At 41.6% G+C, this 126,477-nt stretch overlaps 2 protein-coding genes across 4 annotated transcripts in view; both read left to right on the top strand.

Moving 5' to 3' along the window:
• PGGT1B (protein geranylgeranyltransferase type I subunit beta) overlaps positions 1-9,640 on the top strand; it is a 74,668-nt gene extending 65,028 nt beyond the window's left edge. For both annotated transcript variants that reach the window (XM_032789135.2, XM_075067163.1), the window contains exons 8-9: positions 267-375; positions 8,958-9,640. In XM_032789135.2, the coding sequence (XP_032645026.1) occupies positions 267-375; positions 8,958-9,139 (291 nt within the window). In that variant the 3' untranslated portion in view covers positions 9,140-9,640. The remainder of the gene's footprint in view (positions 1-266; positions 376-8,957) is intronic.
• Positions 9,641-33,109: 23,469 nt separating this feature from the next.
• TRIM36 (tripartite motif containing 36) lies at positions 33,110-77,048 on the top strand. 2 transcript variants are annotated; one of them, XM_032789137.2, is made up of 10 exons: positions 33,110-33,415; positions 50,967-51,204; positions 61,295-61,620; positions 64,594-64,740; positions 66,304-66,399; positions 67,816-68,069; positions 69,567-69,691; positions 71,564-71,857; positions 72,221-72,518; positions 74,674-77,048. In XM_032789137.2, the coding sequence occupies exons 1-10, from the start codon at positions 33,179-33,181 to the stop codon at positions 75,026-75,028; spliced, it is 2,370 nt and encodes a 789-aa protein (XP_032645028.1). In that variant the 5' UTR covers positions 33,110-33,178; the 3' UTR covers positions 75,029-77,048. The 2 variants fall into 2 exon arrangements, with proteins under 2 accessions (XP_032645028.1, XP_032645029.1); XM_032789138.2 differs by lacking the exon at positions 33,110-33,415 and adding an exon at positions 49,287-49,522.
• Positions 77,049-126,477: the final 49,429 nt, after the last annotated feature.

Raw genomic sequence — 126,477 nt, 5'->3', positions numbered from 1 at the left:
CCCTGGTAAACAACTTAACAGCCAGGGAGGGGTGGCCACAGGAGGAGAACAAGAACAAAATGGAGTATGGGGACAGCTGTAAGAAACAAAATGGAATAGGGGGATAGCTGTAACAGACACTGGGCTACACATGTCTGCTGCTTTCTTGCAAGAAGACAGGATACTAAAACTTACCATAACTATGCCCCAGTGTGCCACTTATAGCTGTTAAAATGGTAAAGCTGCTCTTTATGTAGGTATTTCTGTAACACTAACTTTTTTTCCAGCTCTTGAAAATATTCCAATATACAAATTTTGAGAAAAACAGAAATTACATCTTGTCAACTCAAGATCGTCTTGTTGGTGGATTTGCCAAGTGGCCAGATAGCCACCCAGGTAAATTTATTTCTCAGAATCTTGATGTGTTTTGTGTTGCAAAATGTATTCCAGTGGTCCAGGAGGTGGCTCATTTTTAACACAAGTAAAGGCATATTTTTAATTCTTCCCCCTGAGAAATGTTATGGCTTACTGTTGCACCTAATTGGAAAGCTAATATGTTTAATGTGAAGTATACATCTCCCTCTGCCCCTTTTCCTTGTTTAAAATGTCACAAATAAACTGCCCCTTATTGAAAGAGAGAAAACGGCAAACAACCTGTTCATATTTATTTAGTATCTGAGTAGTATTTTCATGTATTTAAAAACATTTTAGCTAAAGAGCATAGACTGTGTAATGGGTATTTATCAAGGGCCCATTTACAAATGTTCCCGAGCCTGTTCTTTTTAATAAACATACTAAGAGCACATCAGACAATATCGCTAAATCTTCTGAAAAAGCTAATGCAAAAAGCTTAAAGTACTAATGGTACCTAAAACTTTTCATCTATCTGTAGCCTTGCAGAGTTCAATTTTTACTTTTTATAACTGATGGAGGAAGTGGAAGAGGAGGAGGATTTATTTTTAAACATTTTTATTCATTTAAATGTTCACAGTTGCAAGAAATTACTCAGTGGGTTTCAGACAGTGGAGAGCATCAGACAATATTTAATGAGGGGTTGAGATTCCAAAAAGGTAACTTTATAACCATTAGAACACAAATTGTCAACATCACGTGTCAAAATATAAAAAGGCAATGTCCTTAATCTTCATGCAATGTCGAGGAAAAATATTACATTAACTGTGTCATAAGGGAAATTTGTATTCCAAATGCATTACAAATCTAAGAACAATTCCTTAATGTTTTAGGAGAAAAAGCTAAATCTAACTCTCAGATTGAAAAACTAGCAGAAGTCCTGTACAGTGCAAGCCTGTATGCCATTTTCACACATCAGCATCAATGTGCAGTGATCAGTGCATACAAATTCACTGTTCTCCACATTGCTTGCTTAGTGAGGGAGATGTAGTTATAATACAAGATATTCACTAGCAGAAAACATGTACACAGAACTATTAAAAATACAGGATAACAGTGCAACATGTTTGAAGTACATTTGTATCTCATAGACATTTTTTGCTATAAAATAAATCTTCATAGAATATCAAGGTTGGAAGGGACTTCAGGAGGTCATCTAGTCCAGCCATCTGCTCAAAGCAGGACCAATCCCCAATTAAATCATTCCTGTTAGGGCTTTGTCAAGCCTGACCTTAAAAACTTCTAAGGAAGGAGATTCCACCACCTCCCTAGGGAACCCATTCCAGTGCTTCACCACCCTCCTAGTGAAAAAGTGTTTCCTAATATCCAACTTAAACCTCCCCCACTGCAACTTGAAACCATTACTCCTTGTTCTATCACCTGCTGCCACTGAGAACAGTCTAGCTCCATCCTCTTGGGGGAACCCCCTTTCAGGTAGTTGAAAGCAGCTATCAACCCCCACCCTCCTTCCCATTCTTCTCTTCTGCAGACTAAACAATCCCAGTTCCCTCAGCCTCTCTTCATAAATCATGTGCTCCAGCCCCCTAATCATTTTTGTTGCCCTCCGCTGCACTCTTTCCAATTTTTCCACATCCTTCTTGTAGTGTGAGGCCCAAAACTGGACAAACCACTCCAGATGAGGCCTCACCAATGCCCAATAGAGGGGAATGATCACGACCCTCGATCTGCTAGCAGTGCCTCTACTTATACAGCCCAAAATGCCATTTGCCTTCTTGGCAGCCAGGGCACACTGTTGACTCATATATCCAGCTTCTTTTTCACTGTAACCCCTAGATCCTTTTCTGTAGAACTGCTGCCTAGCTGCCTGGTCCCTACTCTGTAGCAGTGCATGGGATTCTTTCATCCTAAGTGCAGGACTCTGCATTTGTCCTTATTGAACATCATCAGATTTCTTTTGGCCCAATCCTCTAATTTGTCTAAGTCTTTCTGTGTCCTATCCCCACCCTCCAGCATATCTACCACTCCTCCCAGTTTAGTGTCATCTGCAAACTTGCTGAGGGTACAATCCACGCCATCCTCCAGATCATTAATGAAGTTATTGAACAAAGCGGGCCCCAGGACCGACCGTTGGGGCACTCCACTTGAAACCGGCTGCCAACTAGACATGGAGCCATTGATCACTACCCGTTGAGGCCTATGATCTAGCCAGCTTTCTATCCACCTTCTAGTCCATACTACTTTAACTTGCTGGTAAGAATACTGTAGCAGACTGTATCAAAAGCTGTGATTAAGTCAAGGAATAACACATCCAGTGCTTTCCCCTCATCCACAGACCCAGTTATCTCATCATATCAGGCAATTAGGTTAGTCAGGCAATGACTTGCCTTTGGTGAATCCATGCTGACTTCCTGATCACTTTCCTCTCCTCTAAGTGCTTCAAAATTGGTTGTGTTTTTTTTTTGAGAGCCTGCTCCATGATTTTTCCAGGGACTGAGGTGGGGCTGACTTGCCTGTAGTTCCCCGGATCCTCCTCCTTCCCTTTTTTAAAGATGGGAACTACATTAGCCTTTTTCCAGTCATCTGGGACCTCTCCCGATCACCATGAGTTTTTAGAGATAATGGCCAATAGCTCTGCAACTATAGCCACCAACTCCTTTAGCACCCTCGGATGCAGCTCATCTGGCCCCATGGACTTGTGCTCGTCCAGCTTTTCTAAATAGTCCTTCCCAGGAGGGGCTCTAGGTATTTTGCTGCCCCAAGCACGGCAGGCAGGCTGGCTGCCTTAGGTGGCTTGCCTGCGGGAGGTCCCTGGTCCTGCGGATTTGGCGGCACACCTGTGGGAGGTCCGCCGAAGCCGCGGGACCAGTGGATCCTCCACAGGCATGCTGCCGAAGGCAACCTGCCTGCCGCCCTCACGGAGACCGGCAGAGCGCCCCCCGTGGCTTGCCGCCCCAGGCACAGGCTTGGCATGCTGATGCCTGGAGCCGCCCCTGGTCCTGAACCACTTCTTTCTCCACAGACGGCTAGTCACTTCCCCCCCATGCTGTGCTCCCAGTCTGGGAGCTGACCTTGTCTGTGAAGACAGAGGCAAAAAAAGCATTGAGTACATTAGCTTTTTCCACATCCTTTTTCACTAGGTTGCCTCCCTCATTCAGTAAGGGGCTCTCACTTCCCTTTTCCCCCTTGTTGCTGAACTAAAGTCATTTTTGGTTGACCTGTGTACATGTGAGAAGGTCCTAAAACAGTCTAGTTGGAGGGCTACTAGTTGATGAGCTATCACAGCTCACAGGGTATATACCATTACCCTATGAATGTGGATGAGAGTTAAATAAAATTCAGCTTCTTAATCAACATTTTTCTTTCTTTGCCTAAGTGTAGATTTCAGTTGTTATAGATGAAAATATTTTCATCCTTGATTTGTATGTATGGTAAAATTGACGTTTACTGACATCAATAAAAATTAACCCCTTCCATGCATAATTATGTGCTTGATATATGTGTAGTTGTTAGAGCCCATGTATGTGTAGGAAGGAGGTAGCTCAGTAATAGGTAATCAGATCTTGGATACAATTTGAAAATATACTGGAATTCAATGAAGATGTATCAGAATGTGAAAACAAACCTTGCACTGGCAATAACTCTTGTAGTAGCATTTAGGATAAAGTATAAAGAGGATAAACAGTCTGTAAACTCAGTTGAAGAAGATAAAATGTAGTCATAATAAAGGCAGCAACTGTTCAGTATCTTCATGTGACAGAAATTTCGGCCTAGCTATATTTCAGTTAGTAGAGCTAATTTATGGGCACTTACAGTATTTAAAGTTTGAAAGAGTGGTTCTGCTCTTATAATAATGGTGTTGTGAGTTTCTGTGTTTATCATATCAGTGTCCAGATCAAATGAGCTCACTTTGCATGTAACTGCTGGTCCTGCAGAAACTCTTCAGGGATCAAGCTGAGTTCTTTCCTTCTCATGCATGATCCCCAGTAATAGTCTGCAGTTCAAACGAGGCCCCCAGTAGTACCTGAGCCAGTCTCATTGGCTTTCATGCTCTGTGAGCTTGCACAGGTATAACTTACTGAGACCTAGGCCTTGTCTACATGTAATCTTTGTGCCAGTTTAACTGTTATATTGGGTAGGGGGGGTTGATTTCCCCCCCACCCCAGTACTTAAATTGGTATAGTCCCTGGTGTGGACACAGTTGTTATATTGGTATAAAAGTGATTTATGCCAGCATAGCTTATTCCCCTTCTCTACAGGAATTGCTATACAGGTATGAGCACCTTTGTACTCCTTACTGTGTCCATGCTAGACGCTTTGTATCACTTTAACTGTTCTGGTGTAATTAAAGTGGTACAATTTATGTATATAGACAAGGCCTTAGTAAAGTATTAGTCTGGTAACTGGGTCTGCAGTGCTAATAAAAAAAAAAAAGTAAAGTTAGAGGAAATAATTGAGTGTAATTGAGTGTGCATATGGAGCAGCTGTATTGAGTAAGATATTGCTTTTACATACGTTCCTCAGAGTAAATCTGTAAAGGCTAAAACTCATGGCCCGTCACTGTTCGTGCTTGGAAAGGCAAACAATGCTTGTGGATTTTTAGCAATCTTTCCTTCATCCTATAACCTTGCTAATCGTTTAGCTGTCAGAATGTTACTTTCAGCAAGAAGCAATTTTTGGATCCCCCCCGCCCCCAGGCTGTACAACAGTTGTAGCACCTCAGTATTTTCATTAGGTCTCTGTTACCTCTTAATTTTTCATCTCCTCCTTCCCTTCTAAATGGCATCATTCTTGTGGTGTGCCCAAGCTTTTCTGGTGTAGATTTAACATTTAACATTGTTTCCATCCCAAGCCTCCATATGCAGCTTTACTAGCCAGTTGACTAGTTTAATTATTTTAGTGACCTATAGCTTGATACAAGAGGAAGCTCCAGAGTGTTCCTGTTGCATTAAAAGCCATTTAAACAAACATCTAACCACCATTTTTCCTTGAAGAGCTAGGATACTTTGTGCTGAATAAGGAAGAGTTCAGACAAAATTGTACAGGGAAAAAATTATTCTTTGGACATTGATTGAAGTCTTGTGAGGTGTAGTGGTATTTGCTGTGCATCTTGTAGATCAACCATTACCATTGTAAGGGAACTGAAAACCCCCTTTTCTTTATCTAGATGCACTTCTTGCTCTGTTAATACACTAGAAAAAAGGAGCCTGTTGAAAAGCTAAACTGCATGAAAGGTTTCTTAAATGTATTTTAAACTATAAAACTGTGTGTATTAAAGATAAGACTCGACTGAAATTTGGGTAAAAACGAACTTTCCTACTTTGTTTTTTGTATTGGGCACGCACATACTCACTGTGTACTTCCTGCAACGCAAGTCTGCTGTGTTCCTGTAACCGTCACTCTCTTCTTTTGAGAGCGTGCGTGTGATAAGCTTTTTTCTTCCTGACCCCCAAAATGGAACAGGCAGGTTGAATGTAGAACTGCAGGGATTATGAACGTTTTATCCTGATCGCTCCGGCATTATCTGTATCTAGAAAAAAAATCGCTGGTATGCCCCACTCTCTTCTAACCTTGGCAGCTCATGAAATATACACATCCTGAAAGCCTGGATGTCTCCTATAACAAATTAGTATATTTTCTTTGTGTTTTGCTGCTGTTGAATATCAACTATGTAAGACTTCACAAAATTACAATTGCTGTGTATGTCTGCTGTGACACCTTTTTCCCCTTCTGTTTTTCCCATGTAGCTGCTGAAATAAGTTCCTGTTCCTGATTTTAAGAAAAGCTAGAGTGGCATAGTTGAAAAGAGATTATCCTTCTTTATTAAAATGCAGTTCTATCCTGAAGGGTGACTGACTATAGAAATGGCATGATAAAATTCCACATTTGTGAGTCAATGGCTTCCGTATCAAATTTTGCAGTTTAAAGGTTTTTTTTAACTGCAAACAGTCCCTGCAAATTCAGTCTGAGGGTATGGCTACATTTGAAATTTCAAAGCGCTGCCGTGGCAGCACTGCGGGAGCGCTGCCACGGCAGCGCTTTGAAGTCTGAGTGTGGTCAGAGCGCCAGCGCTGGGAGAGAGCTCTCCCAGCAATGCATGTAAACCACATCCTCTACGGGTGTAGCGTACAGCGCTGGGAGCCACACTCCCAGCGCTGCGGCACTGATTACACTGAGGCTTTACAGCACTGTATCTTGTAGCGCTCAGGAGGGTGTTTTTTCACACCCCTGAGCGCGAAAGTTGCCGCGCTGTAAAGTGCCAGTGTAGCCATACCCTGACTTTCAGATCCCAGGCTATGTTCTCTGCTATTGTAAAGGTTCTCCCAACCTAATTCTGTCCTCATTTACATCTGCAATTCAAAGCATGCTCTCAGTGAAATTAAAGAACCCTGTTGCTTTCATTGTAACAGAGCAGGATTTGAAGATAGTGAGGACTCCATAGGTGGCCCTGCAAATTGAATTTAACAATTCTGTTGATAGGTGGGCCAGGAAAAGTGCTGTTTTGATCTGCAAAGCTGCAAGTTTGGACCAGTGTAACTCTTGATCCCTGGGCTGTTAAATAAGAAACCCTGCTCCGTGTGTGTGTAAAATCACTGAAAGTACAACTGTAGCTGAAATACTTCAAGCTGATTCTCAGAAATTGTGAGGACAGCAAAATGGAGAATATTCCATGTTTAGTAAACTAGACAGATATGTGCATACTGGATTGCAGAGTACATCTTTATCATTGTTTCAGAGCACAATAAATTAAGTCTTTCAACACCCTTGTAGCATTGTTATTCCTATTTTTCCCATGTAGCTGCTGACATGGGGAAACTGAGACAGTGATTTGTCTGGTGAATCTGTCACTGCAGAAATCCAGGAACACTTGACTCATAGGCCTGTGTTCTATTAATTAATTATACACTTTCCCTAGTGTTTGCATAAGGCAAACAAAAGCCAGCTTTTTTCTTTGTTTAAAAAGCTTTCACATTGTTAGACATTTAAGAAGATTGCCCTGTCTTGCATTAATTTCTGCTGCTGCCCAGTGACAAGTATCAAGAACAATAAGAAATCTGTTTTTGGTTTTACAAGTGGCTCATTAAAAATGAATTCCATTAATATCTATTTCCCCCTCACTACTTGTGTGTAAATCCCATCACAGTTAAAGCTTCAGAGGAGAATAGGCCCCAAATATTTCCCTTTCCCCGTATTGAGGACAGTACCAAGACCAATATCTAGATTTTTATATACCACACACATCACCATAGTAGCTGAGCCAACATAAAGTGCAGTACAGAATACAAACAAAAGGAGAGCGATCTGGAAGCATACACAAAGCACAGCTGAGGCAGAAGGAAAATGGGAAACAAAGAATTAGCTTGATAAAACATGGAGAGTGAGAATAATCTGAAAACAAATCAAATGTACGGAAAACATTAACTGTAAAGCTATTTGAGTACAACAGCCTAAATTAAGATTTGGCAAGGAGGCAGTGCAAATGAGACTTCATCCATTTGCTTTGTTCCGTGGTTGTCTTCTGCCTGTGTGCCTTATTCACAAAATGTGTCTCCACAACTCCTGGCCTTCAAATGCCTGGAGATTTTTGTTATTGCTTCAAATAGAAAAAGCAGTGCACAGTTCAGGCTGTCACAGTCAGTATGTTTTGTCTGGCAGTAAATTCTGCATTAGTCTGCACTGTCCTGCCACAACTTCAGAGCCTTTGGGTTAAATCTGCCATATATGGGCAGTCGGGTGGTACTTTTTTAAAGGGATTTCAGTGAGCATGCTTGGGGAGTTTTCCCAGGGGTGAGCTGTCACTGCCAGACACTTTCAGTGAGGTCACCCAGAAGGAGATGTGTGTAGTGAGCACAACAGTGATGCTTTATAAGGAGGCTTTCTTTTGGATATTTGGCTGGAGTATGTGCAGATATCTATCTGAAAAACTTCTGTTTGGTCGTTGTGAAATTACAATGAAACGAAAAAGGTTATGGAGCATTGATATGGCTGGAAGGGCCATATAAGAGGTATCTTTCTTCCCCAGCATTAGAGAAATCCCCCTGGATGGGCTGGTGGAGGTGTTATGGTGTTACTGTACTTTCCAGATTCTGCCTTTTCATAGCTGCTAGTACCAAAATACATCTTGCTGTTTTAATGAATAGTCAGCTATCACCTATGCCCTCATCTACAGAGGTTGCTGATACTGTAACAGGAGTAATTTTTCTATGCTAAAAAAATCCTCTTCTGGTTTTAGAAGGAAATATTTTTAGAGTGTCTGGGAGGGAATGCTTTAAATAAGCTCCTGACTCTCTCGGGCACTTTTATGTGATCAGCTAGCTGCGAGAGCTCTTTACTGAATAAAGTTGCTGTGCTTCCTAGAATCTAATCTTAGGAATAGACATTCCAGACCATCTCCTCATACTCAGTTTGCCCTAGGGCTTGGTTAACTATTTTATATTTGGAATTAGATAAAGCAAAATATAACTAGGAACTTCTATTAGCCATTTATCTTTCAGGGCTTGGCTTAAAATTGGTTGGTGTTTTGGAAAACAGAAACAGTTGGTTATTACTGCATGATCCACCAGGAAGCATTTACATTTTAACTAACTCCTTTACCATTTTGTTTTCAGATGCTTTGCATGCATACTTTGGGATCTGTGGCCTGTCATTAATGGAGGAATCGGGCATTTGCAAAGTTCACCCAGCCCTGAATGTAAGCACAAGAACCTCTGAGCGCCTTCAGCACCTCCATCAGATCTGGAAAACTAAGGACTCTAAACAGTGTTCAGATGACGTACACATCTCTACATGACTGATTTAGACTCAAGCTTAGTTTGGTAGCATAACTGTAGCCCAAGGTTAAAAGCCATGTATAACCACTGTGCTCTTTTTAAGTGCTGGAGTCATACAATCAAATCCATGTTACTGGCATCACTTTGATAGTGAATGGCCTTTAGCCAGTTATTCTTCACTGGGATAAAAGGAAATTTCAGTTGTGTAGAAGTTTGCCACTGCAGACTCCTGAAATGGCTTGTACTTCTAAGAAATCCCTTGAGGCAAATTTTGTTTTCATTTGTATTTTATTTTTTAAAATTTGTGCATACTGTGTCAAAGTTTATAATGGGGAAAGTGTCTTCAAAATCTGTTTACATATTATCATACAGTATAGCACTGAACCTCACAAAGTTCTTAATGACCTTAATGTTTGACATGTTTAGGTAGAGAAACCCCTATGTTAAATCTGGGTTGAAAGTAGATGTCAGCTTCCATAACCTTTTGTAAACAAAAAAATAAAATTATTTTATTCAATGTAGACAGGCTTCCTAAAGTTGTGTGGCGTTCTTACATTAATTCCATAATCCCCTTGTATAGCTCAAATTAGGCGGATATAATAGCTTAATATGAAGTATTATTCATTACCTTAACCAGAATTTAATTAATTTTTTTTTTTTTTTGGCATATACTACATTAACAATGGGAGGGGAAAGTAACCATCAGAATCCTGGGGTAAAGGTACCATTTGGCAAGGTGCCATCACACAAGGTTTCTGGAGCAGAGTGCCAGAAATGTTAGTAGTGTTATACCATTCAATTACATCTTGATTTTCTTTCAAAATATTTCTTTCCAATGTCAGAGAAAAAAGTCCTGATTCTCTTTAAAATGTCTGAATATAAAGAGCAGAGGGTGGTATTTTAAAATTACTGTTTGATGCTTTTTTAAAAAAATAGCTTTATTCCAAATAAAGTCCAATAAATTGAACATTTTCAGCCATTTGCCAATATGTCTAGTTGTGTTAGAATTGAGAGGCGCAGTTGAGGTGCTGTTCTGAGTTTGACAGATCTCAATTGCTTAAATTTCACAAACATACAGCAGAAAAATGCATGATACACCTAACCTTGCTGTTACCTCACTGACCTGTGTATCAAAAAGCCACAAATTATCATTTAAAAACAGATTTCCAGCTTTACTGTTCACTGAGGAGCCACTGCTGGAGGCCAAACAAGTGGCATGCTCCTGATATCTGCCTAAAACTGACCCAAGAGGAGAAAATAAAGAAAACCTTGGGCTCTTCATGCTGATGGGTGAGAGTGACCCTGGGACTGGCCTTTCCAACTCATTAGAAGGGAATGGGGAGGGTAGTCATTTTCCTTCCACATACGGAACTGGCAATGCCCATCTTTAGTTCCTCATGGTATTGGGAAGTGCAGCACTGGGGCATTCTAAGGTTACATCAAACTGCTGATGAAAATGGGGGGTGGGTGCTGGAACTAGCTTTTCTTAAAAGCATTTCTCCCTTGTTGAACCAGCTGCCAGGTTTCTTGTGGCGAGAGCCTACCGCTTTTCCCAACGATTGGTAGGAGCAGCAGACTTGAGAAGAGTGGCGCTCTTAAGTTCTGAGCCAGTGTTCTTAGCGCTAGTGCTGGAAGTAGGTGCAAGTGATGAAATGTCACTCCCCACACAGGCCAATAAAAAGTGCCATCTCCTGCATTGATTTTGTCCCACATGACCCTAGTGCATAATCCATAAAGTGTTCTCTAATGTATGGCTGACGAGTCACACCTTGTGTCTGTGATCTAGCCTTGCAGTCTTTAGGGAAAATCATTGTGAAAAATGGTAAGAAATGGGACTCCAGTGAAAACAGTGAGTCCTGGCCAAATGCATAACCATTTTTAAATTTTGGAAAACTGGCTCACTTCTCTCAGCAAATATACCATTTGCTATTTTTTTGGCTTCGAAAACCAGCTACAGACCTAGTGAACCTGCAGTAAATATTTTAAACTATGGCAGCATGCCAGTTAAACTATTTAACACCCTCTCCTTCCCTTCCCTCACTCTTCTCTTCTCATTTTCCATCTAGACAACTTCAGCCAGATCTTTTCAGGCTGAATATGGGCATGGTTGACAGCAGGCTTCAGTTTTCTCTCGAGTTGGAATAATCAAAAAATTATTATAAAGTCACATTTGTTCCCCATTAACTCCTTTGGCTTGGTTCTTAAATCCCTCAACTGTTCATGCCTTTGCCTCTCATTGAAACTAATTACTTTGATCAGTTTGAAACCTTAATCTTTTTAAATTGACAAAGATCTGTCTCTGTGCAAACAGCCAACTTGGCATGCATGACTTGTCATTCTTAATGTCCCAATCTTCTTCAAAGTTGACAAACGATGGGCACCAAACAATCCAGAATAGCAACTGTTTGGATTCTGATTTCCAAAACTATTGAAGCTAGTAGACATAAATATGAATTTCATATTACTGTGAATTGTTTCCTGCATGTTCCTTGGTCAGCAAGTGTCTTGACTAAAGAAAATGTTTGTCCATATGAAATTCTTGAAAATTAATAAATGGAGAAGAACCTGAAAACTCTTCTAAGATCTGCTGAAAACAGTTATGTAACCAGGAGAGCAGCTGAAAATGTAGCTTGAAAGCATAACAACTCTGACCAGCTATAATAACCCTCAGCTTTTCACAGGATCTGTTTATAAACTTGTGAAGCTAAAATTCCTAAATAAGCAGTGAATGTATTCACTTACACTTACGCAATAAATAGTAAGCAGACAGGTGCAATACAGGCTTGACAATAGCTTCTCCATTCTGATGGAAGCCTGCAATAATACTTGGCACTTGCAGATGGTGCCTTTCAGGGGAGGAACTGAAACTGCTTTGCAAGAATGTGTAGTTCTCCCCCATTTACAGATTGGGCAACTTTGGTGTGGAGAAGTCAACTTGTCCAAGATTACAAATGGCTGCCAGTTTATCAAGTACTGATAGAGAATGTCTGCAGAACTGCCCAGTGCTACTATGCACAACTACTACAATTGAACCAGGACCTTTCATTGTTTTTGTGATGGTGGTATTCTGCATGTACGAAGGAACATTTTGATTTACCTTTCTAAATGCAGAACTACAGCAGCCTTGCTACTAACTCCTCCTTGCCATGGTGTGTGTGTGTGTGTGTTTTACCTACTAATCGTTAGCAGCTGAAAATTGCCATTGCTAGAGCAGAGTGGTAACTTGGTAGCTGTAACCTCTCATTTACCAGCAAATTCAGTTTACCTCTGAGCCATACAGAAGGCCAGTGGTACTGATTTCACAGCCTGCTACAGAAATTGAAATTGGCTTCCTTAGACCAAGGAAGTTAAAACCTTTTAAAGGAATGTGAAAAATTGAAAACTAAGGCTTCCCTAGCAATCTTAATCTTTGAATTTGTACACTGTTGGTGGAAGATGTCATGACATAACACTTTGTATATTTAACAGTAACATTCCATGTGTCCATCTAATAGGAGTCTGGGAATGTCACTCTGAAATGTCTTTGGGACCGTATGAAGTGACAGAAGCAACTACAAACAGAGTTGGGAGAGCTTTTTGTTCTGAATATTACCAGCTTCAGTCGTCACTGGGATTCAGTCTGTTACCATTGAGTTAAGTGCTCAGCCATTTTGGCTTTATGAAATTACATTCCTCAGTGTAGTGGTACAGCACAAGGGTGTAGCTGTGCCATGCCGTGCCAAGCGACCTAGACCATTGGGATGTCAGAGGTTGCTCAACCAAGTACCACTCTTATTCTATAGCTAATTTGCATGCAACAATTTCATTGTTTGAATGAGAGACTGCACATATGATGGATTACTTGGCCTGAATGCTACCTGCACAAATCTACCACTATAATCTTCCTAGACACAAATCAACACAGCCAGCACACATCATAACCTCAAACAGCACTCTGGAGCCTAGAATGGCTGAGTCAGTGCGGAGTTACGGAAACAACTACAAGTTTGGTTCAGAGCTCTTGATTAGAATTTCTCCAGGTTCAATCACCACTGGGATTTGCAGTCTGTTACCAGCCAGAGCCTTTTCAACTTTTTACACACATGACTTAACAAATTACATCTGTGTGACAGCATGAGCTTTCAGCTAGTTTATAAATATGGGCTACCCAGCCTGAGGGGTCTGAACAGGCCAATCACCAATTCTAATACATATGACTAATAAGTACATTTGACATCGCTATGTTTTCAGGTCACTCTAGACATTTCTAACAGAGTTCGATTTCAACATAGACAACATAAAGAATACCTATCCCATGCTCTCGGTAGCCCTGACAAACTAAAACGCAAGCCCAGAGAGAGCAGAGCCAAACCCAGCCACACGTCTCTGCACAAATGAGGCTTGTATCCAAAACTGAAATATCCCCACCTGAGATCCTATAAACCCTTTCTCCTCTCCTCCCCTCCCCGAAGCTATAGACTTCCATTGCAAGGTGTCCTAAAGCTTCAAGTTATTAGACGGAAGAGCAGTGAAAATGATTTCCAAAGGCCGGGGCCCTCATGGAGAATGCCTTTCCAAAAGCTGCTTTTGACATACCTAGAGGCGTCTCTGGCTCTAGTGCCCCAAATGATGTAGAATGTAGCAGTCATGCTGGGAGAGGGGGGGATCCCTCATAAGCAGCTACTTTGTGGGATCCCCATCACTGTAACAAAGTTACTATTCAGATGTTCATGACAATATATCAACTAGGAAACATTTTCTGTGAAGAAAGATAAGAATCTTGGTACATTTCTAATGGCCACTAGGGAACTGTAATTCACACAGGAACATAATTGCTATGCTACAGGAGACCAGTTCTATTGAACTGCTTAGGCTGTCTTGGCAAAGCAGTAGTAGATGCTGCAGAGTATGGTTTCATTAACCCTGTGATGGACAATAGGAAATAAGGAAGACTTCCTAAAGAGTTATTGCCTGTGCTTTTTCTCCAAATGTTGCTGTAGTTAGTGTTTAAGAAAGAAAGAATGAATCTAGCCGTCTTATTGTCACGGAGAGCCTAGAGTTGCTGGAAGAGCAACTGAGGCCCTTCTAGTCCTAGGAGGGCAGTGGAGCATAAGCTGTGGCCAGGAGCAGCATCAGCTGTACTCTGGAGTGGGGAAGGAGCGCTAATGCATTTGGGAGTAGCCTGCACAGAGGTATATATCCTCCTCCCCTCTGCAGCCTGAGTAGCAAGCTCCCATAACCCTTCCCACCCTTTAACACATTGGAAAATTAATGTACTGGCTTCACACAGGGAAGAAAATAATCAGTTTTATAGTTAAAAACCAGTGTAATCTGCCATTTACAACATGATACAAAACAGGGTGTTTCACCTCTTGGTCATACCTCACAGTTTGATAGCTTGTGCCACATGTTGGTTTGAAGGAGTGGGGATGGGGAGCTGGTGGAGGGTGACGATCAGATTAATGCTGGGCAAAGACAATGACTATCACTGCAGCACTTTGTATGTACTGGAAGAGGCAGTGTAGGTTTTAATGAGTCCATTAATGGGGGGCAGGGTGGTGGTAGCTGTGTGTATATAAAAAAATAAATAAATAAATAGCTGGCAAGAAGGGCTATTTGAGCGGTTGATGATGAAGTGGTGGTGGTAGAACTTGGATTTGATTTGAATGACATAAATATGCCCCAGTAACTCTGAGTGCCACGTGTTGAACTCTACGTTGTGGGGGGAACCTGTTTATGGCATAAGTGTGCTGCATATGATGCATTTGGGCCAAGGAACATACTTACAGGGTCTCCTGCATGAGGAATGGCTAAAGGGGTATTTGAATGTGGTTTTCATTTTTGGAGCATGGTAATTTATTTTCAATGCAACCATCACTGTACAAGTCACACATTCTTAGCCTTTACCAGTGGGTAATAGACAAATGCATTAGGATTAGGGGAAAGAAGGGACAGGGCAGATTCTTCTTTCTTAACCCCTCCACGTTTAATGCCTTTAAAGCTGCAGTTCTTCTCCCTCCTCCTGTGTCCCATCCCTATGGTTTTGCTGACATAGTAGTGTGCTTTGGAGCTCTCCGTAATAAGATCGGGTAGCTAATTCTCTCTCCACCTGTGTAAGGAACTACACTACAGCTAACCTTTACACTAGTGCTCTTTACCTTCTGTCTGTATTCTGAAGGGAATCAACTACCTGGGGACACTCCTGCATTCTTGCCCTGCCTGAAGCAGTGAGGGGCTGTCTGCACACCCCCAGGCAGCCAGTCTCAGAGCCTCAATTGACATCCCCACGCTCACACTAGTGTACTGAAAATGGCTGTATAAACGTTGTGGCTTAGGCAGGAGCTGAGGCTCTGAAGCTCCTCCCATCCCTAGGCTGTCACTCACTGTGGAGACATAACTTAAATCAGTTGGTGATAGAGAATGGGGCTTTCATTGCTAAGGCTGCTAGATAAGTTTGTTTAAATAAAAAAGAGGTGGGGGCAGGGAACATGCCTATGGTGAAGGGAAGCCTGTGCTTGACAGTAAATTGGGGTCTTTGTCCACGAAGAGCTAATCCATCTTGAACCCTGTAACACTGCAGAGATGAGTGAGACACAGACAGCCTGCAGGCATTAGCCCCAGTAAATGGAAACTCCCCAGTGGCGGGGTTGGTGATCCTATGTCCTGATATTTTGATTTACAAACCTACATTAAAACATTCTTTTGACATAGCAGTGAGGCTTTATCAAAGTTTCTCTTGTAGCCCAATCCTTTCCCTTGTGCATCCATGGCCCTGCCACAGCACCCCCTCCCTCCCCACAATCACAATGTGCATAATATGCAGGTTTTGCAAAATGCAGCCTTTCTTCTAGGAAAGAGGATCCAGCATGTGGCTGTGTAATTTTATGAGAGATTCACAAAAGGGCACTCTGATATTAAAGTGACAAGGACAACCAGGAGCATCAGAATAAAGCCAGGATAAACTTTAGAAAGATTTTATTTTTAATCACCTAGTCCTAACTTTAGCGAAAGCAAACGTGAATGCTTCTTATGTCTGACTGTGGTTCCGAGACAACTAAGTAAACTGGAAATTTTTTTAAATGACAGGCTTAGTTCAGCTAATTTAAAGGTGTTATGTTAGATACAGCCCTGCGTTTACATGGTGTGCCACAATAACCTTTATTTTAGCAAGCCTCTCTTAAATTGTGATTTTTGTCTTACAAAAATAAACCAGTTTAAAATAACTTCTTACTCTTGCCATGACACTTCCATGTTGACTGTTACAGTATTTTAAAAAATAAAAATAAACACCCTTTAAATGTAAACTCTGTAGACGCTCATCAATGTTTAAAGGCCATATAATCTTATCTTTGTAATTTACTTTGGGTGCTTGGTCTGTCTATTCCTACACTCAGTATTTTTTAAGCTGGTCTACTTGCTGGTGGGAGTGTTCTTGGTTGGTTTTTTTGCTCGTTTTTTATGGACTGCTGAACTAAACGGTATCTAGGAGTGAATATATGAGTAGCATTACAAATGGGCAGAAGATAGTTTAGAAACAAGCAGCCATGTTGAAAGTACAGTGTTCAGTCTGAGCATACAGACCTGAGAGCAAGTTAATCTCCTGAGGATCAGAGGCATGCAGGCTGTACAGCATCCTCCCTAAATAACCTCTCAAATATGCAGCTGCCCGGGGGGCCAGAGACAGGCTGTGTCAAGAGCTGAATCTGTAGGAGGATTTTAAATATAGTCCCAAGGCTTTCCACAGAGCTACAACAGGGTAGTGGTAACATTTGGCCCAGGGTTGCCTTTCAGTTTGCTATATTGAGACAGTAATAGACCACGCAAACTATTAACACTACCAGGCTTGAAGTTCCTCTTTGCCTGCTGTTCCTCGCTGATGACTCCATGCCTTGAGGATTTGTTTTCATTGTAACTCCACTAGCAGACCACTTCTATTCACGGAGCAAGGGAGCTAAAGTACAAGCAAAACCTGTAGTGTGATTGTGGACTGTTTGGGGGAGAAAAAAAAAAGAAAAGTATGTACAGTTCTCTTACAACTAGGGGGCAATTTGCCAGTATACCACCCACTCCCCCATCTCATCATTTGTGAACCTCACATTTGAGCTGGTTGGGAATTTTTTTATGCCAATTTGTCGAAAGGAAATCTTTGTGGGAACATGTCAGTGTTGATTGAACTGTCTCAGGTCCAGGATGGAATTCCTTGTAACAGAGTGCAGCCACTGAAGGCAGTCAGGAGCCCAGTGGTTAGGGACCTCCCCTAGGATGTGGGAGACCTAGGTTCAAGTCACAAAATCAGGGTGTTGAACCTGCTTTTTCTACAGCCCCTGTGAGGGCCCTAACCATCAGACTATCCTGGGGTGACGGGCGCCTCACTGGAGCTCTCCTGAGCACAATTCCATAAACTGTGCAGGGTAGTTTGTTCCTACTAAAACACGGACTCCAAGGGCACATTAGGGCCAGCCATAAAGCTAGCTGGCGGGCTCCTGTATAATATATTAGGTAGGGGCCTATCCACTTCACTCGTCTACTATGCCTCGATGCCACTAATTGTCCATTGCCATGACAATTCCCTAGCACTCTCCTCCCTGCAAGCCTGGGTGGTAGCATGCCCTCGTGCCTACCTGTGACACCTGGTGACCCCATGCATAGGCCAAGAAGCTACATTAGGGAGCACGGCGCTTTCCATAAAAGGAATCGGGAAGGGCAGTTAGGCAATTATTTCTTGTCTGTGGCCTGGAGGCGAATGGGGCTGTGGAGCAGAAACCTGGGCAGGCAGCCTGACCAGCATGTGAGAGGTGTGTAATGTGGGTCCCCAGAAAGTGCTCTGTCTAAGGGCACTGCTAAGTTGTGGAATGCTGCTGGAGACCAACAGTTCCCACAGTTTCCCTTCTAAAAAAGGAAACAAAATTCTACAGCAGCTGTTGAGCAGATACCAAGTCTGGCCTGGATTCCCCTCTCACTCATTCCATCTAGCCAGTCTGCTCTCGCTGCAGCTGGAACAGCTTTGCTAGGCATCTGGGCTGATGCCATCCACTGTGGTGACTTGAAGCAAATGGGCAGGTGAAGGAAGGGGTTTTTTTTCTATTAGAAGCAAGTGGCCTGATCACACGGGCTGTACTAAAAAGCTTCTTTGTCACATCACACTGGCAGAAAAAGTTTCAGACACTGCATAGGAAATTTTGCTTTAATGGCAAGAGCCTCCATTGAGATATTTAGGCCAAGTCTGCTTTATGATTTTTTGCAACATTTCTATACTGGAAAAAAGCCTTAGTGTGGATGCAGTTATATTACCATAAAAGAACTTTAGCCAGTACAGCATATTTCAGTAACTGAACTGGTATAAGCTGTACCAGCATAATCTTCTTTTTCTTTTCTTCTGACATAAGCTGTCTACACTAAGAGGCTTTGCCAAGACAGCTACCCTGGAAAATCTTTTCTAGCATAGACCAGGCCTGCGTAGAACACACCACTAACATTCTGGTCTTTTAATGTTCATCTTAGTTTGCATTTGAAGGCCAGCACTTTGCCACTACTATTCAAAAACTATACATTGTAAAAATGTCACTGACTATCAAGCAAGAGAAGTGTTGTTGCTGTTTTTGGTCCCATTCTTTAACCAATTTTAGCTGCTTTGTTTTTGTGTGGAGATATGAGCGCCCTGAAGAAAAAAACCCATGCGGAGCAGTTAATGAGGCTGACCTGAGAACAATCTGAGCTTAGTGGAGTTACCCTAGAGTCAGCCTGAGGAAAATCAGCCCCACTAAATCTGGTTCACTTCTCAGGCAAAGTTTCGTACAGGCGTTGGAAGGAAAGTTGATGGCAGAAGAACACAAGGAAGAAAAAAAAGATCTTGAATGGACAACATGGTATCCTGGGTGGAGCAAAAGCATTGTCCAGCCACAAAGCGTATAGCAGAGGCTCGCATAGAATGGGCTACTCTGGTTGCAAACCTCCAGAAATGGAGATGCCACATAAGAAGAATACAGTCTGCCCAGTTTTATTCAATGAATATTTTTTAAAAGCCCTGTATACCTGATTTTCTCTTTATACTGTCAGACTTTATGAGCTAAAGCTGCAACATAAAATGGTTATATATTCATAGTATGCATGGTTACATGCTTCGGCTGGTTCCTTATAAATATATAATGGCATATTGAAAATAATGCATGAAATATTAATAGCAGTCTACATACTTAACCCATATTTCTGAAATGAACTTGTTCCCAGGGGCATGTGATACAGCACAGCAATGTCACGTGAGACAGTCTCAGAGGAAACCACAGACCATGCTTCAGTGAAGGAAAGGAGCAGCCTTTACATTGAATTTCCTTTTCTTTTGCATCTCTAAGATTGACAGCCTAGAAATGGACCAAGATCAGAACAATGGATCCAGATGGTTGAAATGATCTGGATCCAAGGTTCATGGATAACCTTTATCTACAATGGATGAACCAAAATTCTGGATCCTGATGCTCCAAAACTTCATGCATTTGCAATCCAGCTGTTAGTTTTGCAGCACAAGTCCATCTTTGCTTTGAACATGTGTAAATCAGGATGGGGAGAGGTGGTGTCAGAGACTAGGTATAAGAATGTTCATGTCTAAACAGGAAACATTTATTTCTATAATGTGCCACCAGTAATATGAAGGGGTAGAAAGCACCACAGATGCATTATTTTATTTGCAGTACTTTAGTATTACATGAACTGGATTCCTCATTTCCAAAGTTTAATGTTCTTGCTCTTTTTGCCGGTTTCCATCAGGGTGAAATTATGGGTATGTCTATGCTTACAGCGATGTGTAGAATGCAGACACTGCACTTCCAGTTAGCCTGGGTGTAAATAACCAAGTAGACAGTGAGGCGTGGCTTCGGTGAGTAAAGTAGTGTGTCCTACACACATGAACCCCCACTCGCCTATCTACATGCCCAAGCAGTGCCTTCCACATCTACATTGCTATTTTTAGCAATGTAGTGTCCAGCTGCCTCACCCCAACACAGCCTTTCTGCACTGCTGGAGCCTTTCACTGCAGTGTGTAGCTATACCTATAGTGCCTGTACTCTACATGTCATGGCAAGTGTAGACGTAGCCTACAAAAAGTAAGCTCTTACTGCCTTCCATGGTAATTGGTGTTGAAGATTAGTTCGAGTTTGGTCCCAGGTATCCTTCTGGTTGAAACTTGCTTCGTGTCCACACATGACATGCCTTCAGAAGCTGTTTGAAGTGTGTTCAACAACTGATGGCAGGTCTTGCTCATGGTCTAGACTCAACTCTGGGTGGTGAGGGGACAAGTAGCTCTAGTTGGCTTTCTGCTCAATATGAATGGGAAGTCCAACCCATGTCAACTGACTTGATTTAGCTGTATCCCCCATCTGTACTATGTACCCCATGGCATGTGACCTGCAGAAACAGGAAGTATCTACTGGTATTTATTAAGTAGACGCAGCCTGTAGCTTATTGTCAGCATTCACTTCTCTTTGCAGCTGATCTGAACTGGATTGAACAGTGGAGCCAATTGACCCAAGATCAAAAGAAAGAGCCTAACTGTGCTATGGAACAATATGATATCCACAGTCAGTGAGCCTATAAGCAGATTTTAGATAAACTCTCCAAACCAGGCATTGCAAGATGTGCCAGGTACTCATGGGAGAAGATTAAAGCATTGTAGAGTTGGTGCAAGAGATTCCCTGACACAATAATCATGGCTCCACTACAGAAAGATCTTTCTTTATGTCATTAACTGAATGTAATTTGGGGACTTAAAATACCAGCTAACCTTCCTACATACTCAAGAGCTCCCAGCTCCTGACCTATAGTGAGAGTGTAGCTGGGAACTGAGGGGATTCACATGTGAATCTACTGAGCTCCAGGACAGCTTGCTGGAGGCCCAAGTGGAACCACAACTGGAAGCAGAGGATGCAACAGTGAGGTTGACAGAGGGCACTTGAAGAATGTGGAGCCTGGTATTGTGCAGTGTTGTGTATTCTCTAAAAAATTATTGCACCATTTGTGTAGGAGAAGGTGGAGCCTATTATTGCTCTTGTGCTTTTCCCCAAGGATAGATTCAAGGATGAAGAATTAAAGAGGAATGAGAATGGAAGAGGAGGGAGAGAGAAGGGAAAAGTGGAGTTCTGCATGATCACTTGCTGAAAATTTGAATTACTGTGGAAGTCCAGGGAGGAAGAGAGTGGGGAAATTATCTGCAGCTTCAAGGTGGATGAGAGAAGGGGTACATTCAGGACCGCAGTCCTGCTGCCATGGCTGATGTGCCATGTTACTTTGAGTAAAAGTCTGTTTCCTCCTCTGTAAAATGAGGATCAGAGTATCTTACTCACAGATGAGCTGCAACCTATGAGGCTGATCAAACTATTTTAGGGTTGTATGCTGTCACCCATCAACATAGTGTCTGAGCGCTTTCCATGTAAAATCAAAGTGCCCAATGGACATCCTTTATTTCATTTTTGGGGTGAAATCTCTGCTTGGAGTTGAATTCTTGCTTTGGATTTTTTGAGATTTTTAACTAATTTCGTTTTTTTGGAGGAGTGTGACAGGAGGGGCTTGGGTAGAAGGAGGGTGCTAGTGTTGGGGGTGTGGTGTTATTGATGTAAACTGTGACCGTATAAATCATGGTTGCAATCACTGTTATATACTTGCAGCAAATATTGTACAAAGGTTGTCATGTAAGGTGTCTATGAAAAGGTTATTATTTTGCTATCTGCATGTGTGTATCATTTTTGTAGTTGAAGTTCTGAATATTGGCTATGTACTTGTATCTCAGTGTGTTTGATTCTAAGTAGCATTAGTGAAGCATTTGGTCAGCTTCTTGGGAAAGGACTATTCTCAGTAAGTGCCCAATCAAGAAACACTTAACTGACAATGAAAACTTGGAAGACGCCAATCCACATCCGAGCTTTCCTGCAAACGTTCAAACTAACATGTAAACAATGGCGTGAGCCTGAAAACTGAGTCATGCATGAACATATGACTTGCCCATGTGACTCCAACCTCCATCTTGCTGCTGTGATTTTCCACAGTAAGAACAAACAGGGTAAAGAATATAAAAGGCCCTGAAAACCCCTCCATTTTGTCTTCAATCCTGCTTCTGACCTCTGGAGAAACCTTGCTACAAACTGAAGTTCTGAACAAAGGACTGAATGACCCATCCCAGCTGTGGATGTACTCCAGAGACTTGATTTGAACCTACAGTTTATTCCATCACTGCTAAAAGCCTAAACCAAGAACTTTGCCATTACTGTATGTAACTGATTCCATTTAACCAGTTTTAACTCTCATCTATATTTCTTTCTTTCTATAAATAAACCTTTAGATTTTAGATTCTAAAGGACTGGAAACAGTGTGACTTGTGGGTAAGATCTGACTTGTATCCCCTACTATACTTTGACCCCACCCACCGTACACCCCGCATTGGGGACATTACAGACTGTATGTACTATATGCTAACCCATAACCAAATACCAGCGTCCCCCCATACTCTGTATGTTGCCCCCGATGACTAATGACTGACATGCCAAACTCTGTGTATCATCCTTATTTAAATATTCTCTAATAAACATATTGACCTGGGTCTGGGGCTTGGTCCTTTGGGATCAGGAGAACCTTTTTTCTTTTACTGGGGTATTGGTTTTCATAACCATTCGTCCCCATAACGAGTGGCACTGGTGGTGATACTGGGAAACTGGAGCATCTAAGGGAATTGCTTGTATGACTTATGGTTAGCCAGTGGGATGAGACCGAAGTCCTCTCTGTTTGGCTGGATTAGTGTGCCTTAGAAGTGGAGAAACCTCAGCCTTGGGCTGTAACTGCCCTGCTCTAAGCAATTTGTCCTGAATTGATCCTCTCGGTTGTGTCCCACCAGAGCCAGCATCGTTACAGGGGGTGCCATTTTTATGGTGGAAAGACCTTTTCGAAGAGATGAGTCTTTAGGAATTGATGTGTGAAAAGCACAGTAAGATCCTTACATGAAAATCACAAGTGTTAAATATTGTACATATCCCCAACTGATCCCTGCTCCAGTAAGAAAGGAATCTGGGAGGAGGGAGAAGAAGTAGATGCTAAAGTAAGCAAATGGCTACTCTTAGCTTCCTGACAGAATCTAATGTATGTGCATTGATTGTTTGCTGAGAGTCTCAAGTTAATTGTATTGTGTGACCCTCCGCCTTCTCCCAAGCATGGATGAGATAGAAGAAAATATGTCTGTGGCATTTAGAAGAGATCAGTACAGAGCAACTGCAAAGGGAGTTTTAGTCTTGCCCGCTTGAGCAGTGAGTTTTCGGAGGAGAATTTGGGTAAATAGCACGTGCTGTATTTGTAAAACTTCTCCGGAGTGTGACGGGGGCTCTTTATGTATCATTGACTCTCGTTTCAGCTGCTGGCAGTTTCCATTTACTCCATTCCCTGTGGTAGAGAACAGCTTATGTAAAATTCATAAACCATTTACACTCATTCTCTAGTTTTGCTTGACTTGGACACAGGCCCATTAAATCCTCCTTTGAATGTAGCTAGAATAAAAGCAGGTCCTGTTTCTCACCAGAGAGGTCTGCTCTTGGCTGTGCGTAGCTCTTTTCAATGGTTTCTAGGGTTTGTTGGTATAACAGTACAGTGTAATGCTGCGCTTGCTCCCATTGTACATTAGAATATTTTTCTACTGTCCACAATCTGATCTTTCTTGTGGTATCTCTTTTCCTGGTGTCTGAACCATTAACAGCATTTCCTTGCTGTGAGATGAAGAGCTAGTACCTCAATGTCATGTCTGTACCCATCTTTCAGTCTCATTCTCAATTCCTTCCGCCCCATTCAGAAACCATACAACTGGTTCCCATCTTTTCTTAAATTCATTTCCATTACAGTAGATTGTGTATATTATGTTGCTGCTTGCATCACCGGTTCCAGCCACTCTCCTAAAGGCACCTCTTTCCTCCCACCCCCTGTAAGGACTGCCAGCGATATTAAGCCCTTTGTGGAGATTTATATGGGAAGACCTGTAAACAAGAGATGAGACCTATATAATGGGTATGTGCATGGCTGGATTCATAATCTAATGAAAAAGGGCAAATACCTAAGAATCCTGGGAGACTAGAAAAGAAAATAGTATCAAGCTTCACTGCCCAGCAGAAACTCAAGCAATGGAGAGACCAACCAGCGAATCCAGAACTGACCTTGGAAAGGACACATATTTTACAGGTCAGGAAATACACATTCCCCTTATATGTTAACTTCCACACTGATGCACCAGGACACATTATTACTTTATGCAACATTCGTAAGATTCTGATAAGGAGGCAGAGTTTCAGATGAGGTAAATGGGTTTATAGCAGCTGAGGGCATGGTATTTATTTGTATGCACGCCATTTCAAAGTCTAAATCACACCACGCAAAGTGAAGCAGTTCACTGTTGATTTGTAATATAAGTTTGTCTGTGTCAAGTGCTAATGAAAGGTGCTGGATTATCACCCACAAAGCTTTTGAAGAACATTAGGATGCCAGTTCCACAGAGGGGAAGAGTTCCTCTCTGGGGATGAAGCAAAAGAATGAACAAGCTGAAAAACAAATTCCTACTGGTTTCACAAGTCAGTTCCTATGGGATTAGGCAAGGTCCTCAACCATTTGTATAAGGTGGTCCTGGCCCACATCTGATCGGCTCATGGACACCTCCCCTCGCACTGAGGAATAAACACCAGCTAGAGAAAGTGATATTAGGAAACCACAACATTTTTAGCAACTGGAAATGAGAAGATCCAGCACTCTGTAAGCAACATTGAAAAAGGCTCCAGAGACCTCCAGCCCCAATAGAGAGCCACTGAGCTAAATCCTGCTGTTTGCTGGGCTGGATATACTGAGGATGAGTTTGTATAAGAGGCCAGAAGGTGCTTTTTCCACCCCAGCAAGCAGCAGGTTCTAAACACCTGATCTGAGTGTTCTTAACAGGTAATAAGCATGATAGATTAACCATGATATCTGAGTGATGTTTCCATTGTGCAGAAACACGCAAGTGGGTATTTGACTGCACAGCTTTGCTTACATCATCCTGGTCTCACTTGCATATGAATAGGTGTACATGGGAGATTTTTGGTCTCTTTTCAGTATTCTACTGTGTGAGTCTATTTGTGTGAATGTAGTGCTTGTGAAAGGGGTTGAACTGAAAACCTAAGACACTGACAGTCTCTGTTTAACCAGAAAACAGATATATCATTGCCATCTGGACATGACCTACCCTGTCAATATAACTCAGCCTGGACCTGGGTCTCCCACCTTCCAGGTGAGTGCTCTAACCTCTCTGGCCAATTATTTTTTTCATTATTTATTCACAGCGAAACAGCTTCAACAGAAGAGACTGAGGCAGCCCCACATCAGAATATCCCATACCTCAGTGGTTAGGGCACTCATCTGAGAGATAGTAGAGCCCTGTTCAAATCCCTTCTCCCCCTCAGGAAGAGGAAGGATTTGAACAGGGATCTTCCTCACCCCACACTAGTACCCTAACCACTGGGTGAAAAGTTATGGGGGCGGGGGCGGGGGCTGTATCTTCCTCCCAACCTCCATTTAGTGTAAGCTCACCTACAGGGGTCCAATCAGTAGGCGACTTCTGAGCGTGCTTAGAGAACAGGCTCTACAAGTGAGTTAGGCAGAGGAACACTATCTTCTCCAGGTTTGTGCATTGCTTTGGGCCTTAGGCATGTGTACACTTGGCATGGGGCTGCAGTGTGCACAGCAGGGCCGGCTCCAGGTTTTCTGCCCAAGCAGTGCAAAAAAAAAAAAAAAAGCCGCAGCAGCGCAATCGCACTGCTTCACTCTTCAGCAGCAATTGGGCAGCAGGTCCTTCGCCCCGAGAGGGACTGAGGGACCCGCTGCCGAATTGCTGCTGAAGACCCAGATGTGCTGCCTCAATAGCGGCCAGAGTGCTGCCCCTTGGTGTTGGCTGCCCCAAGCACCTGTTTTTTTAGCTGGCGCCTGAAGCCAGCCATGGTGCACTGGCAGAAACATTGGCACCTAGGGAAATTTTACTGCAAATGTGTCAAGCAAGTTTAGTTACCCACAGAGATCAGGATATGTAAGCGGGAGTTTGGCAACTCCCAGTGGGGCCTGATTTGGGCATCTGAAGTGGCAGTTAGGTTCCTAAGTCCATTTGTAAATCCAGCCCTAGAAGATGGACTTACTGCAGACAGTCTTGGCGGTGGGATCCCTTGAATCAGTGCTGAAAATTGTTTGTACTTGTGCCATTGCAGAGAGGGCTCTTGAATCTAGTCAATCTCCCAATATAGACAGGAAATTGCCTCTGAGTTCTATCATGGGTAGTTTTTAAAGGGTGGATGCTTCATGACTGGGAACAAAGTCTTTTCAGACAAACCACCAGCTGATAGAAACTTTCAGTCATTACCAACCTGGGCCAGGTTTGAACCAGCAACTTAGAAGTGAAAGCTTCTCTAGCCCATTAACGATCCTTTCATTTAGCCAGTTCCCTGATCCCTTTAACTAACCAGGCCTTTTGTTTTCATTGGACTGATATTTTGACTCATTTCCTGGGGCTTTTTTCAATGTCATTCCATTGTGGAAATCAAGTTGAATAAATATTGCAACTCAACTGAAAAATGCTCAAGGTAAGAAGTAGGTATTTTGTTGTAGCAAACAGCTGTTAAGAGGAGATTGTAAACTATTGTCTTCAGTATTCTGAAGTGAAAACAGCTGTAAATTCTTTGGCTTTTCCCAGTGCTTATCATTACTAAATGGATCAAAGGTGCATTATCATTCTGGACACAGACAGCCATGACACATTATAATCTTCCACAGCACAGCATTTATCCTGTACTTGCTTCAGGACGAAATTAGTATCCTAAGGCTTGATCTACATGGAAAACTGAGGTCAACATAGCTACATCCCTCAGGGGTGTGGAAAATCCACACCCAAGCACTGTAGCTATACTAACTTAACCCCCAGTGTAGATGCAACTAGGCCAACAGAAGAATGCTTCTGTCAGCCTAGCTACTGTCACTCAGGGAGGTGATATTCCTATAGTGACGGACACACCCCTTCTGTTCCTGTAGGCTACGTCTACACTAGGGGACTATGCCAGCAGAGCTACAGTGCTGTAGCTATGCTGCTATAATCCCCATAGCTTGGACATGGCATGAGTCAGCATGATGGTTGTATTACCAATAAGATGTCCTTCTGAACAACGCGCTGTCGTGGGAGGAATATACTCACTTTTTAACTCCTGGTAATGCTTAGGAAAAGGAACTATAACAGAAGGTGGAAGTTTGCCGTGAAGGTGGTTTTTACTACTACTTACTGAGTTGCAAGAGCACCGAGTTGTATGTGGAGGGAGGAGGTGCATGGCCGCTCTGCCCTACCCTGGTAGGGAACTCCAGGTTGACTCCGGGGGGCTTATCCTGGCTAGACCTCCTGAGCAGCAGCCGGGGGGGGGAGGGCAGGCTTGGGTGAGCAGGGGTGGCTCCAGGCACCAGGGCAGCAAGCACATAAGGGGTCAGCCTGCCAATTGCCATGAGGGTGGCAGTCAGGCTGCCTTTGGCAGCATTTCTGTGGGAAGTCCACCAATCCCGCAGCTTCGGCAGCAATTCGGCAGACCCAGAGCCTGCATCCCTCCCACACCCAAACTCTCTCCCAGAGCCTGCACCCCAAACGCCCTCCTGCACCCAAGCTTCCTCCCAGAGCCCACACCCCAACTCCCTGCCCCAGCCCAGAGCCTGCAACCAGCACCCAAACTCCCTCCCAGAGTCAGCATCCCTCCTGCACCCAAACTCCCACCCAGAGCCCCCACCCCAAACCCCCCTCCCACACCCAAACTCCCTCCTAGAGCCTTGGGCAGGTGGTGGTGGTGGGGACTTGGACCCATTCTGGGCACCACCAAAAATTATACAAACCTGCCGCCTCTGCTGAGTTGTAAAGAAGGTACTTTCACCTAGATCAAAGAAACAAAATACCTAGCATCATGTTAAATTATGTATCAAGCGCTTCTCAGCTGTATTGACTAATGACAGCTCTTTCCTCCCTTTCCCCCATGTTGTTCGTTCCTAAACCACAGTCACAAAACAAATACACCAGGTGCTGAAAGTGTACTGAAAGTATATGCCTGTATTCAAATAATAAGCCATTTGCTTCATGAGTCATCTGATATACAGCATCTAGTAACAAACACGCCTGATATCTATCCCTGTGGCCTGGTTCCTGAGAAAGAAAGGGTATATTGTTTCTGTGAGTAACCTGTAGAAAGGCCCTGGGATCATGTTACTACAGGATCAGGAAACATGGAAAGTACAGCCTCTGAACAGATACGCTGCACTGTTATCAGATACCCTTTAGAGGGGCTAGATAGGCTCAAGGGTATACAAGAGCCAAAGAGCCCCCTTTGGTGTGGAAGGGAGCAAAGGTGAGCGAATAGCCCTTAAACCAGCCAAGAGAAGGAAGTGTTGGCTACTTATTATGCCCACCTCCCTGTGATCTTGGGGGTCTGGAGGCGGGAGGGATGTAAGATTGGAGAGGAAGGAAATGTGGAGCCAACTGCTCTCTGCAGTGTGCTTGTCTCAAAAAAATACCAGATTTACTAGCATTAAATCGCCACTGGCTCCTGGTTACCGTAGCAGAGGGGGAGGCCTGCAATTGCAGAGGCGGAGACAATGGCAACATAATTGCTGACTGAGAAGCTGGCTGACTACACAAATGCTCCAAAATCTGTGGGGGTTGGGAGCTGATTCCCAAGAGCCTCTGAGGCTCTCCCTTTTGCCTGTGCAATTTGATTGCAGACATATTCCCTGAAGGAAGTCCTGTTGGGTTTTCTGCAGCTTTGTAGTAGCAAAGTTTTCCAGTCACTCTTTCCCCTTTTATGAGTGCAAAATATAGACCTACCCAGGGCCGGCGCTTCCATTTAGGCAGCCTAGGCAATCGCCTAGGGCACCAGGATTATTGGGGGGCGGCATTTTGGCGGGGGGGGGCGGCAGGCAGCTCCGGTGGACCTGCTGCAGTCGTGCCAGCGGAGGGTCCCCTGGTCCTGCAGCTCCAGTGGAGCTGCTGCAGGCATTTCTGCAGACGGTCTCTTGCTCCCGCGGCTCCAGTGGACCAGTGCGCAGGGCGGCGAAATGGCCGTGAGCCTAGGGCGCTAAAAACACTAGCGCCGGTCCTGGACCTACCCGAGGTATCATTGGGCTATCTGGGTTGGGAGCAACCACATTATTTCCATGCCTTGGAGTCAAGACAGGTGTAGAGATCCAAATCTTGATGGAAGGGGACATAGACATTACATTACTCTGTGGTATCCCCTAGCAACTGATTGCTCACTCTCCTAACTATGGAATGGGTACAGGGATTGTTCATTTTCTCCATGTGGGAGGAGTTATGCAGAGAATTAGATTGGAGCAGTGGGTGAAAATGCTACAGACTCTTTTCTGGTCTTGAACCTTGACTATCACATTTCAACAAACAGAAAGTATTTGTAACCAGGTTCTAAATAACTGATAACTGGGCTGTTGCTGAAATTCCTGGCTCTATTGGCCCAACTATAATTGCAACTTGTGCACATTATATTAGTGAGAAAATGAACATTTGGACACCAAATTATTTATTTTGGGCCAAATCCTCAGCTGGTGTAAATCAGCATAGCACCATTTAAATCAAATTGGAGCTACAGCAATCTACATCAGCTGAGAATCTGGCCCCCATGTTTAATCTCATACAAAACTGCTCCACCATTTATCATAATAAAATAAACTGAGTGATGCAAAGTTTTATGGAGAGATCCCCCACATCTCTTTTTGGTGTGTCCTGGGCCCTGTGTGGGTCTATGGGTAAAGAGAAAAAAGAAGCCACATTTCCAGGCAGCCTGCCCAGCTGCTGCACAAGAAGAAAGGAGTGACCAATCCAGCTCATTTCCCATTCCCCTCCAAATGAGAGAAAGGAACCATTGCTAATCTAACTCAAAAATCACCTTGAAGTGCAGAGAGACCAAGGTGATGTATGCACAGATATTAATCAGTTAAATGTACACTTGGTTACAATTACTGAGGACGTGCAGCAATCTGAACACACCAACAGCCAAGACAACACTAGGTTACTGGGAAATAGCCCATAAAGCCACAGAAGACACTTCTGAAAACATGGCACACGTGCACCTTAACCTGTTTTAGACAGGATACTGTCTTTCCAAGACATTGCAATTACCTCTGGCTCTGATTCAGCAGAAAATACCCAAGGCCTTCTGACTTTTGCAGACCTCAGAACACAACAGCTGCTGGCTTTCCACAAAACTAAATGACCCAAGAGAAAATCAGTCTTGGGATGAAGAATTAACCCCCCTAATTCTTGCAAGCCAGTACTGAGGCATTCTAGAGTTGCTTAGAAGAGAACAGCTCATGAATCTCCATTCCCCAAGCTCTGTGACTACCTATACTCCCTCTGAGCTTTCATGTGAGGAAAATATGGGGGGATCTTTCTGCCTCATTGCAGTTCAGCTGCAGGTTAGAGTTCTGCCGATGGCAGTGGGAAGGTGAATTGGGGCTTCCCTCATCAGAGGTACTGCAGCTCCAGTGACAGGCTCCTCAGTTTGAGTTATGGAAGGTCACCCTGCTGGCTTCCTGCTCCCTGGATCATGAGTTTTATGAGGTGGAAGAGATCTTTAAGGCCATTTCAAACCATGTATCTCCTTTCCATTTGTTTCTTCACTAATGTACTGACATTCAGTCAGACAGGGAAGAAATCTCCTATATTCTGATATTCTCAGTGAGACACCCAATGCCATTCTCATGAGCCTTATTACCACATGTGAACATTTCAGCAGACCTTGCAGAGTCCATCTCAGGCAATTTCAAAACACCCCCTGCTCCCCAGGTGCTGCCACAAATACAACCTGGTGGGATCTCAGTAATGGACAGGAGTGCAGCATCCCTCTGGGCTTCCTCCACAGTAACAGAAATATGAAAATTGTGCAGCAATCATCTGAATTCTGGGACACAGCAGGAGTCTCATGGGAGTCTTACTCCTTCATCCACAGTTTCTTCAGCCTCCTGGACCTATCCCATAAACTAGCATGAAAATTGCCTAAAATGACATGAGTCTGGGATTCTTGCCCAAATTGTAGTATACTGCAATTAGTGCAGCAGAGCCCTGTGTGGGCCTATGGCTCAAATACAATAGTTTACTCCAGTACAAGTGTGATCATGCACACAATTAATATAAATTACATCCATATATGCTATATCAATTCAGTTTTGGGTATAATCAAGTCCTCCCCTGTCTCATTCCCCCTCCCAAATGCATAGATTTTGGAAAACAAGGTGGAATCATGAGAGAGCTGGTGTTATTTGATATCCCCACATACCAACCCACTTTAAACCCCCGTGTCAAGTTACCCCCTTTGAAAAGAGGCATATAAACAATCAGGAATATATATTATGTCTTTGTAAGTCACACCTGTGATCTATCTTACAAACTAGGGAAGGACATCAGTAATTTCTCAGGCAAAGGAAGACAGGTGAGATTTTAAATTGAAATGTCACTATCAGCTATTTTTAAAAAGTCACAAATATTTGTTCTTGGAGGTAAAAATGTTTTGCAAAACATATTATCAATAGAAGAAACTATGTTAACTGCTTTTTAAATTAATTGAAATATTTTTCTTTAGATTTAAACATTCTACTATGGTGTTTGCAGCTTCCGCATTGCAACAAGGTTCTATAGTGAAAAAGAACCAGAAAGAAAAGCTGATTGTCCTTCAGGAGTTGTCTACATGGGGAAATTGATGCTCCCAGAATAACTCCCCATGTGCATATTCTATTCCAGACTAAAAATCATTTTATTCCCAAAGAATTAGTGGGCTTTATGAGTGCACTAACTAATCTGGAATAAAATTACTTTTATTATGGAATGAGTGTCCACATAGAAACACCCAAGGAATTTTTGTGGAATAGCTGTTACAGAATAGTTTATTCCACCGTAATCATTCTTGTCAATTTCTCTGTGTAAACAACCTGTTAGGCCTTGATTCCCTAATCAGATTGATGTAGGTGATCCCCTGTGCTTGTTTCAGAGTGGCAGCCGTGTTAGTGTGTTGTGTAGTTTGCCAGGGAGCAAGATCCAATTGCTGCACTGGGACCAAAGGGTTTTCAAAGCCAGGTCTCACCTTAATATCTATCACGGGTGAAGGTATGCTTTAGGCCCTGATCCTGCAAGAACTTATTCACATACTTAAATGCATGCACTCTGAGAAGTCCTGTGACTTCGGTGAGACTGCTTAGAGTATGTAAAGTTAAACAGGAGCGTGTTTTTTAAAGATGAGGGTGTTAGTTTATTTTCCTTATCTAAGGTGAATTAAATGCCAAAAGTAGAGAAACAGCATTAATGTAAAAAATAAATCCCATTTAAAAACCCACAGTTCTAATTACTTAATGTAATACAGGTAATGAATTGATTTTTAACCTATAATTTTAAGAGAAACAGTCCAGGAATATCTTTTAAATCTTCAGTCTGCTGTTGCATGTAACTCTTCACTTGAGCTCATCAAATCCCATAGTCTATTACGTTTTTTTTAAAATTAACCACTCCCAGTTTTCCAGGCAATACTGCACTTGATCTAAACGATCAATATAAACCTAGCTTCACTTATTATACAGGCCTAAAAGGCTGATTTCCAGCGATGGCCTAGTATTTGCTGGACCTAATTTTCGGATGCCCTGGCCTGTTTTCATTTTCTTTGCTGTGTATCCTTCCTTTCTTTTGTTTGTTAACCTAAAAATAGGCTGATTGTTCTGGGGGAAAAGGCTTGGAAGACATTCTGAAAGTCCCAAACGAATCAAAAGGCTGCATGAATAAACCGGAGCTGAAGACTCGATTAGATACATTTATTCATGTTACCCTCTGGAAATTGACGGGCTTGGAGTTTTGTTGTTCCCAGCTGATGAGATATACCCTGTGGCGGAGGGAGGAGAAAACAGTCAGTCTTTGTAGGCGGAGCTTGAATGTCCCGAGACAGAGTTCATCTAATGACATTTTCACATCACACAGCCGCTCACGTTTTTTCCGTTAGCTCATCTTCTCCTTGACCGCATCACAAATAGATTCAATGAAGACGGCGCAGCTCTTTTCTTTATTCCTTGAGAGCGCGCAGAGCGGCGTCTTGTTTCTCTCTTTGGCAAAACTCTGGCCAAGACCAACTGCGAAAGTCAATGCTCTCGAAATTCGCCTGCCTTTAGGAGTTTGCTTCCTCGTTTTTATTTGTTTGCATGCGTTACTAGTCATGTGTGAGTCAGATGAAGGGAGTGAGTTTGCCTACATAATGAAGTTGATAGAAAAAGGCAAGGTAAGGAAAATGGGACCCAGAAACGACTCCTCGGAAGACCGTCTTGGTTAATTCCCCTACTGTTAGACCCCGGCAAGACACAGAGGGTGATGCGGGTATTTCCAGATTAGCGCTCTGCTGTGGATGGCAAATGGATTTGACTGTGCAGAGTCAGGACATGTAGGCAGGGCTGGGTTCAGACTCATCAGCCCTAGGTTTTCCTTCGCTCGCTGCAGCATGCAAAGCACAAGGTGTGGGGGAGGGTTATTCGCATTCAAAACGCTTCACCTGGTGAGTTGTTGCTAAAGCCTGGATTAGCTCAAACTCGAGCGACTGATTTACATTGGGTGGAGGCGGGAACGAACGATCTGTCAGAGCAAAACCAGATCGCGACTCAAGCGTGAAACTGATGGGATGAAACTCAGTCCCTCGGGCAGTGGGTCCGAGTTCTCCTCCCAGCCCGTGGACAATGTGAAACCCTCTTAATGGGTAGTCACAATAGGCAACAAGGCTCGCACTAATTAGAGTTCCCGCGAGCGGGATGCCTTTCTTCTTCCCCAAGCGTTCTGTGGGCGCTGCCTGGTGGCGCCTTGCTGGGGCCCGGGGGAGAGGAGGAGACCTCTCCAGGGCTGTCGTCTAAACTTGACTCCGGAATTGTTTACACCTATTGAGTAGTGGCGTGAGCCGGTCGGTTACTGCGGACAATTAAATGCAGCCGCGCCATTGCTTTGTGTGTGAGCGCCTAGCGCTGCCCGGCCAGCTGCTGCCTGGGGCAGCGTCCGCTCCAGCAGCGCTTTCCACTCCGAGCTCGGCTGCCTGCTCTTGGAATCCAGCCCCGCTCAGAACGCTGGCGTGTGAACTGGGCTTCGGCCACGGCGAGGTGACTCCGTGAACTAGGGCTTCCCACCCGCTCCGCAGCGCTCGCTGGCTGAGGCCGGAGAAGCGGGATTCCCGGGGCGAGCCAAGCGTCGGGAGCAGGGGGAGGAGCTAGTCCCCGAGAGCTAAATGGGAGTCACAGGAACTGACAATGGCAGAGAGACATGAGCCCCGTCAGGCCATCCAGCCCACCCCCTTGGTGGTGCAGGCATCAGCTAGACTGGGGGTGGCCAAGCTGGGGCTCCAGAGCAACAAGCAGCTCTTTAGAAGTTATGTGGCTCCTTGTGTAGGCACCTACTCCAGGTCTGGAGAGCTACAAGTGCCAACTGTCCAATGTGCCCGGGTGTGTGTGCTCTTTGCTCAACTCCTGGCTCTGCCACAGGCCCTGCTGCCATACCACCCCTTTCTGCCCACTCGCCTTAGCCTGCCACCTCTCACTCCTCCCCCCAGAGCCTCCTGCATCCCCATGAAACAGCTGATCAGGAGGTGAGGGGGTGGGAGGTGCTGATCAGAAAGGCTGCTGGTGGGCAGGAGGCACTGGGGGTGGAGGGGAGAGCTGATGAGGGGGAGCTGCTGTTGTGTTACTGTGGCTCTTTGGTGATGTACATTGGTAAATTCTGGCTCCTTCTCAGGCTCGTGTTTGTCCACCCCCGAGCCAGACACTTGATTTCACAGGATCATTCTGGATCTTTCAAACCCCAGCAAGCTCAAAAGGCTGATCTATGGTGCATTCTCATTATTGATATATTCTACTGATGATGCAGTAGGACTGCAAAGATGTGTACACATGCTTTTTTAAACATGTGACTAGTCCCATTGAACTCCATGGCCATGCCTACACTAGGGGGGAAAGGTCTTTTTAATGCATGTTATATAATTCTAGTGTGGACAAGGCAAGCTGTCCTTTTAATAGGTTGGCTGGGTGAGGGTAAACCATGGGCTCTGCAGTAGTGTGCACCTTATCTAGCTAATGTGTGAAAACTGCAACTTGCCTTGTCTATGCTAAGAGTTTAAAAACACACTTTTTTCCTCATGTAGACATGACCTCTGAGGGCAGATGCTTAGAATTAAATATATGGATATGCCTTTGCAAGACTGGAGCCTATGTCATTTGTAACACACTAAATTACTTGGTCTCTGAGGGCTGATCGACCCAGCTACATGTTCGGGGATATGAAAAATCCACACCCCTGCGCAGATTGTTAAACCAGCCTAAATCCCACATAGACAGCAACAGGTTGAATTCTTCTGTTGACCTTCTTCTGCCAATCAGGGAAGTGAATTACCTGTGCCAAAGGGACGGCCCCTCCTTTTGGCATAGGAAGTGTCTGCGCTAAAGCGCTAGAGTGGCACAGCTACAGTATTAAAACCCAAGGCTATGCCTGCACTTAAATATGGGCTAGTCAAAATTCTGACATTGTCTTGCTGCTGCATCATTCCCTTACTGTAGTGTGTGTGGTGTAGAATCCTAGGTAGAATAAAAAATGAATGTGAAATTGTCAGGGGTGTTCTCATTTAAATGCTTTGGGGGAAGGGACACATTGGTGAATTTTTCTCTGAAACAAAAGGTTGTTAAAGATCTCTGGAAGAAAACTCTGTGCCATGACAATGGGGGCAGGCGGGGGGATGGGAGGAAGGATAGCGCNTTTCTTTCTTTTTATATAAAGCTTTCTTTTTAAGACCAGTTTGAGTTTTCTCTGGGTAGGCTAAGGAACGAAGGGAAGGGAGATTCTCTTTGTGTTAGACCTAAACACCGCAAGCCAGCTGATTGCCCCAGGCAGGAGGGGGGGGGAGGAGAGAAGGGAGCTGGGAGTTGGACCTCTTGAATTCTATCTACCTCTGCCAAATTGTGGTGCTGTGTGCCAATGTAGATACAAACAGTGGCAATGTTTTTAAAAGAGAATATTTATTTTTAAGGCCACAATTGGTGTGGTAATGCTGTGGTGGAAAGATAGCCATGCAGCAGGAAATGATTCAGAACTTGCAGATATGGCTTGGGGGAAATGGCAGTGTCTGCATCTCCTAAAATTTTACAGAACAAAAAACAAACAAACCCTTCTTGTATGTGATAGATACGATGCTAATGCAAGGATATCTCAGTCAGACTTGCTTTCCCCAAAAGCCTATGCCATAGTTTGTGATAGTTTAACAATCTGACCACACACAGTACTTTAGTCTGCAGAGGGGATGATTTTGGGCATGCTTCCTCTTTCTATTTTTAAGGAGTGATCAATGCTTTGTACATACTCAAAAGTGGTTTTGTCATCTTCATGGCATTTTTTTCCCCTCCACTTCTCTTTATAAGCAACTGTAATTTGAAAATGATAGCTGGAATTATAAATGTTTGGGGTGAGTAGGGTGACCAGATGTCCCGATTTTATAGAGACAGTCTTGCTATTTGGGGCTTTGTCTTATATAGGCTCCTATTACCTCCCACCCCCATCCCGATTTTTTCACACTTGCTGTCTGGTCACCCTAGTGGTATGGGAAATTTCCCTGCCTCTTTGCAGTTTTCTGTTTCTCTGGCCAGTACATAAGCTCTGCTAACGGGGATTTGTGCCTGGTGCCCTATGGCTCAACAAGATAATTCTGAAGACAAATGTTTGCCTGTCACGGATCAGATTGCTCTAAATGATGTGCATAATAAAAATTGTTTCCAAGGGAAGGAATCACCTCCTACCCTTGAACTGGCCTGTAAGAGTTTTATTTCCATTCCCTCCTCTACAAATGATTGTTCTGTGCTGATAACTGGTGCCAAATTGTCCCATTACATCTATGCAACAACATGTACTTCAGTGGGTAGCATAGGGTTGAGTGTCAGTGTAGAACTTGATGGCTAATTTCACAAAAAGCCATTTTGCATTCCTTATACACCCCAACTCCCACTTGACTTACATTCTTCACAAATCCCAACTCCCCATGTAAGATGGTACCTTTTTCTGCATCTTCTGACCCCTGGATTTACAGGCTTTTCTATGGTAATCCTCACAATCTCTGGGTACCTCAACATATGTTTGTAAGGTCAGGAAGCTAAGCATTTTCCTCGTTTTACAGCAGAACTGTGGCATAGGGGAAATGGTTGATCTTCATCCAGATCTCTTGAGTCCCAGCTCAGTGTCTTAACCACAAGACCATCCTTCCTTGCTGTCACCTGTCTCGTCTTCAGTAAATGTAAAATGCTAATGATATTGTATATCAAATCTCATTTTTGTTACTCTCCATTATATGAAATACTACTTAGCAACAGTGGCATCTGAAAATACTTAATAAAACAAATCTCTTCCCCTGTCCGTTCACAAAATTGTCTCCCATTTATATATTAGTTTTTTTGTTTCCATTTGGAATAGATCTTGGAATTCACATGGTGGGTTCTCTAATGGCAGCGACGTAAATGTTTAACGCTGAGTAATGTAAAATATATATTTGTATAATTGCATAACGGATGTCAGTGCAGCTCTGGAAATAGTGTTTAGTGCTGACCCTGCTCCAGTTAATGTTTTCTTGCCTGGCTCTATAAGAGGAGACTATAAATCAATGAGAAATGTAAGTGATATTTTAGTTTATCCATGACTATTTTTAACTGTAGACTTTTGTTGTTTATGTAAGGGGCACAACGTATATAACATCTTGGTCAATTCCCCAGGCTCTTTTCTTCACTCCTTTTACTCCAGTTTTTTCTTTCTTTGACCTGGCTCTCCAGAGAGCCTGTGATTAATAATGAGCAGCTTTAAAAATATTGGTTCTAGACAAAAAACTGTACAATAAAGAATACTTTAAAAAACAAACCAAAACCCTTGTTAGAACACCATCGCTTTTAAATAGTATTTTAAAAGGCATTTGGAAGTCAGGAAACTCATAATTCAGGCTCTTCAAATAACCTAAACTCTGCCTCTGTATTCCTGTCTATGATCCATTCCTGAATAGTGTCTGTATGTACATTGATAACTGTCTTATGGTGCAGTTCCTGCTTAATCTTAGGAGAGAATATAGTTATAGCTCTGTACAGTGGTACAAAAACTGAGCTGTGTAAGGAATTGAAAAGAGGAAGTATAATAGGGTTTATTAGCAGCCATATAGCCCTTGCTTCAGGCAGAGTCACAACTTTAAAGTGCTCTTAAACAGCAATTTTTAGTGTAGTCCAGCCCTGCTAGCCCAAGTTTGTTGACGCAGTTTGGGAGGCTTGCTCCAAAATTCTGTGTAGACATATTGACTCACTTGAATTGAACAGGAGTTAGTGTTTCGTGTTGTGTGTGTATGTATCAGACGTCAGATGTTTCTTGCTATCAATGGGTGAGTGTTTCAGTTGGTGGCCCATATGTGATGAGGGTCGGTGCTTTGTTTTAGAAGTTATATTATTTTTAAACAGCACCTGAAAGTGCATTAGTCATTTCCCAGATGGATTTTGTCCTGTTCTGAAGAGCTTACAGGAGCTAAGGACATGATGTGACAAGAGAAGACGAAACATGAGGAGGAGGTAGTGGGAATAGAAAAGCATTGATAATCCTATCATTGGGTATCTGTTTGGTGATTTATGCACGTGTTATGTCTGGTTTGATGAGGTCAGGATTACAGTTGCTTGTTAAACCTTAATTATGAATTTTCCATGACTTCAAAATGCTTTTAAAATAACTACAATGATCTAAGTGCCATTACTTCTTGGAAGATTGAATTCTGCCTTAATGAAGTGTATTTTGGTTTGGATGTTTTCTTAAAAAAAAAAAAAAAGTGGCTGCATTGTCACATTATATGTTACATTTGTATGGCAAGTGAGTACTCTTCAAGCTCCAGGTGATGTGTAGAGAAGCCGCAGCCCCAGCGGATCTGAAGCTCTCGTTCATTGTTGTATGCTACTGCTTCCTGGATCACTTGGCACAGCAAAGTGGGGCAGCTGCTGCTGCTCCCTGGGTTGCTCTTCATGTGAAACAGGATACTACAGGTTTGGGGCAGAAAAGATGTGCTGAACTTCTCTTTACTCTTCAGAGTAGTAGACGCATACTAGCCAGTGATTAATTTGTGATGAAAGAGATGCCTGGGCTCAAACAATTAAGTGCCGGGGTTCAAGCACTTTTTTTTTTTTTTACATTCATAACTGATGCATCAATCCCAGAGGTGCTGGGGCCATGACCTGCCAAGCCTAAAGATGGTGGGGCTCAGCCCTGGTACAAATTAAGCACTGATACCAGCTGCATTCATTTTGCCATAGTTGAAGAGTATCATAACATCTTGGGACTTTGGAAAGCAAAGTCCTTATCCACTGAGCAGTTTCCATGGTTCTTAACTGGTGCAGATACAGCATGTAACCTTGAACCTGTGCAGTTCAGCTGAGAAAGTTCATAAACTGGCTTGGCAGAGTTTGTAAGACCAACTAGGGTTCAGATCCTGTATCACATCTCTGCTCCTGGAGATTGAGTTGCCAGACCCAAGCACTGTTTAGCACCTATAAATGGCTTAGTACACTGAAAGAGCCATAGAAATAAAAGCCTTCTCTGGCCATGTCTACAATATGGTGCCATAACTATGTCAGCGTAACTCCCAGCATAACCTTCTAGAGTAGATGCAACCTACAGTGATGATAGGGGTTTTTCCATTGCTATAGGAACATCACCTCTTCAAGCAATGGAAGCATTTTTCCATCAGCTTCCTTCATCTACACCAGGGCTTAAGTTGGCCTAGCTACACCACTCAGGCATGTGGATTTTTCACACCCCTGAGAAGTGTAGCTATGTTTATCTAAGTTTTAAGTGCAGCCTAGACCTCTGATTCTGTAGATCTCATCTTTTTCCACCTTGTATTTCAGAAGGTGGCAACTGTGGGTAAAGGATGAAGCTGATGGTTTTGGTGGTTGGCTGCATGTATTAATCAGAAATCCATTGTTGCCTTTACATTTATTTGAATTTTGCAGTGCCTCATAAAAATAAGATCCTTGCCCTGAAGAGCATGCAAACTGAATTCAGCATGACACAATTAGTAAGGGGCGTAAACAGGTAAAGCGGGGGACCGGAGAGGAAGAGGAGGATGACTCCACAGCACTTGAGCCGTTTTGATGGTTAATTTTTTTCAGACTGTGTATCCTCCCTCTCAATTGCCATAGTCTCCATCTCATTGAATGTTGTCAGTGAGGTGGCTTAGCAAATGGACTCTGGGCGTGTTCTAAGTGTTAGGAACAGCATGGAAACAACTTTGAAGGGAGAAACTGCCCAATGTAGGGGCTTGGCAGCAAGGACAAAGTATTTGAATCTCCTGTGTAGTGCTGTGGGAGGCAATGAAGTAACCTCAAAGGTAGGTGGATGAGAAGGTCGAAGTGAGGAGCAAAAGAAATGACTTTGGTAGCCACATTTTGGATGGAATGGAGTGGGGAGACATTGTTTTTTATATTTATCTAGGATTATGTTTAGAAACAACCAAACCAAACTACAAAACATAGCTATTGTGGAAGCTCTCTGAACTTTGGACAGGTGTTTTAGATGCTGATAAAATCTAAATAAAGACCTAAGCACTGCACCTCTCCTGTGTGGGTGCCACTATTCCTTGTGGAGTTCATAAAGTCACCTGGAAAGAGCTTGTAAAATAAAGTATACAGATATATTAATCACTTCAAAATTAAGAATACCATCCATAACCATTTCTAGGAACAATGGCTTTATTCTGAAGAAAAAAATAGAGAAGATGAAAGAAATTGAATGATTAAATTTTGAGTTATTATGGGAAGCTAGTTACAGCCTTCATGTGACAATGGCTGTGTACGTATAATAATAGACTAAGCAAACATTCTCTAGAACAGTAATCCCCTTTCCTTTCAAGAACCAAATAATAGCATTCATCTAAATATGTTTGTGTGGGTATGTTATAGCAAAACCATATTCTTTCTTCTCTCCTTATTTTACAAAGCACTTGTCCACTCTTCAGAGTAACACAACTGAAGGATAAATATCTAGAATACAAAGACTAGTTCATACTCCGCAAACCAGTTACATCTCCCAAACTAAAAATAGCACCTTTAGCCAAGCCACTCTAAATAACCTTCCTTGCTAGGTTAACCTGCATCCTGAAACCCCTACATCTAGGAAAAGCCCAGGAGAACACATGAGCCTTGCCGTATGTTCTGAAGCTCAACTTCTTTGGATCTAGGAGGGATGTAATCAGCAGAATTGACAATTCACAGAGAACGCTTTGCCATTCGCCTCCTTGTTTTTAACCAATGAACTCTGAGCTCAGCTCTGTCACATCCATCCTGATTACAAATGCCACAGTGTTGCACAGAGGGAGAGGTGTGTCTCTAGTAGCCAGGTCACAAACTGTTCTAAGCTCTCTGGGGCAGGGACAAACTTTGTGTTGCACGTAAAGTGCCTAGTCCTGGACTAGGGTCTTTAGGCACTATCACGATACAAACGAAAAACAATTTAGCTAAATAATTTAGTTTACTTAAAACTAGTACTTCATATCCTACCTGGAAATTACCTGAAAGCCAGTGCAAACCAATGCCTAGGAGACCTATTGTGAATTAGTGAACAAGTTAACAAATACAGTTTAAGGACATGGGAGGGAAAAGCAAGGATAATGGATCATAAGATGTATTTCAGTTTAATGGTTCTGCCAGTCATGCATTATGGGAATGCAAAGCACTCTGGCTATACCTCCTATGCTGCGGGGGCCAGGAAAACATAGTGTAGCTAACTCTATGCTGCATAGGGACTCCCAAGCCCCAGGGACTCTCATTAGGACAGCTTTCCAGACAGCCTTTCTACAGAGACAGCTAACAAAGCCACCTACTCTGGTGGTGGTTTTCTGACTAATTTATTTAATGGCACTTCCCTTCCTTTTCCTTCTCAGTGATGCAGCAATATGAACAAAAATGATGCAGGGGAAACTGCCCTGAGAATGCAGTAGTTCTGGAGTCAGGGGATGTCAAAAAGATAGTAAATTAGGTGTCCAGGGGGATTAAAGGGGAGGGGTTAAAGAGAGAACACGTGTTTCTCCTTTCCAGATCTACTAGTTGGAGCCCAGGCCTCTCAGCCCTTTCATCCATGCAGTGTCTTAATAGGCTGGGGAAGCCCAGCTAATTAAAATCCTGCTCTCAATGTACTTTGAAGTCAAAGTAAACAGACACACACAAGCAAATTAATACCTTAGTGATTGATTATAGGATTGAACAAATAGTCACTCACAAAATCCTGACAATAACAATTGTTGGCACTACAATGCAATTGGGAGGTAGGGGTATAGCCTTATCTATGCTAGCAAAATTAACCGTTGTTGGTAACGGGTATTGGCAAGGGTACCTCTTGAACTAGTGTGGACTGTGTTATAAGTGCAAGTGTTGCCAAGCCAAACCCTTCTCAGTACTATTCAGAGATGGTGGCAGTGACAAACAGGGTTTGTTCTTGGCTGCACTTGATAGTTGAACCATATTCAGCACCAGTCAGTCATGTCTGTTAGCAATGGGTACTCTTGCTAGTGTAGACAAAACTGGGTGATGCCTTCAAAGCTCTGATAGAACATGCGTATAGAATCAAGGAATTCTTAAATGTAAAGGATAATGCAGTTACTCATAAATTTCCAAATTAAGTCTTAATTCATGGTTTATTAGCCTCTTGGAAGCTTGACAATAAAACATTTCCTCACTAACCTGTTTTTCCTCCCTTGTCTGTGCTACAGGGCTACATGAGATTTGGCCAACTGACATTTTCCAGTTAAAAAAGCATGTAAAAATTAGTGACACGGTTAATGCCAGTAACTTGAAGTACAACATTCTGGATTTTGTTAGGAAGGTGGTTTACAAAGCAAACTTGAAATAAAATGGCTGCATATGTCTTTTTTCTAAAATAAATAAATAAACCTTTTTCCTCTGTTTTCAATATAAATATTTCTTTGCAATGCTGAAAATGCAAAAAGATCACCACTGTGTTCACCATTTCCAGCAAATGCAATTTACCAATCAAATTTCACTGTTCAAGCCCATAAAGTAAGTAATGATGAAAAGCAAATTACTATTTACAATTTTTTGGTATTCATGAATCGTCTGAAGTGGCATTAGTAACATCATTAAAGAATTTCAGGGGGGAAAAACATACCTGACTATCTTGATTACATTCTTTTAAACTGACTTTACTTTGTGTTTTTGTGTGTGTGTATGTAACATGTAGGTCAAATGTAGGGCTTATCAAACTTAGCAGCCTTTTAACATTGAAACTCAGGCCATAACTCAATCTGTTTAATTAACTAAACCTCTTTCCATTGTGTGAATTAAGGACATTGTATGTCTTAACTTCGAATTACCTAGCTAATGCATTTTTTTTCACAAGCTTAACTATACATGACCACAGATGGTAATATTTCTGCCCCTCCCCCAATATCTAAAGACGCTAATCCATATTATGTGGGGGGTTAATTTATTTTTTTTGTCCTGGATGTGAGTGGAGAGGATGTATTCTGTATATTTTCAAATGGAAGCTTGTTGGAAAAGGGGAGGGTGAGACGCACACAAACCTCTGGGTTTTTCAGCTGTTTATCTGAAAGACTCTTAAGCAAAGTAAGCTGGTCATGGGATAACAGGTCCTCTTATGGAGTGGTAACTGGTTACAATGTAGGAAACAAAGGGTAGAAATAAATGGTCAGTTTTCAGAACAGAGAGAGGTAAATAGGGTGTCCCTTAGAGGTCTGAAATGGAAACAGTCCTAGTCAACATATTCATAAATGATCTCGAAAAAGGGGTAAGCAGTGAGGTGGTAAAATTTGCAGATGATCCAAAAGCACTCAAGATAGTTAAGTCCAAAGCAGACTGCAAAGAGCTACAACGGGATCTCACAAAAGTGGGTGACTGGGCGACAATATGGCAGGTGAAATTCAATGTTGATAAATGCAAAGTAATGCACATTGGAAAACATAATCCCAACTCTCTCTCTCTCTCTAAAATGATGGGGTTTAAATTAGCTGTTACCACTCAAGAAAGAGATCTTGGAGTCACTGTGGCTAGTTCTCTGAAAACATCCACTCAATGTACAGCAGCAGTCAAAAAGGCGAACAGAATGTTGAGAATCATTAAGAAATGGCATAGGATATTAAGCCAGAAAATATATTGCCTACATAAATTCCTGGTATGCTCACATCTTGAATACTGTGTGCAGATGTGGTCGCCCCATCTCAAAAAAAAAAAAAAGATATATTGGAATTGGAAAATGTTCAGAAAAGGCCAACAACGATTAGTGGTATAGAACTGCTGCCATAGAAGGAGAGATTAATAAGACTAGGAATTTTCAGCTTGGAAAAGAGATGACTAAGGGGGGGATATGATGGAGGTCTATAAAATCATGACTGTTGTGGAGAAAGTAAATAAGGAAGTGTTATTTACTCCTCATAACACAAGAACTAGGGGTCACCAAATGAAATTAATAGGCACCAGGATTAAAACAAACAAAAGGAAGTATCTTTTCACACAACACACAGTCAACATGTGGAAGTCTTTGTCAGAGGATGTTGTGAAGGCCAAGACTATGGCCTTGGCTACACTGGCACTTTACAGTGCTGCAACTTTCTCACTCAGGGGTGTGAAAAAAACACCCCCCTGAGCGCTGCAAGATACAGCGCTGTAAACAGGACCAGCGCTAGTGTTTTTAGCGCCCTAGGCGCACGGCCATTTCGCCGCCCCACGCCCTGGTCCCGCAGCTCCGGTGGAGCTGCCGCAGTGTTGCTTGCGGCAGGTCCACCGGAGCACCTGCCGCCTCCCTCTCCCCCCGGCAAAATGCCACCCCCCAATAATCCTGGCACCCTAGGCGATTGCCTAAGCCACCTAAATGGAAGCACCGGTCCTGGCTGTAAAGCGCTAGTGTAAACAGTGCCGCAGCTAATCCCCATGAGTGCTTGGCTACACTCAAAACTTCAAAGCGCTGCTTTGAAGTGTGAGTGTGGTCGCATCGCCAGTGCTGGAAGAGAGCTCTCCCAGCGCTGCACGTACTCCATCTCCTCATGGGGATTAGCTTGCAGCGCTGGGAGCCACACTCCCAGCGCTGCGGCACTGTTTACACTGGCGCTTTACAGTGCTGTATCTTGCAGTGCTCAGGGGGATGTTTTTTTCACACCCCTGAGCGAGAAAGTTGCAGCACTGTAAAGCACCAGTGTAGCCAAGGCCTATAACAGGTTTAAAAAGAACTAGATAAATTCCTGGAGGATAGGTCCATCAATAGCTCTTAGCCAAGATGGACAGGGATGGTGTCCCTAGCCTCTGTCTGCCAGAAGCTGGGAATGCATGACGGGATGGATTATTTGATGACTTCCTGTTCATTTCATTTGGGGCACCTGGCATTGGCCACTGTTGGAAGACAAGATACTGGGCTAGATGGACCTTTGGTCTGACCCAGTGTGGCCATTCTTATGTTTTTATCCATCCACACTGCCATTAAAGAAGAGAGAGCTCCTGGCCTGTTCCTCCCAGCTTTTCTAAAATTACACTCCACATTTCTTTCCGATGCCTTGGATGACATACATTTGATGCTCTATGGGGCAAGGACCATGTCCTTTTTTTTTTTTTTTTTTGTTCCTTTGTTTGTTTACTTTTGTTTTTTGGTGACTAGAAAACACCCAGTACATTTTTAACACAGAGTGCACCTTAACATTTAGCAGTTTGAAGATTTATGTTTTAAACACCCTGAGGTCTTATCTGTACTAAACTTTTTTGGGGCAAATTTCCCATCAGTAGTAGCAACAGCAAGCATAGGTGAAAACAGGACACAGGTTTCTTTACCACCGTTGTCCAGACCTGTTCTAAGACAGAGTGCACCCTGGCACAGAGTGCACCCTGTTTTTCCTAATCTAACCTAATGCAGCAATGGTGGGAAACTTCCCAAAATAGTCTAGCATGGGCACAGCCTAGGAGGCAGATAATCTTATCCTCTTATCTAGATAAGAATTAGGACCTTGCCTATACCAAAAAGTGACCTAGTTTATTATTTTTTTTTAAAATCCATCTAGTTAAACTAGTGCAAATCCATTAAGACGATGCACATAAACCAGGTTCAACCCTGCTTTATATTAAACTACTTATTTAAAGTAAATCAATACAAACAAGGGTCAAATTGGATTACGTGTCTCTGCTTTAGAGTTTAGCACTTGTTTAAGTAGCTCAGTGTAAAAATTTAATTTTGTTTAAACTGATACACTTTTCTAGTATAGAAGGCATAAATCACAGCAGTTAAGTGCTTTTTCCCATTACCACAGAGGGAGTTAATAGCAGAGGTAGGGTTAGGTGGGAATTCCTGACTACTTCTAGTTTTGGACACAATCAGTTCAATGTATTTGTTCCTTTCCCCTGCCCCCTTCATTCCACTCCCTTTTTGTTTGCTGCTCTTCCCTTTTTGGGAAAATCTTGAATTCCAGTCTCTCGTTCCCAGGACACCAGTTGAGAAAGAGGTACCTTGCAGAGCTCTTTCAGATGACTATAAAATGACATCTGGTGCTTTTCTCCCCACAAACTTCTGAGTTCTTGCCGAGCTATTTTCTCAGCACAATACTGGTTGACACAGCGAGTGGAGGGTAGGGGGGAAGAATCAAACTGAAGTTGCCTAACTTAGATATGTGAATAACGTAGCTGAAATTGATGTACTTAGATCTACTTACCATGGTTTCTTGACTGCAGTAAGTCGATTGCTGGCGCTCTCCCGTCGACTCTGCCTGCGTCTCTTGCTCCAATGGAGTACCTGAGTCAACGTGGGAGTGCTCGGCGCTCAATTTATCGCGTCTTCACTAAATGTGATAAATTGACCCCTGCTGGATCGATCACTCTGGAGGTAAATGTAGGCATGCCCTCAGACCCAGTCTTGAACTATGATGTACTTCCACTAGACTGCAGAAGGCCTGTCCTGCTGCAAAGAAGAATCATTCCGTTATTGCTAGTTGTTCCTTAGCTACAATGATAGGCGCAGGATGGTGCTTCTGTATCAACATTAGTGGGATGAAACTGAGAACTCTATAACTATAGGCATCACTGTTCTGTGATTAGTTTACAACAAGGACATAAATTGATCATAGAACGTTGGTGTCTATGCTGGTAGAATTTTCCGTTTCATCCTAGGCAGTCTTATTTAAATGCTTTTGAGATGTGTGATGGCTACTAGAAAGTGTACCTGTCTCTCTCTCTTCCCCCATAATATAGTATGCCATTTTCTTGTAGAGAAAATGTTCTTTGTCTCCATTGCTGATACAGCCTCAATTCTATCAACATAAACAAAAAAAACTTTGTTTTACTGCACCTCATCCCCTCAGTACCTGAGCACTTTGTTAATTAGATTGACAATAGCAAATTCTCTAAACTTCAGAGAGTGGCTACTCTCCCTTTTGGCATCCTTGAAGTCTGTGCTTGGAGTGGGGTTCTATTTAATTTATTTATTTTTAGGGGGAAGAAGGGAGAGGAAAAAATAGATGAGAACGGTTGCTGAGAATGTCATTTTGGTCATGGTGGGAAAATGTGATCAAAGAGAGAGGTAACTGTAGTTTCTTAAAGATAGTCAGATTCTAGACTCACCTAGTCTCTCTTGATTTTACTTCACAACTGGATACCTTCGACAAAGGCCCTGTTTACATTAAGGAGTTTTACTTACATGAGTTTGGTTTGGTATGTTAAAGGATCAAGCTACACTTGTGTAAGCACTGCTTTACATCAGTGCAGCATGTTTATGGTGCAAACCCTTAATGATATTGATGCAGTTATACCATTACACTGGTGCAGATTTATTTAATATAGACAGGGCTTATGGACACAGGGAAGTTATTACTGTATAATGTAGAGTGTGACTATAAAGCACTATCTATTCCAGAATAGCTCTGTGTGGACTCTTACACTGGGATAAGTGTGTCCACATGGGGCGCCTATCCAGTCAATTTCCCGTGTAGACAAGCTGTATTTACGTTGTCTCCAACTCTCACATGCTTTTTTCCCTCAGTTTTATGATCTGCGTTGTCCCAGAGAAGTGCTTTTGTCTTGATGGTTCATAAATACAGATGTTGAGCAAAACTTTTGGAAGTGCCTAAATCCCATTTTCAAGAGTGAGATTGAGATTTATGTTCCTAAATCTAGATTTCAAAACTGATTTAGGCACGTTTGAAAGTGTTACCTTTTGTGTACTCTAATGCGTCTGGAATTTGGTATATTCCTGGTTCTAAAGATTATAACCAAAGCCTTGAAAGGGCATTGGGAGGGAGGTACTGGAGTGCAGGCTGGACCTGCTCCTGGCAGCATAAACCATACAAGGAGTAGGCAGCTGCATTTTGCACCAGCTGGAGCTTTTGCAGCCTTGGCAAATCTGCAAGCCTGCTAGCACCACCTGGATAATTTGGCACTGAAAACACAAAGTGTTCTAAAATGTAGATGGGAGGTGGTGTTTACTTTTCCTTGTGGCATAAGGTAGCATTAAGGATTTTCTGAATGTGTGCACAGTCACAGATTTAGGTACTTTATTGTGGTGTACACATGGAGTATGTTCATATGTAAAATAGACGATACTGTGATATAACAATGTAAACTTGACATGTTAGTTTGAAAAATACTTAACTCTTCCCCCACCTCTAGTGAAAACAAATAGTCAAGAGTAAACAGAGAGGGTGGGATATTTAGGTTTGACTGTCCCGTTCTGTACCACCTCTTTCAGTGTGACTTGTTTCATTTAAAAAACAAAAAACCTGTTGATCACCTCTAACTTCTCCCCTTGTTGCTAGAGTTTAAGTCCCCGGCCACGTCCCATTTACAGGGGGAGGAGGAGGACAATCCTGCCCCCCGGCTGGATTTTAAGGGAAGCCAGTCTGGGCTTAGTCTCCTTCAGGATGAGGGGGAGAGTGAGTGTGTTGCCCTGTGTCCCCTTTCTGAGGCGGGGGGAAGCAGCGATTCTCCTGCCGCGCTAGGCGTGGCCCTGGGTGCTGTGCCGTGGCCCTGGGGCCGGTCCCTGCTGGACAGCGCCGGTCCCAGCCGCGCCCCGCCCCCAGCCCAGGCCCCCTGGCGCTGCCCCTTGCCCTCCGCTCGGCGGGCGAGAGCCGGGCCGGCTGGGGGCGGTTCGGGTGGGGGAGGGCCGCGCTCCCTCCTCCCGGACAAAGGTGCCAGGTGTCGCTCCGCCCCTCATTGTGCGGTGGGCGCCGTCGCCAGGCCGCCCCGCCCCGGCCAGCTGCTGCGCTGTCTGGGAGCCTGCAGCCTCCTCCGGCCCCGCGCTCCGCCCGCAGGAGAGCCCGAGCCCCGGCGGTTCCAGGATGGAGGGCGATCGGCTGGAGCCCGCCGTGAGTGCGGGGCGCGGGGGTTCTCGGGGTGGGGTCGGGCGGACGGTGGGTGCCTGGCCCTGGAGGGTCCCGGGGCGCTGTGAAGGCGGGAGATTCCCCCAGCCGGCGGGGCTCGTGGACGCCCCAAACTTCCTGCCTTTAGCCCCGCTGCCAGCCCCGGCGCGTCGTACTGTCCCCGTGCTCCTGTAACTGCAGCGGCTGCCCCGCCGCACCCAGCCCGCGAGCTGCAGGCGGCGGCGCTGCTCCCTGCTGTGTCCCTCTCGGGCGCTGGAAACCTGGGCGCGTGGATTGCAGGCTTTCTGCAAACTCATTCTGCTGCAGTTCACCGCCCTTCCCTGCTCCCGTCTGACAGCCCTGCCTGGAGAGCGCCCTCCAGAAATCCCTCTTGGGGGTGTGGCTGGAGAAGCCTTTGTTTTGGGGGGCCGAGGAAAGGTTGCCCATTACTCACTGATTCTTTAGCAGCCAAGCACCCTCCTTTCCTCCACCCCACCAAACCCAGTTCACAAAGCACCATTCCCTAGGGCGTTGCAGAGCGTTTCTCCTAATTCATTCAACCAGGCTATAATTTACTTTGACTGGACTGTAATTGGAACAGGAACCTTCCCCCCGGTCTCCCGCCTCTTTTAGAAACAATGTGCTTTCTTGTTTTCTTCGTGATTGTTAGGAACTTGGAAGAAGAGTAAACCCAACTATTGAATGTACGCTAGAGAAAAGCAAGCTTAAGTAGATGTATGAGGAATAGTTTATCCAGAGCTACTTACTGAGAACTTGGATCTTTATGGAAGAAGTTTTTGTAACCCTCTGAAATAAATTGAAAATGCAATTGATTAACAGTTATTTATAGTAAAGTGATACTTTCAGGTAGTTAAAGCCTGAACACATGGCTTTTACTTAAAAACAAAACAAAACAAAACAAAAAAACCATGCAAAACCTCATATGTTTTCAGGATTGTTTCATTTTTTTAATGTCATTTACAGCTCTTATGCAGATTATTGTGCAAAGCAGGAGAAGTAGAACTAAAAGGAGTTGATATTGACTCTAGACAGTTTCACTTTTGCTTACTATATTTTCTATTTGTACTCCCTTTGGATAATAAACACAATACAGGAGGTGTTGTGTTAGTAATGTAGATAGTGAATCTGGTATTGCAGATTTTTTGGCCCTTTTAGAAGATGAACTGCAAAGCCAGAAGACAGGAACTTTATGATTAATTTAAAAAACAAAACCAAACCTGCTTTGTTTTTACAGTAGACTTCTCATTTTTGATGGAGGACCTGAGATCCAAACCTTAGCTTTGTTGTGCTTATATTTTTGGAGCCACTTTCTTTTTCTGATGTAAGATATAAATGTAGTTTTGAATGTTTGTATATAATGTGAGTCTTACTGGCTCAGATTCTGATCTCTTCTTAATTTTGCTTTCCTCCTCACCTCTCTCTTTTCAAGGTTACCATTAAGAATATTGAACGAGAGCTCATCTGCCCGGCATGCAAGGAGTTATTTACTCATCCACTGATCCTCCCTTGTCAGCACAGTATCTGTCACAAATGTGTAAAGGAAATTCTCTTCTTCACACTTGAGGATTCTTTCACTGATCTAGGCTCTGAATCCTCCAATCAAAGTAGCCCTCGTATTCGAATCCATTCTCCTAGTTTGGATAGAATTGACAGGGTTAATAGATCAGGTATGTACCAGAATATTGTTTGTGCTCTGGGAATTTCATGTAGAAGACTGATTTTAATATGAATGGTCTATGCCTTAGTAAAGGTGTCATCTGATACTTTTAATGTTGAATGTTGTCACATGAATAACTTCAGAATGGTGTAGTTTTCGGTCTTTGTTTATAGCATGCACAAACAAATATTGTACCTGGGAATGTCCTATTGTAAAGTTGAGATACTCTAGTGGACATATATAAAATAGTTATTAAATATAGCATCCTGTAAATTGATTCATAACTATAATTTTTCTCATGCTAAATTACCCTAGTCACTATGGCTGTTTAATGTGACATAATCTTAGGTATCTTTAGAAAATGCCATGTTTTTTGTTTGATCTCCAGGCTTTATACTGCTCACAGTCTGGTGGCTTTGGTTTCCTTTGGAGTCTTTTTGGTGCAGCTTTTCTAAACTATATATCTCCTTTGCTTCATGCATTTCACTAAGGTATATTAGTAGATTACTTTCCATATGTGATATCAGAACTCTTCAAGCAGAAAACTTTGCAAGAAGATTGAACCAGAGTTCTCTGTGTAAAGTATCAAGGAATACTTAATTACTGGTTTCTTGAACTGTTAATTCATGTCTGACTTTATCTTGAAGATACTTAGCTTAACCTTATCCTATTAATTAAATATTCATAAATGTTAAGTAAAAGAAATCCACCTTATTAAATGTAAATAAGTGTAAAAGTACTCTGTAACACTTAAAAAAAAAAAAAAAAATCTCAAGGGATGGCTGCACTTGCAGGTATTCTGGAATAGCTGTTGCTTTGGAATAACTCGGAGTGTGGACACTCTTATTTTGGAATCGGAGTGTGTTTTCCTGAGTTAGCTTAATCCACTTCCAAAGTGGTTTCCCTTTAAATTCAAGACCTACCTTTATTATGGAATAACTTTCTTCTGTAGACAAATCCTAAAACTTGCATCTCAGGTTTTAGGAATATTAATTTCTTGTCTTTCATTTCTCAAGAGCAGAAACTTGCATCACTATCTTTTAAAGAACACTTAAATTAGGACTGTGGCTAGTTATACCTCTTTGTGTCCTCTTTCCTGCCCCACCCCCCAAAAGGGTAGAGTTTGACCAATATATTGCACATCTGGATTTGCTAATTAAAAAAAAAAATCCTAGTTTGAAATTAGTTACCCTCTAATAATTTGGCTTGCTGTCACTCAGGAAGTGTCTTTTGAGGCTAGGAATCCTGGTTGTGATGTTAATACAGTAATTTACCATCTTCACATTTTGTGTATTGTTACATCCAGACCAAACACAAACAAAACCAAACTTGTAAAAAGAACTCTTGGGTTGCAAAATCAAGCGTGTGGAAGCTAAGAAATGGCAGAACTAAGTGTTGACCATACAACCTTAATTGGGCCCATTTGGGCATATGCACTATGATACTGTCTGTAAGTACATGACCACATACTATTTTATCCATAAGATGCCTGCCTCATTGAGTGTGCAGGATGAACAGTATGCTCATTTCATGGGTAGCTTATTCAGTATATAACCCCATGCGCTATGTGCCACATGCCATCCAAACTCTGCACTGAACACAGAATTATTAATTTCCTCTGGAACTTTTCTGTGGTACTCTCATCATAGTATCTTAATTCTTTACAAACTTCTTAGTTAATTTACAAATATTAATTAATTAATCTTTACAACACTTCTGAGGTGAGGTGATATTTTCATGTCCATTTTACATATGAAAGACCGGAAATACAGAGATTATATTTTTGTAAATATTGTAAAAAAAAAAAAAAAAAGTGACAAGTAATTCAGGGTGCCCAATTTGAGACACCTAGGGACTGATTTTTCAGAGTAAAGGTACTTGGTATAAAATGCTAATTTATGTGCAAAGCTCCCATTGACTTTGTAATGATCCCAACAGTGGCCCAAGAGCATGAGTACAAAGCTGAGGGTAGACTTGAAAAAACAGGACACAAACCCTAAATTGGTTGTGAGTTCTAAATGTAGATTTCCCCAACCAACTGTACCCTGTGCAAACACTTCAGGCACATTAACAGCCTTAAACAGATTCACTGACGGTCCCCAGGATACTCCAGTCTGTTTTGTCACCCTGGCAAGTGAGTGTATTTCCATGATAGATGGTCCTTAAGACCAAGAATCACAGCAATATTTGCTTACCCAGTCGCTTACCCAGGTCAGTTGTGCCTTAGATCTCACATCAAGGACAACGCTTGTAGCCAGTCCTATAATAAACTATATTAAGATTTATTAACTTACCAATAAATTTCACTACGCATACACAAAACAATGAAAAAACATTTTCATTGGCAGTAACAGAAATGAAAAGATAAGCAAAGTAAGAAAAATACTGCCTGAGAACTTACTAGAGTTTGACTATTTGGTATATTTGTATATTTTGACATATGATGTTGATAATGTGAGTTAAAGCTTTAAATTTTAACTTTTTTGAATCTTAGCATCTACTGTCATTAAATAATTGTCTGACCCTCCCCCATAATTTCCTGCAACTGTGAAAATTTAAATCAATAAAAAAATGCTCAAAAATAAACATTGATATCTGTTGAAATTATAAAAAAAAAAATTCTGCCAAGCCTATATATATATGGCATAGTCATGATTAATAAAGAATTAATTAATGTGTAGTGTAAACTAATTGCTGTCTTGACCATTTAGCTCTAAGTGCCAAAAGCAAATTGGTTTCTATTATCTAGCTATTATCCGCACAACTTGCTCTTTACGAATGCTGTTTGCTATAATAATGCCAAAAATGACTGAAATTGGTAAATGGTTTTCCTCTAACTTAAACTGTACACAAATGCTTACTTTAAAAAATACTGGCCTTAATTTTATGGATTGGAGAATATATGATAATTTAATATAGGGGTGGTTTATAATTTTGAAAGTAAATAAGTATAATGCCATTATACTACAAAAATCATATAAAGTATTTAGGTCTCCAGTGCTGTGTAAATGATGAACGATTCTGAAATACAGTAAGAGAGAGCTTGATTTTTGTTTTTCTCCCCCATTTATGCATTATAACTGTATAGTGTATTAGGAAACTAAACACTTTTTTTAATTTCACCTGGCAACCTGGGCACCAGTGGAGAAGAAAAGAGTTGCTGCTTTATCTTTTGTAAATCAATGGTGTATTTATTCTCTGTTTCTAAAAATAGCTTTCTGTTCATTGTTCACAGCCACGCAGCGGAGGTCTTTTGGGTGGAGAGGTAGAAATGCTTCACTTTTTGTTTGGCTGTAGATAGTGTAATATTTAGATCTTAATTTAAATATAATTGGTTAGCATATAGTTTTCAAATATCAGTGTCCATAGGCTACACTTTTGTAGACTTGACCAAAGTTATGGAAGATTATCTGAAAAACTTTTCATTCTGTTCTGCGATTGATCTAAAGGTCAACTGGACTAAAACCCGTAGAATATATTTTTTTTTGTTGGTGTTGCTCTTAATTTCTGTAGTTTACCATCAAAAATTTTTTTGTCTGTTTTTGTTTTTCTAAGGAATCATTTCCCGGGAGGCTATCAAACCAGGTTCCAGTAAAACTGGTTGTAGTTTTACTTCCAGTAATACCTAATTAAAGTATTGATCTTCTATATACTGTAAATTATGGTCAGTTATAATCCTTTCTTTAAAGGGAAAATAATGGCAATATAAAATTGTAATTCATCTCAAAGAAGAGTGAATAGCTAAACAGTTTTTTAAAGGTTTCTTAAATATAGGGTTGTCACTTTTCTAATGGCTGGTAACCGGACTCCCAAGGTCATGCCCCCTGCTCCGCTACTTTTCCCTTCCAGCTGGGCACCCTTTGCTGCTGGGTTGGGATGAGAGCTGCTGTAGCCTGACAAGGAGCCTGCCTGCAGGTAGAAAGTAGCCCTGGCTGAACAGGGGCTGGCATGGGTTAATGACCCCATGCCTCCCCCCCCGCCCTGTGGTAACGACTGTTGGTATCCGGTCAGTACATCTGACCAGACACTGCCAGGTCCCCTTTTCGACCAGACTTTCTGGAAGAGAACCAGGCACCTGGCAACCCTCAGTAGCACTGGGATACAGAAGCCAAAAGCTGGACTATAATGAGAGGCAGCCCTACTTGAATGTAATACTAAAGAGGAAGCTGCCATCTTGCCAGTCTGATAAGGTTGTTTTGGGACCCAGGGAATTAATCTTGGCATGAGGAAAATAGGAGACTTCAAAATGATATACCAATATCTGGTAGTATAAGTGTCCTTTTTTGTTTCTGTGTGATTTTTGTTTTAGAAAGGCTTTGGTTATACAGCTTCTTCAGACAGTCAAATACTGAGATGACTATTTCTGTCACTTCCGAAATGTTGAGTGGAATTAATGCTGGGAAATAGTAGTGTAATAGTTGCTGTTCTTGTGATATACCAACACTTATCACAGGGGCACTGAAACATTGACAAGTTCTTACTATAATTATGAAAATTCACTTGTAGCTTTCTTAAAGATACTACATGTAAGTGATAATTGTAAATTGCTGTTTGTAACAGTACATTGTTATTTAGGAATTCAAGTTTTTAGATAGTGTTTCCTTATCAAGTTCTGCTTTAGTTTCTGCACATGCCCAAAAAATCCCAAACAATGTATTGTTTTATAAATGTTCAAAGTGCTTAAAGGAACACAGTCAACCCCAAGTATAACCAATTTACAAAAAATATATCGTTTCAGTTGCTAAACCTGCTCCCTAGTTTCTCTGCTAATTTTTGTGGTTTTACAATTGCACTTTCCTGTCTTGCTAAATAATCCTTTTTGTTGCTGTGTAACAGACACACAAACAGGGGAAGCACTGAAACTCGTTTATTTAAATATTGTCAAATGCACAAAGTAAATATAAAATCCAGAAATAATGTATTCTTGCAAATTATAGTACACTTATTGTAAGAGATTAAATTGGTATATACTGTTGAAAGAGAGAAAATGATTGTATTTCAGAAAATTATTAATTGAATCCAAACTTCACATTAAACACACAAATCTAAAAATCAGACTGGAGGAAAAAATATTGTAACTTATTTCACTCAAATGTTTAGAAATATGGTATGGAATAAATTATGAAGGATCTATCAAAACAGATTCCCATCAGTTTGGAGACAGTTCAAGTAGCCTTAAGAAAGCATTGTCAAAAATCACTTCTGCTATATATCTGCTCTAGTTCTAAGCAACACCTAGAGGCGGCTCCAGGCACCAGCGCAGCAAGCGAGGGGCTGGGGCGGCAAGCCGGGGGTGGCGGCGTGCCAGTCATCGTGAGAGTAGCAGTCAGGGAGCTTTCGGCGGCGTTTCTGTGGGAGGTCCGCAGCTTCAGTGGCAGGTACGCTGAAGGCGTAGGACCAGTAGATCATCTGCAGAACCGCTGCCGAATCCACGTGACCGACGGGCCTCCCGCAGAAATGCTGCCGAAACGCTGCCGAAGACACCCTGACTGCCGTGCTTGAGGCGGCAAAAAACATAGAGCCGTCCCTGACAACACCTACAATTTATTGTAACTGAAAGATTTTAAATTTATGCAGTACCTAATATGAGTGAAGTTGTTTTCTGAAAAGAAAGGAAAGTTAATACTTTTTTTCTAAGAATTTTACAAAAATGCTAACTGTGGGCTGGAGGTGGAAATATCAATTCATTTAAGAAGTTTGTAGCTGAAGCCAGTTAGGGTGATCAGATAGCAAGTGTGAAAAATTGGAGGACAGAGAGGGGTGGGTAATAGGAGCCTATATAAGAAAAAGCCCCAAATATCAGGACTGACCCTGTAAAATTGGGACTTCTGGTCACCCTAAATCCAGTTAAACTTTAAAGTATCTTTTAATCTTTTTAACACCTCCACAAATTCAGTCTTCATATCCACCATAATCACAGAATGCTGCTGATATCATATGTTATCTGAAAAACACAAACAAAAAATTTATATTTTTAAGGTGCATTATCCCTTTCCTGGTTTAACTGCCATATATTATGCTGTTCTACATTTTAAATGTTGATCTCGCACACTCTCTTAGAGGAAAACATTATTTTAAATTTTTTTTACATAAAATGTGTGCAATTTTGTTGCCTTGACTTACTACTCATGTTAGTAAACATAAGCATGTGCTTAATTGTTAGCAGGATTGGGGTCTAAACTGCTTGCCAAGAGAACCATATTTTAATCTTTTTAATGGAGTTAGAGAATCTGTAGAAGTTAAACTGTAGCCATGGGACCTGTGAATTGGTAGGATATCGTCTACTTACAAGTAAGGCTATTTATTAGTAGTGCAGGGTTCCGTTTGCAGAGTATTCTGAAATTTAGAGGTAGAAAATAATAATCTTGATAGTGTATGAATATTAGTAGGAGGTGTGTGTAGAATTGATGGGTAGAAGCTGGATTTGTAACATAAAAGATGGCATGGAGCATTCTGGCTCACTTTAAAAGTGGTAGCCACAAAAGTTGAAGTGTTTTTATGAAATTATTCTAGGCATATTCTACCTTTTGTATATCTGCAAAATTTAACTTTTTGCTTTTGTGAATGAGGGTGGAAGAGAAACAGAACCTATCTCATTAACTATAATATATTAATCTGCCTGGTTATTCACCACACATTGTGATCAATTTACTCCATTTTTGAAACAGAAATCTTATCTTTTAACAACTATATTGACTTAAAAAAAAAATGGAGAGCAGCCACTAGTAGTGATGAGGCTAGTTCTTCATATATCTAAAACTATTTAGCATATGGTGCTGTTTTAACTAGCAAAAATTCTTTTCCCCTCTTGAGAGGGCTTAAATGCCATGAAGTAATCATGAGTCTAACAAAAATCAAATTATTGGAGTAAATTTAACAAAAAGGCATGGAACATCTTTTGGATTTCCTGGCCACTGAATGTGTTGTTCTAGGCATGGTGTCACCAGTATATGTGTAAAGCATGTAGTCCTTACCATGGTCTGATTTTGTGTTTTAAGTGACAGAATGAAAGGCCACAATTGGTTGGCAACTAACTCACTTTTGGGTTAAACAAATATTAATGCCACTTCTGTGTGTCACTTGGTCCAGACTTCAAAAGCATGCTATTGGATAAGAGTTTGATTGTTCTTATTTTAAACTTGACCACTGCACTATACTCTTTTCACCTGATATTTTGCTATTTGTTATTGCTCATTTAGCTGGCATGTTAAACTGCTCATGTGCTGTGTTTTTACAAGCTACCATTAGTTTTCATTATTTATTTGCTTAATTAGTGACTGTAAGTATTACCTTACTTTTAGTGGCTTCTCTTCACTGCATGGTTTGAATGCCAAATAATCCTTCTACTCAGGCATTTCAGGCTCTCTTTGAAGTGTCTGTAGAAGGTGTATTACTTAAACTTACATGCATATGTCTGGGCGTACATTTAAATAAGGCTTTTAAATCAGTACTGTTTTCATCCATTACATGTGTGTTGCTCATCTATGCCAAGTTACAGGTGTTGCAGGGCATCCAGCTTGGGTTATTAAATTCGCTTCAAGTAAGTGCACAAACACTTTGGATTCCTTTTTAGCCAGAAATCTGTACGTTGCCATAGCTACACTAATCAGTTTAATTGTATTTATTCATAAGTCTGAGCTGGCCATCTTTCTGTAGGCTCTCTAGACAGAAATACAGAACCTACTGAATTGGAAATCACTGTCTGCTTGTGCACACTCGCTCACTCTATGGGCCTTTCACTTCCAGAAGCGTATACATACCTGCCATACTGAACGTGTTTTGAAAAACAGTTCTTTCACCATAAAGTAACGGTTATAAAAAGGGTGTTAGTTCCTGGTGTGAATATTTTTAAAGAAAGTTTACAGAATGCTGGAAGTTGTGAAGAAAATTCTGAAATGGTTGGTATATTAGGGGCAGCTAGAGATCAGCACCGCTAGATAGCTTTGCGCATAATGGAATCTTAATACTTGAGGAAAACTTTCAAAATTCTGGGAAACTATATAAATTTTTTTTCTGAATTAAGGCAGCTGACTAAATACAGTTATTGCCTAATTTCCTTTTAGAAAATTATTCTTGAAACGAATTAAACACTTTAAAATTATAAAGACTTGAAGCAAGTCTACACTACTGCGCTACGTTGGCACAACTGCACGTCTGGTTGTGAAGCGCTATGCTGATGGGAGAGCGCTGTCCCGTTAGCATAATTACTCCACATCTGTGAGAGGTGGAAGCTATGTTGGTGGGAGTCATTCTCCCTTAGAATTTGGTTGTAAGGGATCTAACATATGCATAAAAAGAAAAGAGGAAATTGCCTTAATTTACAGTTGCATGAGTCATAATACAATTCTCAGAATTTGAAAACATTTTTGAGAAAAGGGTGGTAATGCTATGCTCTAGTTACAGAAGCATCACTTCAAGCTTACTGGCAGAAGAAGGAGGGGAGGATATGCACCATGCCTAAATACCAGTTTAGTCAATTTTGAATTTATTTTAATTGCCTCCTTTTGGCTGATGCTCCTCCTATTTCTTTGCTCAAGAATGAAATCAGATGAGTACTTCCTGTCTGAGGCTTTGTAGGAGTGTTGAGCTATCCCAGGGTTTTGCAGACTCAAAATGGAAACAGGCTGGTGTGTGTGTGTGTGTGTGTGTGCTCGCGTGCGTATTTGGTGAAGTTAGCCACTTTATCCCAGTCTTTGAACAAGGGAAGATGGAATAGCTATTGAAAGAAGCAGCAGGGGAATTCTTGGGTTTTGTGCACAGTTTTTGGATGTCACCATAATGCACCATATTCCCCAACTAAATGTAGAGCAAAATTCCTTTAAGCCTAAGTAAGCTGATATTTTCAGACTAAGTGAAACTATATTAAACCGTCAAAAAACTGGATACCTCTTCTTGGTGCTGGGGTTCCTCTTGACTGGTAACTGAAGCTGTGAAAATGCCCAATAAATTGGCTATATTGAAACTTCTATTGTTTAGGACAGAACATTACTTCTTCTCAGTAAGAACTCCTTTTAGCTCCCCCCACCCACCCCCCAGACTTGGAGCTGTCATCTCATTTAACCTTCCTTTCACAGAGATGATTCTGACACCCTTGTTTAAAAGTGCTAAAATCTGAGCCATGCAGCTGGGAAAAGCCAAATCAGTCTGTGCATGCTGTGATTGACTGGGAGATTTGGTTTGGATTTCCTAGTGTTCTAAATATCCAGCTTGTCTTGTTTTGTAGTTTGGCTCCACTTGAGATATGTTGCAGCCATAATAAAACTTGTAAAAGCTCAAATTCAACTACATGCATCTGGGAACAATGCTATTTGTTCTCACTTTTTGAGACAGAACAATCTCCACTTTGGACAGAGTCACCTGAACACTAATGTGGATTCCAGAAAGCGTCAGAGATTTTAACCATGTAGTATCGAAAACTAGATTTAGTATGGTAACTCTTAGTCTGTTAGTGATTGGGTTTCAGCTTTTCACATTCATGTAATTACCATGTAAATTTGTCAAGCTTAGTAGGGTAGATAGTACCTTCCCGTGTAAAATCAGACAAATTTAAGTAACTGGATGGAGTGCATTTATCCCAGAGTGACTTGCCACCAGGAATGAATACAGACCTATTAGGGCATTTTCCGCATCGTGCACAGTTCTGTCGAGATTAATGACTGAATTTAACTGGTATTGTCTTTCAGAATGACTGGAGCATACAGTGCCTACTATGAAGAAAGAGGCATGAGTGTAGCACTACTGGCGTATTTTACTATAGCAAGAAACAAAATTGCAATGTCGCAACTCTGGAGTCAGAATTGTTAAATATTTTTACTGACATTTCATTTGGAAGTAATTTTTTACTTACGATATCTTCTGAATCCAACCAGGGTTATGCCTTGTCAATTTAAAAAAAAAATAAAATAAAAAATCTTCTTTGACTTGGCAGAATTCACCTGAATTCGTATTATACCACTTTGAATGACACGTGCTAAAGTAGCTCAGGATTTCCTCAGAATTTAGGCTTGTGGATTCTTGTTAGGTGCTGTCTTTCCCCCTTTCCCATCCTAATCTTTATTCCTATTATGTTGTAACTAAACTAGGACTTGCCATCTATACAGGCTGGAAACGCAATTCACTGACTCCTAGGACGACCATTTTTCCTTGTCCTGGCTGCCGGCATGATGTGGATCTGGGAGAACGTGGCATCAATGGCTTATTTCGAAATTTCACCCTGGAAACTATTGTGGAAAGATACAGGCAGGCAGCCAGGGCAGCCACTGCTATCATGTGTGATGTCTGCAAACCTCCACCTCAAGAATCTACAAAGAGTTGCATGGACTGCAGTGCAAGCTATTGCAATGAATGCTTCAAAATACATCATCCTTGGGGAACTGTAAAAGCTCAGCATGAGTATGTAGGACCAACCACTAACTTCAGGCCCAAGGTAAGTGGTTTTTAATCTGGTGTACCTTGCAGATCTTTTCATCTGTTCCATCTGACCTGATGCTGCAGAGCAAATGTTGCCCATAAAAAGCAATTATCTGTTGCATAATCATACATTTTGGTTTCCATCGCTATAATCTATTAAATGAGTTGTAAGATTTTGCATTAAAGTTATTCATCTGAATCCAAAGAGGTGGGTGTTAACAAATGCACGGGGCACATATTGGAAGTGGGTCATAGGCTTTGACTTCATCAAATTAAACGTGTTGGGTGTGGTTCTTTCAGATGAAGGAATGGGGCTTTTTAAGAACAAAGTGTTAATAATTTTAGTCTGTTAGTGGCCTTAAATAATGTGGTGTGTTTTTTGTTTTGTTTTTTTAATCATTGCAATGGGTCTTTTCAAGAAGTAGCACAATAACCAGAGGTTTGTGGCAATAGTTTCATTCACGTTCCCTTTGGACATTACTTGCATGGGGCTTCATTTATATAAAAGTGTATTTTCTTTCTCTCTCCTCCTCTGCTGCTTTCTTCCTGCATTCTTAGCAGTAACAGAAGGTTGAGTCCCTGGCACAATTATGTGGTAGGTGTGTGGTGAAATGTGTAGTTCTTGTGTTTTTGAATTTTTAAAACCTAAACTGTATAAATGTCCCCAATCATCTTTGTAGTTTATTAGGTCCTTACAAATACCAAAAATACTGCTGAATTTGTGTCCCTCTTGTCTGTGTACCCAAGATAGTGTGGTACTGCTTTCTTAAAATATTAATCTGCTAGGTCAGATATTAATCTGGGGCCAGCTTCTCTTCTTTAATTTGGTTCACTTTAGGCTGGAAGGCATGTCTAATTTGGTCCAAATATGTATGCGTCAAGTAATTGATCTAGAGAAAACGTAAAGTACTTATAAAATCAGGGGGGCAAATAGACTTACAGATGTGGATTTGTTTTTTATATAAAGGTTTGTGTCATCTGGAAGCTTTATGCTAACAGCTACTTATTTTCTAGCAGCAGCTCTTTTTAAAATATATATTTAAACTTGAGCAGGACTCTAAGGTTAAAATCTAGTCATGCCATTCATTAATGGTTCTACATTCTAGAAAATCAAGGCTTAGCAGCAAAGCTGAGTTATAGTTCTGCAGAAGTTTTATGTAATTTGAAACCAATTAATGTTGTTCTTTCAGATTCTCTTGCTATCCAGACTACTCTAGCTGCTTCTACTTTGTTACAGTTATTTAATCTTTCTCCTTTAGAGAAGCAGACTGATCCAAGTTTAGTGCAGATGGAAATCCTGAAATTAATAGTCCTGTTTTAGTATTGTAGGGTTAATTAACTTAATGTGATCTCTTTTAAAACAAAATATTCTATTCAAGATTAATTTACATGAAAAAAATTAATAGTATTCCTGCAATCTGACAGAAAATCCAACAGTACAAAACTATGTAATTCAAATAATATTGTAAAATAGGTAATTGAATGAAACAAAACCTCGTTTGCATGTTTCTTGCTATACTTTTTCTTTTTACTTATAAAAATTTTGTGTATGTTGGGAAGAAAAAACACAGACCCAAGCTCGCTCTCTCTTTAAAGCCAAACTGGTGTGTGGCTTTTTTTTTTAGACAGGCATTTTCCTGACAAAAAAACATTTTTTACTTGTGATATCAGTTTTTTAAAAAATAATCTTTAGCCCTCTAGACTCAGTAGTCTAATCGATAATCAACAAATGGTACTTCTCCTCTAATACAGCATATCATTGCAGCAAATCCTTGTCATTTAAGTTCAATACGTGTTTTAATTTATTTAAAAAAAAAGACTTCTGGTGACTTTGACGTCTTTCTGAATTCTTCCATAAGTTCTGATGAGTATAACTATTTACAAATATTAAGTTTTTTGTTTTTTAAAGGATTTAAAGCTTAAGTCAAATCTCTTTTGCAGGCAGAAGCAGTAAGGGAGAAGAGAGAATGATTTTGGGCCTCTAGATCTTGATATATTGTGTGCGCATATCGTTGTGATGTATAAGAGAAAGCTTTGACAATGGAAATAGATGTGGTCTTGAAATGTTTTTTTTATACACTTTTTATGACTATGGCTTAAATACGTCATTATACAGGCTCCCTATGAGAAGAGACCAAAATAGCTACTTTAAAGCTTTTGTGATGGCCTAATTGAGGGATGCCAGCACTTTTATGTAAGATTAAATGTGCACTTGCATCACGTGCTTTGTTAGGCCATGACTTGAATGCGTGAAGTATTAGTCTTCTAAACAATGTTCCCAGTCATCTATTTGATTAATTTAAAACCAGACTTGATAGCACTTGGTGATGTGTGTGGTGAGGATCAGAGAAGCATATACTATGATTTTTCCTGAATTGAGAGAAGGACAAGATAATCTTCTTGGTTTTTTCCACCTGCACCTTGTTAGATTGCTGTAACTTTCATTTGATTGTAGTAAGAGACAAGATGAGGAATAGATGTGGTCTGTTATGAAGGCCAGACATTCCTGTGGAAAAATGGCTTGTCTTCCAAACAGTGCTAATAATGTCCTTATGAATTCAGTCCTCATATTTTGAGGTCTGTTTAAAGGAATTTTATTAGGGCTTTCCTTCTTTTTGCCAGCCCAATAGTCTGTAACCATGGAATCCTGAATATTCATATTTCTAGCCTAATGATGCACTCTTGAAATTGTCTCAGTAGCACCTTGGTAAACAGGTTGTCTCTTCAGTGAAAACGCTAAAGAAGATCAAAGTTTATACTTGGAATTCAAAAGTAAAAGTTTTGCTTCATTTGTTCTTCTATTCACAGGTCACTGGGCAATATTTCTTTCCCCCCTCCTGATATCATTTACAATGGATTATAAATGAGATGAATGTAAATTACTTGAGTTTGTCCAGTGACTGTGGGATTGGTTTACTGTTATAATGTACCTTAATGAGCTGTTAAATGTTTTTCTGGAATACAGTTGCATTCTTATTATTTTTGGCAGATCTTGATGTGTCCAGAACATGAAATGGAGAGGGTAAACATGTACTGTGAAATTTGCAGAAGGCCTGTATGTCATCTTTGTAAATTGGGTGGGTCTCATGCAAATCATAGAGTAACAACCATGAGCACTGCCTACAAAACTCTCAAGGTAAGACTAAATGTCATTTCAGTTTGTCTTAAGAAAACTGTGTAAGGTATTGCATGTTATAAACACTCTCAGGCTTTTGCATTTAGAGGATGTTGTAATTAATGCCTTATCCATGTGGCTGTTGCACAATAGATCATGATGATGTAACTAGTTTCTTCAATCATGTGAGTGGGTGTTAATGTCTACCTAAAACAATAAACTACATACTCTGGCTCATTTAAAATTATAAACCTTATCTGCCCATCTTTATAAAATGTTTCTGTTAATGTTTCTTTTAGTTCACTGTAAAGTACAGACTTAAAAAAAAGTTAAGAACATGCCACTACTGGCCTGTCCACTCTAGCTATTCAGGTAAAACAGTCTCTTGTCTTGGGGAGGAGTGACTAAAAAAACAAAGGTGCAAACGGAATTTCAAATGACAAAATTGTTTTTTAAATAGTGAAAAGCAAATTTGTCCGATAGTTGAAGCAGGTTCCAGAAGCCTAAAAGAACCACAAGTCAAGTTAAACCAAAATTGAACTACTCTGCATATATGTAGAACTGTAGAGCAAACTTAAACTATTTGTTTTTCCTTTTTTGTGGGGTAGAGAAGCGGGAGTGTTGTTTATCTGAGATACTTAGTCTAGGATAGGGTTTCCTTTTCATTTGATTTCCAGCACTGGCTATTTATGTTACACTATCTTTGCAGTATTTCCAGCTTTCTGGTTATGGTGAAAAATGAGGCATAGAAGCAAAATATTCAGAAACTCCAAACAGCTCAATCTTAATTAGTCTTGGAAGACTTTTATTGGTAACTTTTTTGGTTAAAATCAAATTTACTGTGTACATGAACCAATGCCCAAATTTCCATTGATGATGATCACAATTTACATGTAGGCAAAATAAGAAAAAGTCTCCTTGGGAACTTACTGGAGTTTAATTTAAGGACACTTTGTGTTTTTACAGTTAAATTGTTAACTTTTTGAATCCCAGTGTCTACTGAAATTAAATTTTATGACCCCCTCCCCCAGTAATATCCTGCAGCTGCAAAAATTTAAATAGATAAAAATAAAAATGCTTTAAACTAAATGTTGATAGTTATCAAAACAATATAAAAATGTTAAATTCTGCCAGCCCTAATCATCTTAATAATCTTAGTGTTTTTAAGATCTTACATTTATATTTCATTTTATATAAATATTATTAATTATCACAAAGACCAAAATCTCACTCTTCAGGGTATGAGAAAATTGGTTTCTGAGGTTGGGAAGAAATGTCCTTCGATGGTGTATAGTACAGTATAGTGTAAACTTAGGTGCATTTTAGAGATTTTTCACCTTCCTTGGAAACATCTGACACTGACTACAGATCACCAGGTAGAGCTGATCAATGACCTGTCATTCCTGTAATCTATTGCTTATATATAATCCATGGCTGGCTGTTGGTCTTCTGTAAATAGGTAAATTTAAACTGAACAACTCAAATTGAGCATTGGACGTCTGTCTTGTAGATGACTTAAATGCACCACCTGCCAATGTAGGTATATTATCCTATTTCTTTTAACTTACTATTCTATTTCTACAGGAAAAACTTTCAAAGGACATAGAATACCTCATTAGTAAGGAGAGCCAGGTGAAAGGTCAAATTTCTGAACTGGGTCTTTTAATGAAAGAAACAGAGGTAGGAATAACTTATTGGTCAAATTTTTTGTTTGTTTTTTTGTTAGACATTCTCTCCCTCGCTCTCAAAAAAAGGTTGTGCTCTTATGTATTTTTTTCTAGACTGTGTAATCGTTTACATTGTAAATAAAAATTTTATACGCTCTGCAAATTGGGATGAACAGATGCTTCAAAGTAGAACTTCTAGATGTGAGTGACATTGCACAAAATAATCAAAAGTTGCTTGTTTGGAGTTAAATTTAGTACATTAGTCAAAAATGGTTTAATATCTGATAACATCCCATTATGCTACGCCTCTACCCAGATATAATGTGACCCGATATAACACGAATTTGTATATAACGCGTTAAGCAGTGCTCGGGGCGGGGGCTGCGCACTCCAGCGGATCAAAGGAAGTTCGATATAACGCGGTTTCACCTATAACGCGGTAAGATTATTTTTGGCTCCCAAGGACAGTGTGTTATCTGGGTGGAGGTGTACATATTTTTCAGGACAGGGAATGTCTTCCAATCTCCATTGGGTTCCCATTGAACTAGAAATATATAGGTGTTACGTTCTGTAGCTAAATAGAAATAATATTCAGTGACTGTCTGCAGAAGAGGAACTCAATCTAATAGGTCTCTTCCATCTTAAATTGTAGTTAAACTATAATACAGTCAAAATCAAATTTGAGGAAATAACCAAATGAGAAAGTAGGAAGTTCAGGCTGGGAAAAAAGCTTACATATGAGACATAAGGGGCTGAGAAGAAGCTGGTATTACATAAGCAGAGAGAGTGTGCAGAAAGAATGGAAAATATAATAGGTCCAGGAGTTTTCACTTACCATATTTTAGGAAATCCAGCTTTAATGTCTGTCTTGGAGAAATATATAAGCTTAAAGAGCAGCTGACACCAGGAAATTCTTTTAAAAATCATATTTCTACTCTCATATAATAGAAATAACTCTCCGTTTACACGGGGAATATACATTAATATTTGCTCTAAAGAAACTTCTTAGTGTTCTCCAGGGCTTAAATTATTCCACTCTTACATGAATTTGTTGAGCTGCCGTTACAGAAGTTGTTCAAGAATCAGTTAAAATCCTTGTGGGATGATGTAGGTGGAGAAATGCCTTGCATGGTTCAAGGGTTTGCATTGAGTGGGCAGGAAAATGCTTCTCTGCTCATCCATCTAACTACATTAGAGTTGTGAAATTTGTCATGACAGTTTCCCAACTCAGGCACAAAATCTACTCAGTTGCTCTTTATTTTGATGATGAAAATACTGACATCTCTTTTGCCCATCAAAAATTGTTTGCCATGAATGAGTAGAACTTTGCAATGCTGTTTTGAAAATTTTTCATAAAACCTCCTATTGCTTCTCATAAGATTTGAGAATGAGTTCTTTTTTTTTAAATATACTTTGTATTTTATAATAGTGCAATGGTGAGAGAGCTAAAGAAGAAGCATCTAATAACTTTGACAAGCTGTTTGATGTTTTGGAAGAGAGGAGATCAGCTGCTCTGAGGGCAATTGAGGCTTCCAAGAACTTAAGACTAGAGAGACTCCAAACCCAAATAGAGGAATATCAAGGACTTCTGGAAAACAGTGGTCTTGTGGGATATGCTCAAGAAGTGCTTAAAGAAACAGACCAATCTTGCTTTGTTCAAACAGCAAAACAGCTCCATATTAGGTATTTAATTATCTTACGTTATAAAGAGTGTTCTGAAAGTTTTTGTCTTCTTTCTATCATATTTTTCATGTGTATTAAGATATTTCTGTTTGTTAAATAAAATTTTGGATGTAGCTGATCCTCATTGTGTAGTGGTTAATTTAATGAGCTCAATCTTTTTGAGGTGGCAATTCTTAAGTTGCATTGTAATATAGGAAACACTTTATGGAGATGAAAAGTCAAAAATTCATCCCTTGCAAAGCAACAACAAAGTGGAACACTCTTGGATGAATACACATCCCACTGTTGGCAGGGAGACTGTTATGAATTTGCAAAGGGATAGACTTGATGATCTAATAGGTATCTTCTGCCTCTAACCTCTTTGATCCTAAAAGCTGATCTCCTCCATTAGTGGTAATGAATATTCATGTTGTTCTTTATGCTGCTTTTGTGGAGGCATGTTTACACAAACTGAAATATGTAAACAGAAATATCAGTTTTAATCTGTTACCTTTTTAGATTTCTCTGTCACAGTGTACAGTGTTTAAAGTTTTTGGGTGAAATCCTGACTCCACTGATGTTTTGCCCAGGACAGCAGGATTTCATGCTTTGTATTTTAATGCTGTTTTCGATACATTACAGGTCAGATTCACAGGGGAGATGAAGATGCTTTAAAGGATAGTTAGGTATCTATGACCAACATCGAGGCACTACTAGCATTCACAAAACCCCTCTTCTGTAGGTGCCCAAGTTCCCTAGGTGTCTAAGTTTCTGCTGGTGGGTATATGCAAAGCCATCTAAGTCTTGACAGTACTGAAAAATTCGGCATGTAGCTTACACCTAAGTCCCGGTGTTCTCTGCCTGTTCCTTCTTGCAAGGCCCAGTCTGGCGAGCATGCTTCTTCTGGCCTGGAGTTAGGCATCTAACTTCCTTTTGAGGGGCAGGGCTTAAACCTCTCTTCTTAGCATTTGCTGTCAGCTTGCTTAGGTAGGTGGCTGCCTGCTCAGCATGCTGGCTTCTCTGAACCCCTTCTTAGGCACCTAACTGTCCCCAGGGATTGTATAGGGTGTCTGGGGTAATGAATTCCTCTAGGTGCCTTTTTAGGAAGCCTAAAAGTTAGGTGTTGCAGTACTCAGAGCCTAAGGGTACATCTATACTGCAAAACCAAAGACCCATAGCAGCGAGTCCCAGAGCTTGGGTCTACAGGCTCAGACTCCTGCCCATAGGGCTAAAAATAGCAGTGTAGGCATTCCTACTTGGGCAGGGATCCAGGCTCTGAAACTCAGTGAGGGGGAAGGGTCTCAGAGCCCAACTCCAGCCTCAGCAAGAAAGTCTATGCTGCTAGTTCTTTTGCCCCATAGCATGAACCTGTTGACCTGAGTTCTCAGACTCCTTGCCACAGGACCTTTTTGGCTGTGTAGACATACCCAAGTCTCATCCCGCTCCCCTTGTGAATGTAGCCCTACTTCGCTGAACTATATCTCTATGTATCTCTCTCTCCTCCCCCCTCCCTTTCAGAATTCAAAAAGCTACTGAATCTCTGAAGAGTTTCAGGCCAGCAGCTCAAACTTCTTTTGAAGATTATGTGATTGATATAACAAAGCAAGAAGAGGTTCTTGGAGATTTGTCCTTTTACTCCAGTGGTAAGTTCAATAAAGGGAGTTGTTTCTATTACCTCATTCCTGAGTTGTGGCCCTGACGGGAGGCTTGGTTTAGTTAGGATTCCCAAGCTCTTCAGATCCTTGATGCGCCTCCCAAAAGCTGTTTTCCATTAAGAAAAAGCTTTGTATGGAGACAGATTTCTACACTTCCAACAACATGTTCTGAAACGTCAAGCTTCTCAGTCTCGTAGCTCCATGTTTACTAATGGTATGACTGTGCAATAGCAGCAAACCTGTGGTGCTGCAGCTGTGCCGCTATAGTGTAGATGCTTCCTAGATCAACGGAAGGGTTTTTTGTTTTTTGTTTTTTTCATCAATGTAGTTAATCTACCTCCTTTGAGAAGTTCCTACATCATGGAAGAATCCTCCTATTGACTTAGCTGGGCTTGCACCAGGAATTTAGGCCCTTCTAACTGTGATTAAGGTTATGATTTAGTCACGGATTCCGTGATTTCGTCCACTTCAGCTGTCAGCAGCTGAAGCCAGAACTGGAGGCAGGACTGTACGCCTCCACCCTGCAAATGGGGCTGGATGGCTGGAAACAGTATCCTGCAGCCCCTGCTCTGGGGCTTAGGGGGCATTGGGGAGCTGCAGCCAGGCTGTGAGCCCCTGTTTAGGAGCTGCATGGTCCCTGTGGCTGTGCTCCACCCCTACTGCCATGGGCAGCAGCGGGGACCATGCTGCAGCCAGGGCCATGTGCCCCAGCCCCGTGGTGGGGACTTCACTGTGGGCCATGCACCCTTCTCATGGTGTCCCAGGGTCATGTGCCCCCTCGCGCCCAGGGCTTGGCAGGGGCTGCAGGTGCGACTGTGCACCCCGTCCCACAGCTGTTGCCAGCTCCAGAGTGGGGACTGTGCACCCCCCACGCTGCGTCCCAGCCCCATGTCTCTGGGGGCTGTGTATCCTCATGTCTCCCCAGAGCTGTCTCCAGAGCTTGGCGGGAGCTGGAGCTGGGGTCACGTGCTTCTGTCCCACGGCTGTGGCCAGATTTGGAGCGGGGGGGCTGTGTCACCCGCTGCGGCCACTGGAGCTGGGGCAGTGCCCACTTGTTGGTCCACCCTCATTTCGATTCCATTCCTCCCCCTTTAGCCCTAACCCCAGTTATTTTATTTTTAGTAAGGTCAGGGACAGGGTCATGGGCTCCATGAATTTTTTTTTTTTTTTTTTTTTTCCTTATTGCCCGTGACCTGTCGGTGACTTTTACTAAAAATAACTGTGACAAAATCTTAGCCTTGACTAATGCCCTGGGTGTAAAATTTTTCAGTCTTGAATGATGGCGCTTGGGTCTAATTTTTAAGCATAGACTAGGCCTGAGAGCATGAATGGAACTCTCTCCATCTTAACACGCAATATCATCATAACACTGAAAATGGAAAAATACTATTAGTGTGTGTGCATGGGTAAAAATGAGATACAATAGAAACCTAATGTGACCTGGCACATAGAACAACTTTACAAGTAACCACAATAATTAACATTTGTGTTTAAAGTTATTGGTACCAAAAACAATTTCAGTAGCTATTTGCAAATACTCTTATATCAGGATTGTTCTTTGATATTAGAAGTATCTTTTAGATTGGCAATAATACTTGGTCTAACTAGAAGTTTTTGTGCCTCGCACAAAAAACAGATTTAAAAAAAACCTTTCTGTAGTTTCTTGACATTTTAAATATATAGATAAGGAATACTGGAAACTTTCAACATGAGTACAAAGAATGTCTTTCACCAAGGGAGGAAGAACTTTCCATTACTTCATAAGCCATTTCCACACCAATGGTATGTAGTTCTAAAACTAATACTAATAGCTGATTACATACAATAATATGTTTTTCTTGTATTTTATGGCTATTCCAGGTCTAGATGTACCAGAGATCAATGAGGAGAAGAGCAGAATGTATAATAAAGCTTTGATCTGTTGGGAACATCTAGTGAAGGAAGATTCAGCTGATACCTATATCCTTGAATACCGTAAACTTAATAGAGAAGAGGAGAATGCAACATGGCAAGAGATTGAAGCCTGCAGCAAGAGTAAAGTAATCTCTGACCTTGAAAATAACAGCAGCTATGCCTTTAGAGTCAGAGGATATAAAGGATCTATCTGTAGCCCCTGGAGCAGGGAAGTTATTTTACACACACCTGCAGCTCCAGGTATACCAAGTATAAGTTACTCCATAGACAACAGAATCAATATACAATGCCTACATTTTCTCTCTAACCTATGCCTGTTTTCAAGTAAATTTTAAATTTGCAACCTGCTGTCATCCTTGTGGTGTGTGTGTGGGAGAGTGTGTGTGTGAGTGAGTGAATGAATGAATAAATAAGCATTGCGTTTAATCATGAATTAAGGTTGAGACTAGTTGGCAATCAGCTATAAGAGTTTTACACTGTCTTGTATTGCACTACCAGTAGTTTATCTCTTATGTTAGCGCATCTTAGAAAAATATAAGGTAAGTACAAAAAACTCCATGGTAAAATATTGACCTAGCGTGAATTTTTGTTTTTGTTTTTAAGTCTTTAGTTTTCTTTTTGATGATAAATGTGGCTACAACAGTGAACGTCTCATGCTGAATCCAAGGAGAACCTCTGTGGAAAGTAGGGCTGGATTTCCTTTGCTGCTAGGGGCTGAACGTATCCAAGCAGGGTGTTACACAACTCTGGACTACATCATCGGAGATACTGGAATCACAAAAGGGAAGCACTTCTGGGCTTTTCATGTGGAATCTTATTCATTCTTGGTGAAAGTGGGAGTTGCATCTAACACTAAACTACAAGAATGGCTCCATAATCCCCGTGATGTAACCAGCCCAAGGTAAATGTGGTAGATCTTTTGTATAACTTTTGTAATGAGTGAATCTTCTAAAATAAATTTAAAGGGACAGCTTTCCATTTGGTAGAATTAAGAGTTGACTGTAATTACACCTCTACCCGAGAACCACGTTATATCAGGGAGGTGAAAAAATCTCACCACGTTATAGGTGAGACCATGTTATATCAAACTTGCTTTGCCTCCCAGTTTGTTATTCCCTGACTGCTCCTTGCAGAGACCCCCATCCCTAATCACCCCCAGGACTCCACCCCCCGCCACCTGACAGGCACTCACCAGCAGCGGGAAGCGGAGCAGCCTGGCCCTAGCCTGCTCCACTCCGCCACCTCTGAGCCACAGTGCTCTGCTTCCCGCTGCCAGTGAGTGCGGGGAGGTTGGGGAAAGGACACCCCCCATACTCACCTTTGGTGGGAAGCGGAGCGCTGCAGCAGGGAGCTGGCAGAGTGGAGCGGGCTGGGGCTGGGCTACTCTGCTTCCGCCACTGCTGGTGAGTGCGGGGGGGATTCCTTCCCCCAAACCCCCTGCCCCAAGCTACACAGCTGGGGCCAGGGTGAGGGAACCAGAGCAGGCTGCTCCCGGCCCCCTGCTAATCCCCCAGGCCACTCTGGGACTGCGGGGCCCCCAAAAGTGCCCTCCTGCAGCTCCTACCACCCAGACCCGGGTTGAGGGAGCCCCTGACCGCAGCCAAGACCCTCTGCCTCTTATCAAACCCCTGGGCCCCAGCCTGGCCCAGCACCCTTAACACACTGCTCAGAGCAGCGTGTCAGACCTTTACCGCGTTGTATGCGAACCAACCTTACATCGGGTCGCCTTATATCAGGGTAGAGGTGTACCTCTAATTGGTTCCAATTAGGTTAGCTTCAGCAGTCATGTGGCGTAGTGAAAGAAGAGATGGGAAGCAATCCAGGGAACCTCTGATTTAAAGAGAAATTGCTGTACATTTTCAGCAGTTGGTTCACTTCCTGAGAAGCTAGCAATTAATATTGATGTCTAAATTATCCAAAACCCTAGTTTGTTCCCTGGAGACAATTGAAGTATATTGGGGTCTGTCTTTTTACATAGCTTTCCATGACTTTTCAGCCGTTGCAACTGTCCAGAATATTGTAGGCTGTGGTAAGAAGGCTTTCCCAGAGTTCAGTGTGCCTGTTAGGTCTTGGAATAGACACTGTAATAATACCTCAGGCATGTTTTTGTAATGGTCTGCTTTGGTGGACCTTAGAGTCTCACTGTTCGCAGGCATAGCACTGCACTGGAGTAAAATTTTCTGACTTGGTAGCAGTCAAGGAGCAAAGTACAAATGAAGGACTTCCAAATATATTCAGTCACAACTGTAATAATCATGGATGCATCTACTGTGAGATAGAGAATCCATGTGAAGAGGTTATACATTCAGGGCATTTTGATTCCTGGAGGGACCAAAACTTCACAGATAATGTGGTATGAACCAGAGCACTGCAAGAGGTTTGTGCAATAAATCTTGGAACCATGCCACTTGGACAGATTTCCAAATGGTCTGGTGGACAAGGAAAGGATTGGGAATCCGGGAGCTCCGGATTTAACTTCCGGCTCTGCAACAGATTGTGTGCAACCTTGGTCAATTCATGATGCTGGTGCCAGTTTCTTTCTCTGCGACATAAGGATAGTTCTACTTTACCTCACAAAGTTCTTGTGAAACTAAATTCACTAACATTCAGGTGAGGTCAGATACTATGCTGATGAGCTTTGTGTGGAACTCTTTAAAATAGAATTCCTAATGTCGATAAGATGTGCCAGTTCTGAGCTGTCAGCTCTGGCAAGAACCCTTCAGCCTGATGGGACTAGCTGCATCAATCTTTTATTTAAAAAAAAAAAAAAAAAAATCAGAAAACCCCTAACCAATCTTTGAGTCAGTGAAGGACTAGCAGAATTGTTTGGTTTGAATGCTGAGCAGTGTACACCATGTGAAGAAGTCCAAATTCAAACCTTTTCTCTCCCAATGCCTATAAAACAGTTTGAAATTGGACATCCATTTTATGAGCATCTGTTGCAGAGCCAGAAGTTTAATATAGTGCTATCTGTTAATAAATACTTCAGTTTAAAATAAGTGAAAGCATTCTGACTATGATTTGTTCGTTGAGAAAATTATGCTCTTTGATTCTAGATATGAACAAGACAGCGGTCATGATAGTGGGAGTGAAGATACCTGCTTTGACTCATCACAGCCGTTCACATTGATTACTTTAGGCATGAATAAATTCTTTATTCCCAAGGCACCTACTGCTCCCAAAGATTCTGCAAATAGAATTCTTCCAATGCCATCTTGTATAGGAATCTGCCTTGACTGTGACAGAGGCAAAGTTGGATTCTATGATGCAGACCACATGAAATGCCTCTATGAGCGCCAGGTAGACTGCTCTGGTACAATGTATCCAGCATTTGCATTAATGGGGAGTGCAGGAATTCATCTTGAGGAAGCCATCACAGCAAAGTATTTGGAATATCGAGATGATATGTAGTGCAAATATCTACTGGTACTGTTTTTGAGATGAAAAATGTGAGCAGAAGGATCTGCCGTAGCGTTAAGTCTTGATCAATTACATCATATCTCCCAAGTGCTTTTGCTGCACTCATGCTTTTGGGTCATTTTTTAATCACAGAAACAAAACTTGTTGTCCAACCTCTTCCACCTTTTTATCGACTTATAGTGCCCATGAGGACATTCTTCCAGTCGCTCTTCTGCCTTTCTTTCTTTGTGTGGTGAAACTTGCTCTTCAGAGTTTGATTAGCAACCTAATTGTCTGTCTTGAGCTGGAAACCTGTTTGTTATATAATTTATATCCTTACTTAGCTGGCTCTGCTGGTTTCATTTTTTTTTTTTTTTTAAATGGAGTCAGGGCCCACATAATAGTGCATTTATTGTGATTATCTTTTGTGTGTCCTTTTATTTTAAAAGAAGTTTGTCTGAATGCATTTGAGTGATCAGCATTTTTGTAACTGACTCATGAGCACCAGTGAGAGAGATTTTTCTATGCTAAATAATGTTTGCACCAATGGAAAATGCAAAGCAGTAGGAAATCAGAACTGCACTAAATAGGTTATATTTGATGTGTGGAGGGGAATTATTGTATCTGATATACATTTAGATTGACTATAAACTAAAATTATGACTTCCAGAAACTGGTGAATAACTGTACAAGTGGTTAATAACGAGGTTCTTAAATGTCTTTACTATCCCAGGTTTTTAGTATGGACTGTGTAAAGTATATTTAAAAAAGTGCAATTTGTCTTGAATCATTGGTCTTCAACATCTATCAAACTCGGTTATCGGTATGTATAATACTGGTTCCTGGTCTTTTGCTGGGCGAAAACAAATAAAGAACTGACAGAAATGATAAAATACATTAACAACTTTTTATTTAAAAAAATTCAGGTCTTTCTGTTAATATATGTTTTGTAAGTTTAACGTCTTCAATAAAGGATTGTTTTTAGTAAGAATGTGTTAGAAAAATGCACTGATTACATTTGAGACATTCTTTGCCTTAATGTGTTTGTTTAGCTCAAACATTTTCTTGTTGTATTAAAATTTTCTAATGTTGTGGTGTTTATGTATGTGCAAAAATGGTTTAAGTATGTGCACTGTTACCGTAGCTTATAAGAAACATCTATCTCTAAAATTGAAAATACTCCTGAAATATAAGATATTTAATAACTCACTAGTTCTTGTTTGGTTGTGGTTGTCTGTTTTGATGGATGTAAATAGTATTGTACTTCACACATTTATTAAATATATAATATTTAAGTAAATACCTAAATGGAACCTGAAAATCACAGTGTTTTTTTTTTTTAATACAAGATTGAGGGTATTAATCATACTAGATCATAAACCTAAATGAATGCAAGGTAAAGTTACTGTTTTATTTTAGATTTGCCACCTATGCCAGAACTTATTTATTAGACAGTGATTAATAAATAGGCATGTTGGTCTTTTGGAGTAGTCTGTCAACTGAACTATGATCCAGCTTCTGTCATTGCTATTATACGCATCTCATTATTAGAATTAAAAATTGATTTGCTCTGGGAATTACTTGAATACTTTGGACACATTAATACAGTAATATATGGTGCTTGCTCCTTCAGTGTATTAAACAGAAAACATACTACCTTGACTGTACAGAGGCAAACAGTTCTCCATTTTTCACAATAATTGAAAAAAGTGTCATCGTCTAAAAACGCAGTTCAGTGACACTTGCCTATTCAAATATTTTTGGAACTAATTTCTTGCTACAAAATAGCACTTTACAACGTAGACAAAGCTAAGAATTGTGTGGATCATAGTGCAGTATAGCTGTTAAACAAACAAAACTGTCTACTGTGATCTGCAAAGCTCTATACAGTATAGGAGTAAATCATGGAAGACACTTTTCTTAAACATCTAAAGCTTTAACCAGAATACTTTTGAACAAGACCTTCTTGTTCTTAAGTGTAAATGTAACTTCACTTTGGCTTTGCTTTTTTAAAATAAAAACTGAAAAGTAATGTAGTTGGGTCACTCACATTATTGCATCCTAGTTCTTAAGCATTTTGCTGTTAAGATGTGGTAATTTCTCCCAGTTGCTGAATGTTGGTTTTTGGATGGGGAAAAATTCATGTTCTTCGTGTAAGAAAAGTCTGTTCAGTTATCACACTTCAAAATATCTGTGCATATGTAACTCGCACACCTCCTGGGTGTGGTGTTCTGTCCCAGCTACTGGCACAGAGACTGCTTAAAGAGAGAGAGAGTCTGCTCTACAGCCTTAGGGTATGGCTACACTTGCAGCTGTACAGCGCTGCTGTGGGAGCGCTCCCACGGCAGCGCTTTGACATGCAAGTGGTCGTGGTGCCAGCGCTGGGAGAGAGTTCTCCCAGCACTGCTGGTACTCCACCCCCTGTGGGGATTAGCTTACAGTACTGGGAGCCGCTCTCCCAGTGCTGCGGCACTGTTTACACTGGTGCTTTACAGCGCTGTAACTTGCTGCGCTCAGGAGGGTGTTTTTTCACACCCCTGAGCAAGAAAGTTGCAGCGCTGTAAAGCACCAGGGTAGCCAAGGCCTTAGTTAACAGGGAGTTAGTTTTTAGCCCATGCGGTAGAGGCTCATGCACTAAGCTCCAAAAGTCCCTGGTTCAATTCTGCCTGCCGACAACTGGGATCTGTCAGCATTACACATATAAAGTGAAATAAATGCTTATGGTGGTCTTCTCTGTAGTTCTCAGAGTCGATTAATCTATTTTAGACTTAATGCCAGTTTATCTGGAACTGCTGTGATTTAATGGTTTCTGATAATTATTGACCTCACCTTAAGAATGCTGCACCTTAAAAATGAAGTTATATGAAACTTCTTAAATATGAAATTTGTTGCTTTCACAACTCCCAAGTTTCTCCTATTTTGTGGCAGTGGGTTTTCTGCATCTGTCACTTGTGGGTGTTTTTTTTGCATACTGAGAGCTGTGATTAAGTTTACTATATAACAAATTAGTGAACTGAGAACAAATAAATGTCTATGGCTCAGCTGGATTCTCACATCTGAGACAGAAGGGCTTGGTTCATGTTTCACCCAAGGAGTTGGATTCATATACAGTGCTGACTTTTGTGGGTTGCTTGGCCATTAGAATTCCTGTCTACAGAGACTAAAGAACGGTCCGTCTTACCAACCTTTCATCTGTGAAAAGGTATCTGGGATCATTTACTTGCAAAGAGGTAAGGGGGCAGTCCAAATTTAGCCAACACAAGCTCAGAACACTGTTCTGTGTAAAGGCAAAAATGTTGCTCGTTTGTATAGTGACTGCATTAATATGTTGTAACTTTACACAAAAAGTGCCTTGAGTGATATACCTTTTTAATATGAGAAAAGTTGTTTAAAATAAATGTTGGGGGTGAGGGGAGAGCAACTATGAGACTACAATGAGTGTCACTTGAGTTGAGGTACAGTTTGCTGGTACTTCCTGGAAGCACATAATTTGAGGGGCATAGTTAGACTTCATTGTCTCTGACGAGCTGGATTTTTAATCTCTATCACAGTCTTGTTTATAATTAAGTCTTACTTTTAAGATTTTCGAAAACGCTACTCTAAATGTATATCTGTATGAGAAAACTCAATGTGAGACTTCAGTACAAATTGAGAAAAGTGGCTTTGGTATGGCCTGAGGAATATTTCTAGCTCTTTGGCACTGCAATAAGGCTTTTTTTGTGTCTTTATTACCAGCCATAAACATTGCACTAGGCAAGTCCAACTGAGGATGAAGGGATTTGTTTGTTTTCACTGGCCTATCTAGTTTGACAGACTGTCCTTACAGAATTCTTAACCCCTTTCTCCGTCCCTCCCTCTACTCTGCTAGATAGAATCCTTAAGACAGAGGTGTGAGAATCTAAGGGCTTGTCTACACTGGCACGTTATAGTACTGCAACCTTCTAGCTCAAGGGTGTAGAAAAACACCCCCTTGAGCACTGCAAGTTTCAGTGCTGTAACATAACAGTATGGACAGTGTACCAGCGCTAGGAGCCGTGCCCCTTGTGGGGGTGGGTGTTTTGTTTTTTGTTTGAGTGCTGGGAGAGCTGTCTCCCAGTGCTATGCCACTACACAAGCCACATTAAAGCGCTGCCACGCCAGTGCTTTAACAGTGCCAGTGTAGACAAGCCCTAATGCAGTGAGTCTCCAAACTTTTGTACTAGTGACCCTTTTCACCTAGCAAGCCTTTGAGTATGAACCCCCCTATTATAAATTAAAACCACTTTTTTAATATATTTAACACTATTATAAATGCTGGTAGCAAAGCAGGGTTTGGGGTGGAGGCTGATAGCGTGTGAACCCCCACCTAATAACCTCATGACCATGCAATATCTCTTCCTGCTCCAGTTTAAAAACAGTGCTTTTGTCTCTGCCTCTGCACTAGATACGAAACTATTTGGTCCCTGTTTGATTGCATCACTTGATTTAAGAAGGTAGCAGTAGCCCAGTGAGCAATGAGGCCCTCTCAAAGTTGTCTATACAAAAACAGATCTCTCTCCCTCACACCTCAATGAGAGAGAATGGGGATATATCTTTTGAGTGTAACCTGTAGTAATGTCATTTTAAAAGCTGTAAGAGAGCAAAACTAAATCTTAGTCCCTTTACTCTACAAAAAAGTGATGAAGTGAAAGAGATTGCTACTAGAAAAAATAAATGAGTCATAAGTGCTTTCTAAATGCAGTTTTTCAATACATGAAGATAAGAACCACATGTGCAAGACCAGCTCAAGAAATAAGCAAGAGCTCTTACCATGTCTAGATAGTTTGGTTACTTGGATAAATCTAAGCAGTGAATTATGGAGTGTGAAGTGCTGCTGCTGTTCCATCCTATATAAACATATTTGTGTCAGATACCTCTTTAGCCTCTTTCTCGCTATGAAATTGCTGGGCTGATAAAGTAGAGGATATGCCCACGTCAGTTAATTCATGCTGGCACTTGTTCCAAGAGCCCTCCATTACTACTAATTATGTGCTTTGAAAACCAGTGCCAAAGGAATAACATCCTTCTTTAGGACTTTGCATATTACTGAATCAGCTGCACTTGTAGATGCTTTTTAGTGGCATGAGGAATCAAGTTACTTGCAATATATCCTTTTCCATAGTATAATCTCTATTCATATGCACACTATTCAGTGTTAATGGGAGATGTCTGCATAAGGCATATATACAAAGGCCAATCCACATTTGGTTTTGTTCAGTCTTCCATTGAACACCATTATATCATTTTACATTCCACTTAGAACAGGGGTAGGCAACTTATGGCACGTGCGCCAAAGGCGGCACACAAGCTGATTTTCAGCGGCATGCACGCTGCCTGGGTCCTGGCCACCGGTCCGGGGGGCTCTGCATTTTAATTTAATTTTAAATGAAGCTTCTTAAACATTTTAAAAATCTTATTTATTTTACATACAACAATAGTTTAGTTATATATTATAGACATAGAAAGAGACCTTCTAAAAACGTTAAAATGTATTACTGGCATGCGAAACCTTAAATCAGAGTGAATAAATAAAGACACGGCACATAACTTCTGAAGGGTTGCTGACCCCTGACTTAGAACAAGGCAACAATTTCAGCTTCTCAATTATAAGGCCCATCTGAGGATTTGCTTTCCACCTTTTCTCTGTTTCCTTTGTTGGTTAAGCCAAGAAATTACACAGACCTGGATGTGGTATCTGAGCTTATTGGTAGTGGCAAACTCCTAACAGGGTTATTGTCCCATTTTAAGGGACAGCAAGGCTGAGGCCTAGCTTGGGGAATTGTTTAATCAGGTAGCTACTACCTTTAAACCATAAAACCCAGCTGTTAGGTGACTGCCCAGAGAGGAGAATTATAGGGGAGCATACAGTCAGGACAGAGGATCTCTGGGATGGGAACTAGAACCAGAGCAGAGGTGGGAGGGCTGAGGAAGCCTGTCTGAATCACAGCACAACCCCAGGAAGGCAGGCTGTGGAATCCTTTAACCAAGAGGAAAGAGGAGTGAGTCTAGGTATCATGCTGTAGGGAAGATTCCAGAGAGGCCAAGGCTCTCTGGCCCAGAGGGAACTGGCAACCTGAAACCTTGAACCAAGGGTGAAGTGGAATTGAAGCTACCTGTTGCCCAGCTAAAGCTCCTTCTCTTCCAGCTAAGCCTTCTCTACCCCTTCTATGTGAGTCACCCCTGCCATTTTACCCCCTTCCCAGTTCATCTGTGCTCGAGCCAGAACATGTGTGCATATACACACACAATGACCACCAAAGCCCAGCAGCGCTCTAGCCAGAACACACACGCAGGGGTGGGGAAACAGTCTTCCATCTTATAACTTTATTTTATTTCAGAAGTTTGCCCATTCTATATCAGGTTGAAAAACCCAGGAGAGTCCCACCACCTCAGAATCGACATTAGCAGTGTACAGGGTCTTCACCCTGGCCTTTTGTTTTTTTTGGGTGGAGTTAAGCATTAACACTAAGCCATTCTCACAAGAAACAGCTTGGATGCCAAATGTCTCTCACTGAGGTGAGGATTTGCGCATATTGCTAGCAGAGACAGGTACCTCACTGCAGCCTGGAGGTAGGCAGTGGTGCAAGTAAGATTTTAACTCTTACCGGTATGGTGACTCGTGGGAGGGACTTAAAGGGGGGCACCAGCTAAAGGGGCACATGCAGGGGCAGCTCCAGGCCCCAGCACGCCAAGTGCATGCTTGGGGCGGCATGCTGCAGGGGGCGCTCTGCCGGTTGCTGGGAGAGTGGCAGGCAGAGCTTCGGTGGACCTCCCGCAGGCATGCCTGAGGAGGGTCCGCAGGTCCCGTGGCTTTGGTGGAGCCGCGGGACCAGCGGACCCTCCGCAGGCACGCCTGCAGGAGGTCCACCGGAGCCGCAGGACCGGCGACCAGCAGAGCGCCCCCCGCGGCATGCCCCCGTGCTTGGGGCGGTGAAATGTCTAGAGCTGCCCCTGGGCACATGACCTCCCCATATGACTTCTCCCCACCCTGCTCCCAGCCCTCTCCTCAAGTGTAGGAGATGCAGCTCTGTGGAAGGGTTGGGGGTAGGGCTGGGGACGGTACAGCTATGCCGGAGACGCTGCTGGCAGGGAGTGGCTGGTGGTCTCTCATTCTGCTCCTTTTACCACTGCGGTTCTCTAGAGAGTCCTGCAATATTCAGTGGATATCAAATGTGTCTTTCCAGTACAGCGTACCAGCAATAAATGTCTTCATGGTACAACGTACCTGACGATACCGGCTTATTTGCACCACTGGAGGTAGGTGCCAAACTCTGTGAGGGAGTGGGGTTTAGAAGACACACATTTGCTATTGGCTATCTTAGGGGTGAAGGTGGGGGAGAAACATTAAGAGAAAATCCATGAAACCACTATGGATGCCCTTTTAGTTTCATTTCAGAGTAAAATGATAATTTATTACATCAGGCCTAGATTATTAATGTCATGACATTTTGAAGACATATAACAAATATATCCATGGAAACCTGTTCTCTCTTCCAGAAACCTTACCTCTCTCTAAATAAACTTATTAATTTCAATAGTTCACAATGTGTTTGAATCCTATGGGTCTCCAACGGTAGTGACTGATTTATTTTTTTTAGCATTTTTGCCTGAGTATGGAAAGAGTCCTCAGAAGGGACAATTTTCTCTAAAAAGTAACAAATAATTTTTAAAAAATTTGTTATAATCATTCATACTGTTTGTAGTTAACAAGATTCTGTTTTTCTTTCACACACTTGGGAAATTTGCTTGCTGGCATATGTACAGCCAGCAGAAAGCAAAGCTGTGTGTCAATGAACTATTTAGACATTCAGTCTCTTGGGCTAATTAAGTGTCTGGAAGAAAAAGAAAGCTTTTTAAGTAGTTACGCTCCCCCAGAATATCCCATTCTGTTGCCATAAATGTTGTGGGAAAGATGCACATAGCTGGGACTGGACTAGCAACATACCATGTTGAGCTTTGCTGTGCCTGATAGAGGAGCAGTACATGCCGGTGAAATGCAAGATTTGCCTAGGGGATGCTAGTTTCTCCAGTCCTGCTCCCTCCTCTCCTCACCTGAGGTGTCTCCCTCTTCCCATGATGCTTTTCACTGATTTCATCCCTTCCATGCTCTTCCTTTTTTGAAAAGGACACACTATAAGTGCTGCTGACCCAGCATTTTGCCCACTTGTCACATTCCTAGGAGCTGCTTGGCTGAGGGAAAGGAAAGCTAGTCTTCCAGGTAAAGCTCCCTCCTTGCCAGGCCTAGCTGTTCTCTGCTCTGCAGTGGGGAAAAGTGCTGGGAGCATGGACTAAGCAGGAAGCTGGCTGAGAACAGACTCAGCTGCCTTGATTCCCTTCTAGTCAGCAGGTCAGAGTGCAGGAGACCATTAAAGGGTTTAAAGAAAGTAGCTGGGTGCAGCTCAGAGTGGAAAGCTGAAAATTGGGGATGACAAAGAACTGTAAGTATGAAAAGTATTGAAGACTATGGGACTTATGTATGTTTTTACACAACTTTATAAAATTGAAACCCAAGTATTTGCAGGATCAAGGCCTAAAGACCTGAGCCTGTGCCATTAAACTCAGTGGGTGCTTTGGCACCGACCTCAGTGAGTGTAGGATCAAGTTGTGAGACTGTAAACTCTGTCAAGCAGGTGCTGTCTCTTATTAGGCTTGATCCAACTTCATTAAAGTCAGTAGGAACTGGATTTACTCCATTATATGTAGGTACAGTACCTAACACAGCGGGGCCCTAATCTTCATTGGACAATGTTGTAGTAAAAATGTGATATCATAAATCATGGAAACTTTGGGTGTAAACATGTGCAAGAATATTTTAACACAAGGTTATCATAGCCAATATTTTTTTAAAGCTGAGTCTTTCTCTAGCATTGTACAGGAATAGCATAGCTACAGTAATGTAAACAGGTGGCATAGGGTGGGCTGGCCCTTTATGGAATATCTACACTGCAGCTAGGAGCAAGCCTCCCAGTTTGGGTAGACCAACTTAAGTCAGCAGTGTTTGTGGATTCTCTGTGCAGGCTTCCTCATCTTCCTTCACCTGTTCTGCTAGGTTCAGGTCCTTCTCCCTCCATGATGTGTGGGGAACAGGATTTGCCCTCATGCAAATGGACAAATTGTAAACTGTGTAACAGCTCTTTGAAGCTATTCAGAATGTGCATAGAAAAGAGAGAAACATATGGATGTACTGACTCAGGGGGAGAATTAAAAATGGCAGTGGGTAGAAGAGAGCAAAGTATGTAGTGTTAGAGCAGCCAGTAGCAGCATCCCAGTGTTGGGAAACATGATATGTCTGCTCTCTGAAACCAAAGTAAAGTAAGGGGGTGTGTGTCTAATTTTATACAATCAGCAGTTTCACAAGTACTTATTTAGTTCTGAGGGGAGAGACACAAGATTTAAGATTGCTCGAGGTGTTATTTGACATGGAACCAACCCTCTCTTTAATCTAGTTTCAATGATGGTGGTAGCATTGTTATTCAGTCTAGGATATACATGAGTGCAAAGACACACTCAATGATTACTTTGAAGCAAAGCTGGGAAATGTTTCTTCTCCTTTGAAATGCAAACCGAATAGTGTTGCCATTGCTCTTGTGGCTGCCGGTTTTTTTGACGTGGCATTCACAATACTGATGAATGGTAGAGAGTGGCAATCAAAAGGATTGGGAGATGCAGGGGACCAAAATGAGCATTTTTACTTTCCACTTTTTTTATGCTAGTTGTAAAGACGCTTTCCTAAACTATGCATATCTGTTCAGGGCAGTGCTGCTTGTTGGACACAAATCAGTCAAATGTTTGTGCACTGATGGTTTAATGACCCGCTCTGAGTATCAGAAAACTTTCATCATTCATGTTAGTTTTTCTCTTATTTTAAATGACTCAAGTTTGTTGGAAAAGAGATTGTAGCTGAAAAATCTAGATTAGGTTTTGCTAAACTGTATCTGGAAAGTGTTAAGAATTCTACTGGACTTTAACTAAAGACTTTAACCTAATAATAACTTACGTTGTCAAAAAAGTCACTTAGTCGCTTGTTGGATTTTCTTGCTGCTGTGCTGTTGAGAATAATGAGAGTAATGAATAGATAATTAATCAATTCTACTAAAGCCAGCTAACTTCAGAAGGGATTACAAATGCTTTTCCTCTCCAAACAGCCAGGAGAGGCCTGGACCCGCCCCTATCTGACCCCTCCTGCTTCTCACCTCCTGACAGCTCCCCAGGACTCCTGCCCCATCCAACCCCTCTCCTCCATTCCCTGTCTCTGGACAGCCCCTGGAGTCCTCACCATCCCATCTAACCCCTCCTCTCATTCCTGACTTCCTCCCCAACCCCTTCCCCATCCAACCACCTCTTCTCCCTGACCGTCCCCAGAACCCGCTGCCCCTGACTGCCTCCCGCCACCTCATCTAACCACCCCCTTCCTGACTGCCCCCTGGGGACTTCTGCCCCATTCACCCCCCCTGTTCTCCACCCTCTGACCGCCCTGACCCCTATCCACATCCCCACCGCCTGATCACCACCCCAAACTCCTCTGAACTCTATTCAACCCTCCCTGCCCCCTTTCTGCGCTGTCTGGAGCACCAGTGGCTGGCGGTGCTACAGACGCGCTGCCCAGAGCACCAGGACAGGGAGCCATGCTGCCTGGCTGCAGCCAGCCATGCCACCGCGCAGCTCATAGCACCAGGTCAGGCCCCGGCTCTGCAGCTGCGCTGCCCCAGGAGCTCACAGCCCTGCTGCCCAGAGCATTGTGCTGGTGGCGGGTGAGCTGAGGCTGCGGGCGAGGGGCAACAGCGGAGGAGGAGCTGGGGGCTAGCCTCCCAGGCCAGGAGCTCAGGGGCCAGGCAGGAGGGTCCTGCGGGCTGGATGTGGCCTGTGGGCCATAGTTTGCCCACCTCTGGCATACAGCAAGACTGGCAAATTTCACATTTTTGGTTCATTTTTACCAAAATGGTGTAAAACCACTTTTTTTTTTCCTGGTGCCTTTTTCATAACAAGGAAATAGAAATTTTGTATCTTCAAAAACAATTTTTTCTTTTTTTCAAAAGAATGTCAAAATTCCTCAACTGACTACAAAATGAACACTAAGGTCCCATCTATACTGCAGCTAGCACCAAATTAAGAGACTAGTTACTAAAGGTTATCCCCCAGTTCCGTTACAACAAATGTATCATTTTTAGTGACGATAGGGCCATAACCATGTTCTATCATGGAGTCAAGGTCATGCCGTGTTTTTAACCCAGTGACAGAGTTTGGTTAGGTTTCATCTGCACTACAGCTTTTCATTGTGTTTGTAAGTGGGTCAGAGGACAACCATGTTGTAACCAAGGCCCCCAACTTGGTTATAATTATGTGGACATATCCACCAGGCCTGTTCCAAAGTTCAATGAAGTCAATAGGTTCAGCCTTATTGACATCAATGGACTATGGCCTAAAGTCACTAAAGGGATGAATTACAGGGAGGAGGGAAGAAATGGTGGGAAATTTTCACAGGAAACATTTGAATAAATGTCATTGGCTTTGTAAAAGAGAAACTTGCCTTTTTTTGTCCTGGCTTTATTTATACCATTGTAAATTGTTTGCTGGTAACACAATAACCATGCCCCATTGGTGTTATTATTTTAGGAGACATAAATGTCTGCAGACACATGGGCAATATTTGTTTGGAAGTCTGAGTTTTCTCTCCCAGCCAGGATGCAAAGGAGACACAGTGCTACAACTTCAAAGCCTGACAGCTACCACATTATTTGCTGAATAGAAAGGCAGAAAGCTCTATTTTACATGGGCACTAATCTGCTGCAAGTTGGTTCTCTTGAAGCTAACGCATGATGCAATAAACATTAACAACTGTTTGCTTTCCACAAAATTGTTCTGTGTGAGTTACACAATTGGTCCTAACAGGCTGCTTCCACTGATGCAGAAGATAGTATTGCTTTAACACTATATTCAAAACATCACTGTAGGGTTAAACCAACACCATTAAAGGTATAAATGCTTCTGTGGAGATCTGTAACTAACTAAAGTCTCATATACCCCCACTATATCATTAAAACCAGATAATTCAGATAAATATTCTATGTTCAGAACCTGGAGACATTAGAAATACTGTGATTGCTACCCTTTAATGCACAAAAAATAAGAACCATACCCTAAATGTTGCACATTTGGTGCTAAAGACAATACTATCCTTTAAAAGCAGGGAGAAAGCGAGTATGTTTTTTATCTAAATGATATTTCAGATCACCGATCTCATTTAAAAGTACGCAGCACACCATATTCTAGCTCAGAAGTGGGCAAACTATGGGCTGCAGGGAATTATGTGAAATTGCTGGTGATTTCCACAAGAGACTCTTTTTTTTGGTCCCTCTTGGGTAAGGTAATCTTTAGTTTGAAAGAAATGTCTTTAACATTTAGCTGATGGCCTACTGTCCACATAGCAGTCCAAACATGAGAACTGACCAGCAGTGGCCTGTAACTGGGGTGGTGAGAAGAAACTCTCTGGCTTTTTCAATTCTGTTAATATCAATACATTTTCTACTTAGTTTCACTAGGCTGCAGTCATTAAACATTACTGCTGGAAACCCAGAAGTCCTATTATTAACAGATCTAGGTGAGGTTTATTAGAGCCTCAAAACATAGCTCATGAGATTATTGGAAAAATGATTAATAATAAAAGCAGATACTTTTTTTTGCATGAATGACTCAGAAGTACCCAGCCATTCATTCTGTGAAGTTATTCTTTCAATACAGATAACTTAATCTCCTAGTAAAATACTGTAAAGCTGGAAATAGCTGCTTTAAATTAATTTTCACTGCATTTGCTGATTTGAAAAATCACCAACAAATAACTTGTAGCAACTCTTCCTAGGAAAAAGAGAGCCCCAATGTTTGCCAGCAGACAGCTGCTAAGAGTGTGAGAATAATATAAGCTACACAACCACAGCCCAGCTCCTGTGCCAAGTAGTTGTATCCAGAGTGGGCAGACAGCTGGGGCTGGAGATGGGAACAGTCCATCAGGAAGGCTGAGGGAATGAAAAAGGATCATCCTAAATGCAGATTCCCTGTCACCCTCTCATGGCCTGTCTGTATCCTGGTCTTAGGGACTGCTGCAAAGATAGTTCATGTGCCACATGAACTCTGTTATACAGGGGCATGCACTGGGGTGCAGCTGCCCCATCGTACAGAGCCCTCTCCCTAGTGCAGCAGGACCATGCCCATTCCATTGCCTAAGAAGTCTCCATGGTCAGAGGTTGAAGTTAGATTTGCTTCTTACTCTGAACCTGTAGCCAGTGCCTCTGGTGTAAAATCAAGCACTGCCTGTGGACTGCTGTACAGCATAGCGTCTCTTTATGTTAATACAAAATGGTAACTTTGTAAAGTTTTATTTTTTTCTCCATTTGTAAAGCTGAATACTGGTTATAGACCATCATGCCCATAAGCAAATCTGGTTAGATGACTGGTCATACAAAACCATATAACAAAATAAAAATTCTTATGTTCCTTCGCAGTATGTCATGATCTCAGATAACCACAGTTAGGAGAGATGGGACAAGAAAAATGGAGGCCCAAGTAGGACACAAATTTAAAATATGCAGCTATAATCATTATAATGAATCATTAAATAACTTTCTAAGGCACTCACTTCCGGTTGCAGATGTTTATTATGTATGTAGATGTAGAGGAAACACTTTGGAACAACATAACTTCTAGGCAAGATGATATCAATTATCTACTGTAAAGGAAGACTGTTTAGAACGGCCAGAGAGAAAGGAAAATGTAATGTATTTTGAAGGCTAAAGGCAACAAATATCTGCACTCTTTAAAACGGAGGGACCAAAAGAACTGTTTTCCACTTCAGACTCATGACAGATGTCATCTGTCAAGTCCCCAAACCCTTTGGCCTCATCAGGTAAATAAAAGGCCCTATCCCCAGCCTGAGTTTGGGGGTGCCCACTTGAGACACATGTGGTATGTCTTACAGAAATGCCAAGCACCCACAGTTTCCAGGGACCCCAAGTGAAATAATGGGATCATGGTTAGGGTTGCCAGGCATCCAGTATTAAACCAGAATGCCCAGTTGAAAAGGGATCATGGTGGCTCCAACTGGCACTACTCACTAGACTATTAAAAGTCCATTTGACAGCACGGCAGGGGCCCAGGGATAAGGCAGGCTCCCTGCCTGCCCTAGCTCTGTGCGGCTCCTAGGAAGTGGCCGCCAGGTCCCCGAGGGTCAACTCCGCAGCTCCCATTGGCTTGGAATTGCAGTGAATGGGAACAGCACCTGCAGACACAAGGGCAGTGTGCAGAGCCTCCCTGGCCACCCATGCATCCAAGGGCTGCGGGGACCTGGCAGCCACTTCCCAGGAGCTGGTAAGCACCATTGGAACTCTGCAATTCAAACCCTTTCCTGCAACCCTGCCCCAGTCTGGTGTCCCCTTATGCTCCCAAACTCCCTCCCAGAGCCTGCACCCACCCCAACACCCTGCCCCAGCCCCCTCCTGCACCTGAAACCCTTCATCCCCGGCCCTACCCCAGAGCCCACACTCCCATCTGGAGCCCTCACCCCTCCCAGCCCAGCTCAGACCCTCTCCCGCACCCTGAATCTCTCATTTCTGGCCGCACCTGGGCCCGTGCCCACAACCCATACCTGCTCCCCCACTCTGTTCTAGCCTGGAGCTCTCTCCCACACCCCAATCCTCTCATCCCTGGTCCCATCTCATAGCCTGCACCCCCAGCCAGAGCCTGCACCCCAACCTCCTGCCCCAAGTAAGTGAGGGTGGGGAGAGCGAGCAATGGAGGGAGGGGGGATGGAGTGAGTGGGGCGGAACCTCAGATCAGGGGTAGGATCGGGGCCTCAGGGAAGTGGCAGGGCAGGGGTGTTCAGTTTTGTGTGATAAGAAAGTTGGCAATCCTAAAATAGTACTTCTAAAAAGCAGGCACAAATGGTTTAAAGTGGATGCCCAAAAATGAAAGCACCTGCAATCAGAGGCCACTCTTGAAAATTCTGGCCTGTCTTTTCAAAGCACTGTAATTAGTGCCCAGTCTCCTGACACCTGTCCCTGTGTTCTAACCACAAGACCAAGCTGCCTCTCACTTCAGGTTTCTTGCATCTGCTCAGGACAAGTTGGGAACAGAAGTCTTATGCATTTCCGTAAAGGTAGAGTGTGTGTGTGTGAGAAATGAGCAATGGAGTCCCTGAGAACTCCAGAGAAGGTGGAACACTGACCACAGCCCTCTGCAGCTGGGGCTGCCTTGGTAATTCAAAACCCACTCTTTACTATGAAAAATGTCCAAATGATCAAAGTTAATTCCCAGAATCGTTTAAAGAAGCTCTTAGACACTACAATTAGGGGTGGCCCCTTCTGAAACCCTTAGATTTTTAGCCGGAGACTTGTTTTGCACAGTAGGAAACATTTTTCAATGATTAAGGTTCCCTTTGAAGTTGTCTATCTTTCATAGTCCTCTGTTTGTGCATCTTCCTGCCAGGATTGCAATGAGGGTGGTGGTGGTGGTGTTCCCAGTCTGGATGTGGCTCTGTCTATTAAACCTTCACGTTTCTTGCATGGTTTCAGTTTAGCCCTCTGAAGATTGGAAATGTGTTTTTTGCCTACAGTCTAAGCCATGCAAAGTGCACTTGGATGCTATCCGTGCAATTTTTCTGGTCAGTAAATTGTATGGTTGCAACAGTTATGGGCTATAGAATTATGCGGCATCCATCCAATCTAGTGTGGTGGTTTTGTGTTGTTGTTTTTAAATACTTGATGTATAAAACCATTATCTAGAGTGTGTTTGGTTTTTTTTTTTTTTTTTTTTTTTTTAAGTTGCTCCTCCAGTGTGAATGATCTGGGGGAGGGGAGGGTGAGTGGGGTAGGCAACATATTAATTGGCTTTCTCACTAGCTCCCCTTGAATTCTTGGTCTGTTCCAGCCATGACTTTGGGGTAATTTTCTTCTTTTTCGGGGGTATATCTGTGCATTACAGAATGAGAATCAGTCCTTCTGCTTCTTCCGCCCCTTGCTGTTGGTTTGAGTGCTAGATAATGCCACATTGGAAGCTATTTACAGTTCTGGAGTCACACGCTGTCGAAGGGGATGGATCACTTGATGATTTCCTGTTCTATTCATTTCCTCTGGGGCACCTGGCATTGGCCACTGTCGGAAGACAGGATATCGGGCTAGATGGACCTTTAGTCTGACCCAGTATGGCCATTTTTATGTTATCATGGTACATTCTGCTTCTAAATAGCATATATTCCAAGGGAAGATATGTGCCCAGGTAGTTGCCAAGAAACACCATCATTTGTACAAGTTATAAGAAAACTGACACAATTCCCTTCCTCTCTTCAGTGTGTCAACAAATTTGCAAGTCTATTGGCAGGAATTTTTAACTACTTCATATTCTCTTCACTGAATTTGTCCCATTTAAAAGGTGTAGTCAGTTAGTTATAGGCCACTCGCTAGTTATTTCCCTCCTTCTCCTTTGAATTTGGTCTCTGATATCGTGTGTGTGTGTGTGTGTGCGCGCTGCTTAAAAAAAGTTCCCCCCAAAAAATTTGCTTTGTCCTAGCATCTGCCCCCGGTAGGATTCTTCTGTGAATTTTTCCCTTCCGCTCTTCCTTGATGCTACCAGTAGATGGCAATCATGGACTGGACAATAAGCAGTGAAGCGCATATCTATGTCCTCACCTTTCTTTCAGCATGTGATGTGGTGCAGTGCAGGTTTCCTTGAGTGAGAAAGAAACATGACTAAACCCTCCAAGACAACAAAAATAAAATGTAAAACCCAGACAAGCAACCTCCAGAGGGTAGCTGGGAACTTAGTCCTTGCTAGAAATAGTAAATAGCCCCTATTAAGGTTCTTTGTCTACAGAGACCTGTGTCCCTGTGTCTACCACCACACAAGGGTAGAGTGATGGGATGTGTGCATTTTTGGGGGGAAGTATGAGTACTCTGTGATTTAGATGATTTAACCCTTAGAATCCTGGCATTTCCCTAGCTACCTGGCAAATGAGTGATTAGATACCTACTTGCTAAAGACAATACACAGATTTTTTTTTTTTAAACTCCTTCCACAGCTTGGGTCCAGTGACCATACCGAAGAAGCCCAGCTCACACCATAGTGTGGGGATCTGTCCAAGTATGTCATGTTGGCTTTGTGTTGAGCTATTATTTCTTTAAAAAGGTAAGACACAGGGCTCTCTGATACAGCTATCAAAACAGTTGCCGTGTTTTGTTCTGGTTAAAGTGATTATGGAAGCATCTTAGCAAGGCAGCCCAACCAGAGAAAACGAGCCCCTTTGTTTGCCACATTTGGTACTCGCACAGATAATAGCCCAAATGTAAAGAGAGCTGGGGCAATGCAATGGACACAACGTACTGGAGTGTGCTCTGAAAAGTTTGTTTCAATTGGGATTTCCTGAGATCAGAATAAATAAAAACAAGTAATTAACTGTCTGAAACCCCTCTAGTACATGGGGTTAGATGTCTGATAAAGTCACTTGTGTCATCAACTGGTGGCTAATGGAATGACCCAGCCAAGGGAGTGTTTGTCCAGTGGTGCATTCTAGGGACTCTTCTACTATTTTGGGGGGAGGGTTGGAGGGTAAGCTCGCATTGCTATGTTACCACCAGTGCAGCTCCAGCAGCAGTGCTGGTAGCAATACACTATGCAAAGCTCAGGAGGCTGCTGTTCATGGTGGTATTTAAATTTTTTTTTAAATTTTAAAACAGCCAGTATGTCATCCAAACTCCTTGTGACTAGATATGCAACAGAGGTAACGCCCCCAGCTTCTTATCTAGGCTATTGCTGCTCTGGTGGTAGTGGAATGAGAGATTTCCCTACAGTCTAATGTACATTTGGTGAAAAAATTGTTACAGGGATATTGACTGCATGAAACTACACGTTACAACGCCTGTCTTTGCAACAGTCCAGTGCCTCTGCAGCAATGTATGACAGAACACACAGTCAGATTTGTAGGACTTCCATGTTTTTGGAAGTAAAAGCTTGTGACTAGTTGAGTTAACCCTTAATACTATCATTTTACAGATTTCCTAGAAAGAGAACATGTGGCATATATACAATAGAGAGAGGGCTTGGAAAATAGATTTGCCCCATCACCAGTGATGAGTGCAAGTTGCTTGCTGGCAGTGGCAAGAAATCTTTCGATAGAACTGCATCCACACCGAGTATGTCACATAACTGGTGGTGTTCCAACGCATTTCTAAAACATGTGTCAGGCCCTAAAAGGGATACTATGTGGGGGCTATGGGGTAACTTCCAAAATGGGGCATTGCACTGTGGGATAGTTAGTGGGTCCGCTTGGCATTTTCCTCATCATGCTGGAAAAATTCTTATGGCTTGATCCAGCTGGTGGATCTGTACCAATGCTTGTGTAGCGCCTGCAACAGTTGTGGAGTATGGATGCAAGGTGCTCTACATATGTTGTAAGAACAAGATGTTCCAAACAATGTTTTTACAGTGCTTTTCCATTTAATGCCGACAAGGCTGAACTGGTACCAAAAAGCTCACTTGTAGCATAGCACGCTGTTGTGGGGATGACCAGTGCTCGCAGCATCTGCTAGCATCTTTGGTCCCTACAACAGTGCACTTCCCTAGGTGGTACTATATGGTCTGTAGGCAGCAGAACTAGCAGGTGAAACAAAAGCCTAAGAGTAAACTGTCATAAATAGATAGCTAAGGGTTAATAAAGGGAACCAAACATCTGACCAGAGGACCAGTCAGGAAACTGGATTTTTTCAAAGCTCAGGGGAGGGAAGTTTGACTGGGAGTCTTTTGTCTGTCTCTCGGCTATGGGAGGCTTCTTTCTATCTTCAAGCTTCTAATCTTCAGTTTCAAAGTTGTGAGTACAAAGGTAGCAAAACAATAGGCTTTTATATGTTTTGTTTTGTATTTACATGTGTGTAGTTTGCTGGAATGTTTAAATTGTATCTCTTTTTGAATAAGTCTGTTTATTCATATTTTTCTTTTAAGTAATAGCCCTGTGTATTGTCAACTTAATGCAGAGATCATATGTTCATGTGTTTTTTTTTTTTTTTTATATAAAGCTTTCTTTTTAAGACTTGTTTGAGTTTTTCTCTCTGGGTAGGCTAAGGAACGAAGGGAAGGGGAATTCTCTTTGTGTTAGATCTACGGAGGGTAAAGCTCTGCAGCACCAGGGAATTGGTGGGAGGGGGAAGAGAGATAGAATCATTTCTGTTTCCTTGTATTTGGGGTTTGTCTCTTTGTGGAATAGAGGAGACATGCTTCTTGGTATTGTGATGTAAAGAGATTGCATCAGTAACTCTCAGGTTAGCCCAGAGAGGAAAGTCTGGGTGGGAGAGAGAGGGGGAAGGGAAGTGGGTTATTTCCCTTTGTGGTGAGACTCAGAGTCTCTGAGTCTTGGGGTCCCTCCAGGGAAGGTTTTGGGGAGACCAGAGGGAGCCAAAACCCTGGAATTTTTGGCTGGTGACAGCGAGATCAAATGTGAGCTGGTAATTAAGCTTAGAGGGGTTCATGCAGGCACCCAGATTTCTGGACTCTAAGGTCCAGATTTGGGAAAGCTTATTACATAAACATGTTCCCAAACCACATACAGTTTGTTCCAATAGTCACAAGCCTAAACAGTCACAGTTTGTAAAAGCAATAGATACCAACACTGGACATTAAATAAGTATAATGCTAAAGGAGCAGAGGAAAACAATGCTACATTTTCTCATGCTAGAGGTGATATGGTGCCTCCTACCTCACTTTAACTTGGCTGCTCAACCTGTCCCTTAGCCACCTAAAACAGTTCCTTGGGAATCTTAAGTGCCCACTGGAGAACCCAAATATGGAAGATGGTCATGTGAGTCTAGCAGCTGAGCCCAAAGTGTCCAGTCACTGGGCAAGTATATTTGGGAATTTCCACTTTATTTTCTAAAGACACAGAAGTGAGGATTTCCTTATCAGACAGTAACAAATAACAAGCCACGTATATCCTGCACAATAGAAATGAGGCTAAATTGCTCTTGTATAAAGGATTATCTTTATATATCATCTGTGTAAAGTGGCAAAATTCATACTGAATAACTGCCCACAAAGACACTCTCCCTTAAGAGAGTAGTCCTTAGACAAATGAAGAAAATCTTTCCTATACCTCACCAATAACTTTGCTACTTAAGGAAAGTAAAACTTCTCTTCTAAAGGAACACTGAAGAAAACATGGAAGCCTGTGGGGCACTCGGGTGGCTCACTGAGTAAAAGACATTGTAAAGTTAAGCTGGCATTTTTGAAGGAAACTTAGCAATTTTAGGGCTATTTGTATTTTACCTCCTGATCAACAAAACTTAAATGCCAGCCCATCTAAATGTCTGACATCCTTGGTCTCTTAAGCTGCTTATTCCAAGCAGGTGCAGAAGAAGCATGGCTAATTCCAAGTATTTAAAATCTACTAAATGTGGCTATCAGAACAGACATCCATCTATCAAAAGCCTACCTGAATTTTTGCTAAAGATCAATGGATTACTCTGTGTCTCTGGTATCTATAAAGTGCCCATCACTGCAGTATCCTAGTGCTGTTTTATAGGGAATGGAAAGCCAAGAAAACAAATCTTTCTTAAACTATTTCTCTTCTGATTATATAATGACTTGCTCACTTGCTGCATGACTCCCATTTCCTGTTCTGGGCTCTATCCACTAAGCTGGGCCCCAGCTCTAACTATGGGGAGTGGAGGAGGGGGTCACCTGTGAGATAGTGGTTAGAGCCAGACTACCTGCTGGTTAGGGTGATTACCTTTTCAAAATGCAAAAACAGGACACATGTAGGAGCTTGCCCCTTCTGTGGCCCTGCCCCCCTGGTCCTCCTGTTTCCTCCTGGCCAGGCCAGAAGCAAGAGCTGGGTAGTGGTAAGAGCTGCGCAGGGAACTCAGACCACCGTGCGGAGTCCTGAATCCTCCACCTGCCCTGGTTGGGGGGCTGGGGTGCCCAAAAGCAGCCCCAGTCACATGTCTCCACCCCCTGGAGTGTGCCATCCAGGGCAGGTGGAGGGTTCTGGGCTACCCACAGCAGCCCAGGCTCCTTGGATGGCTCTTGCTACTGCCTAACTCTGGATTCTGGCCAGGAGCAGAGCTTGTGGGGGCGGGAGGGGGGGAAATAAAACCTAGTTCTTGACCTTTATCTCACTGCAGTAAACTTTCCACTTACGTCAGGGGTTCTCAAACAGTGGGTCGGGACCCCTCAGAGGGTTGTGAGCTGTCATCCATCACCCCAAACCTTGCTTTGCCTCCAGCATTTATAATAGTGTTAAATATATTAAAATGTGTCTTTAATTTATAAGGTGGGGGTCGCACTCAGGCTTTCTATGTGAAAGGGGTGAGCAGTACAAATGATTGGGAATCACTGACTTATGTTTATAACGTTGTTGGCTAGATTGATTTTTGTCTGTGTCCCTGTAACATAATGTTCAAATCTGAACACAACAAAAGGGTAAGAATAATGTAGCTTGTTTTAGACTATAAACCTCCAAGGCCTTTTCCTAGCCATGTCTTGGATTGTCTATTTCGTCTGTAAAGCGCTGCACGTGATGGGCTTTTCCCTTGAACTTGCATCTTGTTTGTTACACATCGGTATGTTAATCCTCTCTGCCTTTACTGGATTGAATACATATTTTCCACTTATTGTGTACAATACTTTAGCCTTTACCTTCAATTCTGAATATAGCTTGAATCTTTACAAAGTTAGTGTTAATGAAAGTCATGATTTTCTGCATCTTTTATTTACACCAAAGAAATAAATGTCTTGACAGCTTTTTCCTGTGCTCTTTGGTAAGGCTCTGAGTTGCCTCAATCAATAGAATAATCATATACACTTTAATATTGTATATGATTATTCTCTCTCTTTGATTTATGGTAAATATAAGCTTGTTCTTGACTAAAGCCCTCTATTCCTTATGTATTAAATGAAAACAATGAGCAGATGGGGTCATATTCTTAGCTGTACCAAAGCAGTGTTTGATATAGTTGAGGAGAGGTGCACATATTTAATTTAAAAAAAAATACAAAAATCAACCAGCTCAGAGGATCAGGGAGATTTGATAATCCCTTTGGAAGTATAGCATATAGCATGTATCTAGTAGGTGATAATTACTGCATTCCAGTGGGATTAGTGCAATGGTATCCTGTTATTGCAGAGTGAAACTTCACTATGGTAGTGAATCAATGGGAACAGACATAAGTCTGGCCTAAACTAGGAAATTCAGTTGGCATAACTACATCCCACAGGAATGTGAAAAATTCACTTTCCTGAACAACACAGTTAAACTGACCTCACCCTGCTGTAGACTGTACTAGGCTGACCAGAGAATTTCCTGGTCAACCTAGCTATTGCCTCTGAGGTGGATTACCTATGCTGATGGGAGAAGTCCTCCCCTCAATGTAGGTAATGTCTTCACTGATGCACTACAGCTGTACCACTGCAGCATTTTAAGTGTAGATGAGCCCTTAACATGCGCTTGAAAGCTTTGCTGAATAGAGATGCACTACTGAATCGGCCTATAATAATTACACTGTTTTTATGTCCACTGTAGGACTTATTCCCAAGAGACATCTACACTAAAATCTCTAACAGGTAAAGCAGTGATTCTCAACCTTTCCAGACTACTGTATCCCTTTCAGGAGTCTCAAGGCCAAGCCCCACCTCCTGGAACTGAAGCAGGTAATTTTAGCTTCACAGGGCTCCCTGTGGCACAGAGCCCGAGGCAATTGCCCTGCTTGCTACACCTTAGTGCCAGCCCTGCACTCCATCTCCACTAAACCTGTCCTGTGACCAGGGCTTAAATTCAGCCAGCACTGTCAAGAGCAGAGTTCCAGTGACTATTTCAAACCTGTGGGGCTGAAGCCCTGAGCCCTGAATGGGGGAAGTATAGCGGAACTCTGGGAAATACACCCCTATCTTGATATAACGCGACCTGATATAACACGAATTCGGCTATAATGTGGTAAAGCAGCGCTCTGGGGAGGCAGGGCTGCGCATTCCAGTGGATCAAAGCAAGTTTGATATAACACAGTTTCACTTATAACACAGTAAGTTTTTTTTTTTTTTTTTTGGCTCCTGAGGACAGTGTTATATCAGGGTAGAGGTGTACTACATGAAAATTTAAGCCCTTGGAGGGGGCAGGGGTGTTGTGACTCCCAGGTTGAGATCAGCTGATCTAGATTAATTGATATACCCCTGGAAGACCTCTGCATACCCTCAGGTGTACACATACCCCTGGTTGGGAACTGCTGCTGTAGGATATCTATAAAATGCATTTGTTTACCTGAAAATGCCCTAATTTTCTTACTGTCTATAATCTAATCCTGCAACAATAAAATACAAGGTAGTCAAGTCCATTTGATAAATTGTATTTCTACTCCCCTATAATTCCAAGTAGCCAGGCAACTTTCGGTACTTTTGTGTGTGTGTAAAATACATATATATATACACACACACACACACATCTCCTTATTCCCAATTTTAATTCTCTGCATAATTACAGCATCAAAAAGCTGCTTAATCTAAATTACCACAAAGAAGACAAAAGTAATTTTATATTTTAGAACTATCTAATTTATTTTTTCCCCTAGAGACTTATTTTTACAACATACAGTCTGGTTCAGATGCCAGAATGCTGCCTTTGGAATATATTCATCTTCATCAGGACAATTACATAACTCAAACTGTACCTAATACTCTAGCATAATATGCATGAACAGCTGTAACTTTTACTCAGTCACTTCACCAATTAGATTAATAAAGGTATAGTACCTGTCAACGTTCCTCCCCCACTCTGAACTTTATGGTACAGATGTGGGGACCTGCATGGACACTTCTAAGCTTAATTACTAGCTTAGATCTGGTAACACTGCCATTATCCAGAAATTTCAGTGTCTGGAACACTTCCTGTCTCCCCAAAACCTTCCCCTCCCTGGGCAGCCTTGAGAGGCTTTTTCATCAAGTTCCTGGTGAACACCGATCCAACCCCTTGGATCTTAACACAAGGAGAATTTAACCATCCCCCCTCCTTTCCCCCACCTATTCCTGGTGAGTCCAGATCCAATCCCCTTGGATCTTAAAACAAGGAAAAATCAATCAGGTTCTTAAAAAGAAAGCTTTTAATTAAAGAAAGAAAGGTAAAAATCATCTCTGTAAAATCAGGATGGAAAATACTTTACAGGGTAATCAGATTCATATAGCCCAGAGGAACCCCCTGTAGCCTTAGGTTCAAAGTTACAGCAAACAGAGGTAAAATCCTCTCATCAAAAAGGAACTTTTACAAGTTCAGAAAACAAAAATAAGACTAACATGCCTTGCCTGGCTGTTACTTACAAGTTTGAAACATGAGAGACTGATTCAGAAAGATTTGGAGAGCCTGGATTGACGTCTGGTCCCTCTTAGTCCCAAGAGTGAACAACCCCCCAAAACAAAGAGCACAAACAAAAGACTTCCCTCCACCAAGATTTGAAAGTATCTTGTCCCCGCATTGGTCCTCTGGTCAGGTGTCAGCCAGGTTTATTGAGCTTCTTAACCCTTTACAGGTAAAAGAGACATTAACCCTTAACTATCTGTTTATGACAGTACCATCAACATCCATCACTAATTTCATTCACTCCCAAACCTACGAAAGTCACTGGTAATGAATTCTCCCATATCTTCCTTCTCCACACACACACTTTTTCCCCTTTGTTGTGGTTGGCAACTCTTATACAACTCAACTTCTGGTACAATGGTGTCTTGCCCCTCCCTCCACCCCCCCAAAAACAAAAAAACTAGTAAGAGTACCTGCTATGGCCACTGACCTACATCAAGAGATATTAACCTTTCTGGCATCTCGGTCTAGGTTCTGATCCAAAGTCCGTTGATGTCCACAGGAAAAAATCCTATTGCATTTAGTAGGCTTAGAGAGTAAAGGGGCAGCAAATAGAAACAAAACATTTATTTCGAAGTTTGGGGTAAATAAATGAGCTTTAGCTAAATACCTAAAGGGGTTGATGGTCATACTTTTAGGATTCCATCCAGATCCTCTTAGAACATTGATTCTAACATGCCCCTGAAGTTCTTGAGCAACTAAACAATTTACATCATTTATAAAGGAGGCCTAAAGAACTCAACAATAATCATGAACGGAAAAATAATAGAAATAAAAGGTAATAACTGTCCTCTGTTAACTGGGACAACAGGGCTTAATTCCAGATCACCCTATTAATGACCCCCAAATGGATACACACATCCATTTCAGAAGCAGTCTGAAGATTATTCATGCTACTACTATGAATAATCTGTGTAGGGATTTGGATGCAGGTCACCCAAGAGATACATACATGCTCACGTAGATTGTAATGTTGTCTTCCTTCTTGAAATACCCATTCATAGCTTCTGTCAAAAGGCTGCTCAAATAAACTCTGTGGATATTGCTGAGGATCCATGAATTAGGCAAACAATGAGTACTGGGTGCCTATAGACAGGGCCCTATTAAATTCCCGTTCCGTTCAGGTCAATTTCCTGGTCATAGTATTTTTAAAAGACTATATTTCATTATTTTGGATACTTAAATCTGAATTTCAGATTTAAAACTGTAGGGGTCCTGCCTCGAAAGTGGCTGGGGGAGGGGGTTGCCAGGTGATTGTAGGAGGGTGATGATATTGCCACCCTTACTTTTATGCTGCTACTACTGGCGGGGGACGGCCTTCAAAGTTGGGTGCCTGGCCAGCAACCACTGCTCTCTGGCCACCCAGCTCTGAAGGCAGTGCAGAAGTAAGGGTGGCAATACTGTGACACCCCACCTCCCCATAGTAACCTTGCTACCCCCTCTGCTCCCCAGAGCCTATTTTTGGGTCAGGACCCCCAGTTCGAGAAGCACTGAAATCTATATATTATGGGGTAAAAGTAAACAAAAGATCAGATTTCACGATCCATGATGTTTTTCACAGCCATGAATTTGGTAGGGCCCTACCTGTAGAACACACATTAATTTTACAGAATTTGGCTTATAAACCTCATCTTACTGAATTAAAAAGTAGGAAGTTGTAGAGGGACTAATTCTGCAACCCTTGCTTATGCAAGTAGTCGTCATTGCCATGGAAGTGAATGGGATGATTTGTGTGAGTAAGAGTTACTTGTGTGAGCAAAGGTTTCAGGATCAAGTTACCTTAACAAGTGAAGTCTCAACAGAGCAGTAAAAATCCATGCATAATAGTCATTTCTTTTTCTCCTGAAAGAATGTCTCCCTTGAGAGGTCATTTCAGTAGGACAAAGAAAGTCACTGCAGCAGGTGAAATTAGGATAGCACATATATGAGACTCCTCACAAATGGCTGTGAGAAATAAGGTATCTGTTATACAGCTTCAAGGTTGTTTGTTGTGCATCTTACTGGATGAATTAAAGCTTCAGCACTGGTGTGGAACACATTTCAGTACAATTGACAACTAACTTGATTAGCCAAAACGTACTCTTCACTGCAAGTCATGAATAACATACTCATGAAAGCTTTGGATCCACACCAAGGGCCTTGGCAAAAGGCCACTGAGATTTCAAATCTTCCTGAGGGGCCATGGTAGAAAAGGCTGCTCACCCTAAACAGAAGAGAAAAAGAAACCAGAAAGATCAGTCAAGCTGATAAGGATCATTTAGGGCCTGGTCTCACTATCTGCTAAACAACTGCACCTCCCATCACAGTCAGTGGGAGTTGAGGTCACTCAGCACTTTGCAGAATTGGATCCCCAGTAGTGAAATATCCCAGTTTTGATAGTCTCCTATGGGAAGATGCTGAATGCCTGCCGAGTCAGTGAACATGTACGTACTCAGCACCTCAGGATCAGGCACTAGAAAGTGAGGACCTATTTCAGGTTGCCTGAGCCACATTTGATGTTTGATACTGTAACCTTTGGAAATCAAAGACAAAAAAAGGGTGTGGGGGGGAGGGCAGAGTCTGCAAACATTATCGTAACTTACTTGAATGGTCCTCTTGAAATCCGTGGGCCTACTCCTATGACTAAGTGTTTGGGTGTCAATAACTTAATTTCAGATGTGAAAGCATCTGTGTCCTTATTTATAATCAAAGCCTCAGATTCTGGGAGTCCACATCAACAGAATCCACCCTTGACCACAGAACTGGAGCCTGCAACTTCAGCTTTTGTTTTAAGGAAAGTATGTTGCTAGCCTTGATGGTGATGAAGAAAATCTTGGCAAGCATGAATTGCAAGAATAAACCAATGCAATGTTCTCTTCCGAGTCTCCAGACAGCCTGGTACAACATCTGTGGGGGGTGAAATACCTCATTCATCTCAATGAGTCTGAAATGCGGAAGATGAATGTATAACTCTCCAGATGGCTTTTGTAGGAACAGCCAGATGATGAATTACCAATAATTCCATGATGCCAAACTGTCTCCTATTTCTCTCCAGGTGCCAAAAGCCAAAATTTCTCTCTAATCAGGTACCCAAACCTCCAGCTTTCCTCCCCTTTCCCCCCAACAATTTATACAATTCAGTTCTGTGTGGTTAATACAAAAATCTGCAGAAAATGTGGGGACAGTAAAATAAATTTAACTGAATGCACCTTCCCCCCTCTGGGGATGATATATCTTTTCCTGGCATAGTTAAGAAGTGTTCCCGTATATTTCCCCACTCCTTCTTGGCTGGGGCTGTGGGAGTGTCCCCTCCTGTTTCAATCTGCTTTACCTCGTGCATGGAGATTTGTCTACAGCTGCTGATCCTTTGCTTTCTGAGCATGCAGGAAAAGTACCTCCACTGCACTCAGTGCAATATACATGAAGGTTTCAATGTTTGTTTAATGCAAATTGACTCATTTTTGGAAAGTAAAATATCAGTGTTTAAACTTTTTTCTCTCTTGTAAACTAACTATATGTTTTTTTTCATTTATATTTGCACTAAAATATGACTTGCCAAAACATTCTGAAAATAAACTGCCTTTTCTCAAGAATAAAAACACGGTTATAGGGAGTCCCTATTCAGCTGAGTAATCCTTACTAACATGAGTAGTGCCATTGATATCCATAGGACTAAGATTTATGCTCAAAGTTTGCTGGCTCAGGCTTGAGCTCCATATGTAATAATCACTGCGGACTTTCTTTTTCTTTTCTTTTTTTAAAACATCTGTAAACCTCTTCACTCTGATAATTTCCACCCACCCCTGCCATTTTTCTAATGAGGAAATGCCCACACTGTTAAAATTGGAGCCCTGAGAAATGTTCACTTTTGGTGATTATTTTGTAAAGTTTCATATATTTTTGCTTTGGTGGGATTTTCTTTGTTCACACTGAAAAGCCAACTGTAAATGTGCTGGGGAGATGCAGTGTGGTTGGAGATATCACTGAGAATTTAGTTAATATTTATTTAGAAATGTAGTTCTTCAGTATAGTGTGATTGTCAAGGTTTCTTTCCCCACTCTGAACTTTAGGGTACAGATGTGGGGGACCTACATGGATACTTCTAAGCTTAATTACTAGCTTAGATCTGGTAACTCTGCCACCACCCAGAATTTCAGTGTCTGGGGCACTCTCTGTTTCCCCCTGCGTTGCCTTGAGGGACTTCACCAATTCCCTGGTGAACACAGATCCAAACCCCTTGGATCTTAAAACAAGGAGAAATTAGCTATCGCCTCTCCTTTCCCCTCACCAATCCCTGGTGAGTTCAGATCCAGTCCCCTTGGATCTTAAAACAAGGAGAAATTAGCTATCCCCTCTCCTTTCCCCTCACCAATCCCTGGTGAGTTCAGATCCAGTCCCCTTGGATCTTAAAACAAGGAAAAATCAATCAGGTTCTTAAAAAGAAAGCTTTTAATTAAAGAAAGAAAAGGTAAAAATTATCTCTATAAAATCAGGATGGAAAATGCTTTACAGGGTAATCAGATTCCTATAGACCAGAGGCCCCCGCCCCCAGCCTTAGGTTCAAAGTTACAGCAAACAGAGGTAAAATCCTCTCAGCAAAAAGAAACATTTACAAGTTGAGAAAACAAACATAAGACTAACACGCCTTGCCTGGCTAATTACTTACAAGTTTGAAACATGAGAGACTGATTCAGAAAGATTTGGAGAGCCTGGATGTACTCTGGTCCCTCTTAGTCCAAGCGAAGAAACAACACAAAGAGCCCAACAAAGACTTCCCCCACAAGATTTGTAAGTATCTGTCTTCCTATTGTCCTCTAGTCAGGTGTCAGCCAGGTTTACTGAGCTTCTTACCTTTACAGGAAGAGACATTAACCTTTAACTATCTGTTTATGACAGTGATATTACATGAAATGTGGTCTTCAAAGCATTGTCGACGGATCTTTATGCAATTAGTGCTCTTCATTTGAGTACTAATAGTTGATGTGCAAATGTTTTCTTTCTCTCCCAGCTTTAGTCAGAGAAAACACAAGGGCACTTTAATCTACCTAGTTTAGCAAAGGCTGTATTGTCTTGGAAAGGTTTAGGGATTAAAGCGCCAAGCCAACTTTTCTAGCACTTCATTTCATATAATGGATATTGTGTTAGTAGAACAATCTGGGCTGGTCAAAATCTAGAGGATTACGAGAGATGACAGCTACAAGAAAATACATATGGCAGCTTCAGAAGAGAAATTCTCTTGCTAATACTCTGTGGCTGCAGCCACACTCTTTGATCAAGTACCTAGTAACAAAACAGCAGATGCCCAATATTGGAAGGAAACTTCAATGAAAGCTCAGAGGCTTTAGAAGTAGTATAGGTGGCACAGTTATCTCTAAGTGCTTAGCCAATGCCCATGGGGGACTGAATGGCCAGTATATGGATGATGCATAAAACCAAGTTTGTGGGGGAGGGTTGTGTGGTTTTTTTCCTCACAAAATTGGTAGCCACAAGCTGTGTCTGAAATTCAACTAGTGAGTCTGCCAACTAAACTCCTTTCATTTGAATTGTAAAAGTTTTATTTTTTATTCTATCTTATGCCAATGGACACTTTTACTATGTTTTACCTTAAAGTGGCTACTATATATTTAGCTTATGGGTCATACATAATAAACACCAAATGGGTGCAAGTGCAAAAGCAGTAATTATTCCCTCAAGCTTCAAATGGTCCTGAAATTGTGTTCATTGTCTGACTAAATGTGGAGCAACACTGCACAATCAGGAACTCCTTAATACAAGACAACTTTCTACAACTGTTGCCCTTCTAGCTTGGGGGGCAGTTGGATTAGTCTTTCAGATTTTTTTCCCCCTCTACTAACATCCCACCAACCTATCTTAACAGCTCCATAGTTACTTTTGGATGGAAAAGTTCCAGGGTCCTTGTGCTTCTTGCAGGAACAATGTTTAATGGCAGACGGGAGCTATCAGGTTTCTGTTGGAAAATCTGCTGGATTCTAAGGAAAAGTTATTTACTTATTCCCATAATACAAGAACTAGGGTATCAAATGAATTAATGGGCAGGAGTTTAAACAAATAAAGGAAGTTCTCTTCACACAGCGCACAGTCACCTGTGAACTCCTTGTTTGAGGAGTTATGAAGGCTAGGACCAGAACACGTTTAAAGAGAATGGATAAATTCATGGAGGTTAAGTCAAATGGCTATTAGCCAGGATGGGTAAGGAATGATGTTCCTACCTCGTTTGTCAGAGGTGAAGTGGATGGCAGGAGAGAGATCACTTGATCATTACCTGTTAGGTTCATCCTTGGGCACTGGCATTGGCCTGTTGTTAGACAGGAACTGGGCTAGATGACCTTTGGTCTGACCAGTATAGCCGTTCTTATGCCGTGAAGGACAAAAGTTAAGTGATTTCTGCTGAGTTGAGTAAGGAATGACCTCTTGCTGTAATTCTAGTATTAATAAACAGCACTTGCTGATTCTTAAACTCCAACCTCAATATGCAGATCCAGTATTAAACTCGCTACACCGATTATATCAACTTCTCTGTTGTAGCTGTCGATAAGATTTTTCTTTTTCTTTTTTCCGGAGATACAATGCCAGGATGAATACAACACATATGCATAGACAACTTTATCAACAGCGCAGATATCTTTTGTTTGGCTGTCCATTGAATGAACTGGCTGGTGCATATATGCAACCACTGTTCTCTACTGGATGGATTGCAGTGCTATGCTGTGTGTCCTAAGCACTGTACTGCTAACATTTCTTTATTAGTTCAAGCAGCAGGCTTGTGCTTTAGAAAACAGGTGCATATGAATTCTATCCCCATACTCTTAGTGAAATTCCTCTCATTACATAATTCTTGCATGGTGATAGGTTCAGAGTGTAGCTGTGTTAGTCTGTATAGCAAAACACAACGAGGAGTCCTTGTGGACTTGAAGACTACTCCTATCTTTTCATGTGCTGTGTATTATACCTGCCTACTGTATTTCCACTCCATGCATCTGTGAATGGGTTATAGCCTCGAAAGCTTATGCCAAATAAATTGCTGTCTCTGAAGTGCCACAAGGACTCCTTGTTTCACATAATCCCTGTATCTTAGGAGCCACAAATTTGTTATATATGGTGTAGGTGGGGATTGCATTATTTTCAATAATAAAACAAGTCTTGATTCTCCACTTACGGGGGATGGGGTGATCAGGCCCCATGTCCCGCCTCTCCTCAATGGTCAAACAATTTAAAGTTACCACACTGCTGGGGAACACTTTGTATGCTGACAGTTTTTTTTATTTTATTTTTTTTCTAAAGGCTTTCCTTCCCTGTTTGCTGCAATGAGGCAGCTATAATCCTTGATTAGTAAACTCTCTATCATCTAGAAACTCAACCCTGAAGAAATCTATATAATAGTTGCCAACAGGTGCTACATCATATGTAGGGTACCATTCAAGGAACACACACATTAAAATAACCAAATTTATCCTGTTTCAAATCCTATGTAGTCTGAGACTTTATGCACATGTAGAGAATTAACTTTCCAGTAGCATGTGCATGATGACCTTCAGTTCCAATATTATAGGAGATGGTTGTGTCAACAGTTATATATGTGCAATCATTCAGAACCCCAAATTATATCAAAAAATGAACTTCTGTTGTTGCTGGTTTCTTCTACATACTCTCCCACAAAAGGTAACAGCATTTGAATGCTCTTTATTCAGCTGGAGGTAATTCGAAAGCTGTTTCTGCAGCTCAATCAGAAGACTGGACCAGGTTCACCTGTCTGGTGCAGATTTGCCTGAGGCGAGAACCTAGAGTGTTACTCCAGCCACTTTCCTTTAACTTTTCCACTGGGCTGAGAGTAGCTTTAACTTCCAGGTAAAGTCATTCCCATTGAGTCAGCTGCTGAGAGGATGTGCTGTATTGGTGATTTCCACTACTTGGCATTCCCTTTCTGGCAAGCCCATTTAGGCCCATTAGACTGCTTGGTGAATGAGAGTGTATATGTATCCTTACTCAATCTGAACCTTAGAGTCCAAAAAATGAGGTACTAGCATGAATTTCTCTAAGCTTATACCAGCTTAGATCTGATACGCTGCACCAATCAGGACTCTGAGTGCCTGATAAACTCTGTCTCCCAAACTTCCTGGGGACCCCAAGACCAGACCCCTGATCTTAATACAAGGAAGTAAACTCTTTCCTCACTAGTGCCTCTCCCAGGAATTTCTCCCTGGGTACCCTGAAGATCACTGGATTCAACTCCTTGAATCTTAACACACAGAGAATTCTACCTCCCCATCCCTTTGTTCCTCACCAGAGCAATACAGATTCAAGCTCCGTGAATCTAAAGCAAGAGGACATTTACCTTTTCCCTCCTCCTCCCCCTCTCTCTGGAGAGAGAAGACGTGACCAGAGGGACCCCTCCTAGCCTTAGGTTCAAAGTTACAGCAAACAGAGGTAAAATCCTTCCAGCAAAAAGAAACATTTACAAGTTGAGAAAACAAACATAAGACTAACACGCCTTGCCTGGCTAATTACTTACAAGTTTGAAACATGAGAGACTGATTCAGAAAGATTTGGAGAGCCTGGATGTACGTCTGGTCCCTCTTAGTCCCAAGAGCGAAGAACAACAACACAAAGAGCCCAAACAAAGACTTCCCCCCACCAAGATTTGTAAGTATCTTGTCTCCCTATTGGTCCTCTAGTCAGGTGTCAGCCAGGTTTACTGAGCTTCTTAACCCTTTACAGGTAAGAGACATTAACCTTTAACTATCTGTTTATGACAGTGATATTACCATGAAAATGTGGGTCTTCAAAGCATTGTCCGACAGGATCTTTATGCAATTAGTGCTCTTCATTTTGAGTACTAATAGTTGATGTGCAAAATGTTTTCTTTCTCTCCCAGCTTTAGTCAGAGAAAAACACAAGAGGGCACTTTAATCTACCTAGTTTAGCAAAGGCTGTATTGTCTTGGAAAGGTTTAGGGATTAAAGCGCCAAGCCAACTTTTCTAGCACTTCCATTTCATGATAATGGATATTGTGTTAGTAGAACAATCTGGGCTGGTCAAGAATCTAGAGGAATTACGAGAGAATGACAGCTACAAGAAAAATACATATGGCAGCTTCAGAAGAGAAATTCTCTTGCTAAATAACTCTGTGGCTGCAGCCACACCTCTTTGATCAAGTACCCTAGCTTAACAAAACAGCAGATGCCCAATATTTGGAAGGGAAACTTTCAATGAAAGCTCAGAGGCTTTAGAAAGTAGTATAGGTGGCACAGTTATCTCTAAGTGCTTAGCCAATGCCCCATGAGGGGGACTGAATTGGCCAGTATATGGATGATGCATAAAAACCAAGTTTGTGGGGGGGAGGGTTGTGTGGTTTTTTCCTCACAAAACTTGGTAGCCACAAAGCTGTGTCTGAAATTCAAACTAGTGAGTCTGCCAACTAAACTCCCTTTTTCATTTGAATTGTAAAAGTTTTATTTTTTATTTCCTATCTTATGCCAGATGGACACTTTTACTATGTTTTACCTTAAAGTGGCTACTATATATTTAGCTTATGGGTCATACATAATAAAACACCAAATGGGTGCAAGTGCAAAAGCAGTAAATTTATTCCCTCAAGCTTCAAATGGTCCTGAAATTGTGTTTCATTGTCTGAAACTAAATGTGGGAGCAACACTGCACAATCCAGGAACTCCCTTAATTCAAGAACAACTTTCTACAACTGTTGCCCTTCTATGCTGTGGGGGGCAGTTGGATTAGTCTTTCAGATTTTTTTTCCCCCTCTACTAACATCCCACCCCAACCTATCTTAACAGCTCCATAGTTTACTTTTTGGATGGAAAAAGTTCCAGGGTCCCTTGTGCTTCTTGCAGGAACAATGTTTAATGGCAGAACGGCAGGCTATCAGGTTTTTCTTTCTGTTGGAAATTCTGCTGGATTCTAAGGAAAAGTTATTTACTTATTCCCATAATACAAGAACTAGGGGTCATCAAATGAAATTAATGGGCAGGAGGTTTAAAACAAATAAAAGGAAGTTCTTCTTCACACAGCGCACAGTCAACCTGTGTAACTCCTTGTTTGAGGAGGTTATGAAGGCTAGGACCAGAACAGCGTTTAAAAGAGAATTGGATAAATTCATGGAGGTTAAGTCCACTAATGGCTATTAGCCAGGATGGGTAAGGAATGTTGTCTCTAGCCTCTGTTTGTCAGAGGTTGTAGATGGATGGCAGGAGAGAGATCACTTGATCATTACCTGTTAGGTTCACTCCCTCTGGGGCACCTGGCATTGGCCACTGTTGGTAGACAGGATACTGGGCTAGATGGACCTTTGGTCTGACCCAGTATAGCCGTTCTTATGCCGTGAAGGACAAAAGTATAAGTGACTTTCTGCTGAGGTTGAGTAAGGAATGACCTCTTGCTGTAATTCTAGTATTAAATAAACAGCACCTTGCTGATTCTTAAACTCCAACTCAAGTATGCAGAGTCCAGTATGAAAACTGTCGCTACACCGATTATATCACACTTCTCTGTTGTAGCTGTCGATAAGATTTTTCTTTTTCTTTTTTCTCGAGATAAACTTGCCAGGATGAAATACCAACACATATGCATAGACAACTTTATACAAACAGCGCAGATATCTTTTGTTTGGCTGCCATTGAAATGAACTGGCTGGTGCATATATGCAACCACTGTTCTCTACTGGATGGAATTGCAGCTGCTATGCTGTGTGTCCTAAGCACTGTACTGCTAACATTTCTTTATTAGTTCAAGCAGCAGGGCTTGTGCTTTAGAAACAGGTGCATATGAATTCTATCCCCATACTCTTAGTGAAATTCTCTCTCTCACATAATCTCTTGCATGGTGATAGGTTTCAGAGTGGTAGCTGTGTTAGTCTGTATCAGCAAAAACAACGAGGAGTCCTTGTGGCACCTTGAAGACTAACTCCTATCTTTTCATGTGCTGTGTATTTATACCTGCCTACTGTATTTTCCACTCCATGCATCTGATGAAGTGGGTTATAGCCTCGAAAGCTTATGCCCAAATAAATTTGCTAGTCTCTGAAGTGCCACAAGGACTCCTTGTTTTCACATAATCCCTGTAATCTTAGGAGGCCACAAATTTGTTATATTATGGGTGTAGGTGGGTGATTGCATTATTTTTCAATTAATAAAACAAGTCTTGATTCTCCACTTACGGGGGATGGGGGTGAATCAGGCCCCATGTCCCCCGCCCTCTCTCAAACTGGTCAAAACAATTTAAAGTTACCACACTGCTGGGGAACACTTTGTAATGCTGACAGGTTTTTTTTATTTTATTTTTTTCTAAAGGCTTTCCTTCCCTGTTTGCTGCAATGAGGCAGCTATAATCCCTTGATTAGTAAACTTCTCTATCATACTAGAAACTCAAACCCTGAAAGAAATCTAGTATAACTAGTTGCCAACATGGTGCCTACATCAATACTGTAGGGGTACCATTCAAGGAACACACACATTAAAAATAACCAAATTTATCCTGTTTTCCAAATCCTATGTCAGTCTGAGACTTTATTGCACATGTAGGAGAATTAACTTTCCAGTAGCATGTGGCATGATGACCTTCAGTTCCAATATTATAGGAGATGGTTGTGTCCAACAGTTCATATATTGTGCAATCATTCAGAACCCCCAAATTATATCAAAAAATGAAACTTCTGTTGTTGCTGTTTCTTCTACATACTCTCCCACAAAAGGTAACAGCATTTGAATGCTCTTTATTCAGCTGGGAGGTAATTCGAAAAGCCTGTTTCTGCAGCTCATATCAGAGAGACTGGACCAGGTTCACCTGTCCTGGTGCAGAATTTGACCTGAGGGCAGAACCCTAGTAGTGTTACTCCAGCCACTTTCCCTTAACTTTTCCACTGGGCTGGAGAGTAGCTTTAACTTCCAGGTAAAGTCATTCCCATTGAGTCAGGCTGCTGAGAGGATGTGCTGTATTGGTGAATTCCCTACTACTTGGCCATGTCCCTTTTCTGGCAAGGCCCAGTTTTAGGGCTCCATTAGACTGCTTGGTGAATGAGAGTGTCATAGTATCCTTTCCTCAATCTGAACCTTAGAGTCCAAAAAAATGAGGTACTAGCATGAATTTCTCTAAGCTTAATTACCAGCTTAGATCTGTTCGCTGCCCATCTTGGCTCGGTGCCTGAAACTTGTCTCCAACTTCCTGGGGACCCCAGACCAGCCCCCTGGATCTTAATACAAGGAAGTAAACTCTTTCCTCACTAGTGCCTCCCCGGATTTCCCTCCCTGGGTTACCTGGAAGATCACTGGATTCAATCCTTGATCTTAACACACAGAGTTCTACCTCCCCTCCTTTTTTTCCTCACCAGAGCATACAGATTCAAGTCCGTGATTCTAAAGCAAGGGACTTTACTTTTTCCCTCCTCCTTCTCCTGAGAGAGAAGAGTACACAGGGTCAGGTGTTTTTCTTCCCATTTTCCTTTTCACAGTTTCCTGATGAGTGCGGACTCCTTCCTTTGCTTTCACGGGGGAAATCAATCAGTCTTTTAAGAAGTTTTAATAGAGAAAAGAAGAGAATCTCTGTTATTTCAGAATGTAATATTACAGGGTCTTTCGCTTATAATGGAGAGGAAAAGTTTCCTCAACAGCTCATTTAAATATTCCAGCACTCCCAATTGTGAAATAAAGAAACATTAAAAAGACTTACACCTTTCTACCTTTGTACTTACAAAATTGGAATAGAAGATTAGAGAGCCTGTAGGTACGTGTGGTCACTCTCAGAAACCAGAGAGAACAGCAGACAGAACAAAGGACACACCCAAGCTTCCCTCCAGCCAGATTTGAAAGTATCTTATCCTCTGATTGGTCCTCTGATCAGGTGTTGCAGGTCACTGTTTGCTAACCTTTTACAGGAGAAAGAGACATTAACCTTTAGCTATCTGTTTATGACAGAGAGATTGTGGATACTTTTGACGATTGCATCCCCCCCCAATGGACTGTACACTGCTTTGGGTGTCCGCACAGGGTAAACATTTAGCATAAATCTGAGTGAATGTAGTCTTCATCTCTGACCTAGTAGAGAAGATAATTCTTGATTATGCTACAGTGCTTCCTCTTCCTTCCTTTTTTAATGAGGTCAACTTCATCTTGCCTTGAAGCTCAAGTTTAAGGATATCCTATCAAGCAAACTTCATGAAATGTCTATATGGCAGCTGTGTAGATATAGACTCACAAAGACTTAAGGTCAGAAAGGACCATTATGATCATCTAGTCTGACCTCCTGCACAATGCATGCCACAGAATCTCACCTGTCCACCCCTGTAACAAACCCCTGTAACAAACCCCTAACCTATGTCTGAGTTATTGAAGTCCTCAGATTGTCCTGTCTGTGCATGAGGTAGACCATCTAGAACCTATGAGTAGGTGGGGTACTTGCTTCCATGTCCAAATATTCAGAGGGTCTTCTTTTGCCTCCTTTAATATCTATCATGTAAACTGAAGCTGACAATACTGAGTCAATAAAAACATGACTAAAACCATCAAACACTTTCATCTTGAGCACCTGACTGGAAACTGAAAACTAAATCCCAGTTTTTCCTCAAATTTTTTTTGCTGCTGTGTCCTTTGTATTGGTATTGCTCACGCTTCAGCCTAGAGAAGAGACTGTTTTTCTTGTAATAACTGCCATTGTAATATGATGGAACAGGTCTGGTACAAAAATTTACAGCTGCCTACAAGATTTTAGTACACAATGGTAGCCATGGTTGCCTATAGACCAGCACTTCACCACATATATGTAATTCATTCTGTCAGAGCGCTATTATAAAGGAACATAATACAAAGCAATCTCTGAACACTTCTTCCAAAGTGGGTAAAGGCCAGTGCTGATTATTATTAACTCCACTTGTGCTCTGTGTTGCAATCAGCAGGCTTCCATACCAATACCTCTGAGAATCCTGCTTTACTGGATCTCCATTCTTTTCAGCTGTGGGGGCTAAACCAATGAACAGTTTAAGTTGGAAGCCTAGAGAGACTTTGTTTGAACTGTATTGTGGTTGGGTAATGCAGCTGGTGTGGATCAAATACATTGTGCTACTAGCTATGATGGCCACTTAATAATGATAAAAAGCAAAAACCAGGGCAGTGTTTTTAATTAAGATTCTTAAATGTATGTTTCATTTTGATGTATGACAGTTATTACCATACATATCAGTTGAGTAATAACGGGTTCTGAAGAATATAGTTGAGGTTTTCCAGCTGTTTATAGCATCTTTAATGTATGTGCATCAGTTTTTGACTGGATAATACCCATTCTCTTGTGAATAAAGCTGAAATTCTTCCCACTTCTATTGGAATATGTCACATGGACTGGATGTCTATCACTGAGATCTGGTTGGACAAGGTAGAAAGACATATTTTGGTACAATAAGCTCCCCAAGAGATAATTAATGGCCCATCGCTGTGATGATTTAATTCAGTTTGCAAAGCATAAGGTGGCCAATTGCTGAGACAAACGTTTGAATATCTGGCGATTTCCTATCAATTTTGTTCATGTTAACACTTCAAGGTTCAACTGGGGTATAGAACGTGAAGTTATGTTGGGAATTTCATAGATAATGCCAACACCATATCAGAGAACTTATCACTGCCCTCAAGGATTTCAGTGTACATTCAGAAGGACCAGCATCCATCATAGATGTGATGGTCTTTGTATTTGGCTTGACTGTCTCCTTAATCTAGATCTTTTAATTCCATTTATTGGTCACTGTGGTGACTTTGTTCCCTGCTGGTAAAATAGGTAAAGTCTCCAGGTCTTTTGGTTGCAAGGGTTATGGACTCCTGATGGTCTTTTTTTATCCCTTGGGTTGAGCTGAGCTCTGGTTGCTGATGGGGACACCCATAGTCCTCCGTGATCCAAGAGGTCCAACACTAGTGATTCTCACCTTTTTTTGTGCAATGGCTTTGGTGGCATTAGCGTGAGACATTATTAGTGGCTCCCATAGTGATGGAAAAGGGACAATAATTTTTAAACATACAACCCTGCTTTACCGACTGGTGTAGGGGGTTCATTATCCTACCCAGAGGTGGGACTTGGGAGTGGCTCTCAGATGAAGGGTGTGAGCTGAGTAGTCCTTGGAACAGATCCCTAAAGCAGCCAAGCCCTGGGAGAAGCCTTGGGTTGGATTATGTACTGTTCCATGTCCAAACAGCTTCTGTAAAATGTTTGGAGCAGGGTGGGGAACTACCAGCCTGCACAACTATTGCTCTTTAGCAACATTCTGAAATGCTCTATTACAGTAGCACTGTTTTTTTGTTTTTTTTTTTTAACTTGCAAGTTACTTTACTATGCTGGTTGGGAGTATCAATAGATGTGCACATACCGATAGCCAACGCCGTGCATTATTTATAGGAGGAGATGGGGGGAGGGGGAGTAAGACAAACTCAGAAGATAAAAGCGTGACTTTAAAGGTAATAGTGAAACTTAAAGATAACTAGTGGGTTTCTGTGGTTTTTTTGGTTTCTCTGTTTCTAGTATTGATTGAAGAGGTGATGAACCAAGTGGTATATTCAAAATGGATATTCTACAGGCAATCCCTCAAGCAGGGCTGGCTCTAGCCATTTCGCCATCCCAAGCACGGCGGCATGCCACGGGGGGCGCTCTGCTGCTCGCCATTCCTGCGGCTCCGGTGGACCTCTCTCAGAAGTGGCTGCGGAGGGTCTGCTGGTCCCGTGGCTCTGGTGGACCTCCGCCTGCGGATGCTCCACCGGAGCCACCTGCCACCATCCCGGTGACCGGCAGAGCGCCCCCGCGGCATGCCGCCCCAAGCACATGCTTGGCGTGCTGGGGCCTGGAGCCGGCCCTGCACTCAAGTGCCTGGACACAGTCATAGAGACTTCTTAGCATTCATTTTACAGTTGTTAATAATAATATCACTGAGCACTTATTTTACTGAATGTTGCTATAATTAAATCCAGCTACATGTTGGTAGATAGGGTCTGCGAGAGAGAAATCAGTCAGTCCTGAGAGTAATGATGAACCTAAATCTGCATGTGTTGTAAACAGTGACAGATAACTGGCAAATCTGTGACTATTCTTAGAATATTGGGGGAAGTGCCCTATCAGTTGTGACAAGACTGTTTATTTGTAGAATGGTGCACAATGTATATTGCATATAAAGTTATAAACATGCCATGTGGCTATTTTTTTCTCTTCCCCTGGATGTTACTGTCTCAAGACCATAATATAATTAGGATTCAGAAAGAAGCATTGATTATATTGGAAATAGATGCACCATGCAGTTGCCAAAAGATTTATATGGAAGCTTTTCTGTAAATCAAGACAGACAAGTATATCTCAGACCATTGCAGAGTCTGCTTCATCCATGCTAAAGCTCAGTGGTTATCTAATAATCCTGGTGTCAAAAATAGTGATAAAACCTGAAGGCTTTTCTCATCTCATTGAGATAAAGGTACCAAGACTGAAAAAAGCGAAGAGTCATATCCAAAACTTTATTCTGCCAACTTGTCTTTCCAGTGAGACAACCAATTTCCTTCACTATTCTTTCCTATCTTGAGGAATGAAATCATAGCCCAGTCCCTCTAATATGGACAAGTGACACTTCTGTTGTCTCTACAAGAGCTGAATGGTGGTGGAGAATGTTTCTGGCAGGCCTAAGAGGTTACTGAAGTCTGTTTTAACAATTTCAGTGACTCATTCAGGTGACTGAACTTCTCATAGCTCAGCTGATCATCTGGGTGATTCCAGATTTGGGCAGTTTGGCCGTGATCTGTGGCTTGCTGAATGCAGAACAGAAATTGCCTTGCATGATCTCCTTGCTCCGGATTATTAGCAGCTCTCTACCTTAATATCAGACCGGGCGTATGCTCCTGGCTTTTCTTGCAGGCCAATAGGAAGCACAGATAGGGTATGATGCAACTTTTCGCAAGTGTTCGGCCATCCAGCAGATGTGGATGCTGAGGTGATCACTATATAGAGAGCTATAACAAGAATCAGACATGCGGTAGTGGCCTACCATTTCCTGATTTATACAGGCCTTGACAGCTATGCCCTCTGGGATGGCTTAGACAGGGTGCCAAGGGTTCTGGGAGAACTTTATTAGAGTGCTGTCTGTATCACATGTTACAATGCACTTTGGGATCAACTCCTGCAGAGACTCTTGAGAAGTAGGAGAACTGGTAACTCAGCTACCCAGACACAAGTAACTTTTCATCTACAAAGCAAAACAACTATGCCTGAGCACAGTAACTGCTCTAGCCCTTCCCCTGACCAAGGTCAAAGAATGGTTGGATGGCACAAGCAGGAAATAGGAGGAAAACCCGATGTACTTACAAACATGAGTACATGGGCCTTAAACTGGCTAACAAAACACCACCTGCTTCTAAGCACCCTGAAGTCCTTGCTGGTTCCTCTGTCACCACCTAAAGTGATAGTGAACATTTTGGGAAACAATATTGTTAAATTCTGGTACTCTCTTCCCTTAGTCCAGAACACATGCAGTTCCCATTGACATCCCATTGTATTACATAAGGCTTTTTTGTTTTGTTTTGTTTTTTTGGCAATGATGAACAAGTCACACACATTCCAGCTGCACAGCCTTTTAGCAAATTGAGATCTTCTGCTAATTGATCTGACTATTCAGCCCTCAGAATAGCATAGAGACAGCACTTCTGAAGATAACTAATGATATTTTATAAAAAATTCAAATTCTGGCTATCTACTAGCATTCCTTCTCTGTGCTGATATCTAAATTGAATGCAATTAAACAGAAGCTGAATAGTTCACCAGCAATCAAGATAACTTTTGAATCTGGAAACATTTCCCAGCCCATAATAACAAGTGAAACAGAAGACAATGATATTTGCAACACTGGCTATATCTCTTATCTACTCTAGAGAGTGAACACTCAAATTGAAACTAGCATGACAGATTACTCTAATACTTTGTGCAGGTGTATGTATATGTGTCTCTCTCAAAAATTTCACTCTCTCTATATATCTATATATGAGAGAGATTTTTAAACATTACATATCCTCTTACTTTTTTTCACTGGCCGACAGATTGGTGACAACAAATGTAATCAACTTATAATAAATGTAGCTCTGTAGCTATAATATTTAAATATAGGGAACTTGTAAATTCCAATTTTCACTGATCTGAGTGTCTGCTAAAAGTGAGCTTTCTTCTGCATTCAGTGCTTCAGAGATAGATATGAAATTCCGGTCACAAGCTAATAGCTGATGCTCCAAGTACGCAACCACAGTAAAAGCACAGTCTTTTGCTTCTGTGCAAGGCTGAGATGATCCTCTAAAGTCTCTTTGGGACTCTTCTTTCCAGAAAAGTAGAGGATGGGAGGGTGAGTGGTTTGGCCTCTTTCTCTCCAATTCAAGAAGCAAAAAGGTTTCTTTGGGAGGATTACAGGGGAACTATAGATTTCTCTTATTTTAATGCTTCCTTAGCACAAGCTTGGTAACTCAAGCATAGTTGGTGTTTAGGGCATTCCACTCAATGCCCCTTCTCACCTCAGGAATAGTGTTGATAACTGCTGTCTCTGGAACTTAGGGCCAGCTTAAAACAGGACCTGACTACAGAGATATTCGGTCTACTTCCTGTTTCTTCTTCAAGACCAGGCTGAGCATGGCCATAAAACCCATGGAATCAGTTAGTCGGAGATGAATGAAATTCCCAAGGTATGGGACTGCTTACTCTGCTTCTGTGGCTGGAAGTAGACAGTTTTTGGCCAGTCCCTCTCCTGCATTGCATCTCATTCTCTGCTGCTTCTGTCACTTTTCTCAGTGGAGAGCAATGGGTTCTCACCCAGCCGTGATGCCCCAGGCAACTCTATATTTAAGCAGTCTTTTACTCTGAGGACCCCTGTTAGCAAAAAGCTTTGGGTCTTGAACCTGCATAGTAAACCTAGACCTTGCTTCCTTTCCCATCCAGAGGGGTTCCCACCAAGTCCTTTGATTTCTTGAGACAGCTCTTAGTTCCTCTGCCCTCATATCCACACAGACCTTATCACAAGACAAGAACAACCTAAAGGAAGAGAGAAGCCCAGACAGTCCCTCTGACTGACAAAAACAGTCAATCATCATCTTCAAAGATGGGAAAATGTTCCACATCAGCCTTGGTCACATGATTCAGACTGGTTCTTTTCCTACAGGACACGTCTGAGCTGGTGACTCTTACTCACTTCGCCCTTAAGATCCTCAGAAGCTTACATCTGCAAAAATGCCTACCTGACTTGCATATGCAAACATTACAATGGACAACTTGTATATGTTCCTATAAACAATTAATTAATCTTAAATAACATGGTTTCCTGGTTTTGGGTGTGTGTGTCCATGTGCAGATACCCCAACTGGTGCATTCAACTGCAGTAACTGCACATGCAAATTAGATGTTTCTGCATGTGGTCCTGGATTTCTGAAAATCTGACCTGTAAGGTAAAATCTCTCAATTCTTGCTTTCAGTTATAACAGAGTTGTCTAAGTGGAAAAAAATACAGCCATCAATTAGATATTAGAAATACATTTAATTTCTCAGTCAAATGTACAGTAGGCTAGCAGCCACTTATTAGTGTCTAATCTTACTTGTTTAACTGAATTATCACCAAAAAAGAAATCATTTTTTCTTGTGTATGTCACTGTGTGGTTTTAACAATGTAGGTGACTCATCCAGAGGACATAGAGCAAGAGACATTTATTTAACTTTGTATTCAGCCATAGCTGGAAGCTATTTGAGCTGGAGGATATTTTTTTCTTAAAATGCAACCAAAGAGAAATCATACTTGCTACTGTCCTTGGGCAGAAAATAGCTTAATATAACCAAAACCATGGCCCACTCATTAGATAATAGAAAAAGTTTGGGATTGTAAACATAAGTGATGCACTGATCCTGCATGATGCAGTAAACGTTCAATTCCAATTGACTTTAGCTAAGTGGAGGGCACTACCCATTACACCAAGGTTTGAGTACTAACCAGAAAAGGATAAAGAAATAGTACTAAAAGACAGTCGTACTAGAACACTATCCTGGAGCTAGCATTGCCAATCTAAGATATGCTATAGAAGTGCAAAGCATTATTATTTTATGATATAAAGTCAAACAGTCACTAATTGCGATGCAATGGGAAAACTGAAATTGTTACAAAGCTGGATTAAAAACAGAGAACAAAGTAAGAGCAGCCACACAATTAGCTGTAAATGTGTAAAGGCTATGAGGTGCTCCAACAGCATCTGGCTATGTCAGCAATAGACCTTGAGGATCCAAGAAAAATCCTGAAGTTTTCTAAAACCCTTTCATAGAGGAAAGGATCTTTAAAACCAGTGTAATCAAGAATCTGGAGAAACAGATCAGTATACTGGAAAAACTGCACAAAATGGCTGACTTATATGATTATTAAGTCTTAAAAGATGAACTAATTTGTGATAGTTCAGTAGGAGGGATGAAAGATGCAGGCAGGAACAGCATACACTACCAGCATACGAAGCAGGTGCTTGGGGTGGCCAATTCAAAGGGGTGGCACTCCACCGGGTATCGGGGCAGCACGTCCAGGTCTTTGGCTGCAATTCGGCAGCAGGTCCCTCATTCACTCTCTTCCTCTTTGAGCTGCCGCCAAATTGCTGAGGAAGAGAGGGAGGACTCGCAGCTGAACTGCCGCCGAAGAAGTGGCGTGATTTAGCTGCCACTGAAGTGCTGCCACTTTTTTTTCCCCGCTGCATGGGATGGTGGAAAAGCTGGAGCCAGCCCTGGGTGCAGGAACTTGAAATGAGAATACTCAGAGCCCATATTAACTTTGCCAAGAGCTATAGACACGTGCAAAACTAGTAAACAAGTTCACATCCAAATGCAGTTAACTGAAACAGACACACAGAAGCAGCGCAAGGGAAAGCATGAAAATAATGGATAAATAAACCCAAATTGATTCAAAAGCAAATGCACAAATAGAAAACAAAATACAAAGGAAGACCTGTGATGAAAAATGTGTGGATAGCAAAGGTCTTGCGTATAAGGTGGTGTCATTCAATAACTGTGGTAAGAGGAAATCATTATGCCAAAATTGGCACAAAAACAAAGACTAAAATGCACCATATAGAGGAAGCAAGAACTGATTCTGAGGATTAGAATTTGTACGTATATGACACTACAGTGCAAATGAGCAAAAAAATAAATGGTTGGTAAAGCTCAGATCAATACTAAATGCGAAGATAAAGCAGCAGCACAGACAGGAAACTGAATGGCAAATAGATAGTGGGATATCAGTGAATGTGCTAGGCTGCAACTAGATACCGAGGCCAGACAAGACCATTGTGATCACCTAGTCTGCACCTCTGTATAACAAGACCATAGACCTTCCCCAAAATAATCCTTAGAGCAGATCTGTTAGAAATATCCAATCTTGATTTGAAAAATTGTCAATGATGGAGAATCCACCATGACCTTTTGGTAACTGTTCCTATGGTTAATTACCCTCTTTGTTTAAAAATGTACAACTTCTCCCCCCTCTGAATGTCTCTAGCTTTAACTTCCAGCTACTGTATCATCTTACACCTTTTTCTGATAGTCTGAAGAGCCCACTATCAAATATTTGTTCCGCATGTAGGAACTTGTAGACTGTGATCAAGTCACCTTTTGTTAAGCTAAGTAACTCTTTGAGTTTACCGTTATCAGGCATGTCATCTAAGCCTTTAATCATTCTCTTGGCTCTTCTCTGAACTCTCTCTAATTTTATCAACATTCTTCTTGAATTGTGAGCACTAGAACTGGACGCAGTATTTCAGCAGTGGTTACCCCAGTAGCAAATACAGTGATGAAATAACCTCTCTACTCCTATTCCAGATTCCTTTTTTTATGCATCACAGGATCACATTAGCTCTTTTGGCTACAGTGTTGCACTGGGAGCTCATGTTCAGCTGATTATCCACTATGACTCCAAAATCTTTTTTCAGACTCCACTGCTTTTACAGGACAGAGTCCCCCATATTGTAAGGACGGCCTACCTACTTTGTTCCTAGATGTATACATTTTCATTTAGCCATATTAAAATGCATATTGTTGTGTTGTACCCAGTTTACTAAGCAATTCAGATCACTCTGTATTGGTGGCCCGTCCATTCATTATTTACCACTCCCACATCTTTTGTGTCATCTGCAAACTTTATCAGTGGTGATTCTGTTATATTCCAGATCACTGATAAAAATGTTAAATAGTATAGGGCCAAGAACTGATCCCTGTGAGACCCCAATAGAAACATATGTTCAAAGGAAGCTTCCCTATTTACAATTACATTTTGAGACCTATCAGCCATCTTTTTTAATCTATTGTATACTACATTCATTTCATATTCTAGGTTTTTTAAATCAAATGGTCACAGGGTATCAATTCAAATGCCTTGCAGAAGTCAAAGTATATTACATCTACAATATTACCTTTTATCAACCAAACTTGTAATATTATCATGAAAAGAAGTTAGTCTGACAGGATCTATTTTCCATAAACCTGTGTTGGTTGGAGTACAGGAGTTGACAGGAGAGCAATCTGAAGTGGATTTAGCAGGTCTTCACTAGACCCGTTAAATCAACTACCGTTGCATCGATGACTGCTCATCAATCCCCCAGTAAGTGTAGGCAAGCCCTAGCAGAGGAGCTGGTCAGGAACTTTTTGATAAAATGTTGTTTATTTTTCAAAATGTTGATTCCATGAAACAAATTTCAGGAAAGATTCAATGAACGTCACAATTTTAAAAGTTTTCAAAAATTGTTGAAATATCATGTCTTTTTCATTTTTTGAAATGAAAAGGTTTTTGTTTTCTGGTTCAAAATTTATGTTTGTTCAAAATTTTAATTAGTTTATAGTAACCTTCCCAAGGTTTAAAAAAAAGGTAATGATAAAATGAACTGTTCCATACTATCAAGCAACATTTTAATTTAACTCAATCCAAAAAATTAAATTGATTCACAATCTTGAAAGTTTTTTTTCTCGATTTTCATCCTCAGGTGGGATGGGAAAAATTCTTAATCTCAAACTTTCATGGCATGGGAAAACCAGACAGAACTAGTCATCAGTCCATTGAGAAACTCAGCAATCTAAAGCAGCAGAGAATCCTGTGGCACCTTATAGACTAACAGACGTTTTGGAGCGTGAGCTTTTGTGGGTGAATATCCAGCTTCGTCAGACGCAGGTAGTGGAAATTTCCAGGGGTAGTATATATATGCTAGCAAGCAGCTAGAGATAACGAGGTTAGTTTCCAATCAGGGAGGAATGGGCCCTGTTCTAGCAGTAGAGGTGTGAAAACCAAGGGAGGAGAATGGTTCTGTAATTGCAAGCCTTCCCAAGTCTTTGGTTTAGTCCAGCGAGCTGATGGTGTCAAATTGCAGATGAACTGAAGCGTCACAGTTTCTCTTTTGAAGTCTGGTCCTGAGTTTTTGGCTGGCAGGATGGCACCTTAAGGTCTGCTATAGTTGCCAGGGAGGTTGAAGTGCTCTCTACCGTTTTTGTAATTTGCCATCCTGAATCTGATGTGTGTCCATTTATCTCTCCGTAGTGACTGTCCTAGTTTGGCCGATGTACATAGCAGAGGGGCATTGCTGGCATATGATGGGCTATATTACATTGTGGACGTGGCAGGTGAATGAACCAGTGATGATTATGGCTTGATCTGGTTAGGTCCTGGAGTGTGTCGCTGGTGTAGATATGTGGGCCAGAGTTGGCATCGAGGTTTGTTGCATGGATTGGTTCCTTACTAGAGTTATATGGTACGGTGTGCAGTTGCTGGTGAGAATATGTTTCAGTTGTCAGGTTGTTCTGCTGGGCAAGGTTTGGCCGCCACCCACAGACCTGTGGAAAGTTTGGGATCATTGTCAGGGATGGGTTGTAGATCCCTGATGATGTGTTTGGAGGGGTTTTAGCTGGGGGCTGTATGTGATGGCCAGTGGAGTCCTGTTGGTTTCTTTCTTGCGTTTGTCTTGCAGTAGGAGGCTTCTGGGTACACGTCTAAAGCATTCTTCTTCCCAAATATCACACAAAGAGCTAGGCCTGAGTGTAAACCAGCTAGTTCAAGATAGTGTCACACGATGGAACGGTTATTACTATAGCATAGGACACTTCATCAAAAATCAACAGTTGAGGGTTTTTTGTTTTTTTTTGGCTGTAGAATCAAATGTTGTCACTACCTCCACTACAATTACAGTTGTGCATCTGAAGAAGTGCTTTTTTACCCACAAAAGCTTATGCCCAAATAAATCTGTTAGTCTTTATGGTGCAACTGGACTCCTTGTTTTTTATTGCAATAAAAGTTTTTGAGAGTATGATGGGTGTATTCAAACATTTTAAATGGTACAAGGGTGACAAACTGTGACAGTGCCTGAATGTCCTTTATTCCATCCAATAGTGTGCTCATTTAATTTGAAATTAAGTATGGAGGTCTTGCGGGGGAGGGGAAGGAGTTAGGATTAATATGAAAGCTTAAATACTGACTGCAATTTCTCTGAAGTTCTTCGTGTTGGATCAGAACTAGATCCGGTGTCCTTGGTCCGTGTTTAAAATCTCAACCCTGTAATTTTACAGTGCACGGATCTCCATACAGTTGCCACATGCAGTCTGCCTGCAGATTGTGAATTGCAAGATTGGGGCCTTTGTTTGCATCCGTTCTGCACTAATGCCAGTGCTTAAACTCTGGTAGGATGTATTCTGCACAATTCAAAGAACATCCTTCAAGGTGAAAGACTTTTTTATGTCCCTGCATATGATTTTGTGAAAGAGGGAAACATACTAATTAGTATTTGCATTCTAGAAATGCCTACAATGTGCTAGGGACTTGCAGGGTGTGAAAATATTTCAGATACTGCTATTATTTACATATCATGACTCCAATGTTTTTCTGCAGCAATATATATATTTTAATCAAAGAGAACTTTGAATTACATTTGCAAACTTCTAGTATTAGCTAATATGCATATCTTCTTGGAGATAACTGTATGGATAACTAATTGCTATAGATATGCTATTCATTTTTATTTTAATTAGAAACTAATTGATTCAAGATTACAAATAACTTGCTTAGCCTTAATGTATAAAATCTTCACTTGTTCACAATTGTGTTCTGCATTCTACAAAGATGACTAACCGGCATTTGGTGTCCTAACAAATACCAGGAATATTGGTTGATATCTGAAGCTTAAAAGATTTTGACTGGGATTTTCAGAAGTGATTAGTGAATTGGGCATTTTTATGTGCCCAGATAGATACCACAAAGGGTCCAGACTTTCAGAAAATGCTGAAAGTCATCCCTCTGAAGATCTACTCCTTGTAAGGTACCTCAAGTTGTGCTTCCAAAAATTGAGGCAACTAAAATTACAATTCACCCTTTTGAAATCTTGACCATAACCACTCTGTGCTCCCATATTAATCTATATTTTTTTAAAAGTTCAAGCTGCTCAGTAAAAATAGAAAGAAGGGAAGGGAAAAAAAATGGGTGAGTCTGGGCCCAGGGATCTTCACATGGCTTACTGTTATGTTACTCTTCTCCAGTCTGCTTCTGCTGGTATATGGCTCTAAGTATCAAACATTTTCCTCTATAAAATGGGGATGGGATCAGGCACCTGAGTGACACACATTAAAATTCAGAAAATGTGACTTAGATATGCATTTCTTATTAGCAGACCCAGATTTCTCAAATCTACTGAGGTAAATGCAAGGCAGCCTTTTTGTGTTGAAGTCTAAAACTGCTTGTACACCAGTCAAACAAATAGATTTTTAGTAAATAACTGTACCCAGATTGCAATCCTTTCCCTTAGTTAGCTGAGCATTCCCACTTTCAGATCAAAGATCAGGTACTGATATTTTCTGTAATCATTTTTCCACAGGAGCTCACTAACAGTGATGCCAGAGTTGTTTTTGTCCCAGTTACATTGCTTGATTTCTACTTTGAAAGCTAGCAAATGATGGTTCTTCATTGTAACTAGTCCTGAATTCTGTGCATACCCAGAATTCCCAGTTGCAATCAGTAGAGGTTTTGGATGGTCAGGGAAATGGAAGACTGGGCCCATATTTTGCAAATATGCCTTCTATTCTAAACCATAACTTTCTATAGTTACCATAATGCCCAGAGCCCTGTAATGCTAAATGAAATCACATCAGCACTTTTCACACTCTGCTTCACCAAAGACCTATAAAGAGCACCCCTTATTAACTTCCATGCAAGCTTGACACAGGAGGCTTTTTAACAAACAAGTACTTAAAATTATAAAGTGACATTACAAAGCAATCAATACCTCCAGGGACTTTAACAGGCTAATTGAAAGGATTTTTGGACATTAATCACAGAACTGTTCATGAGCAATTTCCAAACTACTTCCTCCAGAGGTCAAGTTATTGATGGACTCATCTGAGTCAGCTGGCCTGTAAAGAAACCATAATTAGAAACAAGATCAATAGAAATGTAATTAGCTGAAATTCCTGTCAGACATTTTCAGGGATATTAGTATGAAAAGTCAGATTTTAAAAATTATACATCAATCATAATTGTTAACTTTTTTTTTTAACCTCCTGTTGTAATGTGAAAAACAAAGGTGACACTCTATATGACCTGGTTACCTAAGTGTTCTGAGCTTTTATTTTACACTAGAAGGTTGGTGCAGTAACTGAGTGGCAGATTTGTACAATTGTAGCAAAATATCAACTTGCTTTTATTCAACAAAACAACCCTCCCCACCCAGCCAATAAAATTGTATATTTTAAGGGTTTTTTTTATTGAAGGTAGAGAATGAGTTATTACTTTTGATATGTTTTACTCTTATGATATTGCCTCCTTAAAATCTGACTTAATGCTGACTTTGAAACCCTTATTTTGGTGTTCGGACATGGTCTGGAAAAGCTCTTTTTGACTCCTCCTCACTTACTGTTGCATCTCTCACCTCCCTTTCCCTCTGCAAGGTTCACCTACCTCTCAACTACCATCTTTTCCAGCTTAACTCTGTCATAGTATTCTTTCCTCAATCTGAACCTTAAAGTCCAAAAATGAGGTACTAGCATGAATTCCTCTAAGCTTAATTATCAGCTTAGATCTGATACGCTGCCACCA

The sequence above is a fragment of the Chelonoidis abingdonii genome, chromosome 6 (genome assembly GCF_003597395.2).
Source record: "Chelonoidis abingdonii isolate Lonesome George chromosome 6, CheloAbing_2.0, whole genome shotgun sequence".
Taxonomy (NCBI): domain Eukaryota; kingdom Metazoa; phylum Chordata; order Testudines; family Testudinidae; genus Chelonoidis; species Chelonoidis abingdonii.
This window is presented reverse-complemented; position numbering and strand designations above follow the sequence as displayed.

What these genes read in the sequence shown, in the direction of transcription:
- TRIM36 (XM_032789137.2), top strand. Translation starts at nt 33,179, where the DNA reads ATGAAGACGGCGCAGCTCTTTTCTTTATTCCTTGAGAGCGCGCAGAGC. An exon ending in TTTTAATGAAAGAAACAGAG is followed by an intron (nt 66,400 to 67,815) that starts GTAGGAATAACT and finishes ATTTTATAATAG; the next exon opens with TGCAATGGTGAGAGAGCTAA. An exon ending in ACACACACCTGCAGCTCCAG is followed by an intron (nt 71,858 to 72,220) that starts GTATACCAAGTA and finishes TTTGTTTTTAAG; the next exon opens with TCTTTAGTTTTCTTTTTGAT.